The sequence below is a fragment of the Ixodes scapularis genome, unplaced genomic scaffold, assembly GCF_016920785.2.
Source record: "Ixodes scapularis isolate PalLabHiFi unplaced genomic scaffold, ASM1692078v2 PGA_scaffold13__105_contigs__length_92229423, whole genome shotgun sequence".
In the NCBI taxonomy this organism is placed as follows: Eukaryota; Metazoa; Arthropoda; class Arachnida; order Ixodida; family Ixodidae; genus Ixodes; species Ixodes scapularis.
This window is the reverse complement of record NW_024609839.1, coordinates 78,527,662-78,649,852: the sequence shown is the minus strand read 5'-3', so window position 1 is coordinate 78,649,852 and position 122,191 is coordinate 78,527,662. Positions and strand designations below refer to the sequence as shown.

General features: G+C 46.9%; 4 protein-coding genes and 1 non-coding gene across 5 annotated transcripts; 3 read left to right on the top strand and 2 right to left on the bottom strand.

Annotated features, from left to right (window-relative positions):
* The first annotated feature begins 854 nt into the window (after window positions 1-854).
* On the top strand, window positions 855-13,467 carry LOC8034218 (ubiquitin-conjugating enzyme E2 A). The gene is made up of 5 exons (XM_002408294.5): window positions 855-1,074; window positions 7,105-7,185; window positions 7,892-8,007; window positions 9,592-9,680; window positions 12,425-13,467. The coding sequence occupies exons 1-5, from the start codon at window positions 1,031-1,033 to the stop codon at window positions 12,590-12,592; spliced, it is 498 nt and encodes a 165-aa protein (XP_002408338.1). The 5' UTR covers window positions 855-1,030; the 3' UTR covers window positions 12,593-13,467.
* Window positions 13,468-17,814: 4,347 nt separating this feature from the next.
* On the bottom strand, window positions 17,815-47,278 carry LOC8034219 (ufm1-specific protease 2). The gene is made up of 13 exons (XM_029984362.4): window positions 46,951-47,278; window positions 42,376-42,597; window positions 37,937-38,147; window positions 37,045-37,235; window positions 34,538-34,634; window positions 31,826-31,977; window positions 29,581-29,683; window positions 27,835-27,984; window positions 26,486-26,658; window positions 24,722-24,820; window positions 20,507-20,609; window positions 19,469-19,593; window positions 17,815-17,939 (listed from the first exon to the last, which is right to left on the bottom strand). The coding sequence occupies exons 1-13, from the start codon at window positions 46,993-46,995 to the stop codon at window positions 17,853-17,855; spliced, it is 1,758 nt and encodes a 585-aa protein (XP_029840222.2). The 5' UTR covers window positions 46,996-47,278; the 3' UTR covers window positions 17,815-17,852.
* Window positions 47,279-48,128: 850 nt separating this feature from the next.
* LOC8034220 (serine/threonine-protein kinase DCLK1) lies at window positions 48,129-91,188 on the top strand. Its single transcript, XM_029984361.4, has 17 exons — window positions 48,129-48,244; window positions 65,486-65,783; window positions 67,314-67,562; window positions 68,761-68,916; window positions 70,027-70,123; window positions 72,816-72,905; window positions 74,322-74,386; window positions 74,466-74,557; window positions 75,481-75,538; window positions 76,721-76,840; window positions 79,274-79,551; window positions 81,771-81,848; window positions 83,480-83,576; window positions 84,952-85,035; window positions 87,178-87,279; window positions 88,142-88,178; window positions 89,513-91,188. The coding sequence occupies exons 2-16, from the start codon at window positions 65,499-65,501 to the stop codon at window positions 88,145-88,147; spliced, it is 1,857 nt and encodes a 618-aa protein (XP_029840221.2). The 5' UTR covers window positions 48,129-48,244; window positions 65,486-65,498; the 3' UTR covers window positions 88,148-88,178; window positions 89,513-91,188.
* A 2,682-nt stretch (window positions 91,189-93,870) lies between these two features.
* LOC120836119 lies at window positions 93,871-106,281 on the bottom strand. The gene is made up of 13 exons (XM_042289689.1): window positions 106,186-106,281; window positions 103,171-103,371; window positions 102,910-103,113; window positions 102,761-102,796; window positions 102,609-102,686; window positions 102,479-102,553; window positions 102,293-102,364; window positions 102,108-102,179; window positions 101,944-101,994; window positions 101,618-101,689; window positions 97,644-97,859; window positions 96,814-97,035; window positions 93,871-95,647 (listed from the first exon to the last, which is right to left on the bottom strand). The coding sequence occupies exons 1-13, from the start codon at window positions 106,196-106,198 to the stop codon at window positions 95,490-95,492; spliced, it is 1,470 nt and encodes a 489-aa protein (XP_042145623.1). The 5' UTR covers window positions 106,199-106,281; the 3' UTR covers window positions 93,871-95,489.
* Window positions 106,282-108,858: 2,577 nt separating this feature from the next.
* Window positions 108,859-109,012, top strand: LOC115323916. Its single transcript, XR_003919233.1, has one exon. It is a non-coding gene; the product is annotated as a U12 minor spliceosomal RNA (small nuclear RNA).
* Window positions 109,013-122,191: the final 13,179 nt, after the last annotated feature.

Here is a 122,191-nt window from a genome sequence, read left to right as displayed (position 1 = left end):
TTGGTAGAATTTCTATCGATGGCACTAACCTGGAGAAGAAAAAAGAACACTTGCGACTAATAAATAAAATATATTGCCCTTGATGGTTTAGCTGGCAGGTCTTTCAGTCCTAAAACATTTCCCTTTTTTTTTTTCTTTTTTTTTTTTTTTTTATTCTATGCTTACCACGGCAGACCTGAACCATAAAGTCTTCTGTGTTCCTGAGTCTCGGGTTCTTATTACCATGAATCACCACCAGCTCGCTTGATTTTTAAGTATTGATGAAGAGCAATATTGTTTTTAGAATTTCTATCAGATACACATTAATTTCTCTGTTAGTAGGACTAATCAAGATTAATTAAAAAATAAAGCCTAAAATTTCGGTGATTTGTATCTTTTTAAAGGGACACTCAATTTTAAGTATTTAACTAAGACGGATGATCCCAAACAAATTTTCCCCGAACCTACCCTCTATTTCAGGACTTTAGCGCCGAAGTAGAGGTTAGTTTCGGAATCACTTGTGTCTTCAGAGAACTTCTAGAGGTGGTCTAGCGTTTACAAACTTGTATTGATAAAAGGGTCAAAGAATCTCCTTGCATGAAACGCAAGTCGTTGGAAGATTTATTTCCATCCATACAAGCTCCCGTTGCTATGCGCCACGCCCACCATGCGAACGGTGAGCAAATAAACCGATAAACCGTTCGAGATGTTTTTCTTTACATTCAAAGTTTTAGCACTCGTATTTCCAGCGCAATTTGGTAAAACGTGAGCGGAAGAAGGCCTCGGTCGAGTGCTACAGCGAATCCGACAAATCGTGACTTTCGACGCAAGCAGCAAGAAAAGATATGTCGAAACAGCTGGTCCCGTGGAATCCATCCAGGTGGCGCAGCCATACAATCGACGTTGACGTCACTGTGGCGTCATTTCTCTGGGTTCCCGGATGAAGACGTCACGCAGCTGTTCTGTGGAATAACAAGGTTTTTTCCTCGGGACATATCTAGATGCTAAACAATTTTCCCCTTTAAAAAGTAACTTAATTAGGAATTTTAATATGTCTACACCAGCTAGGCGAAGACTCATGCGGGACTTTAAAAGGTAAGTCGCCCTAATTTCGACGCCAAGTCTTGCTCCTCGGTCAAGCGCCCTCCTCTTTCGCCACTCACTTTTCTAACACTTCGAGTCCGACTTTGAGGCGTAAAACGGCGGACTCGACGCACCCTCAACGATGCCCAGAAACTCACCGTCTAACCTCACAGGTGCCCCCAAAAGCGTAGCGATTCGGGTCAGCCTCAATCGGTGCTAGGACGCCTCGTAAGACTACCGTGTCCCCCCCGTCTTTGCTTGTTTTGACTTTTCCGTCCCTTGTCGCTGGGCTCAGACCCTAGCGAGGTGTTTGCGACGGTGTTTCGAAAGCGTTTATCGGAGACGTGAACGGGCCGGGCCGAAAGGGCCAGGGCGACGGTGAATCAGCTGTTCGTATTGCGTCAGCAGTCCCCCCCCCCCCTTTGGCCTGGCGTGTAGGCCTAGGAGAGCCCCCCCACCACCAGTGCTTGCTTGACCTTGGAAGCGTCGAACCGATTCGAGAAATAACAACGCATCGGCCGTGCGCGTTCGCACGGCTGGACGGCAATCTTAACGTGGGGGGGCCTGCCGACGACGACGGATTCCCCGAAACTGCGTAGTCGGGTGATTTGGCAAGCGTTCAGCGAAATACGCGTCCGGCCAACGGCACTGTTGCGCGAAACTCCTAAATTAGAAGCTGGGCCCTTGGCCGCCGTGGCTGCGCGAGCGTCTGGTCGTGACGCCCTCAAAACTTCTTCCCCGTACCCCTAGTTCCTCGATCGATCCCGCTCAAAGCGCCTCCGAGAAGTCCCGACGTCGGCTTCGGTCGCGCAAAAGCTAGTCGTCCACTCTGACTCATCGGCGTGTGACTGCGGTTCTGAGGCGGCCTCGCGAACGCCGTGGCCTGCTCTGGCCGTCGGTAGAAGTCGGCTTTTACGGAAAGCTTGAAGACTACGCGGTGTCCAAAAAGTTGCGTGAGCTGGTCAACTGTCACCACTGCATAATCAAAAAGGGTTCTCTTTTTCTTGGGGACTAATTGGTGGTGGCACCGTACCTCCAACGGCAGGATCCTGTGTAGATAATCCTGCCTTGGGACGTGCTCTTTGCCCCCCTGGACTGAGACAGTGTCTTCTACAGAAGTCGCAGAGTCGTTTGTCACGAGTACTTGGTTCTCTTCAAAACTTAAAATCCTGTGCTATAATATATTTTTTTTCCTTATTGTGTGTTTTATTGTCTTGAACAGGCTATAAAGGGACACCGGCAGGGTATTTCTGCTCACCTAGGTTTTTATTCATACATGACATATGAGAGCACAACTACCTGGAAGACAATTTGCGGCTCGAAATTTGTTTCCTTTCCGCCCGAAAACCGTTGCCTGGCCGGTTTGAGTTACGCTCACTCTCTTCTCCGTGGTCACGTGCCATTTTCTATGGTTTAGACACAACCACCAAAGATAATCAAAGTTGTGGGTCATCAAGACATACACTCAATACTAGAAATGGAAAAAAAATATGATACCCATTTTGTGTGGCTTCTAAAAAGCTGCAAATTTGTTGATAGAAAAAATGAGACGTTTTCAACTCCCTGTTGAGGAGGAGGGGAGGGTACGAAGGGGACTGTTTGCCCTCCGCCTCATCTATACCCTCTCCTCCCTCCTCATCTCCCGTGCTCCTCGCCCTCTTCCTCCCCCTCCTCCCTCCCGTGCGGTGCATTATGGGAAACATCCCATAATGCAACGCGCGCGTCATTGCAGTGCATTATGGGACGTTTCCCATAATGCACCGTGCAGTTACGCTAACGCTTCTCAAACTGGAAACGAGCGCCTAACAGCTGCGCTCTAAAAAAGTTGCCCAGCCACGTGACTTCCGGTATCTTTCTCCCCTTCTATATCTCTTCTTTTGAGCAGTTGCGTTTTTTTTTTTTACTTTATTGAAAATATATGTGACACTAACAAAATATTGATTGGGTAGTCTTCTGACACCATAGCTGATCGCATGGCAAAAAAGTAGAACACTTTTTTGGGGGGGGTGTCAGTGTCCCTTTAAGGATTTGTAGGGCATCGAACCTCATGGCGATAGTTCTGGAACCCTGTTCCTTCCACGGGTTCCCTCTCGACTTGTCTGTCGAGAGGGGACCCGTGGTTGTGAACCTGGTCGCTCTCCGATCTGACCTCGTGTTGAGCTCGCTCAAAGGCTGCAGTGTGTGCATCGCATGTGGTAGATCAGCTTGTGTAGTTGTCATAGTCTTCCTGGGAATCGCTACTACAGGTCCTGGCACTTGTGCAAGATGTGTTGACACGTGGACCACAGATTTGGCGAGGCCCCTTGCTGAACGGCACTTTAGCATTGAGTTCGCAACAAAATGCCTGGGTGAATCGTATTCCAAGGCACGAAATACCGAGGGAGTAGAAAACTCTGAATGCGGTTTAGTCCCGAACAGCCAAAACCCCATCGCCAACAGTTGATACTGCGGAAGAAAGACAGGCTGGGATCATCACCTGCGTTCCACGGTGAATGGTTTGACCTCTCATCGCTGCATTTCTGCCTAGCGTTGGCTTTACGTCGGTGCTTGGCGCTGATGCGCAATTAATGTTCATTATTGTATGCAGCCCTCTTTCGAATTGCTTAGACGGGCTATAGATTTGTGGTGAGACAAGTATTAAAGTCTGTTTGCTGAAGAGCAGTAAGACAACAACCACACACATCAGTTGTCACTATCGAGATTGGTGTGTGTCGGGAACTGAAAATCGGAGCCTTCCAACTGCAAATATAAAATATAATAATTTGTAGTTGCGTGGTTGAGAGCAGCAGAAGGCGAGGTGACTCTGAAGTGTCAAAAATAGATGGGGGAAAAACCTGATTTATTGAGCGAGTGCTTCGAGAAAGGGAAGCAAGAGAAGTGCTCCGTAAGGCTTCTAGGCAAAAACAAGCATAGGCTTCGAATTGATTTGTGCAATCGGCACATTTTTCGTGACATGGACAAGTCACTGGCTTAGCACCCCATGGTATGTGTGAACGGGCCCTAAAAGAGTCTTTGGGAGCCCATGTTGGGTTCTTGCATCTCTCCTTTTTCTGGTAGCAGTAAATTATATCTCTGTTCAACTCGGGAGGGTCAGAGTGCCAGGACTGCACGGCCAAAGAGGTGACAGCTCACCAGGAGTCGTATGGCAGCCAGTTTCTGGCAACGCACGAGTTCAAGAGGGGTAGTCCCGACGAGATACTAAGATGTGTCTTTCTCCTTGGGACCGTATTCGATGTGAAGATATCTGGTATGTTAATGACAAAATCCAGCTCAATCCTGAGTTAGATTACCAAACGGTGCAGTGCATATTAATTAGGACAAGCGTGCTCGTATGCCTGCCATTGCATGAGTGGTGCATAGTTATATTTTATACGTGCGGGTGAACACCAAACAAAATCAGAGACTACAAAATGAGGCAGTTCGGTTCGCTTTCGATCTGTATGGAATGCCTTTTTCTGAACTCACCCAGGGACTTGTGTTAGAGTCTATCCAAGGCAAATCACTTGTGCTGGCTTGAATTTTAAATGTGTAGCCTCGATGATGACGTCAAGCTAATGACATCATTGGATCCTTGTAGAGTTCACTGTCATCACGTGAATACCATGATGATAGTGTTCACATGATCTCATCAGCGTGATGCATGTCACGTGACATTGTAAAGTTTGAACTTTGTTACGAGAAATTTGTGCCAAGGACACCGAACTAAGAGCTTCCATCAGGAAGCTTTTTGTCAGGTGTTCTGATCTTAGTCGGGTGACACTGTCGTGCCATGTAACGTCACACGACATCACAGAGAATCTATAAATGCTACACATTTAGAGTGGATGAATGGATGGATGCTAATGACTGTACCCTTTATAATGGGCAATAGCTTGCACCACCTAAAGTCGCTGAATACTGGCCAAGTAGCGCCATTGCATTTCCTGCCTGCTAGTCGGACACAAATAAATACCAACATACAGACGACAAAATCTTTCAAGGTGATTGGCTGATCGGCCTCGGTTGCCATAGCGGTCGCCATTTTGGGCCTTTCAAACCTTCAAAGCTTCGAAAGGGTTGTTCCAACCAGTCACACCAATATTGCTAGGGAGCATCACCGTACTGAAATCATTCCTTGGCCATTGTATGCATCTTTGGCACTGTGCACGCAATACATTGATCACTCATGCTTACCTTACAATTATGTGGATCTTCTTGCATATTTCAAGACAGTGAAGTTATTTATCGATTCCTCCAAGCACTGACGTTTCATGTGATGGCAGCACGAAGATGTTCGCCATCACAATCTGCCCACGCTCCTTTTTCGAATTTCTAATCCTGATTGAAGGTCTGATTTGATGCACAGTACCCCATTGCCAAAAGGCAGTCCTGGCACCATCACTCGTTTCCATATACTCTTGATTACCTCATATCTATTATAGTTCCATAGTGCCTTGAGTTTCATAACAGATGAATTTCTTTTCCCTTTTCTAATTATATGGTCCTCGTGTTCCTCTAGACTTTTCCTTCCCTCATTGAATCAGACTCCCAGATATTATTTATTTTCCTACATGGTCTATTACAATGTCTCGTATCCTTAGGGGTTCCCTCCTTTCGTCGTTCAACACCATTACTCCAGACTTGTCACTACTAAAACTCATGCCCCTGGTGTCCCCTTCTTCTCCACATATTCCAGGTAGTTCCTGTATTGTATCCTAATTATTTGCCATGAGTACTATGTCGTCCTCATACATTGGTTCTGGTATTACCTGTATTATGTTTCTCCCTCCTTCCATATAACTCGCATCAGAACCTAAATTGCTCTGCTCTAATTTCTTTTCCATTTCACTTGGGTATATTATAGAGAGCAGGGGTGACGGTGGGCAGCCCTGTCTGAGCCCTCTCTTTATTGCTGCTAATTGTGTAGTTCATGTTTCCCATGTTATAAGTACCTTCTTTTCTGTGTACACCTGTTGAAGAAACTTAATCAAATTTGCATCTAAGTTATATCTAGGATTCTGTGTCTTCGGAGTTTATTTTTCGTCAAACTCTGAGGGCATTTTTCCGTGTTTATTTTTTGCCAATTGGAGTTTATCGGAGTTTGATTCCCAATTTTCCTAAATTCGAAGTTCAATTTTGTAGTGTTTCTTATATAAAAAAAATATCCAAATGTAAATGCGAGTTAGATTTAAAACAAAAAAGCGCACGACTGTATTCATTAATATTTTTTCAGCTGGATTGGGCGTTGGTGCCATCGTGTTGGCGCGATACCAATTTGTCCCACGACAAAAATTGCACGCAAGTGTTCCTTTGATAAACATTGTTACCTTAAAATCAATAAGCTCCTGGAGGTAGTCGCTGGGAAGCTTATATTCATCCTATCCTATTGCATCAATCAACCCACCCAGCAGCCGCTTGAGGTGGAGTGATAAAGGATGTACAAGAGAAGCTTCAACTGCCACCCGCCTTCCCTCCCCCACTTCCCCATTTTATGCAATCTATGGTTCATAGCTTTCACTGTTACAAAAACAGAACCCTACCAAACTGTAGACCAAAACAGCTGCTTTTGTTGTGACCCTAAAGTACAAAGACCTGTTGTCCTGAATAAACCTTTACGAGATCAGCAGTAAGATCCCTTCTGTCAATGGTCCGAGATTTGAAAGATAACTGAGGTGGCATTTTCGTAGGAACATTGACACTGTGCGCTGATCAAACTTAATTGTAAAATAATTTTTTGTTTTGGGGGGGGGGGGGGGGGGGGGCGGGGGGGAGGGGTACATCAATATCCTGAGCTTGTCGGAGAAATCCAAATTAACCAAAATTTTACCAGCGGGTGTTCTTTTTTTTTTTTCTGAAAACACTGAACTCTAGTTATGTCCCTTCAGCTGGTTGCAGGGTTTTTCCCGGTTCACGTTGTCGTTTGGTCCCTTAATGTTCAAATACCCTTACAGTAAGGGGCTTTAACTCTTCATTGACATCTTGAACCTACGAGAGGTTGGTTGTCCAGCCCGCGGCAGTTGTTGGCGCAAAGTTTGGCTCTAGACGTCCCTACGTGCCCCGCAGGTTACAAGAGGACCCGCCAGCGGGAGTGAGTGGTGCGCCGACGGACAACAACATCATGATCTGGAACGCCGTCATATTCGGGTGAGCGTGGTGGCCCTCTCGTGTGCTGGGTGCATTGTTGACCCTCCGTCCAATTTGTGCATTGCCGACAGCCCTTTCCCTTGGCACCTCGCATTAACCCTTTGAGTGCCGGGTTTCTTTGTTGCCGCACACCGAACGCAAATTTCGGTCTCGCTAACACCGCTGCGCCCGTGAAGAATATATATATTTTTTTTTTTTTTTACAATAGAGGCACTTTTTATGGGCAAAAAGTTAATTGATTCTCACATGCCTCCAACCTGTGACACATTTATCGTATTGGACTTCTTGAGGAGCTTACCAAGACAGAGGTCTCCTAAACAGGAGAGCATACATGCCATCAGAAAGTGGCACCTCAAGAAGACATTGCTTTCATTGTTTTTTATATTTGCTGCCACACGTAAAAAAAAAACGGCAGAGCTATTTAATTGAGAACTCTGGTCAGTGTCGGTAATATTCGGAGCATTGGTCTCACAAGTTGGCGTCCTACGTCTTGGTGAGGATTTTAATCACTTCCACGAACGTCCGAGAGAGACGCCTTTCTGTTCCGTAGGTGGCTATAGTTCTCGGTAATCAAAGGCGGGTTAAGAATGCACCGGAAGCTCCGCCCCAGCACGCGCTCGTTGCCCCTTTGTCGCGCTTTGGATGGCATCGGCACTGCCGTTGGGTTGGGCCCGTGGTGAGCAGCTTGCGGTGTCTGTGTGCGCAGCCCCCACGACACGCCCTTTGAGGACGGCACCTTCAAGCTGACGCTGGAGTTCACCGAGGAGTACCCGAACAAGCCGCCCACGGTCCGCTTCGTCTCCAAAATGTTCCATCCCAACGGTGAGTCGCCCGTGAAGGGAGGATCTACGGGCTCGGCAAGATTCCGACGGCAAAGCGTGTAACATATTTATTAATAAATAGGTTGCACGCTTCGCAACGGCGAAGCGTGCAACATATTTATTTGCGAGAAAACCCGCTTTTTCGTCGGGCGTTACCAGGAGGTAAAGATGGGTGCAGAGCGGGTGGTCTTGGGAGAGAGAACAAGAAAGGGAGTGACAGAAGAGCCGAGAAAGAAGGCAGACGATAGGTTATTTCTTTTCATACGACGCACTACGCCTGTGTTTTTCGCTAAGTACGAAATAAAGCTAGACAAACAATAAGTACAGACATTGCAAGTGATGTTTTCCTGCTTCATTGTGTATGTTAGAGCGTCAGCAGTGGGACCGCCCATGTCCGCGCCTGTGGCCCCCTGGTCTGAAGCGGCCCTTTCCCTCTAGGTTGTTATAGTAACTCTATGGATGTTACAAAGACGAAATAAAAGGGAAGCTGAAGCTCTTTTGACACTTCGCAAATTGGGTTATCTCACTTTAATTTAACAGGATTGAGTGCGAAGTGGCGTCCTTCGGAATAAACGTGCAGCAATTGCCGCGGGGTGTGCGTCGAACCTCTCTGCAGTATGTGGTGTATCAAAGCCGTCGTCCTCGGTAGCCTGGAACCAGTCGAGGGGCATTATTTTTAAGGCTTCTGCATCTGAAATCTCGCAGCTTTTTCTAATCAGAAAATTGATTCCCTTTTGAGGGCAACTTGGATCAAAAACGAAACCGAAATAAACAACTGGCATCGCTTTGGCGGCACGAAATATGATCCCAGCCGAAATATTGCGTCAAAACGAAGCCACATACTCCATAAAACCGATTTTAAAGATGCGACTACCGTAGAATACCGCGCATCCACTGATTCCACATTAACCGCCCATTCCCAAATCTCTAAGATCTGAGAAAATACGCACAGTACATTTATATCTAAAATTGATGACCGGGAAAGTGCCCATCCGCCATTTTTTTACAATTATCTCCAAAGTTTGAGTGGGCGCTTGCCCGGTGTTTTTTGGTAGCTGCTCTTTAGTGGGCGGCAGGCAGGTTAGCTTTTAGTCCAGGAACACTGGTGCAGCACCCTGGTGACGTCACGTCGTGGTGGAGCTGCGGTTGATCGGTTGTCCCGCATACCGTGTCGCCAGTGTGACGTCTCGTAGCGGCCGTACGGTTGATGATCAGTGTTGCCATCCCTCTAGCAGACAGTTTCGGCTTTGCCGTAGACGCCCGAAACCAAAAGTTGAGCCGTGATATTTAAAAAACTATACACAATATTAAAAAAAAAAAGAAAATTATACCTCTTAATATACGAACACTGCCTTAGGTAAAAACAGTCGTAATCCAAAATTAAAAAAATATTGATTGGAGTTGCCTTTTCAGGCGTGTGCGTGAAGGTCAAGGGGACAACAAAAGGGTGCAAACTTGGCGTCCCCTTTTGTTTGTTTGAGTCGGCGAGTCCCACTTGATGTGGGGGAGGAAGGGTCTTTTGGTTGCATTGGGTACTCCTCCCGCTTTGGTGAAAAGTGTTAGAAGAGAACCCCTGGTGTTCCAGTGTATGCGGACGGCAGCATCTGCTTGGACATTCTTCAGAACCGGTGGAGCCCCACATACGATGTGTCTGCCATCCTCACATCCATTCAGGTGGGTGGCTCCTATGTCTCAGTGTAAGCCTAGCAGAAGCTACGAGATGGAGCCGGGCATGCGCTCCTACGGTGTGACCATTGTTTGGCTTTGCTCACGCATGAAGCGAAGCAATTTAATGTCTTCTTACTCTCTGCTATCTGAGCTTGAGAAAGCTCTCCCTCTGCTGCACCTTGAGGTGTGCTCTCAAGAAGCACCTGCTTGTAGGCATTTCGCTGGGCAATGCAATCCAGCGGTGGGGGGAAACCGACAAGCGTGGGGGGGGGGAAGTGATTTTCGGCACTATTTGCCTTAGCCTCTCACACTTGCTAAATTGTCTCGATTATAAGTTCATGTTAGATTATTGAAGACACTGTTGATCTATCGGCGTTATAGCTATAGTTATCTTGAAGCGTGGGTTTGACAAATGGGTTGTTTTCATATTACATCAAACCTTGCATTGAAGTTGTACATTGCTTCTGTAGCTAGCTGCGCTAATTGCATGCTGTGTCATTTGAAGGGAAATTATTTTTTTTTTAACCTGTCTTCACAGCTAATCTCGCATGTATGTTTGTGGCTCCTAAGCTAAGGTGGCACAACTCCTTTTGGGTATATGCCACTGTTTACTTGCTATGAAGTTACAATTGCGCATGGTCTTTTTCCCTATTAAAAATGTGACCGAACGTCATGACATGCCCCTTTATCCAAGGAAAAACTACATTGTTATGACGTTTGTAGGATTGGTTTTATGGGAAAGGCCGTGCACATTTGCAATTTTGGTTTTTCCAGGATGCTTAGCGTGCATATATGGAGTTTGTGTTACAAAAGGATTACCTCAAGAACCAGTTTAGATCCCCTTCTCTTTCCGTATGTGATATGTGATGTGACCGTTGGATTCCACACACTGCCAAAATTTGAATTTGGCGTGCAGGAACACGTTGTGCCGTCTACTGTCGAGACTGGTTATAACGAAGTCAACGAAAATCGGAAATCACTTCGCTATATCCTCTATTTCGTTAAAATTGACTTCGGTTAACGAAGTGCAAAAGGGAATGAGAAATCGTGATTGTTTTGTTGTAGCGCTATTTTGTTATAACCGGTCTCGGCAGTAGTTCTTAAAATAAATGCTTGTCCATCTCTCAAAAATCACTTTTCCCTGTGGTATGGAAAGAGTCAAAGTGTTGGTGTGCAAATTTTCGACCAACAAATAACTTGTCAATTAACTTGCAGGGTAAGTTTTTTTAATTGAATTTGCCATAAGAACGACACACTCGGCGACCTTACCACACACCCCCGTTTAGACTTCTCCAAGATCTGACTGTCGGCACAGAGCCTTTCGTAGCAGTTGACTGGAAATCCACGAGATGGTGATGCATCACTGTGAGGTGTAGAGTGCAGGTGTCAATCGCAGCAGACAAAGTGACGAAGCAGCCAGACACCACCCAAAAGGCATTCATTTTTCCCCTCCGCAGGCTCTCATCAAGCCAGTCTTTGGCATGGTGGTGCCCCCCCTGGCAACCAATAGTAAATCAAGCCACAAATGGGAGCAAACAAGTAGCTTCCTCTGCCGCGTTCAGCGTTCAGACACCCACCATGTTGGGTCAGGCTTTGGCTGCCATCTCCGGTCAGTGCGTTACCCTAGGACAGCTTTTCCGCCCATGAATTAGATCCACACACTGCAAAGCAGCGGAACCCAAAGTGGGTCGCCACGCCACATTGACCCCATTTGCGTTGGTAGCATCAAGGAACTCTAGTGCAATGCCCCCGTCGTTCCAACGTCTTCTCTTTGAAGGGGGTTCTAAAGCGGAAATAGCCTCGACATCTTCTACTTGATCGTCCTTCGTCACTCGACATTTTTTTGGCAGCTGCGATCATCTTCCTGGCATCATTTTTTTATGGAACGCCTTTGTGAGTCGTCGAGCAGACGCAGGCTTTTTAGTTTGGGTTGTGGAAACGCAGCAAGCTCTGCAGTTCCAGTTTTTCTTGAAGGAGCCGGGAGCTTGTATTTTTGGGCGCCTGCAGGAGCTCAGAATCGTTACTTCCTCTCTCTAGGTGCTTCATAAGTCGCTTTTGCCACACAACCACCAAATAGAGGGTTGGACGACGTGATGATTCCAGGGCATCACTCGCTGCCTCGAAGGGTCCAAGAAAGTTTACGAGACACTGCAAAGTACCTTTTCCTACGTCGTCGACGCGGCTTGTTTTGCGCTATCCAATGCCATCTTGTAGGTGACGTTGGGTGGGGTGACGCTCGACGTGGGTGGGTTTTCGAGCACCGAGCTATGAAACCTTACACCTGGAGTGAGATCAATTAAATTTGGGTAGGCAGCCTGCGAGCGCAAGCTTTGACGTCGGTGCTTTCGAGAGAAAGAAAGAGAGTGGCAGAAGAGCGCAGAGAGATAGCAGACGATAGGCTAGGTGTGTACGTTTCTCCGCGACGACACGAAGTCGTTTGAGCCTTTGTCGGCCTTATTGTTTTTATATATAGTGCGCAACACCGATGTTGTTTTTATTGAGTAAGTACAAAATAAAGCTAGAAAAACAACCTTCCAAGTACAAAATAAAGCTAGAAAAACAACCTTCCAAGTGATGGGTTCCTGCTTCTTCGTGTACATTAAAGCGTCGCCAGTGATCCGGGCCCGTCGGGACTACCCGTGGGACCACCGACCTCCGCTTCTATGCTCCGCCATTCCAAAGTGCCTGCAATGCAAGTGACCTTTTCCTCTAGATCGTTGCTATAACTCTACGGTATTGCCGCGGCGCAGTCCCTGCTGGACGAGCCGAACCCGAACAGCCCGGCCAACAGCCTGGCGGCGCAGCTGTACCAGGAGAACCGGCGGGAGTACGAGAAGCGGGTGGCGGCCATCGTCGAGCAGAGCTGGCTCAACTTCAACGACGACGACGACAAGGACGCCAAGAAGGACGCCTCCTAGCCTCCTGGCCCCGCCCCCCACCCCCACTCCCCCCCCTCCCCCCACCCAAGAGAGAGAAGGACTGGACGACCAGAGTGTCCTGGCTTGCACGGATTAAAAGACCGGGGACCGTTCCCCCTCCCCCTTTCTGCCCCGCCCTCCCCCGGCTTTTCGTTGGCGTCGGTTAGGGACGTCGCTAGCAAGAGAGGCGCGTGCACCTACCAAAGCGAGAGGCCCAAGAGCAAGGCGCCGGCATAGTGTTCGCGCCACGATTCCTTTCCACGTTCCACCTCGGTCCCTCCGGCGAGGCTCGCCGGCACGGCAAGGTGGCGATGCGCGACCTGGCCGTACCGACGGGGCTGCCGGTCGGAGCGCTTCCGCGACCTCGGGGGATGCCCGGAAGGGTCACGCGTTCGTACCCACGTCGTCCGCGGCGTCATCGGACGTGTCGGGGACCGGGCCTTCAAGCGCCAAAGTGGTCGTCGCCGTCTCGCGCCGCACCGGTTATCGCGAGCCCCATTTGGAGTGCCCGGTATGGTCCCATTTCCTAACCCCCCTGCCCCCGTAAATGTTTGCCACAAAGTCGTTCCCTCCTCACGTTTGGGAAGGGCGTTTGTCCGCACACGGCACGAATCGGGATCTAAAAGCTAGGCCGCGGCGGAGTCGACCGTGTGCGACGGGAAAACGAGAGCGAGGAAACCGGTCGCTTTGTTCATAGCTTTCCTCCCCCGCTTGGTTCCCGAGTCTCGAGTTTGGTTGGGCAGTTGAGACATCCGCTATTTTCGGTCGAGAGCCCTCGGCTCGTGTGTATACTACCGTCATTGTTTATATCCAGAATTTGTCGACTTCTACGCTGGCACAATAAAAAATGCAGCCCGAGAATGAGCGAAAATGTAGCTGCGTGGTGGTGCGTGTTCTTGATGAGTGGCGTCGTCTCCCGAAGCTCCCGGTGGCGTGCCCCTCGGCAGTGCGGAGTCGTCCTGGTTTGTGGCGTTTTTTTTTTGCTTAGAGCCTAACTGCAGCCAGGAGATGGAAGAGATGCAAGGATGTTCGCAGATGCGGAACCTGCGGCAAGGCTTTGCTCGGTCCGTGGAGCTGGGTAGAGCACGCGCGTGGTCGCTTGGAGACGCTCAGTTGTGGTCCCGGTAGGGTAGGCAGGCTCGAGGTAAGATAGGGTGCGCTACAACGCCCACATCGAAAGAGCCGTCTGATGAAATTGCGAGCAGAAAGTGGCCTGCCCTCCGAGAGTTTGTAAAGTAGCAGAGCTTGCTGTACCACATATACCGTTCACTGTCCATTCTTTTTTTTTATTTACATTTGGAAGTGCATGCTTAAGTATTGCTTAACACCGGAGTTGTAACGTGGCACGAGTGTCGTGAGTGTTTAGAGGGCTTGGAGACTGCAACGGTTTGCAGGACGGTCAAGTGCGATGTTCCCTTCCCCGTGTACATTTTCCAACATTGTAAACTTGGCCCCTCCCCCACAGCAGCATTTGCACGCATGTTGCGGGAATTTTTATTTATGCTGTCTATTAAACCGCTTCCACAAACCCACTTGCCTGCATTCTGCGAGTGTGATTTATGCGACCAAAATTTGAGATTTGGCTTTCGACTGGAACTAGGCTGGCTGCTCGGATATCGTGCGGCTCCGGGGTGCAAAACCATGACATTGCACTCTCTGCCTGCGATGTATGTCTCGCCTATTTGGAGGTTATGTGTGCACCAATGCTTCACAACGCTTTTTCTATTGCTGGTAAATGCTTATAGGGAGTATTCACTGGCCACCATAGGTGTCTGCGGGACTTCCCAGCAGCTGCTGACAGCGAGCTTCCCCAGTCCTTCCACGACACATTCCACACCTTCAAGATTCGTTCTGAGCATGCGCTCCAAGCATCGCCCTCAAATACAATGTCCAGTTAATACCCCTTATAGCATAGTCCACAATGGAAGAAGACTGAGGTGACTGAACGAGGCAGCACAAGATTGTTTTGGGTTTGTGCACCTCCCGGCAGGGGCACCGTCTGTTCAGTAGCTTTTGCATAGGTGCAGTCGCACACCACATGGCCTTGTAAATGTCTGTGCGAAGGATGGGTTTAACTCTGAATATGTTATATGGCCGGAACCTAACCATGACCGGTTAGGTGCCAGTAACTCAAGTTGACAGGCCAACTCCCCGAATGATGACTCGGTGCTCGTTCATCAATTGGACACCGGTGCCAGCCGAACCTCTTGCTCAAGGACCTCCGGGTGTGGGGGGTAAAACGTCAAGTGTTCAGACATAGAGCTGCGCGTTGCTTCATGAAACGAGCACCCTCCAGCCTTCCCCATAGAAGAAGCAACAGAAAAGAAAGGGGAAAAAAAAAAAAAGCAGTCCTTTGTCGCAATCGGTTGAGCTGTTCCGAGTGTTTTGGTCCCTTGCCGCAAGCTGGTGCCAGGGCTCTGTTCGCATCGTCCAGTATCCCACGTGTGTACACAGTTCCTCCACCATCACATTCTGGGTTACTACAGCCTTCGCCTCGCAAGTGTTTGCAACTTCCACGACCTATAACTGCCGCTCTAGTTCCTATCAAAATAAAGTCCCTCAATAAAATTCACCCTTTCAAGTACTTGTTGTGGAAATGTGCAAGACACGTGCCACAAATGGGTGCCTTCCATCCACTTTCGTACTGCGCCACCATTCGCTTCCAATGGCTGCTCAAGACATAGGCTCTCTGCACTGGCACGTTTGACGCTACTTACAAGACAAATGCATGGAGGGGCTTTGTATCGAAATGGCCGTCATCTGGATGATCGTCGTAGAACGGCTGAATGAAATTCGGTCTGTGAGGGGCAAGCAATTCTAAACTGTTGAAATGCGAGTGATACGACAGCCTTGCGTCGCACTTCCACGTCGGGGAAGCTGGAAGCAAGTGCCTTTATTTTGAAGCTGATCATCCGGGAGCTCTGGCACCGCGGTACCACCATTGCCGTCCAAACGGCGACTGCCAAGGTTGCTCGGCGGACTATCGAAAAGGGTCTATTTCAAAGATGTAAGCGACGTTTTCATTCGGTCTCTCCTCCGCAAACTTGAGGATGAAGTTGCGGGGATCGCATTGCTGGCGTCGTTAAGGCTGTGATCCCCGGGATTTCGTCGTCAAGCTTCGCCATCCCCGCGGCGATGACATTTAAATGCGGCTCGTACAGTGGACACGAGCACTGCGTGAACATTTGATTTGGGCTCGTAACAATCGATGCCTCGCCATACGTTCGGGTAGTGGCTCTGGCCCAATCACTGCGATACAATGGCCGAATGTGCGAAACTAGGTGCGTGCCCTGTGCTTGGCCAACCCCAGTGTGTGGGTACAATAAACACTGGCAGCATATAATTAGCAGCTCCAGATCAGTTTCTGGCTGAGAGTTGGGTTGAACGCCGCTTGTTTTTCACTGATATTTGTTGAAACTGCCATCGCGTGCAGAAGAAAAACTAACGCATATTTCATGGGTTATGAATCGGGCTCTGTTTTCAGAGTATATTTTTTTTGTGAAATTCTGAAAGTGTTTTTTGTTTGTTTATTTTTAATGAAAAAAAATTGTGTTTTCGTTCTGTTATAAAGTTTCCAAAATTTGGAGCTTAATTTTGCTCTATTCCCAAAGTTCCCAATTAAGAAAAAACATCCAGACACAAACACCTGAAAAAACCTAAGGCAATGTGAAATGTTTACATTACATAAACCCCGAGACAGTAGGTAAAAATGACACAAACACTAAAAGGTCTCAAAACCTCTGTGTTTGTATTGATTTTGCCTGCAGTCTCGGGGTTTATGCCATGTTCAATTTAAACTAAGTCGTTTGCGCCCTTACATATTTACATTGTTGACACTAATGGTCACTCTATAAAACATCTAAATAAAAGTACTTTTGCTAGACATTCTCTAAATTCGGTTAAGTGTTCAATGTAGCCGATACAAAATTTTTTTCTTCCCATCTGGGAGCACCAAATTCCACAGAAAAGTTCATTGTCTGCATGGGAAGAGGGGTACTACAAGACTTGAGTTGAGCTCCCATGAAACCTACAGAATCATAGCTTGTATTGCACTGTTGTATAAACGGAAACCCTCCTCCAAGTCCAGGACTTAAAACCATTTTGTGACCCAGGGATACAATGACGCATGGTCTTGAATGAACCAGGTGAGATAACCTCTTTTGTCAAAGGTCTCAAAGTTTAAGGGACACTTAGTCCTCTCCTTGGGACCACTGACTCTGCGGTAGCAATCAGTTCATCGAACGACGTTTCATTGACTCGCAATGTTTCACTGACAGCTCAGATAAGCTTTTTTCTGTGATAAGCTACACGAGACTGTCGCCGCGAAGAGGCGAATACGAGTCGGTCAGTTGGATCCACATTTTTTGTAATGAGCCGCTGCATACTGTCGCCGTGAAGCGGCGTGAACGCAGGCGGGGGGAAGGGGGGGTTAACACAGTGCAGTGATGCACGTGCGAGAGAATGTCCCTACAGTGTGCAATTCACGTAACAAGTGTCGATGAAACTATCCTGTCGACGAAACGAGCGTCCATGAAAAGTTGTCCACGAAAAGAGTTTTCACGAAATTATAGCCCTTGACTCGTTGCACCCAATTCTGTGCAAGTTTTCCCAAATTGGAAAATCCCTGAATGCAAAAGAACATCGTCAGTGCCCTTCTCTCATCTCTCATGTAACGATTCCAGGTTGAAACTCTTTCAAAGAACCAACGCATAACCTGGGGACGTCTTGGTCACGTTAGAACTGGAATCCCTATCATTTCGTCGAAACTTGTTCCGTGGAATTACGTTTCGTGGACAACTTTTCATGGACATGCGTTACGTCGGCACAATCGTTTCGGCACTTGTTACCCTAACTGTATGCCTGCGTTCACGCTGCTTTGCGGCGACATTTGCGGCGGCTCATTACAAAATTGTTAACTCACTTGACCGGCCCGTCTCGTGCAGCTTATGCAGCTTATCTCAAGGCAGTCCCTTGCAGCTTATCACAGAATAAAGCTAATCTGAGCTGTCGATGGAACAATCTGTTAATGAAACATCGTTCGATGAACTGATTGCCACCGTTGGAACTGTCCTATCCTTTTTTGGAGGGTGCAACGGACCTCGAGACTAGGGAAAGCACTTCCCCGCTGAACCGGCGAAGTCCATAAACCCCACGAGAATGAAACGGTACCTACGAGGGTAGTCCGGAACGGCAGAGAACCGCTCGCAGGAGCAGACAAACGATTTGGGAAAATATATCTTTAATAAACGGCGTCTGGGGGTCAGATGAGCGTGGGCCTCTGTGGCAGGCACAAGTTGTAGAAAGAGTTCTGGTCCCAGAAGGAGGCTGCCTTCCAGCCGCACCAGCCCTGCAACACGGGGGAATGAGCTTTTTTTTAAAAAGAAATGTTTAGTTTCTGGTCAAATGGCAAATATTAGGTCAACAAAATAGACCTCGACAGCACTTCGCCTGTGAAGTTGCATCTGCCCCTGATACTGCAGTCGTCTGAACTTGCAGGAAATGTTTTCTCCACCCTTAGGAAACGTTAAAACAATCTGCAATGGAGCAAAAACGATGCTCCTTGACACACTATCTAGAGATTAAGAAGTTGCACTTTCGAATCGCAACAGACTGGTACTCCCAAAAATCCCTACACTCAACACAGCACACGTTGCGCTAGGCCATGGAGAGGAGTGGCATGCTTTCGGTTGCCCCGTTAACCGAGTAGCACATCTCGGCACTGCTCAAAAATAATGTCGGCGTCGACTTTACTTTTGGCTCTTGTTGAGATGCAGACCTTCAGCGTCCATAAGGACCTGCCCAAGCTTATCGAAGAGTAGAAGTACGGCCAGCCGCATCCCGTACCTTTCTGGCGGCCTGGCCACCATTCCAGAGTGCAGCACGACCTTACCGGCTCGCAAATCATTTAAGAAGCCTAGAGACATTGAGTAGAGGGAACGGGACGACCGGCCCTGTACACTTCTTTTTAGTGCCATCGTACATAGTCCCACGTTTACCTACGCACAAAATCAGGCCCCCGAAAAATGTTCCCTGGCATCCTATTCGTATTGGTAGGCACCACCTACAGTATTATAAATGTAAGGAAAGTGACACATTCGAAGATGCACGCAACGTGTTTGGTTGCAACGGTATGTCGCGAAGCGGGGTTGGCAAATTGAAACCAAAACGGTGACCAACGGGTTCCAGAGATGCTTTGCACGGCACTACGCCGCTAGGACTGCTTCGATTTTGCAAGAGGCGTGTCAGCAGGAGTTCGGTGGAGCTCCCGCACCGCTTTTCGAGGCAGCCGCGTCGCTCTCGTAATGCCCGCTTTCATGCCACTGCTCTGACGTCGCGCTTCGCCATCTTGCACCAGCTTCTAGTAGAAGCAGCTGACTCGTAGAAAAACCTCGGTTCGCACGACGGGCTTGCACGCTCGATATGTCCTTCGCCTACCTTTGAAATGCTTCAAATGGATACTTGTTGCGACCTGGACACACGCTTGGCGTTTTACGATAGAATTACTGACACCTCGAAAAATTCAGTCTTACGAACAACAACAAAGCGGGGAGAGGCGAGAGAACACACTAGCACCATCTACTGGGTAGTCCTGGATCTACGAATAACTAGACCTTAGGCCCTGCAGTGTTTGCGACGTCAAATCTACGCACCATCTACGTAAAGTGGTCGCACACAACATTGTCAGAATTATTTCGAGGCCGCGGCAGAAGAACGACGCGTAGAAACAGTAAAAGTATATGCGCGGGTCGTAAGCGTTCCGGAACCTGCCTGACATACGGTGCCGGTGCGCTCTCTTACGAGAGAATTAAATGTGCCGGAAAGAACACTCCAATGCAAACGTGTGAAGCGGCCACGCCGGCGATGTTGTCGCCTTGCCTTGTTCTGGATGACTGCCAGGTCCTCCCCTCCGGTGTAGTGGGGGTCCAGGACAAGGTAGTGTGTCTCGCCGGACTTGTCGTTGAACGCCACGCCAAGGATGGTGTGTGCCAGCATGCCGCCACCTGCGGGGAGACACTGGGGGCACTCCGCCGACACACCAGTCGTCTTCCCGCACAAAGCCGGCCGTGTACCACCATGGTCCGCCATTCTCTTTACCGGCTAATGTCTCGGAAAACTTGTTTAAAGTACAGTTACCATATTTACGCGACTGTAGACATTTTAATTATTTTCCTTAGTGAAGAAAGCCTGAACCGTGGGGGTCGACCTACAATTCGGAGAGTAATTCGTCTGCTTCTTGTGCAGGCGTTGCGGTGATGTCACAACTCAGAGTTCTGATTGGCTTTGATTGGAAGGATAGTGGATAGACCTTAATGCTAGATGCCTCAAGGTCTACCCACTATTTTTTTGCGATCGACCAATAATAGCTCGGCATTCTGACATCATTGCAACCCCAATGCAAGAAGCAGACGAACTTGTGCTCCGCATAGTGTTGACTTCCAATCGCCAAATGTGGCGTCTACCGGGTGCGCAGTTGTTTCGATCGTCCGGAAGCAATGTCATTTATTAATAATATTATGTTCGGCTTTTGAGCACTTTTTTTTTAACTTTTGCGGGCGATTTCTGAGACATCCAAACACCACTCCATCTCAAACAAAAGTGGTAGTGTATTTTATTTCGTGACTCAAAAAACGTTGTAACTGAAGTCGCAAAATACTAGACCTAGAGTTTACGAAGAACTACTGTGCCAGATTTATATCCACCATTTCCCCAAAAAGTACATGCACAGGATGCGCCACAATGCGGTCGATTTCTTTGCAGGTTTGATTCCCAGTGCTAAGCTCAAAAACTGAAATGACCCGTACAACGAATCTTTTCATCTGTCCTGCAGAGTTTAACGTAAAGGTATCACACAGTAAAACAAAAGGCGGCAAACTTAAGAAAATGCCGCGTTGTCTGCTATAGAAGCTCGCTCACCGATCATGATTGGTGTTCCGTGATTTTCAAAGTGGGCCAGCAACTCCCGGCTCTTGGTGGGCAGTTCCGATCCCGAGCTCACAAACATGGTCCGAGACTCCACCTGGGAGGACAAAACTTTCTTCATGATACAACGGTCTTTCAATAACCCCCTATCTCAAGTTTATTGTTTTTGCGGTATTCAACTTCGCCGAAATGTCGGTAAAAAGGTTCAATACCACCAGTGCAATTTTAAAATAAAAGCGTCCGTGCCACAAATTCAATTGAGCCCGTTTGAGTTGTCAGAGGGTCTCAGTATATTTACTGGGACAGCGTCTCTACAGAGTCATTCCAAATTTTACCCTATTATTTCTACTTGAGGAACGTGCTTTCGAGAACATCTCATCATTGCGGTCAGAGCAATACACTTAATCGTTAAAAAGTGTGCAAAAATGTTTCGTTGAGCAATTCGCTGAGCAGACGTTTCTAACTAATGCCTACTCTCATTTATGGCAATTTGTGCAAGACATCTTCAAGTTTTCTTTAGAAAATCGGGGTTGGTTTACTCACTCCTACTCGAGCTCGCCCTATGTGGAGCGCAATTTTTTGTCTGCTTCTTTTGCAGGGGGTGTGGTGACATCAGAACACTGAGCTCTGATTGGCTCTGGTTGAAGGATAGTGGGTAGACCTCAAAGGGGCACCGACACCCCAAAGGTCGTATTTTTTTTTAATGTCTAAAACGATGCAAGTTGCAGTCAGACATGCAGAAAAAAACATATTTTCTTTTTGGCGCCCTTTTCTTCTGCTCCTCACCTCCTCGCTTCTTTTGATTTGCGACAACAAATATCATGAAATTTGGAAGCTTTGTAGGCGACATTTCTATAACACTTAATAACGGCAATCGTAAAACATGTTTTTTTAATGCAATTGCGAACGCACTACGGCCCCTCTTTTTGAAATACCAAAAATTGGAGTTTGGTGTGATGTCGCTTCCTGGACTTGTATCCTCCCTCGAAAAACATGGCGGCACTCGACGCATGTAGCAGAGGATGATCGGTGAGAAGGGGAATCGGACGAAGTGGTCTTTTTTAGGTGCCCGACGACCTCTTAGACTTCGAAAAGGAAATCATCAAACGGTCAAAACAACTGGGTTTGGTGTCTGCGTATCGTAGTTTCGGTTGCGACTCCGCCGGGGCAGCCTTTCACGCAGAACCAGCGAAACGTAAAGCGTCGTCTGCTCGCAGCGATAGGCAGCACAGCACGCATGGAGGAAACCGTTTTTTTGTGCCCTTCTCTCCCGCCTCCTCACCTCCTCGCTTCGGGTCACGGCGGCAACGGCGGTTCAGAGCAGAGGCACGAAATAAACTCGACTCACTGCACTGGCGCGGATCGCCCGAGAACTTCAAATTCGGCATTTCGAAATTGTATTTTACTTCACAAATGCTGAATCCCCAAGTTTCAAATTTTGAGGGTAATGTCCAGGCATCGTTTTCAATCGTCTACCCACTATCCTTCATTCAGAACGAATCACAGCTCGTTGTTCTGACATCACCACAACCCCTGCAAAAGGAAGCAGACAAACTTGTGCTCCGCATAGAAATGAGCGTTTCAAAATGACGGGAAACACATTGTCACCGAACACGTCTTTCACTTGGTCCTCAGAATTTCGCTTCCAATTCTTTCTTTTTTTAAGGCCCCATCTTCTGACAGAAGTCCTTCATCGTTAACCTTTTTGGGGTCATGCGACCTCTCACCTCATTGTCTCATAGGATCGCATTATTTTACGCTAAAAATTGTACAATCACTTGGTGGTCGTAAAATAAACCAGTGTTCAACGCAAGAGATAATTTATTGCAGATATAAATGAAAACGTTTTCAGTCAAATCTTAAAACTGCTGGCACAACTTTCGCCAAAAGCAGTGTTCTACAAAGATGATGTTGGGGTTCCTTTTTCAGTGCCCTAGTCAACAGCACTCCTAGATATGCCACGAATTCAACCAGCATGATGTCCTGCCAGATTCGCAGAGGCACTGCTTTTCTCGTGCATATAGCAATTGGTTTTGTTTACGATCTCCATCATCAGATGGCAGTGAAGACTGGCTAAAGTGCTGCATCCTGGATTGAAGAAAGAGAAGTTTCAAAATCGCGGTCCTCAAGCTCCAAGCAATAGCTATGTCCACACAGCTCTCATTTTCGGAGCTATCGGATTAAGTATATGTGGATTTGCCGCAGAAACTTTTGGAGCACCGTTCAGGGTTGCTGGTGTCTTCCCAGCTAAAATCACTGTCACCCGAATCGCAAACATCTGTTCCGCAAAAGGAAGAAAGAAAGAAACTGCAATGATAAATGACGCTTGAAAGTGAAAAAATAGTCATCTTTTACACCATCTTGCATAGGGTTAAAAAATAAAGGAATCGTGCCAACCCTTCCGATGAGAGATGGCACAAGTTAAAATTTTTGCCGCACCCGCAAGAATTGACTGCAAAGCAGGTATGAGACTTCTGAGGAGCCCCAACACCTGAACACAATTGGGTTAAATTTCTTCTGTCGGGTGACATCCAACGCATAACTCCAAAGGGTTCAAATAAAGTAGTATATTATACCAATGAGGGCCCGAGATGCTTCCAAAACAAATATAATCCAGATGAAAATACTGTGCAAAGAAACCAGTATACCACTTCGAATTGCTGTACCAATAAGACGTAAAGGTTTCAAAATCAAACCAAATGGCACTGCTACAGTATATATCATGGTATTGTGGCTGAAAGTATGAATTGAACCATTACTCGCTCAGAACTCTAGAAACTTACGGTACAGCTTCCTCTCAACTGATGCTAAGGCTAATTTAACTTTTCAGCTAGAAAGTTTTTTCTACTAATTCTGCACCGTCCAAGGTTAATACCCACTTGGAACAAACTACTTACCTGTTATGAGAAGTGCGTTTGCGAAATCGTTAAAATGCAATTACTACAATAAGTATGCAGACTTCACAAAACATTGAAAACAAATTAATTAAAAGTTTCGCCTTCCGCGTGAGAGGCATGTGCACAGCAAACGTGAGGCTCCATTTCAATACAGGGCTGTTAATCTCGAATGACTGTACAGGCTTCGGGAAGGGGTCCATGGTTTTCGGTTGACACATCCCAGCAGATGAACCGGTACTCCAAAAGCTTCCGTGGTCCCCACCTCTCCTCCCTCACCAACGTGTGCGAGCCTTTGCACATTGCTACGTATGGCCCCGGGCAAGGGTCCACCGATGCCGCCCAATAGAAAGGGGACCCGCTGCCAGTGGATTGATGGAGGGACTCGTCAAATACGGACAGGAGCTGGTCTTTGCCGAGGAGGTCCCGTTCAGGATGGCCTTCCACCTTTAAGACCGGATTAGTGGCCCGTTCTTCAGTCCAGACGTCCCCAATCTCAGACATTGCTGGACATTGCCAGCGACCGGACGACGCCGTGACGTCGACGTCCACCTCGGTCAACCGCTCCTTGGGTCGACGGCAGTTTGTCTGCATCGTCATCGGCTTGACTGCCAATGCCAGGAAAAGTGAACCAAGATGCAGCGGGCTGCATTGTCGCGGGCTCTCTCGAACTACTGCACATTGTGCAAATAAACAGTTCATTCGAGAGAGACAAGGCTCCCTCATAGTTTCCGTTGGATCTCAGCCCGGTACCTGGACAGAGCCGCCCCTCTACCGGAACAAACACTGCTCGATCCCAACATGCGCAAGCCTTTGTGCATAACCTGAATTTTGCCTTTGAGTTCTGTCAGCTGAGCCGCCGAATCAAGCTGAGACTTACCAAGACTATGATCGATGCCAACATAGAACCGCTAGCTTACACCCAAACCGACTGGTAAAGTCGTCAGAAAGCTTGACTAGAATGAGTGCAGATGACTTCTCTGGACGGGTAGTTCACCAAAGTGACCCACACGGTGGTGGTGTTGGCACGAGCGCATAAATTCCAGTCGAAACACAACCTTTCGCTGCAATTCCGCAAAGCAGGCTTAGGTTCACTGGTTTCGGTAGGGCTGGATGGATAAGTGGACGTCAAATAGACGGCCGTATCCTTTATGTTGCACCGCCTAGCCTTGAAACAAAAAAGCAAAATCCCTCCCTTTGCCCTTCTAAGCCAATTTATCCTTCCCCTCTACATTTTCGGAACCATCACAAGCACTGTGGGACATATACGCCAGGATGTACACAGGCCTTGGAAAAAGCTCCGGGTTTGCCCGACCTGGAGTAGCTTGTTGAGGCAGTAGCCCACTTCCTGGGAGCCAATCCACTGCCGAGAGCCCACAAACGACGCTGGCTTGTCACCCACGTCAACCAGTGCCTGAAACAGTAGAAAAAATTCGCCTGGCTTAGACATTCCGTCAAACATGATGCAGGTGCGACAGCTTACGGTGGGGTTTTGAATGAGCTGTGCTTGCTATCTAAATGATACGCAACGTGACATGCAGTGAAGGAATTGTGAACACATAAAGGACTTAATTCCATTGATGCACCTCTTAGGCGGCATTGCATCGTATTCACTGAAATGCTGCGCCACACATGCAATCCGACAGTGAAATGCCTCTATGCCTAAGAGATTATTCTATTAACAGTCTAACATCGTGGAAGCAAGGCGTCACCATAACAAGCAAGGCCAGGTAGCGAGTTTTGCTCAAGCGTGTAGCTTTTCTTGTGAAACCCAACCCTAAAACACAATCTATGTAAAAAAATAAAAAAAGGCTTCAAAACGAAGTCCAGGATCGTAAAGGGTTTCACACCCCAAAGGAAAACACTATACAGCTCGTCTCCCCCCACAAAGGAGCACAGCGAAGGCTACAGGCTGCTAGCCCCAGTAATGAACAAATTACAAACATGCATGTCAGTGTGCGTGCCGCAGAACCCCGATACGCACACTGATGCGATACACCACGTTGTTTGTAGCCCGTGATTGGATGTTACGAACCGTAGCTTCGGCCATGGTCCGTTGTAGAGGGAGATGATTTTATTGTCGTCACGATTTATTGAAACTCAAGGCATTACGGGCATTTCACAAGAGGTTCAAGAGAAGCAGGGCATGCTGATATAAAACAATTCATGTGCTGTCTTAATCCTAGGGATTAATGTCGTAATCCTAGGGATTAAGTCGCGATGCACAGGATGTGCAGCGTGTTTGGAGCTTAATAATTTATTCAGTTTTGAAAGGTGACGCATAATAATATGCCAATTCTTCGCTTTACGGCTTCGGTGTAAAATTTCTTGCTAGAATGTGCTCATACAAAATATTAGTGTCGATTACCGAAAGAATAGGTGGGAGACTATACCCAAAGAGGGTTTGATCTGGCTTGCAGCTGGCATTCGTCCTGCCTGCACACCTTACGAACGACCGCTCGCTACAATGGCCCTGGTGGTAAAACCACGAGCCGATAGCACCGATCGGTCACTCAATGCGTAACAATTAGTACCGACAATGGGCTCGTTCGATTTACCCGACCTCCTGCACCAGCTGCAATCGGTACGCACCGCTGCATTCGATTTACAAGTGCAGCCTATCCGAAAACAGAACCGGAAGAACCTTGCCCTGCACTTTTCTGCACCGCGCTACACCTTTTTGCATAGAAGCAGGCAGATGTAGGCTGGTGCAGGCACATCGAACGAGCCCATTGTTTGCAAGGTATGTAAGCTCATGCAGTGCTTAGACAAATCAATGGTGAGACCAGGAGGAGTTCCTCGGCTGCCATTGAAGGCACACGGGAGTTCCTTGAGGTCAAAAGGTTTGAGAACCCCAGGGGCCTCCAACTCGTCAAACAGGAAGTTGGAGCCAAAAGTTGAGAGTGCACCCATTGGACTTCAGTGACAAAAGTGCAGCGTCATCGTTGTGAGAGTCCAGTTGGCGCACTCCGTAAACTTGGGGCCCCAAGGTTTGACGAGTCTAGGGCTCCTGCTCCAAGCGTCGGCTGCCGGTCGTCTACGGCTCGGCAGCGCAAGCCACTTTTGGGCGGTGCCTCACCTGCTGGATCTCGCGGTGCGTGGGCACGGGGCAGTCCGTGTACCCTTGCAGCCGGAACCAGGACACGATGGTCTGCAGGGACCGGTAGGCGCAGCCCCAGCCGTTGTCGTCCATCCGGTCCTGCAGGTAGTGCCGGTACGCATACTGGCCACGCACAAGGCGCACCTCCGTGCCTGCAAGGAGGAAACGCACCGTTGAGGGCTCTCCAAACAAGCCACAACAAATGACCCTCCCCCTTCAAAAAAAAAATAGAAAGTATGCACGCTTTTTGAAGAACGTTAAATTTCCGGCACGCGCTTACATTCTCAGTTGGGACATCAACCATGTAAGCAGCGTGGTTTTCCTCTTCACCACCTGCCGTCGTCGCTCTAGTTTTCAGGAGATTGGGACCGACGACAACGGTGGAGCTCTCGATGACAGCCAGTGGAGCGTGCGAGTAGCTCTCCGGGCCCACGTGACGAGCACACTCCGAGCCACAATCCAAGGATGGAAGCGAAGGGTAGCTCTCCCCACGCAAAAAATAATGCCTCAAAGCAAACCGGAGGAAAACCTCCACTTCCAGTACAGCAAATCCAGTGTATAGCATGTGCTGTGTCCCGTTTGGAGGGCGCTTTGGATGATGGGCCCACCACCTTTGCAGCCCGCCACCTTCGCAGCACCGCAATTTCGAGAATCGAAATTGCAATGCTGCCCCCCTTCTTTCCCCCCCCCCCCCCCCCCCCCCCAATCCTCTACCACTTCCTATACAAATTTGAATGACACCACTATGTTGCGTGACAGTGCGATGCCGCACTGCAACTACCCTGCAAAATTTAGTGGAGGAACAAATGCCACGTGACACTACGACGTTGCGCGACACGCGGTCAGACCGACGCGAGCGAGAAAGCCAAATGGAGGGATCCCGTACGAAGCTTTAAAACACTACGCTTTTTGTGCAGCCGGCAAAATCGGATGCCTTCGGCAGTATCGACGCGTCCGGAGACTCCGGAGCGGGTGAGGCCAATATCGCCTAGAAGACAAGGCCCATACACAACGTCATCGTCAGTGAATCCCTGACCCCCCCCCAAGCGGCAAACACGCCCAAACTCGACACCAAGACGGGCACGGTTCAAGGTTTTATTTCTCAATTATGATTGTGCACGTCTCGGTGTCGCGGTCGTTGTGAGACACTGCACGACGCGCTGGCGGCGAGGCTGACGCGAGCTAGGCGGCGCTGCGTGGATACGCTAGTGACGACGATGGGGGGCGAGGGGTGGGGTGGCGAAGGGGGGTGGGGGGGGGCGGGCCTTGTTTTCTAGATGGTATTGGTGAAAGCAAAGTGCGCGCGCGGCGAGCGGGGGATGCCTTACCTCCGGGCGGAGGTGTGAGTCCGACGTGGGTGTTGCGGAGGTACGGCTCGGCGGCCAGGTCTTCGGGAAAGGCGTAGACGTTGGCCCGCCGGAACAGGGGCCGGTCCGCGGGCAGCAGCAGCAGCCGGTGCAGCTCCCGCCGGCACCTCACTGCGACGGGAGCGACGGCGTGAGGAACCGCCGCCTGCGTGACCCTGGGAAGCTTCCCCGGCTGTTTGATGTTCTCTTCACTGCGACCACAAACGGCTTTTGGCCTTAGCAGTGTGTGTAGTATAAAAAGTTAAAAAATAAAAATAAAGCGAAACATTGTAAAAATGAGAAAATGAGCGGAAGTAGGACAGACCAAAGGCATGTCGTTATAGTGCTAATGGGCCTCTTCTAGATGTTACGAGGGAACAATGTAGGTTTAATACCCAACTTGCACGGCCAATACAGCAGGTCCCTTTGCAGTCAGTGAATCGAACCGCACCCTTAGGTAGCGAGCACAAGCCACGTGCGGAAGATGTGAATTGATTCGCCACAGAAAGTAAAGGTCCCTTAGCTAAAGGTACCTTTATGATTGCGTGAATGCGGTGTTAGTTGCTCTTATCACGGTTATAAAGAAGCTGTAAAGGCATCCTCGGGGACGCGACGATGACGTTCTACTGGTAAAGAAGGGAGGAAAACCCGGTATGCTTTTGGTGATTGTAAAATGAAATGTCATTAAGAAGTAAAGGTGCATCAAATTCCAGCCATTACCTACTTTATGCAAACAAATCACGTCTCACATTAGCCTCCTTTTGTGCGGAGGTACGAGACCAAGCGGGTGAAAGGAGTACTGCAACGAAATTCTAGCATCTATTTTGTTCTCTAAGTGTCAACCACGTTCTGGCCACGCCACAAGGACATAAATTTTTTTTGTTTGAAAAAACATTGAAGCTTTATTTAGAACGAATAAACAAATGACCAGATTGCACTTAGTGGATGTTTCTTAATGTCGTAACGTCAAACGTTCCATAAAAGCAGCGCCGCCATGCGAAAGTACTGCACCAATCTCCAAGCGTGCAAAGGCTGGCAAACTTGGCCGCACCGAATTTTTCTTCTCTCTTGCACCTATTTAACTGTTGCGGGGAGCGGGGAGAGGGGAGTTAGAGGCGAAGGAGATTAGTGTCCTTTATGGCACTTAAATAAAGGACACTAATTGAATTAATGTCATATTCATCCTTTCACTTTGTCATTCATTAATTTCATTTCATTAATGTCATATTCATCCCCCCCCCCCCCAAAATCTTCCATTTTGCTGTGACCTCCTCTCCCCCTCCCCCTCACACAGTATTTTGTCATAGGTGCCCCCCCCCCCCCCCCCCCCCCCCCCCCCGAAACAAAATTCTGACTACGCGCCTGTTTCACATGTTGGTAACCAAGTACGGCCGAGTCGAGGAGGAAAGCAGATGCGAGTTTTCGTCTTTTTTTGTGCAAAACTGGAGGCAATAGAATGAAAACAGATTCCCACTCCGGGGTCTATAAACATTGAAGATTAATGTGGGTCATTTGGAAAAGGCTGGAAAATCATTTCATGGTCCCTTTAACCCGCAACAACCTTCCCCTATAACACATTCTATGTCAAGATAAGCTTACGGTGTTTGTGCCAGGCAGCCAAAATTATGGTAAACGCAAGAACCTCTTGGATTAGCTCGTACGGGATACGACGAGGGTCTTCCCTTTAACCGAACGGCCCGAGGCAACGAGAGACAAAAGGGCAGTCACCCAGGTCATCATCCGAGACTCCTCCGGGGTAGACGACGGTCGTCCAGTGGCCGCACTCCGCCGGGAGGAAGTGGAATGCCTCGGGGGCACACGCATGCTCCGCCTGCAGGCAGACGACGCAGAGGCACCTCGTGCAGAGACTTTTTTAATTGCAACCGCCCTCTCGGTCCTGATAGTAGCGCCGTTACCCAGGGTCGCTGACGGCGGGCCGAGGCCGGCAGAGAGGCCCTTGGGTTGTCCCACCTCTGGCAGCCTACCTTCAGCAGTGCTTGGGCGTCTCGTGAGCCTAGCATCCCGAGCAGACGCCCTACAGCTCTCGTTTTGTCGCCAACTATAGCTGCTATGCGTCTGAACTGCCGTTCGCACGTACAGTACGGCGCCGAGTGCTACAGATGTAGTGCTGACTTTGTGCTGTATCGGTAGTGTATCAGCGCTCCTCTGTACATACCCTGGCCGTTTCCTGTTTGCACGCACGATGCAGCACTAGGGTAGCACCGGGTCAGCGCCATCACTAGTGTCGATACGGTGCCACCTTTGCGCCACGCAGCATTTGTAAATCAGCCTTAAAACTGCCGTCAATAGTTTTACCGTTCCGAGCCAGTGCGACCTACCATAATATCCCAAGAGATAGCCCACCTAAAATTTATAGCAAATCGGGTGAAAATAAGGAGCGGGCTAACTTTCGGTGTACGATCAATAAAAGTTGGAAAAATACTTTTTTTAGGTTATATCTTCCTGACAAACTCAATGCAGCGAGAGACAATGAAGCAAAGACGACTTAGTTCCCAGTCAGCAATGTTCACTTCAGCAATGTTCTCCAACTGCTGAGCATCACTGAAAACTAGTGAAGCAGTCCATTTCTGGGAGAGTTGGGGCACATGGGTAGCACTGTGGTGCACTAAAGTTATCACTCATTCAACGGGCGCAAAGCTGTGGGTGTGAACACGTGCCCACGCAGTTTTTCTCTTTTTTATCATTTGTGTTTTCGCACCGCCAATTTGTCGTCTGCCGTGCTAGTAGTAACTTTAGTGCACTGCTATGTATGCTTCCCACATGCTCCAAATCTTCCTAAAATTTACCAACTTAGTGGTTTTCAATGACCCTTGGCAAGCTTCTAATTGAAACCATATTTCGTTTAATTAATTTTTCTCACGGGGCCCAAGGGCACTACAGAGAGAGTGGGCACTATAACATAAACATAAAAGTATATAAAAAAAGATATCAAAAGGCAAAAATACAAAATTAGTACGAAACACCATTTAACAAATTAATAATTGCAATTCTAAAATCAATGGTGTTGGTAAGGCGGGAAGACGATAATCAATGGAAGTTTGGGGTAAGAAGGAGGCATATGTGCTGCAATGGGGGATTCTAACCTTTAGTTGATGATTAGTACATGATGATACGTAAGATGGTTCTGGAAATGGTGCTTGGCGAAGTGTTGAATTAGAGCGATCAATTTTGTGACACAAACATAGGCGAGTAATATTTTTTTTTCTCACTCCTTAAGAAGCTAATCAACAAATTTTTGTCAATTATTTTATTATTGTAACGATCTGCTCCCTATCTTGCCGCGCGCAGCTGGCCAAGTAGGCAGCGCGGCCGTAGCCTAATGGTTATCGTGCTTGCCTCCCGCGCGAAGAGCCAGGGTTCGATTCCTGGAAACGACGAGTCTTTTATTTATTCTTTCAAGTTCGAGAACTTTCTCGTCTGATTGAGTTCAGAATGTTCTACGAACCAAAAGTTCTACGCCGAATGTTCCAGAAATCCACGAAGGTACATAAGGGACTCCACACGGCGAGCGGAATCCTTTATGTACCCCCGTGGGTTTCTGAAACATTCGGCGTAGAACTTTCGCTTGCAAATGCTGTACATGCTCCCGCTAGATAATTAACAAAAAACCTGCGATTTCACCTATTTTTTATACTATTCCTTTGGAAACAAAACCTGACCACTGGGAAACATCTTTTGGGAAAAAAGCTCGACCGTCAAAGGGTTAAACACTATTTTAGCGGATGTGAGCCACTCATTGATGCAAACAGTCTTTAGCGTAAGCATTATAGTTTGCAAGGTCGACAAGCTTCTGCGCCGCCGTACTGCGTCAGTGCCGGGAGGGATTTCCCTGCTGCCATTCGAGGGAGATAAAAATGTTTTAGGTCACCAGTTGATTCACAACGAGGCTTACAGACAGGTTCCCGTTGCTCCCGAGACCCACGCGGCCCCGGGGACGGAACGTAGGGCTCACCCTTGAGAAGCGGGCGATGCAGCAGGCCATCTGGTCCAGCTGGTTGGCCAGCTGCCGAGCCAGCAGGTCCACCACCCCGGCCGGGGGCTCGTCTAGCCCCACCGCACACACCACGTCCAGGGGCAACACCACCGACGCGCTGCGGAACACCTCTGTGGGGGAGAGAGGCTTGCTCGGGGCCGTCCTCCTCTCACGTGCCCGCAAGTCGTGCAGAAAAACCGGGAGTCCCACTTTGGTCACCGCAAGAGCGAGGTCTCGTAGGTGGTTCGCCTGCTACGGGGCGTCGCTCGCAGACAGAAATAAAACGGGCAAACACCGTATGTTGTCTGCTAACGAACCAAAAAACGGCTGGTTGTCTGCTACGAACCAAGCACCGCGGCGAAGTGAGATCAAACGCGGCCTGACATTATGATCGTCTGCCATTTCACAATGAAAGCCATTAACAGCTCGCGCTTTGTTTGCAAACCTTGGGTTGTTCTGCTGCCGTGTGCAAGCTGACATTGACCGGTGGATGGAGTACCAAGGAAAAGCACGTCAAAAGCCGTGAGACCTCTCTCGCTATTTATATGTTGGCGAGACGTTCTCACCAAAATTCTGTGTTGGCAACATTGTGAAACATCTGTATATGGGTCATACCATCGAAGCAAACGTCAGTTTCGTTCGACTACTCGTTCGTGTCGCATCTGCTTCTTCCTGGTCGCCCCAGGGGCCAGGATACAATATTGGCGACGAGGAAAAGTTTCACCCTACTATCTTATCGGCGAACACCATGAACTTTGTATTCACTCTGCCACCGGAAAAGGCAAGGAACGACGTGTAACAGACCTTGATGAGCGACTTGAGGGGCGACGCCACAAAGGTGCTGCGCGAGAGGTTAGCCGAGAGGTTATCTGGCACCGAAAAAAACGATTTGTCCGAGCCGTCCCCGACTTCCCCATTGTGTGCGCCCCCTTTCAACACCCTCGGCGCAGCTGCCACGTGCCGCCATATTGAGAATAGCGAGAAAAAGCTAAGAGACATCCCATGTTTCCTCATTAACGCTTCCAGTCTCCGATTTCTATTTCTCGAAGTCAGCAGCATAGTGCCTCTACAATCGTCGTAATAATTACGACGATTGTAGAGAATTACGACGAATAATAATTTTTACAGACACGCAACTCTTCAAGTTTTCGGGAATGCGTTCGCCAATCTCGTGACCGAAAAAAAAAAAAAAGTGTGGAGGAGCTCAATTTGGGGGAGAAAGACACAAACTTGGCACAACAAAAGTTCTTTCTCGCAATGATTTTTTTTGCTTTGTGTTTTGCCACCGTTTTCTGAAGTGCTTCAGACGGTAAAGAGAATATTGATCTTGGGGTTGTCAGTGGCCCCTAACTATAAATGCTACTGACATTTCTGGGCAAACTCTCCCAGAGAAAACAACCCTTGAAGAGGACAACTTTGACTTGTGGCAATCCGTCAAAGGGCAACTCCACCGATTTTCCAAACCATTAAAAGCAATGGTATTATTTCCCTAAAGCCAGCGGCTTTCCCTGGCTGGGATGCTAGTTTGTACTCTAAAATGTGCCGTAATTAGAAAACAAAAGACTGTGCCACCCGTTTTCGGTTTCCGTGCCGTGCTAAGAAAATTAGGGTGCACAATGAAACCATTCTCATAATTTTAACAACACTATAAACAATGTTATCAGACATTGCAATTATTTTGCCGATAAGTAGAAATGAGTTATTGATGTAGTGTCAACTAGAAAGTTTAATAGCTTAGAGTTTTCAGAAACCACTGTCTCCTTGCAGTTTCTAATGTTTAAGATTCCCCTTTCCCTCCCTCCCTCCCTCCTCCCTCCTCCTCCTCCTCCTTTTCTTCCTCCTCCTCCTCCTCCTCCTTTTCTTCCTCCTCCTCCTCCTTCAAAAAAAAAATATTCCAATCCAAGTTCTAAATTAAAAAACAGCAGGGCAAAGCTTTCTGCTGTGACGAAATATGAATGCTGAGGAGACAGAAAAGACTTTTCCAATGTACACGCTCGTGAACAGCGTGGATCTTCGAATCGACGTAATTAAATGGATGTGCATTTTCTGAGCGTAGTAAATAGAAAATGTGTTGTTTGTGACTTACAGATAAAAAAAAAAATGCCTTAAAAATATATATATTTTTTTTAATTATTGCTTTTCAAATTTGACAGGCAAATGTTTAATAGCGCTACTGGTAGAAAGCAGCACGCAAAAACTTTAATCTTGTACCAAACCACTTAGCAAGCGGCGTGAAAAGTTTATCATTGTGGAACAATATAATAATAATAATAATAATAGTTTATTTTCCATGAAAGCATGGTGGAGCAAAGGGTAAAAGCCTCAAAGGAGGCGTGACCACCCCTCGACCCCATACATTGGCATTGCACCAAAAAAAATGTGCACGAGATTACAGATAGGAGTCTGGCTATCAAAAATCTGTAGTCATTCAATGAGGCCATGTTTGGACAAAACGACAAACACAAAGAACTGGCCGAATTTCAAGCAAGGCCCATTTTAATGGTCCTATGTGCCAATTAAAAGACTCATCCTTAATGTTTCGTACATTAGGTACTCAGAAGAAAACCACCCTCATTAAAAACTTTGGCTAGGTGGCGCAAGTTGCTGCCCAATTCGGAGGGTTCCGCCGTACGCATCCATCCTGCTTCGACCTTGCTCCGGGGTATCTTTGTAAAAGGGCCGTACACTCACTCCTCTGGTAGTGGATGACCGGGGTGCAGCTCAAGCCGCAGCTCTCCACAGCGGCGTCTCCCGTAGACTGGACCAGGACTGCCAAGTTGAGGACGTCCTGCAGCGGTCGACAACGCGGGCCTTCACTCTGTGCCATAGAGTTAATACCATAATCTAGGGGAAAAGGTCCCACGCGTTCCAGACGCTTCGGAATGGCAGGACATAGACGTGGACACCGATGGTCCCAGCAGGTGTTTCCAAAGGGTCCGTAAAGTGTGGCAATGCCCTAATATGCACGAAGCAAGAAAACATTGCCCGTAAGGTGTGTGCCTAGTTCTTTTCTATAGTCTGTAACCCCCACTTCAGCGTTCACTCTGCTGAAGTGGAAAGAGGTGGGAGGAGCTTCGACTTTACTCTCAGCCCGTCACCGACCATAGCTTACTTTGCAGGAAAATACCGACATCGCGCATAGCATAAAAACAAAGAAAGTTTACGAGCACTCGAACAACTCCAATTCATCGCGGTAAAACGAACCTGCCTAACCTATCGCCTGCTTTCTTTCTGAGCTTTTTCCATAGCTCTTTTTCCTGTTCTTTCTCTAGGAACCATGGAAGTCGGCGCTCTGGGATTTGCCGCGTCATGCTCCCGTCTTTACCCCCCTGCTCGACGCAGACCCGCGAAGAACCCCAGACGCCGACACAAACAAAGCCTACCCTTTACCACCCGTTCCTGTACCCGTGCCTCGATGGGAACTGCACCCAGCTGTCCTTTTCTGCCGCTCAGCGACTAGGTCGTATCGTGGTGACCGCTGTCATAGTCGGGCGCCATTAAGGCCTGTTCACACAGACATCACAATGCCACCTCGGCGCTATTATATATAGACAGAACTGGAGATGGCACCGACCTTGCAGATGCAGTGCCCACTTTGAGCTATATTAGTGATCATACCTTGGAATTCCTCACTCATCAGTGTAATCACTCACACTCACTCACAGTCATCACCAGATATGAGGTGACAGTGAGTGAGGCCGAGAGTCCCGGAAAATTGTGAGTGTGAGCGTGAGTTCAGAAAACTTGTGAATGTGTGTGTGAGTGTGAGTTCTGAGAACTCATAAATGTGTGAGTGCGAGTTTTGAGAAGTCATGAGTGTGTGTTAGTGTGTCTTCTGAGAACTCACGAGTGCAAGTGTGTGATGACTGTGAGCGCTGGAATTTGCTTGAACAAGTGAATTAGCTTGCCGCTTTACAGCAGACAAGGAGGTAAGGACTAACGCCGTTTTGCTGTATGAAGTGTGAAGAAGGCGCGGCGGCGCCAAAGCTGGGGAACCGATCCTCTTATGCGGCAATAGACACTTTTCAGAACTCCGTCAAGCAACACTGGCAGTCGCCATTGCTTGGACATGAAGCATGTGATTATATCTGAGGGGGAGAATTCGCACTGCCTTCACTACTTGCGCCATCTAGGAACAGCAACAACAAACAGCGTACCCCTACAACTCGCTCTCCCCTTTTATGCAGCTTTGAACGTTTCATTTCCACTGTTGTTCATCTTCCTCTCTCTCTCTTTCCCACTCTCCAGTGTCCAGGAGCGCATTTCAATGGCCAAGGCTACAGCCTCGCAATTCTGGCCATACTTCGTTTCACCGTAAGTGAGAGCGCAGCCAACAATTGGCCCCATTGGCCAATGGGGCCAAATGAGCAGCGCCGAAAGCAAAATGTCACGCCGTTCGTCCTCTTTCCGGGCAGGTCCTAGCAACAGGCTAAACCAAACGGGCTCGGTGCATGTGCTTAGTCTGTGCACCTGCGTCTGTATGTCTTCCACTGGGAGTAGCCATAAAGACTAGCACATTTGGCATGCCTTACAAAATTTGAATACTAAATCTACGTACGGCATCTGAAACCGGGGGTGCAAATGTCGTTTCGCAACACGCTTCATGTCTATTCTTTTCTTTTTTAGAGCTCCACCCAGAGGTGGAGAAATGTAAAAAATAAAGCAAAAACGGTGACCATACTTTTCTTATGTCCTTGGCCAGGCTGTTCGCAGTCTCCACACGGATAGCTCGCTTCCGAGGGGCTTACTGGACGCAAAAACACCAAGAATGTCATAGCGGAGGTTGGTGACGAGCGGGATTGGGTACTAATTTTAACTAAATATATGACGACGGCCATCTTGGAGCAAGCATGCAAAACCAGTCTGCAGACGACGAACACCCGATATGGGACATAGGAAATTCATGGCCGCAGTTTATGCTCTATTTTTGATATCTCACCACCTCCGAGTTGAATGCTGAAATAAATAGACACAAAACTTCTTGCAAAATAAAGTTTGTGTGCTTAATTTCAGGTATGTATGTCTACAATTTAAATTTTTGCGAGGCCTGTGACTGTAAACATGCTGGTCCTTAAGGCCATTCTCCATAGCCTTTCGATGCACTTTTTTTTCCCATGTGGTGCAACAAGGTAGAGACACGTACGGAGCCGATCCGTACCATAGTTTCTGCCCTCCAAGTCCAACTCCCAATGCCCCACCTGCGCCTCCTTAGAGCGCCTGCGTCTGCCTCCCCCATCCCCAGACTGGTCCACCAGGTCCTGGAGCGTGCTCTCCGGGGAGCTGTGACGGAGCAGGCTGCCACAGCCCTCCAGCTTGAGGGCCAGGACCTCGGGCCGCAGTCGCTCCTTCAGCCGCTTGCACGCCACCTCCACATTCTCCCGCAGGTACTCTGCAAGGGGGTCGGCACGCCCACCGTTAACAAGCGGGGGTCCCACTTCGGTCAAGGTGACAGCGAGATCATTCTCGGCTCTCGTTCTCACCTTGCAAAAGCAAGACGAGCGTTGGGAACACTGGGAACAGACCAAAATGAAGAGCATTAAAAGAATTGCTAGGCAATGCGGAGAGCAAGTTTGTCTGCTTCTTTTGCAGGGGTAGTGGTCACGTTAGAACACCGAGCCCTGATTACCTCCAATTAGAGGATAGTGGGTAGACCTCAAGGCAGCTTGCTTTGAGGTCTACCCACTACCCTTTAATCGGAGCTCGGTGTTCTGAAATCACCACAACCCCTGTAAAAGTAGCAGACAAACTTGCGCTCCACATTCTGTCACATACGTGAAACGTTCTAGCATCACAAATGTTTGTATCATCGTTTAGCAGCTAGTCTTTCATTAGATAATTTAACGCGTGGAATGCACAAGCTTCAAATGGTAAACCTAGTGACCTTCCAAAACCTTCTAACCCACTCCTACTCTCCCGTCTTGCCTCCTCACCTACCTCCCCTCCTAGCTCCACCCGGGGTCACATGAACTCCCCATCAACCAATCAGCATCGAGCACGTCACTCCCTCTCTCCCACCTGTCAAGCGTGTCTCCGGCACCGCGATAAACGCGCCGGCCGGAGACATGCTCCGGACGTTGTACTAACACTCACTGGGGTCGCTGTTCATCTCAAAGGGCAGGAGGAGGCTGGCCCGCGCACGCAGGGTCACGGTCCCCTGTCCGAGGTCCCTGAGCACCGAGACGGAGCGTGGCTCGCAGGGGGGCTCCATCTCCAGGGATACAGTGCGGGTGAAGACTGCCGTCGGGTTGGCTGCGCTCGTGTACACCAGCACCGCGCTCTCCGCAGAGCCCAGCTTGCCCGCCTGCACGGAGCACGGTGGGCCTCGTCGGACTCGGTCGCAAAACTTGAGGGCGGTCGACGGAGAAATCGATTAACGATGCCCGGGCCGCGGACTACGCTTTGCGCCCGTAATGGCTGCCGTGTGATATGCGTATAGCGTGCTGCGCGACGAGACTGCTTTCCTATGAGGAAGACACGAGCAGCCGTTTACAGCAAACCTGACCGGGTGCGTGCTTTGTGCTCGAAAATGCGAAAGATAAGATTGTTGTCCGCATTTTCGCATCGCTACACTTGCGCCTGCTGAACGAGCGGCAACTTTAGCACAGCATTACACTTCCCACATGCTTAGAGTCCTCCTGGAATTGACTTGACTTAGGGGTTTTCCATGACGCTCGGCAAGTTTCTAATTGGAACCATATGTTTATTGTCCCTAATTAGAAAAAATGAATAAGTCTATTTTAGGTGACTATTCTGCTAATTACTGTAAAATACCGCAGAAGCGCCCACTTCATTCAAGCACCCACTATTAACACTTCCCAAGCTTGGGAACAAGCACCCCTGTCTAGATTAACCTAGTTTTGAGTAAAAGTAGGGTGTGCTCTCCCCCAGTATACACCTTTCCAAAAAACGCTCCTAGGCCGCCGCCATGTTGCTGATGCTGATGCGGCTGGTGCGTCTCTCGCGCCCTCTATCAGCTAGAAATTTTCTGCCACTCTCTGGGACTGTGAAGACCCGCTCAGCGCGGTTCCCTACCTACATTTTTGCGGTTTTGCATTCGACGTTTTCTCGCCCCTTTTGAAAGTTTCCACTTAATTTTTTTTTTATGCGTGCTGCGTACCCTTTTTGTGTTATCTTCTATTGTGAGAAATAAGGCTGGTAAGTGCCTGCCATTCAAGCTTTTCTGCTCGACATTCACGGGAAGCGAAGGAGGTGAAAGACGTCGAACGACCCTCGACGCAATTTTGCGAACATTGTTCTCCCCCCTCCCAGAGATAATCCGCGTAGAATCCTCAGTCATCTCCAAAAATAGTTGTCCGGGTTGGGGTGAGAAACGGGTCAGTCGCGTTTGTTTCTTTGCCTTGGTGCGGTTGTGAAAAAAGGGCTCTCCCCAAAACGTGCCCCAAAACGAAGTCGTCTCGGATTCCGTCCGATCGCCAAGATGTGACTCTCGTCGACTGTGCCTGTGTTATTTGAGATCTTTCTCAAATAAATTCTTTTTGGATAACGCTGCATCGTGTGGTTTGTACGATATATTGTTCGAATGTTAACGCTTCCTCAATTGTATGTCCGTGTCCTGTCCATCGGTAAACACGTTATTTGTGAGCGTGAAAAATGCATGCTTTTCGGTCCTCTTCTGTTGCAATTTATTTTTGTCAGCAAAGCGCTTTGTCGTTTCACATGCGGCAAATCCCGCGGCGCCGTCAAAACATATCCTGAGAAAAAAATAAATAAATAACTACCAGTCGTATTCGTTCTGTCGCGCGCGTATCCAACAAAAATAGTTTTTTTTTTTTTTTTTTTTTTTTTAATGTGGCACAATTTTTTTCTAATGTCCTCGGGAAAATACATGTACCATGAAACACAAAATATAGCGGGAAAAGACGAGAGTTTAGCCGCCAGCAGCGTTTGAAACGAATCCCGGACAAAAGCTCGCCGGAAAAAAGCTCACCGGAAAAAAGCTCACCGGACAAAAGCTCACCCATTTTTTCACAGACCCGGACAAAAGCTCACCAGGAGAAAATTTCATGTTGGTCTTAACACGTGTGCGGATAACTTAGGTGCATGCCTACGACACTAAAATACAACGATAAATTAAATTAAAGAAAACCCATGAATTCGTAATGAAGAGACATTGTGCCTAATCTTTATGTGCGCGTTTAGCGTCACATAAGCGCAATCAAAAAGCGAGGTCAAGAAAGGGTAACTTCGTTTCTTCGGTCACTCTTCGGGTTCAAAAACTTCGGTTCACGAAGTTTCTCGGGCGTGGCACACGGGTGCTCCGACATACCTTGAGTCAAGCAAGCTTGATCTTATCAGCTCCATTCAGTTTCAGTGACCTGAATGTTGGTCACAAATCGTTGCTTCTCTGCCTGTAATGGCTTATCTGTCGACACCTCTGCATGGGATGGGATGCCAGTTCTCATAAAAATGGTGGAATGTCCATCGCGTCCATACTTTATCCCAGCCCATGTGTTCACCCGGGGTAGCAAAAAATGAGGTGAGCTTTTGTCCGGGTCAGTGAAAAAACGGGTGAGCTCTTGTCCGGTGAGCTTTTGTCCGGTGAGCTTCTGTTCGGTGAGCTTTTGTCCGGTTACCTTTGAAACTGCGCCTACGCAGGCTGCACCTATTGAAATCACAGTCCACTCGGTTAGGGTTAGGAGGGACGCCGGTGAGAGACTAGCCTCAAACTCAGTGACTGGGATCGAAAACGGTTTGTTGCTCCTGGGGTCGAGTCTTTTTTGGGAAAGGTGTATTGGTAGTATGTTTTTTGCAATCCCCAATGTGGCTAATAATTTCTTCCCAAAAAGAGTTTTTTTTTTTTTTTTTCCCTCAGAATTTAGGAATTTATGAATCTTTGCAGAAATTGCCTCTTTTGCAAAGAAGTCCAGACAAGAAACAAAGCTAGTCAGTGCGGGTAGGAAGAACTTGCAAAACTTGCAAACGACATTTTGCCACCAGGCTAGGCTTTTTCGTGCCCTAGAGAAGCCATAGCAGAAAGTCGACAGGCAGAGCAAGGCCTCCAGGGACCTGCTCCTCAAGGTCGCTGCAGAGAGCTTCCTATGGTTCCCACTTCTACCCCCTTGCACACACGCTGCTCCCACTTAAATGCTACGAGGGTCTCCTGGGGTCCAATTTCAGTCCCCGGCAAGGGCCTTCGCAGCTGCCAATCAGATGTGGCGCCGGAGCTTTTTGCTAGGTGAGTGTCACTGTCTAACAATGAAGTTTCATCACCCCCAAACTGCCACCATTGGGCAGTATGTGGGTATGAGAGGAGTTTGCGGGCACTGACCCGCTTGTCCTGAGCGCTTCTTTATCCCCTGGTGGATTTGGGCGCATGTACATCAGCAAAATGAATCAAGGTTCACAAAGGAAATATACTGGAGGTTCGCAATTTAAGCTCGCATTTCTTCACATCACCAGGGGACTGAACTTGTAGCAGGTGATAGACCTTTCGCTAAATTATCCAAGCATCAAAGAGAATGTTGAGAACGTAGGTACACACACTGCACATGCTTGCCTTGGCTCTTGAAAGATTCGAAGTAAATAACCAAAATAAGATGTCCACGGAACGGCCGTGGGAAATGCCATTTGCTTTAGATTTTTGCTTTCAAACAGTTAGAGCTGAAGACGACAGAATACGCAGCGCGTGTACCTACGTTCCCGGCATTCTTTTTGATGCTTGGGTAAGTCAGCAAAACATGTATTCACTTTTCATGTGTTATTCATTATGCTCTGTTCACTGGGAGCTAAGTGCCAGGTGGACCAATCACCGGCTTCCCTCTCCTCACCTGACCCGGCTCTCTTCGCATTGGGTAGGCCGGGGGCGTGATGACGCGGCGAAAGAGAGGTGTATGACTGGTCCAACGAAGACATAGTTTCCACCGCAGTCTCAGCTTAGAGGTGAACGGAGTTTAGTGGATGACACGTAGGAGTCATCCACGGCTCGTTCCACGGCAAGGCACTGTGGCTTGTTCAACAAGAGCCAAATTAAATATCATTCGCGCTCTAATAATTATTTACTATAATATTTCTCATTTTATGTGCCCAAAAACCAAAAGAATAAAAACAACACAACACAGATACAGCATCAAATGTACAAATTAACATGGCAGCCACAATCGGGCACCAGATTCCATCGTGGACAGTCCCTCAACAGATGCATGGCTGAGCCACAAGTAAGCGTAACGCGTATAAATCCTCCTCTTTTCGCACAAACAACCAACAACTAGGATTCGAACAACATAAGTGGATGGCCTAGTTGTTTACACATTACAAAAACATTTAGCATGACAGGCAAAGGACAAGTAGAAGACTGGATGCTTGTCCTGTCCAGTATTCTACTTGTCCTTTGTCCTTCGTGCTGTTTTTGTGGCTGGAATTCACTGTCCACCGACTGCACACACGCTCCATATATTGGTCGTTTCGGACCTTCTGTTAGAAAGCTGATCTGTCCGTCTCCTGCCTAGACGGAGAACTATCCACAGTCTTTCTTAAAAAGAACGGTAACATTGAATGGACGCCAACGGCACCTCCTGGTACTTGAGCAGGAGGGGCTGGCAGAGCTGGTAGACCTGCGCCTCGGGCTGGGAGCAGGAGACGCAGAAGACGCCCACCAGGTCGTAGCCGAAGGAGAGGAGGACCCCCTCGTTGTCCAGGGCGCACCCCACGCACTGGATGGCGCTGCTGGTCACCCGGCCAAACAGGTAGCCCAGCATCGGCTCCTTGGCCGTCTTCTGCTGCTGCAGGAGCCTCTGCGGGGGCAATGCACGCTTTTGGAGATGTGCCAAGGACGACTCCAGCTATTAATGCAGAATCCTTCGATGTTTCGAAGTCAAGAGCAGGAGTGTCCAAACTTTTTGGCCGAAGGGCCGGATCGAGGACCAGTCGCAGTCTCGAAGGCCGTAAAATAAGCAGTTCAGTCTAACAAGGAAAAGCTACATAAATCAACCCACAGGATGTCCCCGAGCGCTGTTTGGGCATAAAATAATCCCAATAAATAAACAAACGACCGGGGTGGATTGAAACTTTTTACAAGGGTGTCTTTAGGTGGTGCATTTACCCTGCTCGAAAGTTATTGCTATACATTTCAGAAAAAAAAACAATTAGGCCTAAAATATTCAGTTTTTTCTCAGGCACAGGGAGAAACGGTAAAAACTTTCTGGTTGATGCTGCTATACTCACGAAAATCATACTACAAACGCTCGGATCTGCTGGGTCTGCCTGCGGGTGTTCATCTCAAGGACGTTTTCACACCTTTGCTTTATGTTGTGCCATCTGTACGCGGCAGCGTCGACTGGATGGTTTTTACCGTTTCTAGGTACAGAAATTAAAGCTGGGTTAAAAATTAAAGAAAAGAATCTAAGGCATATTAATATGCAAGCTTTAGTTTTAGCTTCAATATTTGGCTAATTACATGACATTATACAAAAATTGGGACAGAAAACTCCCCACGTAAAAATCCAAGCAAGTAGAAACTCTGGCATAGCATTCACATAAGGCAGAATGCTAACAAGAAAGGTAAAATTGATGATGCCAATATGAAGTAGTTGACACTGGACATTAAGCAAAATATCTGTTGTGTGAGTACGCGGAATTATAAGTTAAAGGCATAAACCAGTGGGCTACGAATGGTGGTGCTGCTAATAACGATGTGTAATAAATATGATACAGAACTATCAGTGGGAAATTAATCTGAACAGATATGATGCATTAGTTTCTTTACTCAGGATTATTTTTGCACCGGTAGTGGCGGGCCTGCCGGAAGCGGGCTGGCTGCTACTGGAAAGATTGCGAACAGCCACAGGCAAGTCAAAAGGTCTCCGAGGAGTGTACCTGGCTTGCGGGCCAAGGTTTAAAGGGACACTAAACAACTTTCTGCGATAGTTTATTTATGGTCATAACTCAAACTTCACCAAGCCAAATAACATTACATTCATGCATGACTGATTTCTCTTGAAATGGCTGTCAAAAGACCGACACTAGATGACGCCAATAGATGAGGAAATGCAGAGCACTGCCCTTCCTCAAGCAACGGCGTCCTCTGGTGTCTGAGATACTTCCGAGGTAATCAGTCTCTTGATACTAATTTTAATAAAGAAATTGGCCATGCGTATGAACGTAATGTGTGGTCTTTTAGAATGTTTACAGTCGATGGATTGAGTTATGACCATAAATAGACTATAGCAGAAAGTGGTTTAGTGCCCCTTTAAGCTCCCCGGTCTGGAGCGGCGCGAACAGCTGCAACAAAAACATGGTAACAAGGGCTTACGACGATCGTGTGGTTGGGGCCGCTACAGGTTGCGTGGTCACATGATGTGATGTGACCACATAACTTTACGCCCTAATGTCAAGTGACCATGTAACTTCACATCACAGTGTCACGTGACAACGCAACTTGACATCAGTGTCACATAATCATAGAAGCTGAAGTCCCAATGTCGCCCGACTCCCTACCTCAGTGGCGTCACGTGATGATGAGGCTTCCATGTGACCATTTAGCGAGAAAATATCACGTGCTATAACAGCCCCTCAAGTCAGCATTCTGCATAATTCGGACGTCACACGCTGAACCAAGGTGAATATTTTGACGCAGAACGTGTTATAGGGCCGATTTCCACGAGATGAGCATGTTATGAAAGAGCGTCATAAAAAAACTGCCGCATGTTTTTTGTGATTTTTTATCATAAAAACTGTCGCATGGCAGCATTTTTACTAAGCGTAACGACCTTACGTCCCACCAAATTTAAAAATACGCAAGTTTGTCGACTTTGGCAGACACTTAAAATTCACTGTGCATTCTGTGTCTCCAAACTTCACCCGTAGGACTGACATACATTTTTATAGCAAAAGTATTAATTGTTTCATGGAGCGAGCCGACATCATCAGCCGCGCCAAACAGCAGATAAATTTGTGAAGCCGCGATTTGAGGCATCCCAGCTTTGAAGCCGCGCAAAAAGCCATGCACAACGGTAATTAAATGAGGCCAAGGGAGGCCGCCACGCATCAGTTTCAATGAGCGGCCTCCCGTGGCACTGCATGCACGCGCGGCGGCAAAAGGAATTGGCTGGCGCACTCGGGTGGTCGTACCACCTCCCAAGGCGCGGAAACTTCATGAAGACACGCGCAAGAACGACACATTCATGCTTTCGCATTCACAACTCATAAGAAGTGCCTAGGTGTACCTCGAGCCTTTTTTTTCTTCTTTCTTTTAAAAAGGGCAGGTTTTGATTTCCGGAAAGGCTCAATATATTGCTCGACTTCTAAAAAACATTTTGGAAGCATAATTTTTCGTGCAAAACATACGAAAATGATCAAAAATCACCACAACTGAAATTAGTAGAAAGAATTTGAAAGGAAATGCATGCGTGGCCCACCGCTATGATTGGTTCCTTCACGCATATTTCTTTATTGCCAATTACCCGCACCACCTTTGAGGCATTGTTGTAGGAAGGGAGACCTAAGAAACCTGTCAGGTGAAAATGCAGGTGGAAACATATTCTGATCGATCTATTGTATTCCATTCCAGCACTGCTCGAACACAATACGATCCACAATGAGAGTTAATAAGTCACCACTTTAAGTTGGTGGCTAACGCATTTGTATGCAAGAAGCAGTCCACGGGCGTTAGAACTTGGGTCGGGACTGTGAACGATGCCTCTGCTACATGTTTTGGCTTTCCGGTCGTAGCTGAAAGCCTGCCCCTTGTAGCCACCAGGAGAGGAAGTCCACGCAATTTCAACCGTGGCTCGGAACTTCTCGGCTTCTTAAATGGCGGGAGTCTCAAACACGTGCCTCGGGTGGAACGTGCCCCGCTCCAGGGAATTCCTGGGATCACGCGCTCGTGAACGGCTTCGATTGTCACTTCGCACAAGTTCCGACAAACTGTTGGACACGGCCCTTGTGACGGCGACGCAAAGGAACGTAAAAGGGGCAGGAACGTGAGTAGACGGACGGACGCACGACGGTGTTGTTGTTCCAGTCCTTTCTCGCTTCTGGGCGATGACGAAGAAGAAAGCGCCTGGAAGGACTTATGACAGCTCTCTGTATTACGGACCGTCCCTGGAGGACACCTAGAGATGCGTGCTACAATGGTAATAAAAAAACTACCAGTCTGCACCCCTATAGGATGGTGGTGCTCGTGTTAGCGACTGCCTCTAACTGTGCATTGCCGCAGAAAAATGCATCACCTGCCTGAGGGGTTAACGATTCATGCATGCTTTGTACCATGCTGAACCGAAGTCTAAATGCAGTTTACATAGACTTTCTTTTGGACGCATCCTCCGATGAAGGCAGACAGCACCCATCTTTTGTTGGAATCCCCTTTAGGGCCATGGAAACATCAACCATTGCCTAGACGATGGTAGCTCTGCATCATTGACCCAGGGAATTAAGCTCCTCCGAGCTTTCTAATGCGCTTGTCTGTGCGATGTGGATTCCCTCGGCAATACGAGAGAACGTCATCTGCTTCTTGCACAGAAGTTGCAGTACCATCAGAACGACGCCGAGTTCTTACTGGCTTTCACTATAGTCGGTCACAGGTCAAGAACGAAGTGGAAGCTCCTCTGACCCCTTTCCACTTAAGCGGAGTGAACGGTGAAAAGGAGCCTTCTCTCCAGCGTTCATTCTACTAAAGTGGAAAGAGGTGGGAGGAGCTTCCGCTTCGTTCTTGACCTGTCATTGACTATAGAGATCTACCCTAGAGGTCTACCCACTATTTTTTTTTTAACCAGCCAATAAGAGTTTGGCGTTCTGACGTCATCGGAACCTGTGTGCAAGAAGCAGACGAACTTGAGCTCACATCCAAAGGTGGACCTTAGGTTTGTACGAACACGGTCCAAAATGACTTGACGGCGCGTTCTATCTGCAGTGAGGCTCGCCTTTTATGACTCACCAGCAGGGTTGCGGGGAATTTAAATAACACTTCGTGCCATGCACTTATTGCATTGTTCTCTTGTTTTTTGTTTCTTTTTAGAAACATGACATATGGACGGCGCAGCAGCTACCTACACGAAGCACGGCGCGATACAAACAGGTTTGACACGAATGTACCGGCAGAATTCGCCACTATTATCGGACCCAAGGTTAATTCTTCGAGGGGCGATTACCTGACAGAGAGCCTGCGAGAGCACCACGTCGTAGGAGACGGACATCGTGACTGGAACCTCTGGCGATGTCGCTCGTGAGCACAGAGCACGATCAAATCATGCAAATGGAAAAAGGTCGTCACGACTCGGGACACGACTCAACGCAGTCCGGAAGCAACGCAGCACCCGCGATTTTCGGCACTCTCAGCAGTTTGGCATGCTAGGGGACTGCGGAAATCCCACAACCAGCTGAACCCTGTGCTTCCAGCTGCCAAGTGGACCTCGGTCGCCTCGGTGATTTCCGTCGTGATTCCCCAGTCCGTCAACCTCGTCACTCACAGAGTTAACTTTGACGTGAACCTGCTAGGTGGCAGCACGTTAAACATAAGAATTAAAGGGCCCAGATTGTACAGAGCGTCCAACCCAACCGTGGGGAGCAAGATTGATCGCAAGCGCGCATGCGCACCATTGTCGCGTGGCGAGAAGGAAAGCAGACGAAAAGGCGATCATTTTCGTCATTCTCATTCTTGTCCAGCTCGCTTGCACCTCTGCACTTAATTGCATTATGATCAAGGCGTAGACGTTTGCAGACGATCAACGCCACCAACGCTTTTGCTGTTCCCCTTTTTCACCGATTAATATCAAAACCTCGTTGGGTTTGTCTCAGGCCTCTTCTTGTGATTAGAATGCCTTCATGTCTGCGCATGTCTGCGGGACATAAAGGCAGCCCACTTTCGATATTCGCCTCACCGAGTGGCATTCCGCGCATGGGCACACGCATCGCAAACGCTCTCATGATTTGAGTTGCTCCCTCTCGCAAGTCTAGGCTCTCCAAATAAACAACAACAATTACAGCATGGATGGATAGATGGATGGATGGATGAATACGGCTGAGCCCTTTGGATCGGGCGGTAGCTTACGCCACCTAGCCATTTTGTTTTACCATTTAAGCTTAGAATATTTAAATGTGAAATCTATATTCACTCCGCAGTGCAAAGAAAGTGAGGCTATGAAACCCCCTTGCCATCAGTGATTAAGAAAATACCTAGTTTTCTCTCGATTTCTGCCACCATTCACTTAATCTTTGCTTGGTAATCTCTACAGTCTTGAAATCCACTCTCCCTTCGCTGTCTCTAAAACCCAATGAGCACGTTGACGCCGACAGCGCCACGATAGTGTGGGAGCAAGTGCACGTACTAATTGTAATTCTTCCCTCACGAATTCCGTGGTCGGCGTGATGACTAATCCTCGCGGTATGGCTCAATTTTAAATTGGAAATGACGAAGCCCGCCTGCAGGTCCGCCAACAAAGAAAGGTCAGAGCACTCTTTGGGCCGTCCGCCTCGCTTTTTCGCGTGTGCGAATTCGTCGCTTTTCTTTCGTGTCGGGAAGTTGTCCATCGAAGCGTGCGCAAGCATCCACGGGTGCCGCTGACTCGAGATCATGCATTCCCTGCCCCGCCAACAACGCATCTCCCGCCTTGATTCTCGGCGAAAAGTGTGCTGTGAGGGCTCCAGACTCGGTGACGGGGACCGAGCAACGGTTTAGACCGATGCGTGTGACAATTAGGTGTGTTCGCAACGTGCTTGGGCCGTAGTCACCTGCACCCAGTCCTGCCCTTTAAAAAACGAAACGGGTGCGAAACAATAGCGAACATAATTTCCGCGTGGGCAGCACCGGTCGCGACGCTTCTGGAGCTTCCACAATGAAAGTGCCAGTCTTTGTTTTTTGTTGTTCTTTTCGCTTGGGTGACCTTCAGTCCAGTACGCGAGCGACGCAGCACATCTACCCGCAGCGTCGGCGTCTCGACTTCCTTTTTAGCGGCACTGCCGCTCTCGATTTCGCGTGATTCTTTTCTTCAACTCATTGTGACCAAAGTTGCTTGTGTCAACATTAGCGGCGAGAGAACAAAGAAAATAAAAATGCTTTTGCCACGGTACCGGCGCAGAGCGGTCGACTCGGCGAAGCGATCGAACCCAACTCGGCGTCGATTCGACATCGTCGCGTTCTGTCAGGCCGAGCCGACTTTTGAAAGTGGCGAGCGAGTTGTCGGGAGCTCGTGTACCGACCGAAAGCGCGGATCCATGCCGTTTTCAGCCGTGTGCTCAAAGTGCAAGAAAAAGAACTTGAGCAGCGAACGCGCTGAGCCCTCGCTAGCTTGCTGTTCCCGATAACCGCTCGGGGATACATATGCTGACCGAATCCGAGCTTCTTATCGAGTCATCGTCCTTGTAAAACGCGCGCCTTTTCGGTTGAGCTTTAACACCCCAAAGCCCTTCACTCTTTCTTAACTAGCAAAGCTGGAGGCAACCATGGGTGAAATCGCGCAGAAATAGAGAGGAACAGAGGAGAGAGAAGAGACAATGTTCCTTTCTATTTGTGCGCAATTTTAGCCATGTTCAATCATTACTAACTCGCCCAGTTAACCTCCTTACAATTGGAGGAAACCACCCGAGCAGGGAAAAAAAAAATTGGGGGTGTGTGTAGTCTGCCTCAACGGGCGACTTGTTTCTCAGCTGTAGATAAGAAATTTAGCCAGTGCAGTCGAACCGTTAGCCTGGGGTCCTTAACATGCATCACGCAGTAGTGGTACACGACCACACGCTTGTACGATGCTCATCCAGATCGAAACGCCCGGCAGGGAAGGGCTTAAGTAACCCGCTGTTCTTAACTATCCGGTGAGCTTATCTCCGGCGGAGAAAAGCTCGCTGCAGAACTGTCCCATGCGGAGAAAAGCTCACCTACGGATAAGAATGGAGCGTTAACTCAAGTGTAATACGTTCACTCGGCTGAAGTATGCTGGAATGCTTCATGCGCATGCGGTCATTCCTCAATTCACTAGCAGAATTTAACACGGGAGGCACTGCCCGATGAAAATAGAATAAATTTCGAATGCTAAATAAAAAATGATGGGGGGATTTTGTTTATGAAATTACCTTTTATGTAGTATACAAGCACTGCATTATCAAATCTGCACATTTCACCATTTGTTTAAGGCTGCGGTCCCACGGCGGCCATGACATATGACGCTTTCCGCACGTTTTCGAAATGCGATCGTGGCGTGTTCAAGCTTGCTAAAATTATGTGTTATATATCTTCTTGTAGTGTACAACATTATCTTTTATCTGATGTAGGATTTGTTTTCCTAGTGCAAAAAGCTAATTCAGAGGGCACCCGCGAACATTGACCTTTTCGGCAAAACATGGTTTCGTAGTACAGTGGTACAGGGTGCACTATTGGAGCAATTTCTTTCAAATTTTCGAATGTTATAGAAGAAGAGTGCGTTCATTGTCAACGGAGGCCCTTTTTTCGTTTTTTATTTTATTTTGACAGATATTTACTTTAGAAAAATTGACTTCGCGGAAGCACTTCAGTCGCGAAGTTTTGGGCGCCTACTTGGTCATTTTATTTGAAACTTTTTACATCAGTTTGTAATTATGGTCGAAAGAGTTACGCTAAATTCCATTGTATAAGGGCTTAAACTTTTTTCGGAATGCTCACGTGAAAAGTGACAAAAACAGTTAATTTTGGCAAACTTCATTTGGTAGTACGGTGGTACAGCGCTTAGGGATTGACACGCATGAATAAAATTGTAGGCCCGCAAAGAAAAACATATTCTGCTTTGCAAAGCGAGGCCCTTTTTCTAAATTTCACTTATGATTTTCCATAAAAAAAGTTTGAATATAGGTGAAATCACGTATTTGTTGATAGTCAAAAACGAGTATTTTGACCCCTTTTGGCAGACATTTAGGCAGATATTTTTAGTACAAAATAGAGTTTACTGTCCCAGGTCCTCACTATTAGCCCACATTGTCACTAATCGAGCCTATTTATTAAAAAAATCATAAAACACACAGAAAATACAAATTGGATGTCTGGTTGCGCCCTCTGTGTGGCGGTGGCTGAAATGTGACTACGCGAGGTTCAGGAAACTGCCGAGGATGGCGCTGATTCCAGCTGTGGTTGCCAGCTTCGGAAACTGGTTGTACACTTGGCTTCTTCCGTTTCTTGCAAAATAACGTGCTGGAAAACTTGGTCGAAACTCGTGAGGTCCTTTACAACACGGTACTTTCTGCTAATATAGCTTTTAGGAAGAATTTCAGTCGTTTTCATATTGTTAAACGATTTTTTTTATGCGAGGCTCCACCGGTTCAGTTTGCTGAATAAATCGTTCACGCAATCGATATCGAAGTTTCAAATTACCGAAATGCCAGAATCGCCAGTTCCGCGTAGATATGCAGCGTGACGCACGTGCTTCTGGTGCATGTACACGTACGTGTTTGCTGCGTGGTTCTTCGGTTGCTGCGAGTTTTCGCGTATTTATTGTGCGCTGCTTACCTCCGTCTGCGCACGCCTCTCATCCTTGTAACTACCCCTGCTATGTTTGCCTAGCGTGAAGTTTGTGTCTGTCTTTTCGTTCGCTGACTAAGCTCGTGTCGGTGTCCTTCCTACTGGCTGCTGTTCGTGTTTGCGTACCGTGTGTGTCACTTTGATTACTAGGTCCCCTGCTTATGGGGCGGAGCAAGCGGTGGGCGTCGCGCCAGGGGTGGGTCGTGATTGGGGAAACAGCTTAGCGCTTAGCAGCCGACGCCGACTTCGGCGCGTTTCTTCTGCGCACGCGCGTACTGTCATTGATATCGCTACTTCGCGCCGTGACGATGCGCTGATCTACAGGCCGGTCGGCGCTCGCGTGATATTGTTGAAAATTCTCGAGCGTGTATTTACGTTTCGAAAGCCATAATAGAATTAAAGTGGGCATTTGGCCGGCAGCCGGCATACCGTGGCTCTGAAAACAGATTGCTAGGAGTGCCCTCTCATTCGCTGGTTACCACGCTGGGTGCGCGCAGTCCGTGCTTCTGGCCGCCCCGGCCGCCCAAATGCGTTTTTCTGATGATTGTTTTGTTTTCAGTAAACAGACAATAGATTCCTGCTGATATTCTCCTTTATAATCTTCACTCTTGACAACTCTTTAGTGTTCGAAGGAACTCCGTCAAATTTGACGATAATGCATGTGTAAGTACAACTGGAACCTCATAGTTGCAAGAATACTTTTCCTGGATTGTCTGCATTAGAGTGCCTCCATGTGCGCTTCGCGCACATGAAGGCTCCCTAGTCTGCACCTTTCTGATAATATGATCGGTCTCCATAAATTGCACTTCCCCGCTTCGGGAGCACGGCCAGCGGTGGTTCTCTGTCGGTCATCGAACCTCACACACGTGAAGCGTTGTCAAAGCTGTGATATACCGGGCGTTTTATTATTATGTTTTTTTGTTGTTGTTGTTTTTGTTTTGTTTTTTTGCTGAAAGAAATTATACTTTTGGTATTCCCGGGGATAACATTATCGGCTGCGGCGGACGTAAAGGAACGAGCGTAAATTGACAGTTAGTGGCCTAATAAACTAAAATTTGCCATTTGCGAACGCTGGAGAGGGGGCGACCTCCTCTCCCCCGTTCGCTCCGCTGAAGTGGAACAGGGTGGGAGGAGCTCCCACTTCGTTCTTGACCTGTCACCGACTACAGTTGCGAATTCCACTTGTAATTTTGGAGCGACGACGAGATAGAGCTGAGTCATGTATTGCGTTCTCTGAGATGAAGAACGCAATGCGCGCGGAGTTGCTCCACGTATGCACCAGTCACCAGTAAAAACGACCTGTCCTCCGAGGAGGTCGAGCGAGACGCCGGCGGACATGGGGGTCGGTCACCTCACCGTCACCACCGTCTACCGTGCCTTCAAAAACACGGGGCGCAATGTGTTTCTGCAGTATAACAAAAAATTGAACAAACAAGGTGCAAACTTTCATTTTTTTCCTAAGTCTGGTTTGCAGGGCTGAACAGAATACAAAAACGATACGCCGTGCTGGGATGACGTCGACTACAATGGTACACGATCATAACAAGAGCACAAATTTTGCCACGTTATTTTGCTACAGTGATAAGAGCATATATATATTTGTCCGCGATGCAGCAACAGAGACATTATTTCCAAATTAGAGTTCGAAGTTAGCCTTCGATGCTAGCACTGACCAACTCACTTCACTCACAGGGTGAAAACGTGAAACTTCGTATCATTCGGACAGAGATCGAAAAATAACACGCACCGCTTCAACTTGGACACCCCAAAATAATTAACTTTAGTGGATCGCACGCAAAAGCTTCGCGTACGCAATAAAATTGCCCGTCAGGAGTACGGTTCCGCAACCAAAATCAGCATATGAGTCATCAAATTATGAAGAAAAAGCAGGTGCGAGCGTGCCAAAAATATTCGACATTTATTGTTGTCAATATTTGTTTTTCTATCCACGTGCTTATGTCGCCGTGGAAAGCCGTGAAACTCCCTATAAAATTATTTTGGGCAGTGTTTCCGACGGTGCTCGCTCGATCGTAAAATGCCGCTTTGTTCCTACTTTGGCGAATCAAACAAGGAAGCCACGTTCACCTACAAATTAATGCCCTGTCCACAAGAAGGGAAATCGAAATTTTCGCTTCGTTTTCTTTTTTTTTTTTATATTCTTCTCTTCTGTCTCTGTGACGTCACGGCGCGGTGGTGGCGCGTCGGTCGCACTTCCGGTCTGGGGCTGTGGGCAGAAGTCCCCATGCCAGACGTGTATTCCTGCGTTGTTTTGAAAGGAACCAGACAAAAACCTGCCTTCTCGTCAAAACGCCGCGACTGGGGCCGTACCAAAAGTGTCGAGAAAGGTTTGAAGGTCAGTTTTCACGTGCTCAGTTCGTCCGAGAATCTGGATATGTGCCCTGAAAAGGGAAAAGCAGACGCCGTCGGACAACGATTGCTTGGGCGGGAAGCACTTTGGGTTGAATTCACGGATACTTGTGGTCATCAGATTTATTTGTTTTGTTCCAACATGAACGCCAGAAAACTGTCAAGTTGTGCGGACCACCTGTGGAGTACGTTCAGTGCGTCTTCAAGTTCAAATGGCCGCCTGATTGTTCGAATTGTCGTCTGCTCTTTCAAACGTTTCTGCTTGTCGTCTGCTCCCTTCGACGACGCCGGTCCGTAGACCAAATGGTGGCCCGGTACTTGCGATAAGAAGTGAGTGCAGGCCTCAAAAGACTTAAATTTGAAGGTTGGTAAGCAGGCTCGATGTAAACAGTAGATACAAGGAGATGTTGGTCATTGTTAGCAGTGACCAACACCGATGCCTAATTCAGTTGGTCCGATTCTGCTTGCGATTTTCAGTATCGTCGTCGACCATCTCAGCTACGGTTCACGCTTTTGCAGCCCGAGCGGCGTCGCGACTGAAAATTCCGAACGAAATCTCATCATGCGAATCAGGCTTTAGCGTATACAATCTGCGGCGTCCACGCGGAATAAATCGCCACATGCCACATTATTCACGCGAAGTTTTGCGGTGTAACGAGCCTCGGTAATTTCGCTGACGCCGCTCAAGATAGTCAGACATCGCCAGGAAGACGTAGAACCAACAATTCGAACACGGAAAAGGGCAGGGGGACTCACACCGAAGCCGACAACATCGCATTTCAATGGTTTGTTTATGGGCGACGGCGAGCTTCTTGCCCACACCCCTATCGCGCATGCGCGGCGCCGGTGGCGTCCGCTAGGGGCGCTCCGGGCGCTGCGGTTTGTTTGTAAACATGAGTTGGTGTATAGGGTATGAATTATTATCCTTCCCTGTACTCTCGCTGCGACGAACAGTCCGATAAACGAGTCACCCTATGACAAAGATGGGGGTCCCGAAAATCTCCTAAAATCGTGTTTGTTCTCAGAGACACATCCGTGTGTAAGAAAAACCGCGGCCCTCTCCACGAAGCTTATACGGACATTCTTGATAAATAGCGTTGACTTGAGGTTGAACTTTGCATTTGCTTTGCAAACACAAGCGTGACGTCACGTGCGCATCCCACGCGACCCGACTGAAGTCTGAACTGGTGCACTATGTGTGGACAATGGGGCATTATTTGGACTTCCCGGCCGCGACGACCTTGGCGAGGGAGGACAGATGGGGGTCCCGAAAACTCCTGGAATCGTTGTTTGTTCGCAGGGACACACACATCCGTGTGTAACAAAAAACGCGGCCCTCTCCACGAAGCTTACACAGGCATTGATGTGTAACTACTGAAGATGCCTCCCGCAAGGGAGGCGAAACGTCTAATGAAATTGTTTTTTCCTGTTCTGTGAAGTCGGTGCTTTTATTTTAATTATGTTACCAGTCGGCCTGTGTGACCAGTGCTCATTTGAAGAATCGCCTTTGTCTTTCCTGAACCCTAACAAAAACACCCTCATAACATTTTTTTTTACTGTTCGGCTACGTTGGCATAGCCTATAATCGACATAATTTTTGCGAAAGCCTACTTTTATTTTATAATTGTCTCTAACCATTTCTAATTGAAGAAGTGACAAGTATAATAATTATATTATGATTTCATATCAAAATTCGACGAACCGGGAGATGCGAAATTCCGTGAAACAGCTTTTCACAAAAATATCCGGTGCCCGAAACTTGCTTATATTAAAATGTCTAACATGTGTATGTGTTCTAACACAGAAGATGAGTGCAATGTGGAAACTGAATGGCCTCACAGACAATTGTCAACGAGTTGGAATTTTTGATGAATTACCCTTTGTCGAGTCATCCTACTACCAATTGGCCTCTTCAATCAATTGCCCGTCAACAAATATTGTTGTTGGTTTATTTGCCATCTGCCATAAGGGGAGAGTGTGGGGCTCGTCAAGCCGACATCTGCCAGCATTTTCATCACGCCTCCAGCGCCTGTACCGACTGACGCCGACGAGTTGGCCTAGAAATAAATACCCACGGACTATTCTATAGCCGCTAAATATCTCTACGCGAGCATGATTTGTTTTCAAAGGGGCACCCGCCTGTCGGTGCTTCTTTGAATTATACATACGTCACGGTCAAAACGTTCCGCAGCTAATGAGTGAAGGCCGACCAACCTATTTTGTCCAATTGTCCGTGTATGGGAGATGAGAATGCCACTGCGTCAAAGACAAGACGTGTGCGAGCGTTGCTAAAAATAGAGACCACTATCGATGTTTTAGTATACATGGTTTCATTCTTAGTCAGAGCGCAAACAGAGGTTAGATGTCACGAAAACACATACACAAAGACAAAAAGCACTTTATCACGGCGCATTGTGTGAGTTGTTATATTAGTGGGTGGAATCACCCAAACAAAAATAGTGAACGCCGTGGCGTTTAGGTGTTGAGCTGTTGGTGATGCTTGATCGGCGCAATGTGTCGGTCGAGCTCCAACTGCAGGGTGATATGAGGTGGGGCAGCTCTGTGGTTTTACTTGTTGTTTATTCTTTTGTCTTTCTTTTTTGCGCGAAATATTGCGGATCACAACAGCTAGGCATCTTCGTCCGATGAAGCTCTGTTTTATTGATGGGCGTTTCATCGAATAGTGGACATTTCATTGAACACCGCTTCATTGAACGCCAACTCATCAAGTAGCTTGATCGAATTACGTTTCTGCTATCAAATTATTGCAGATATAATAACTACGCTCGTCGTATTTTGTAAATAACGGTAGCCTTTGGCGAAAATTGTGTTGCATAGTTAGTTTCGGCCGTCAGCAAATAGTGAAAAATATCTATCTACCTATCTCTCTCTCCCTCTCTCTCTCTCTCTCTCTCTCTCTCTCTCTCTCTCTATATATATATATATATATATATATATATATATATATATATACAAAGGCAAAAATGCGTACTGTCGGAGTTACTAATTCGAAGTTTACTACGACGTTTCGAGCGGGGACCACTCTTCATCACCTAATGAAGAACGGTCCCCGCTCGAAACGTCGGAATAAACTTCGAATTAGTAACTCCGACAGTACGCATTTTTGACTTTATATATATATATATATATATACATTTTACTAATACAATGTCTGGACATTTACACTTACCAAGTAACCATTTCCAGCTGTGATTTGAGACTGTGGTGCGCTTATCCCGCTCTTATTTATTTATTTATTTTTTCTCCCGTTTCTGGCCTTTTTAGTATAGGCTTCCACCAGCTCGCTTGCGCGTGAACTCTAATTTCAAGTGAAACAAGTTTGTAAATTAGGGTGACACTATATAGGTTTGAAATCCTATACCAATTTTATTGCCATTTGGTGGGCCACGTACGAATCTTGAAATATATCTTTTCATCCAAATAATCGATTAGTAAATCGAATAGCGATTCGGACGAATTTACTACGACGGGAAGAACGAATTTGCAAATCTCATGGCAATTAGGAAATTTCAGCCATCCTTGGTTTCCGATTGGTCGCACTCAGTAGCGGCTCCCTCCGCACAGAGTAGCCTCGAGTCAGAGTCTCTACTGACCGGCCAAAAAAGTGCGGCGCTTCAACTGCTCCCGCCCAGACGACTTGATGTATTTGTATACGCCCATGACATCGGCCGCGATCGGCGGTTGAGGTTCCTTTAGCCGACGCAAGCGTCAGCGGACGTCTCATATTTCCATACTCTCATTTAGCTACAGAAACAAAAACAACAAAAAAAAAATCATCCAGTTCATGTTCACTATGTTCACCACTGACAAGATAGTCGGTAGTCGACGAGTTTCCGTGCAAAGCCGATCAAAACGAGGCACCAGATCAACGTTTACCTCGCTTCCTTTTACGGCTGCCATCAGGAAAGATCTGGCTTGTCGCGTTCCCTCAACGTCACTCCGAATATTGTTTGTGCCCCGCGCACCATCCTCTTGTAGCAATCTTTTTATCGTCCCCATGTGATTTCTTTTTTATGTTCTTACCGGTGTTTGATCTTAATTCGGTCATTGAAATAGTTTTTGCTGCCGACCCTACCATTATTTTTACCCTCTCGCAGCAAAGGAATATTATGCCGGCATTACACACGAAATAAGAATGTAGACACTCCGTCCCATATCTCAAATTACATCGCAATGTGTTTACACAACTGTAGTGCAGAGGTACGATGAGCAGGGTCTGAGAAAATATTAGTTTCAGTATTTTCAAAAGAGCGACGAAACAAAATAAAGAAAGGACCGCCAATCGGCAGCGCGTGCAAGCATAGGCAGTGGTGACAGGAAGCGCGAGGTGTGTCTTTAGTACGGCCGGCATCTAGGGCCCGCTCAGATGTACTATACTGTTACGCTCATGAACTCACGCACTGTCCGAAGATGTACTCTTTTTTACTCGTAGGATTGCAACGCTGCGGAATGTAGGCGAGTGATTTCAGAAAGCGCGTCCTACCATTTCTACGCGCGAGTGCTCCTGCAACCCAAGCATTGTATACAGTTACGTCCTCGCGCCCGTGCCTTGGCCAGCCCCGTACACAACTTATGCAGTATCGAAAAAGCATAGTTCAAAATTGACGGTCCCACTTTTCCATACCGCTTCAAAACCCCATCTCGCTCAAATCACTTGGCAGCCGGACAATTTTGGCAGGGGGCCTCAAGTTGGGGATTATCCGGTACATTGTCCTCCCAACAATGAACGTGGGCGCGACGCGCCAGAGGGTGAACACGTGAGAGGAGGGGCGTAAGAGTGGAGAAGGAAACTCAAGGTCGCAAGCGACGGGAAAAAGGGTTTCGAAATTGGCGCCCAGGTCTTGCAGCATTTGCTCACACGGACAGCCAACGCCGCCCTGGTGGTTCAACTAATGTTTTGTTCAAGATGGCCGCCGTGGTACCGCAGCCTCAATTCTTACCTCACTCGAAGGGAATATACGAAAGGGTCTATTTCCTCTATCCCGGGTACGTTGGAATTAAATGTGGTAACACTCATGTGAAATGGGTTGACATAAAAGCAGAAAGAGGCTACAGCCAGGGTAGAGAACAAAGATCAAGATGATTTATATTGCATTGCTACTACCAATGCAAAAAGAAGTGCATTTAAAGAAATGGCGCTGCAACGCGCTCCAAGTGTGCAAAACTGTGGTGCCAGAACAATGAGAGGAACTGAATTGTAGCGCGGGTTATTAATTAAACACCGTCATGAGGAGTGAATAAATTTGCTGTTTAATGGCGCAGCAGCTTTAAAAAGGCTATAGTAGGCCACCACTATGAGGTGTAGAGGAAGAAGAAATAAATTATTTCTTTTCTTGATTTAGATAGTAATAAAAAATTAATCAGTCCATAGCATAACATCTTGTACTTAGTTGTTTTTGTTTTCCATGGTTTGGTGTGTAGAAAGGCTGTTCATAGTTTTTAGTACCCTATCCTGGGCATTGTGGGGTGTGCTAGCAGAGGGCAGATAATACATATATAAACAAATACAGAAAGAACATTGATATTATGTGATGCGGAAGACATCATAAGAATAGCTAAAATGACATTTGAAATTAATTACAAAAGAGCACTTCGTAATATGGAAATGGGACAGGTATCCCAAAAACACACACCAGTGTCAATCAGGCTAGCCTGCACCAATTATTCCGTAGCACGTTTCGCGAGGGAGCAAAAGAAGGTCGGAGGAAGTGCACGGACAATCCACCATTTTTGAAATTCATGGTTTTAGTGTTTCTGATACGAAAGTATGTTCGCAATCCACAAGCTCACGAGCAACCGTGGCAGGCTTTCGATTGAAAGGCTCGTGCCGATGCACGTAGTGTGTGCACAACGCACGTTCGCTACCAGTACCTCCCAAACCAGTGATTTCTCAAAAAGGTGTATTACAGCTAGTTAGTTGTTTTAGTCTTCTGCTCTTTGCCAAAAAGATTGTGCAGTTTCAGGTGATAACCTCTGGGGCAGGGGGACGTGGAGATGTTTTTACGAAGGATGACGCAGCGCTCGTGTTCAATCTCTGTCCCGCCCGTTTTAGTCGACGCAGAATATTCCCCACCTGGACCTTGCTATCTAGAAGGCTTGGGTCAACTTTTTCCGATCGATTCCCAACTCTAGGCATGGAATTGGGGTGCTCCATCTCGGGGAAAGCGGCAGTTTGTGGGGCAGGGAAGAAACCCGCTAGCCCTAGGGCAGTATTTGTTTGTTTGCTTATTTCGGATAAATGGACAACTTGCTCTTCTCCTCGGGAGGGGCGACTCTCCTGACCGACTTCCTCTAGCGTGACCTTGCCCCTGGCAAGTCCCAAATTGATGGGACGACCTGGCCACGACTTGGGATCAACACCCGGGCAATTAGCCGGCTTTGCCGCGAGCCGACACCCTAAGTGGAGCACGTCCTTGGGGCAAAAGGAGGCGTGGCTCGAGTCAAGTTCACGCGGGAGGTGCGCTAGTCTGGAGGTTGCGAAAATAATCTGAATGAGAGGAAAATGCCACGTACCTCAGCCAAAAATTATGGATCTTAATGTTTAGAAGTATTACTGTTACAAGGCTCCGCCTTAATGTTTTGTGTATGAGGGAGGCATTAACTTCTGATATTAAAAAAAATATGTGTGTCCTAATCGTATGGATAAAGGGAGGTGAGAAAGATTGTGCAGCAGATTTTGAGGTTCACTGGGTTAGCGTGACACAATCGATAGTGCGATGTAAGATAGTCTTTGGCGTATGGACATATTTTATTGGTGATGTTTTCTGGCAAATCGTTGATGTATAATAAAAAAGAGAAAAGGTGCAAGGACTAAGCTTTGGGGTGAAATCGCTTAATTTTCAGATGTCGCCCTTTCGTACGGCGCTTGCATGTTTTCTTTGAGAGCACCACCCTAGATACTGCCAGTTGTTAATTCGCTGCAACTATACAGGGTGCTTAATTTTAATTCAAACAGATGCATTTTTTAAAAAAAGAGCGGGGGAATAAAGACAAGTGCTGTTTTCATCATGTATTTATGAGGCTCGCTGCACATTAGATGAGGGGATAATCGTCATGGTAAGTTGAATAATTAAGTAAATATGTTAACCTTTTAATTATGGATTTTAAGGGTCATGTTGCAATCGCAGTATTGATGTTAATTACAATTAGAGGCCAGACCAGTTAAAAGAATTTGAGAAAGATGTTAACTGATATCTTCTGACATTTCTTTTTTAGCTAGATTGAAAAATTGTGTGCAAAAGAAGTGCTGCACGCCCTGCCCACATTAATACTTAGAAGAGTGACATTGCCGTTTTAGTCACATCGTCATTTGTGTCATCTGACCAAGGACAACATGTTGAGATAGTGATGACATGAGTGAAACGACAGCATCACTCTTCTAAGCGTCATTGTAGGCAGTGCCTACGGTGCGCCTCCTTCATGCAATTTTTAAATCTGGTAAGAAAATGTGAAAATTTAGTATTTAGTACTCACAAGCCATGGTTTTTCACTAATAATAATTGCAGTCAATACTGCAATTGCAACATGACCCCTTAAACCAATAATTAAAAGCTTAATTAGTGTGTTTTAATTAATTACCTTATCATGACGATTATTTTCTCATCTAATGACTGCCAAGCCTTATACAAATTAAATACCCTATATAGTAATTCCCCAGTACTTACAGAAATAGGTGCAGAACAGAAACTGTGGCCCCAAGTAGAAGGGAGATGATGCATGTATCGCGGGAAAAAAGGGCACTGTAAAGTTTTTTGTATATGCATATTTCTGGGAAAAATAAGAGTGAACTTTCTTTTCCGGATCAAAAGCAAGAGGGTATCCCAAATTGAGAAGAGAAGTAATAGAACTGGAAGACACCAATGTTCACATACAAGTTTCGAGCCAAGCTGCAGAAGAGCATTAATTTACTCATTCATTTGTTTCTTCGGGCCAAGGCCGGCAGGGCAGTAGAGAATAAAAGCATTTCAGCCCAACAAATAATAATAACATTCTGCTTAAAGTACCCAAAATCAGCCACAATGGTTTCGGGGGTATTTTGTACTACTTATTGTCATTCTGCTGTTGGACATAGAAAAAAAAAATAATAGCTGGAAAATACTTGAAAACTTGCAAGACATACAGAAAGTACAAAAGCAAAACTTATAAACGCATATTTCTATCACTGTTACAATAAAGAGTAATTGACTACCAAGAATAAGTTAAGAAATGTTGAGAAGAGTAGACGCTACCTTTGTTGGCAGAGAGGGAATTCATCAAAACCTCCAATGCCATGTTTTTCTTTTTGTTATGAGCGGGCCAGAACATTCTTGACCATGATTTTTGTGTACTGTACTCGATGCATCATATTTTTCTTGCATGATATTTGCATAGGTAATTTTAGTGCCTTATTCTTTCATGTATAATTTTTTTTTTGTGGACGGTGTTCGATACGGTTGATAAAAGAGTCGATTTTTGTGCATTTTGTATTCCCACAAAGACGCCCTCATGGCAACGTAGGTAATGCATGAATTAAATAATGTACCAATCTCTCTTCAGAGTAAAGGTTTTGCACCTTGACATTGCATTTGAGTGTCACCGACTGCTACACCCGCTTGTGACTACTTACGACAAGATCGCACTGCATAGATCTGATCTCGCACAGACTGCAAAACCTTCGGTCTAGTTCAGGACCGTAAGTGTTCAAGCACCATTTGCACAGAGGCACCACCTCGTTTCGCAGCGGAATGCCAAGAGTCGTAATTGAGTCGGTCACGCTTTAATGCCAAAGCCTGAACCAGCCATTAAAGGGGTGGTGTGACGATATTCAGTTGCAATGTTTGTCACTTTAAATGTTTTTTTTTTTTTTTTTTTTCACTTTACACAAGCTTACTGGCACTAGCAGGACCCAAGTATACTCGCACGCAACGCCATTGACCAAGAAACCTCTTCGTTGCGGTGTAATTTCATGAATAAAGAAAGTGAGCGTTTTCTTTCAATCTTTTCGTAAAACTTGATGGCATAGTTTAGAGTTCGCATAGCATAGTTTAGTTTAGTGGCATAGTTTAGAGGTCGCTCATAGATTGAACCCGAGCATTGCGTGAGCACTCGATTTTGGCTCTCGATAATCAATAGCTCGACGAGCATTCGGAGAGTGGCTTGTGCCCAACCGCTTCAATGACGGCAATAGCTGAACTCTAACAACGTCCAGAACTTGGCTCTTGTCTTGTGGTTTACCCCAACCCCAGCGCGTTGTTACGATAAACATTGGAGGCGTAGAATCGGCTCCAGATTACATGGTTGCTTGTACTGGCTGCGAGTTGAGGGGGAAAATGCTGCTTGTTTTTCTTACACATTTTTTTGCGACTACCATTGCACGAGGAGAAAAACTGAAGTGTGTTTTGTGGGTTATGAATGTCGGGGATTTATTCTAAGTGGTATTTATGTTAAGAACAAAAATCATTGTACCGCCCCATTAAGGGGCTCTAAAATGTATTTTGAGATTGTCTTTTTGTGGCACAAACTCAAGCTATGTGCCCTAAGCATCCCGGAAACCTGAAGTTTACAATGACCTGTGGCCTTTTTTTTTTTTTTTCTTTTATAAAAAACATGACTAAGGGTGTCGCAATCTTTGGTTGCATCTTTATGAGCGAGAAAGGACACACATCATTGTCAATTTTGTTTTTTTTGGGGAAGGGGGGGGGGGGGGCGCTTGGGGCAAAGAGACGCGTCGCAACGTTTGGTCACGTTTGAATAAAAGAGAAAGCAAACGCTCGATTGTGATTTTGTGTTTTCTAGAATGCTGGGGGCAGAGGAGCGTGTCGCAATGTTTGGTTCCGTTTTTAACGGAGAAAAAGTCCACGCATGTTTGTCATTTCCGGTTGTCTAGGATGCTTTGGGGAGGGTAGGTTCAGTCTGCGTCGTAAAAGGACGATCTCAAGATCCACTTTTGGGGCCCCTCCAAAAGCCCGCTCACAAACTTGCGAGGGAGCACGCTAGCGCCATGCATGAGATGACCCTGGGACTGTGTTTCACTAGAGTGAAGGTTCTGCGGTATTTGCACGATTAAAGGTATGTACCATCTATAAGAAATGGCTGTCCATAACATTCAAAAGTATTTCAAAAGAAAAAAGAAAAAAAAAAAAAAAAAGAAGGATGAACGAAAAATATAGGACATATACAGACGCTGAAAGTGTTGACGGCTTACCCACAGATGGTACAAGTGTGCGCTCTCGTAAGAGGTTTTAAGACTCATGGTCGTGAGCAGTCACAACTGTGAACCGGCCTTGCAGAATCGTCTTCTGCCAGGCAGAAAACCGGTTCCCAGTTTCCTTCTCTCCATTCTCTCGCGCTCTTCTCCCCTCCCCTCCCCAAAAGGAGCACGATGAGCAACCGGAGAGGAGGAAACTCCCTCGGTTCCTTCTTTCCATTCGGGAAAGAGGGAGACCACCCTCCTCTCTGCGTGGACTAGCTCGGAAACCCGCTCCCGAGGGGAGGGGGGGAGACAAGAGGGGGAGGGGGAATGAAAGAGAGAAACTGGGAACCGGTTTCTCTCTTTCATTTCGGGAGTCAGTTTGCAGATGACACAGTAATTGTATACGCCCACAAAAATTATGAAGTTGCCGTTCGAGAAGTACAAGAAGACATTCACAATATTTTTCAGTGGTACTGTAGAAATCAAATTATCGTAAATACTTCTAAAACTCAAATAATGTGCTTTAGAGATCCCAGAAAAAAACTATTACCTGAATTACCTATTAAAATGCACAATAAAAATTGTAATAACTGTTCATGCCTACCAATTGAGTATGTAAAAAATGTAAAATACCTTGGAATGTATATAGACCAACATCTTAAATGGGACTCACACATAGAGCAAGTTTGCAAAAAATTAAGGACACTGATGGCCTATATGTTTCACATGCAAGATATGGTCCCCCATTCTGTACTGAAAATGATTTATAACTCGTTAGGAAAATCTGTAATTCAATATGGAATAACTGTTTATGGGCACTGTGCCAAATACCTACAAAGAAAAGTTGAAACTCTCCAAAAACAGATATTCAGAAGAATCGATTGCCAAAGCAAAAAGAGAAGCGATTTAATAGATGACATACATAAAAAAAATAGGCGTATTTTATTTTAGTGATCAATTGAAGTATGACATAATCACAAAATTCTTTTTAATCAACAACCACAAAATAGAAATTGTTAAAGAAAGAACATTACGACCAAATAGGAAATATTTAGAGCCATTAATAAAGACAAAGTATGGAGAGTCTACAAGAAAATATTATGTGCCTAAACTTTTTAACGAACTACCTGAGGAGTTGATTGAGTGCAAAAATCCACATGCAATGAAAAAAATGGCAAGAATTTGGATCAATGAACAGAAAAATTAAACAAAGTGTGAATTAATAAAAAGTGCCAATATACGACCGTAACCACTGTACGAATTATATGGATTATTGAAACAGTGCTTTGAGATATATTACTAAATAGCAGTATGTGACTAATAGAGGCCGGTTCCACCGGTTATAACGCACGTGTATATAGGAGCTGCTTCTTTTCTTATGATTTGTTTGGTTTGTTTAAACTCGTAGAAAGAGTTAAAACTGGACAAAATCTGGTTGTTAGCCACCTGCCGCGTCCCACACACAAGCCTTCTTGGCTTACGTGGGCACAGAGCGAAATGTATTCAAAAAAGGAAAATAAATTGTATTGTATTATTATTGTATTGTTTTCCGCTTTGCAGAAGGCAATTTTGTGAGTCGGCCCTTAAGATTCGGAATGCGGCCGCGGCACGGTGGAAACGTGCTAACCTTTTGGCCCGCCCCGTGCAGGTAGCGAGGGGCCATGGCGACGGCGGCGGAGCACTGCCCGCTGTACGGGGACGAGTCGCAGTGCCGCCTGTGGCTGCCGCCCACTCCCCGGCGGCAGGCGGAGGGGCCCCTGGCCCCGCAGGGCATGCGCACGAGCCTGCGCAAGCTGGCCGAGGGCCGCCGTGCACGGAGGCTCACCTTCTTCCGCAACGGTGACCGCTTCGACCGGGGCCTGGCCTACGCCCTCTCGGCCGAGAAGGTGCGCTCCTTCGACGCCCTCCTCGAGGACCTCACCCGCATCATGGTGGAGCTGCCCATGGTGAGTTCGAGGCGGTGACTGGGTACGGCGCGTACTGGAGTGTTCGACAACGCGACCGGGCGGGCTGCCTAGGCGACGGCAGTGGCGAGAGTGGCGTATCGTCGTGAAGGGAAGGGAGTGCAACCGGCGTGACGTCCTCGAGCCAAGATGCGACGCAGCACACTGGTGGCGGCGCACGCTTGGCGTGACGAAGAAGGAATTTGAAATTCGCAGTTGGCGCAACATTACCGCGCCAGAAAGCGACGCAGTGCGCGGGTGGTGGCACGATCCATCATTTTGCTGTTTGCAATTTTATCGTCCCACCCGAGATAGTTGGCGCAACAGTTCATTCCTAGCTGCTGCGTGCTTATAACTTCAGTTGTCCTACGTCCTCTTCCTTGCCAATGTTCTTGCTTCACTCAATCTTTGTATGCGGAGCGATGTATTGTTAAAATTAGAAACCTTGTATAATGTTTGTAATTGTACCACTGAGGTCACTTTTTTAGTATTGCCAGTAGAGACATTAGTTGGAAAAATGTACGGCTCATGATCCGAACGGAGTCGCTCCGCCTCTGGATCCCCAGTGGGAACATCACCCCAGTGGGATCGGCGGATGCTTTCCCGTCATTAACTTTCCCGGTAATCCCCTTCCCGTGGTCCCGTATCTCGAAGCACATGTTTTCGCAGTCACAGCGCTAACAACATGTGTTCAGTGCACGAGCAAAGTTCATCATGATGTGAAAGATGCGTGTTGATAAGCGATGTGCATCAGCGTAGCCCACTTGCCTCTTCATTGGAATATTCGTGAACAGTGTACAAGTTAAGTATCTCTCGATTTCCGGCCTATCCTGTGGAGGTCCGAAAAGGCAGTCGTATTTATGCGGGACATACGAGCAATCTTCGTTATCGCTGCTACTCAAGCCTTGCTGGAAGAGCTGATGGAGCGGCTTTACGACGAACTGTCATCAAGCAGCAGCAGCAGTAAAGCGGGGAACACTTCGCGAGCGGCCATCATGAATTCTTGCGAGATGTTTAACCACCCGGCTAGAATTGCAGTCAAGTGGGCGCGCCAAGAGCTTGCCAGGCTGACCTCCGGTCGAATCTGCCAAAATTGGCGGAGCGACTTTTCTCGGATCCAGATCTATGTCTGGAGTGGGAGCTGATCGAAAACGACGAGTGGAACACGTGCGTTTCGGTCCCGGTCGCCCAGTGAAATAGGCGTGCTCAAGAAAAGTCTATCCCGGCGCGCTCCAAAATGACCAGTGGAATTCGCTATTAGAGTCACACCAGCTAGCTTTGCATCTACCCCCTAATTTGTGAAACATTGAACTCGAGCCCGGGTTCAATTCTCGTTGGAGTGTGTTTAGTATTTTTTTTTTTCTCAGTCTTACCCCTTCTGTACAGATTGTCCTCTGAAGTATGTGCTGCACGTTTCGTAACGGTTTCTGTGTCGATCGGTCACATTTTCCTCAAGGATCCCAGCCCTCAGATTCTGCATTTCAGTTGTGTCACTTTTAATGACTCTCGTCGCACCGTCTCCCTCCGTCCCAGGGGGTGCGCTTTGTGTTCTCCCGGGACGGCCGGGACAAGGTGACGGGGCTGGAGCAGCTGCAGGAGGGTGGCGTGTACGTCTGCTCGTCGACGGACCACTTTGTGCGGCTGGAGTACGGCCGCCAGGGACCCCCCCGGCCCCAGTGGACCCTGGGCAGGGCCACCAGGGGCATCCCGGGCTCGGCCAGGGCGCCCGCGCCGGGCAACGCTCAGGGTGGCAGGGGCTTCGTGCGCCCCAAGCTTGTCACGGTACGTCGGTTCGGGCATGGTGGGGTGAAGACGGGAGCAGAACACGGCTAAATTGGAGCTCTCACGTCGGTGGTAGTGCAAATACCTGACGTCCAGTACATGCTGGAGGTCGGGTGTTCGAGGGGACGTGCCCTACTGTTCTCATTCTTTCAGTTTCTACAGTTGGCGGCGTCTGCCTTGTAGTTCAGTAGCATCGTTTGCTAACATATGCAATAATGCTTGTCTCTGCCTCAAAGCAAAAAAAAAAAAAAAGGTAAAAAAACTATAATTGTTTAAAATACTCAATTATTAAATTTTGCTTTTTTTTTTCTTTTTTTTTTGAATTTTAAACTGTAAAACATTTAGGTTTGTATCTTCAGACCATACACCTCTACATTTTTTAAACTGTCTGTTTTTTTTTTTTAGTTATTAACAACATTAACCGTGAAGATGCAATTTTAGACCAAACATTTTTTGGTTTTGGCTTTAAAAACAATTATTTGAAAAAAAACTTGAAAAATCATTTTTTCTAACTTTACTTGTTTGTTGTGTATGCTCTGACTATATATAACCATTGAGTACATATTTTTGTACCAACCACTTTTATGATTTTTATTTTTTTGAAAACTGAGTATTTTGCTATATCTTTAATATTGTGCATTTATTTTAGAAAACTAAGAAAATGGTTCATCATAATATTTTTTTATATATTTTGTTTTCCGTACTATTAACACACATAAGTCTTCATATGGTTGAAAATAAAAGAAGTGTGCAGGCGAGCTGGTTCAGTACTTACATGGTAACCCAGGAGCGGATTAAAAACAGGATGAAGCTTTAGAACTATTGGAGTTTTCTGTTGTCCATCCTGTTTTTCTCCCACTGCTCGGTTACCATGTCTATGTTCATCTGGTACCATGTTTTTTTTAAATTAAAAGGTGAACCACAGCTTTTTAGGAAACACATCTTCACCCTTAAAAACACTTGGAAATGCATAACAAAACATAATGGATAACATACTATGCGACCTTCCTTGCAAATTGGAAATGCGTAACGAAACATAACGGATAACATAGCAGCGACCTTCCTCGCAAATCCGTGGTCGTGACATTGAACACCTCTTTTTTCACCCTCTGTGTGTGTGCACGTGTGTGTATGCCGCTCTTTGCAAAAGCATACGAACCGTTGACAGCCACTCTTTGCAACGCCTGCACCCCCCCAGGTGATTCGGAACGGGGTGCGTCCGCGCAAGGCGGTGCGGGTGCTACTAAACCACCGGACGGCTCGCTCCTTCGAGCAGGTGCTCGACGACATCACCCAGCTGGTCAAGCTGGACTCGGGCGCCGTGCGCAAGGTCTTCACCCTCAATGCGAAGCCCGTGAGCGCACTCGTCCGTCTTTTCATCGTGGCGGGGGTTCCCTATCTCGTTGGTCTCGGACATCCCCCATGTGCCCTGGACCAATGTTACTACTAGTAGATCAGTGTCAGTCGTCGAGCTTCCCAGAATGCCAGGCACCTTTCGTGGTGCTCGCTACACCGTCAGTACAGCCGATATGGACAGAAATTATAAAATGCGCGGAACGTTGGATGCACATTGACTATGGGAAAAAAAGTGATTCAATTGAAGTTTTTACAGTGAACAAAAAGTTTTTCGAAAAGTGCCTTTCGAAAACGGCCCTTCTCTATTGCTCGTAAGAACACTGCCGCTCATACCTGCCTGCCTGTGGGCAAGCGAGAAGGACCGTTTTTTAACGACGAGAATAAAGTTGAGAACAAAACACGACAGACAAGCGCTCGCTCGCAACTGGCAGTTTATCCAAACTTCAGAGGCCTCTGTTGAAGCCGAGCGGTCAACCCCGTGGTGGACCTCGATGGGGAAGTGGACGTGGAATAGGAGGACCGGCAGATACATTTGGAGCTGGCGCCCCTTTTATTCACATTGACATGCGTTGAGATCGTATCAGAGAGCCATACGTATCAAAATTCCACTCCTTTTAAGGTGCCTAAGTTCCCTAGGTCCCTAGCTAGGGACCCCCAGGTAGGGACAGGTGGTCGGTCGGTCAATCCTAGTCGAAATGATTTTCGAAATGAACGAAAATATGTATGAGGACTGCCCAAAGATAACAAATATAGATAAAACAAAGGTGGAAATTCGAAACCGTGCTACTCTGTCTGCAACATTCAGAAGCTTCGAACTCTGCAAACCTGGAATTTAAAAAAATTTCAAAATATTCAGATGTTTCTACCTTGAACCTCAAAGAAATTCTAGGCTGTCGAGCCCAAACTTTCAGGAACATAAACTGGTTACCGCTGTTTCACACGTCTCTGAGCTGTCATAGTTTCGAGCCGTTTTCAATCCCAGCAATTGGTGTTGCTGCGTAAGGATCTAGGGAGCAATTTGCCAACGACCCCAAACTTGGCGATACTATTCTTTCATGTGAAGGGGACCTTTGGACTTAGGCTAACGGGCTGGCTCCCCTCTCCCCAGGTGACTTGCCTGGCGGATCTGTTTGGCTCGGAGGACATCTTCATTGCCTACGGCCTGGAGAAGCACTCGCACGACGACTTCGACCTCGACTCTGAAGGTGCGTGTGCCGCTCCTCCCGCATCCACCGCGTCAAAAGAAAGCGGACAATCTGGCGAATACTTGAGAGACAAGGGGAGAAAAACACCTAAAGAGGGGGACAACATACACTGTGTTGGGTCTCTTTCTAAGTGTCTTCCTTTTTCTTCCCAGTCTCAAGCGATTCTTTCTGGGACTCGGTCGCAACGTTCACAGTTGCGGCCAAAGTTGGTGGCACTCTCGCGATACGTTCATTTGCCATTGATGTGGGTAGCCATTTTCGCTTGGTGTTACTGAGTGTTCGTCTTAGTGTTACCGAGATTAAAATTTCCGTTCGGCTTGCGGGTGAAAAAACCCAAAGGGTTGAGGTTGTTGGGAAATGTTTTTGTGACATTCTCTGCAAACAATGCCGTGGTCAGAGCTAATGGGGCCACACCTTTGCGGGGGAAGAGATCGCGGCGCGAGTGCTTTGCGTGTTTTGGTCCAAAGGTGGACAGTTCGGAAATGCAAGGTATAATTCGGACCTGGGTGCGCACAGTTTGTGACAAGCAAACTAGTCATTGAGGGGTTTAAGCATCCACATACGGCATTCAAAATTGGTACTTTGTCTTCTAGTACCGTAGAACCTCATTGGTACATTTTTCGGGGGACAGCAGTCAGCTAATGCAGGGGTTCTCAAACTGGGTTCCGGGGAACACAAGGGTTCCACGAGCTCGTCTCATGGGTTCCGCGAACACCCTAATTGAAACCCCCTCCCCTCCCCCCCCCCCCCCCCCCCCCATGCCGCAGGCTGCGCGGCAGGACTATGCAAAGCACCTTCATCTCACTTTGTACTGACATTGCGATTGATATGGTGGGGATATATGGGAAGCAACGCAAGCAAAATTGCGTACAATTGTGTATCTGTTGCTCCTCGGTCGGCAAATACGGAGGGGGGGTCCGCGGCAGTTTTTGAGGCTTCCTGGGGTTCCGTGAGGCCAAAAGGTTTGAGAACCCCTGAGCTAATGTATTAATGGGCGAAACGTTCAAAACCGGCATTGCTTTTGGGAAGATAAAAAGCACAAAAAGCAGCTCTCACGCACCAAGGTTTTTTTTCATTGATCTTTATGGCTGTGGGGAACTGCCTTGCAAATATATGTCTACGTTTGTTTTTGCATTATTCTATAATAGTGGCAGAAAAATCGGGATCAGTCTATAATTGTAACCAACGAAACGAAAATGTATCAACAAGGCTCTGCTGTAATTTTTTTTTTTTTAAGCAACAAGTTGTTGTGAGAGCTCTTTGTGCTATTTTGATGAGTATTTGTGACATTTCGCCCCACATCGTGGCTACAAGCATTGCGTGGTCGCTGGAGCGTCTAGTTTTTTAAAGGAGCATAGTGAAATCTTGATCCAATAATTTGCCGACATCCATCGAAAGTAAAAAATGTTGAGGTAAAAATAAAGCCAAAAATAAAAAAAAAAAATAAAAATAAAATGCACCAGTTTTGTTTTTGTTTTTTTTGCAACTGCATTGCTTTTTTTTGGTCAGGGGAGAGCTGTACTGCAGAATTAATATTTTTATGATGTAAGTCTCATTTGTACTGTAGGTATTTTAGGCATGTGTGTGCATGAATGAACTTCCTGCTCGCAGTTGTAAAATGCTCTCCTATATGTTTGTGAACAAAATTTGCTACATGCATGCTACATATACCCCAAAGAGCTATATGCTCTTTGGGGTAATTATCACTCAGGGAGGTGTACTCTCAAAGTGAGATGCGCATGTGACAGACACCTCACCCCGTGCTCAAAAAATCTCGTTGTTTGGACAAGTGAATTTTAACAACCGCCACTTTTCCGATTCCTGGGCGGGCATTTGTCGTGCTTGTGCCTCATTTCGCCAGTACACCTTTTCGAAAGTATCAGTTACTTAGAAAAGCGTACGTTTGACAGTCTTCCGGAAAAACACCGTGGGATTGGTGGTATTTTCTGTTGGGATCGATAGTTTCTGTTTTTGGCAACATGGGCCAAGCACGACAAGGCAAAGTAGGACGACCACACTCCGTTTCACGATAACTTGGCGAACTATGGAGGCTACCGCCCCCGCGAACCAATAAGAACGTTGGAGCGAGGCCTGTGACCCCACGCCACAGGAGCATTTGTGTCGCTGTGCCAAATGCGAGGCCCGGAAGAACCAGCTGTCGTCCGCTGGCCGAGAGTTGTCTGCTGCGAAACCAACCAGGACGAACGTCCGCGAGCTCTTAGGTCACAGTTCACGAAACAACAATACACTCAAGTTACCTGCGAATCTGCGGCAAGTGCTAATGAAAGGGTGAAGTCTTGAGTGGAAGCGATAGATTCCGTGCCTTTCGATCGTTCAAATGTCGTTCAAAAGCCACGTTCTCGGAAAAGTCTTGGTCCGTATTAGGTATCGTTAAAAAGTAACATGTCTTCGTCTTTCTTCCGTGTCTTGTGGCTGTCGGGAGTATCCGACCGCAACATTATTGGAAGAAAAAGAAGCCTAAAAAATTTGTTTTGTCGTGGACTGCGCTGTTACTGTGGCAGTAGCGAGGCCTCCGTGGCCTCGGCCATGGAGTGTCGTCACGTGACTTGCTCCAATGCCCTTATTGGGTCGCGGGGGCCGCAGCCTCTGTGGTTCACCAAGCTATAGTGAAACAGAGTACAGCAAGGTGTGTGACGGAGGCGCGTGGAACTCAACGACATCGAACCTGCAGAGTGGAAGAGCCTAAACGGCACGGTCCGGACCTCCGGTCGCCAAGAGCAGCGCTGGATCGCAAACGGCCGGACGTCGCCCGCGTCGGAAGGTGAGACTTCTTGGCGCGTCCCTTCTGAGGGAACATCTACGGCCGCGTTCCGGCATTTGCACGACGTCGCTCTAAAGTTAAGGTCGTCGTTCAGAAACCCACCGACGTTGAGCGCAGTCCTATCCGCGTCGTCACGTGGTGTGACCTGCAGAAGTAACTCGGATTCGCTTGAGTAATGTTTGGAATGCCGCATACATTCTCACGCAACGCGGCGTATCTGTCAAATGTCTGCGTTCACATCCGAGCCTGCATCGAACAGAGAGGCACCGGATAAGCTGCGCTTGAGAGTAACGGCACTTTGGTCGTCCTTTTCTCTTAAAAACGATTGTCGCCGGCCGTCCGTAGCTCTTTTCGAATCACCGGAAGCGCTTCCTTGTCCTCGAGAAGCGTTGGAACAATCCCCGGCAGAGTGAAACGAGTGTTCAGGCACCGTGTCTGAATCTCGGCGAGTGGCATATTTTAATTGCGTCTATAGCCGACTGCGTTTGCCCTATGATTGGCAACAAAATGGCGACGCCCACGGGACATTGGGGGAATATACCATCGATGCTGTAAGCGTAATTTTGGTCTCCAGCCGCCGACAGCCTAAGGAACGAAGGGTGTGGCGAGTCCCGGGCACTCGTCTATATTCCACGCCTCGCAGATGAAATGTCATCGTAGTTGCCCAAATCAAATGATCCAACATCATCCACAGTCCACTGCCGCTGTCATCGAAAAGATAATAGGCAAAAGCAGTCAGATACTGCGATTGAGTCAGCAGGACGCCTTGTCAGACGGGATCCGTTAAGAAATGTAACACATACTTCGGAGTACAATCCGTTCGAAAGAATGCATAATCGAGAAGAAATGGTAATGGATTGGAAGAAAGAACACAATTTTAAACGCGACCCTAGAGGAGTCGCGCTCACGACCCCACGGTTACGAGCCCGGGGGACTCCACGGCTGTGCCAAAGAGAGACTCGCAGGAAAAAAAAGACCCACCTACTCGCCGTTCGAACGCCAGACGCCGGCATTTGCGTTCAAACAGGGAGTAAAGACAAAGGCAGCTAGCATTGCGTTCATCCAATGATAGTTTTAACTGAAGCTCTGTGCTCCAATGTCCCCGTGCACTTTCGTCTGCTCTTCTCCCTCAATTTCTAACTGTATAAACGAGAAAAAAGTTTTTAAGACTAAATTAATAATTAGAAATTAATTTAACTTTGCGTATGCCGCCTTTATCTATAGGGCGAAGGTAGTTTTTCTGACAGCTCACTAGCTTGAGAAAAAGTGCAAAACGAAATCCACGGCGCGCATTCCGGCGTGCCAAATTAGAATTTTGGCGGTGCGGGAAAGCCGTCAGTTTGATTGATGGTATACGGGCGTGGAAGGAAAGAGTCGAACCGCCGTTCGCCGTAATGTGGAACTTCTGCCCCGCAGGGTCGTCTGCCGCGAGCTTCCAGAGCTCGGGGTCCCTGTCGCCGACGCCATTGCGGCCCGCCCAGGTGAGTTCCGCTCGGGTTCCCTCGGAGGGGAGGGCGCGGCCCGGGGGTGTCGTGACCCATGGGTGCCGGCCAGTTGCAGGTGCGCCTGCCCGAGGCAGTGGCCCGGCTGTACTCGCTGTGCGAGCTGCTGGGGGATGGAAACTTCGCCCAGGTGTTCCAGTGCGTCCACAGGTCTCTGCCCCCTTCTCTCGACTGCCTCGTTGTGCCCTTCTCTCGACCACCTCAGTGTGCCTCGCACAATACAGGCACTCGGACATTGTTTACGAAGAGCGCTTCGATTGTCCGGCTTTGCTAGACACATACGAGCCGAAAGTATGCAACAAAAAGAAGCTGATCTCACTTGAGACTGGATTCAAACTCAGGACTCCAAGTAAATCTCGAAGTACATTTATCTACTCTTTGCTGAGCTACCAAAACCTTGCAGTTCTCTCGTTGGTTTCTTTCAAAAACTGCCTAAACTTTTTAAGCTCATTTATTTATATTATTCTTTTTTATTTGCTGCATTCCAACAAACTTCCAATCCTCTTTTAAGAATCTTGTCTCGTTTAGTCCTACCATAGGCTGCTCTTTGTTGCGACGCCTTCCATCTGCTGCAGTGGTGAGAGTCTATCTCAAGGCACTTCCTCGACACCCCACGCCAGCGGTGAACGCGTTGCGGTAGGAAATGGGGCGCTTGAGCGGTGCACGATTCTATGCTGGTTCTCACCTGCCTTCAATTCAGGGTTTAATGCGTCCGCAAAATTGACGGAAGCGGCGCGTCCCGCCTACGCCCCGTTTCGCATCGAGTTCGGCCGCAGCCAACGCTACAGCCTGACAGAGCCGGACCAAAAGTGCGTCGTCTCATCGCTCGTCGTCTTATAGGTTCGTCGTCACCTACTAAACCCATTGCACAAAGTAAATGTGCCACGATCCCGCACTTCTTTTGTGCACGATCGGCTTAGCTCATGAAGGCAAACTTACAAAGACGTCGAGCGCCGTGAGGACACAGTTTTGATGCTGCCCGATTGGCCTGCGGTCGGCCTCAAAGTGAAATGCATCCTAGGCATTGCAAGAAACCTCTGTGTACGAGGGTTTACAACAAGATTACGTTGCAGGGACACCGGCGTGGAATACGCCCTCAAGGTAATCGACAAGGACAAGTGCAAGGGAAAAGTGAGTGCCCATTTTCTTCGGCACACTGGCCTCTCGTGTTGCCGGGCAAAAAGGGAACAGGCGGTCTACCGGTTCGATGCCGGTAGCTAGAGCAAATGCAGTAAACCCTCATTATGATAAAGGCAACGGGAGGCAAAAAGATCCTATGAAAGCGAAAGAGCTGTAGAAACCTTGGAAGTTTGTGAAGTCACCACCGAAGCCCTAAAGCAAATATCCCATCGAACAGACCTTTTTAGTGGGCAACTTCACAACATTTTTACTGAAATAAAAAAAAAAGGAGTAGAGTCGACCAAGCTTTTTTTTTTCTGCGAATCGCTAGTGCCTCCTCCGGTTGCGCGAGCCTTCTCGTAAGACCATGATCACTGCCTTCGCACTCTACATCGACACAAAGCAAATAATGTTTCATGTCGGCAGTCACGAGTTTCTCGGAAGTTCTTTGTCCGTCGCCTTTTCGTCTTCGTCGTGGCCACACACTAATCTGTGGCCGCAGCAGCGACAAAATTGTTTGTGTCGGCAAGTGCAAACGAATCAAAGTCCTCCTTGGGTGCTTTGCCGACGGCTTCAAGCACACTCTTGCAAAGATTGTTCCGGCTCTGGGAACCAACTGCTAGCTTGTCAATCGCACACTCAAGAAAATCTGTTGTGTGTAAAACTGAATTTTCAAATAATCCTTTTTTTAAAACTCTTCGATCAGGACTGTGTTAAACTTTGAATGAAGTGATATTGTTGCAGCTAGGGACTACTGTAGTGTTATGGTATTTGTGCTGCATACGCAACATTTTAATCTAATTTTGACGCAATAAACTTAAACTGTGGCTCGAGCACCCTCATTGCTACATTTATATCCCCCCCCCCCCCCCCCCCCCCCAAAAAATACTAGTTCTCGAATTTAGGCAACGTGCCTACGAATCTTACAACCGTTCCTCATTTTGGCTTACTGGTGCCCAGAATAAACATTCTATGCCTATGGAGCAGGTGAGTCAGCTTTTGTTCAGGCACTACTGTTTTTGTGAGCTTAGCACCGGTGAGGCTCAGGTTTCTCTACTCTGTTTTCTGGTGTCGCTATCTTGCCATTGTTGCCGACCAACGCGTGACCCGTGTTTGTTGGCTGGCGTTTTGGACGACATTTGTGGGCCCGTCTCGAGTTGTGGCCCATGACACTGCTCCTTTCACCCTGCCCAGGAGCAGATGATAGCCAATGAGGTGGCCATCCTTCGACGAGTCCAGCACCGCAACATTGTCCGGCTCGTGGAGGAGTTTGACTTTGACTCGGAGCTTTACCTGGTCATGGAATTGGTCAAGGTGAGAGCCCGCCTCCTAGACTTCCAGGACTGGGATTGGTCGACGGAGCCACTTTTAGGCGCCAATCAAGGAGATGTATTTTTTATTTCGCTTACGAGCTCGATCTATTGGAGTCTGACAAAACGTTGCTACTAAAGTCTGCTGTTCCGGTTAATGCCTCGTTCACACTTGTAAAGAACTCTCTTGCCCACAACCGAATTCGCTTGGTGTAAAAAGAGAGTGTTGTTCACGTTTGTTGCTGCATGCCACATCCACACAACTCCAGTCTTTTTTATTTAAAGAAAAAAAATGTTTTTATTACAAACTTTAACAAAACAGCAATTCGGCACAGTTTTATTACAAGCTTTTGAACTGTAACAATAAGGCAATTTGGATGCTCAAAATAATTTTATTCTTACATTATTTCAGTGGTATATGCTACCATTTGGTTTACCTTTGGTTTTGTGCCCAGAATAACCGCTGACAGCAGTTCATAATGTCCTTCATTGGTAAACATGTTGTTGCCATGCCTGGTGCTTTTACGCGCAACTAAACAGCTAGTTCTGCATTTCAGGGAATCGAACCTATTATGCTGTTAACACGAACAGAAGGTTGCACACAAGCTTTAGGGCAGAGGAACCATTCCAAAAGCTTTTTTCTGCCACTTCAAAATGGGCTTCAGGCTGCTTCAGCCTGCTCCAAAAGGTGCTCCAAAATGGGACTTGGACTAGTCACACCCCCGCCAACACCATCAAAGTTGACACTAGTCTGGAACCACTTTCGTTTACGTCGACGAAAGCAGGATTGATCCCAGCTATAGTCGGTGGCAGGTTAAGAATTCATTAGATGCTCCGCCTACAGCATGCACTTGTTGCCTTCCACTGGGCTTAGGCCACGCCTGCGGCACAGCGCTATCGGAAGCAGAAAGCTCGCTACGAGGCAGGGTGTCTCCCGAGCTCTTGGGCTGTCACCGACTTTAGAAATGTCACAATGAGCGTTTATCCAACCTTGGAAGCAGCATCGCCAAAGTTCTCCAATACGCCACTGGTTGCTTAACTGGAGCCAGAGTTTGCTACGAGGTCGGAAACTGCCACCGGGTACACCACTCTATCGGAGGGGGCATTTTCAATTGGCCAAGCTTGGTCTGCCGGGCAAGTTGGTAGTGGACATTCATATTAAAAATAGCGCAAAAGAGACGGGACAAAAAGGCGAAGAAGCACACAGGACAAACAGGCACACGGGACAAGCGTTTGTCCTGTGTGCTTCTTCGTCTTTTTGTCCCGTCTCTTTTGCGCTATTTTTAATATGGATTGGCCACTCCGCTCCGAGTGAGCCGCTCCAAATTTGCGATTATGATTGGTCTTCGGGGAAACAATTTCTCGTGCACCGACATTTCGTTACGCCTGTGATCGATCACTGTACGCAAGCGTCGGTCATTTTTTATTGATCTCTAACAACATAACCTAGAAATAAGCATTTTTCGTTTGTTTTCAAAGAAAACTATGCTTTTATGAGCAAAACAGACCCAGGCTGCGGCAGAGGTTGTGTACGATTGTAATGATTCGAGGGGCATTTACGGAAACAATACTACTTTATTGCTCTAATTTTATTTTGCATATTGCGAGGAGATCTCGTCAGTCACTGTGGGCTCACTTCAACGTTCAGTTTACTTCGTCGCCACCGTTCGATTTCGCGTCTGCGTCTCGCGCGTTCTGGACGTGCTCCCACTATCCACCACCGCTTGTGCTGTGTGAAATGCAGGCAATTACACGTGAGGCTTTGCAGTGCCTCCACTCGACACAGGCACTCGTGGCGCCAAATTTTCGAGCGGTGCTGAAATTTAATTTGGGCCAAGAAGAAATGGAGAAGGGTATTGTTTCGTAAAACATAAAAAAGGAAGTTCGATCGGCCAGCGAAGCGTAAGGGGCTGAAAATGCTAACATTAACGAGAAATGCCGCCAGTGCGATGACACGTCGGCGCATTCCAGGGGTGTCTCATTCAAAGTGGATTTGAAATTCCAATGCAGAGCGCAAGTTCGTCTGCTTCTTTTGCAGGGGTTGTGGTGACGTCAGAATGCTGAGCTCGGATTACTCTGATTAAAGTATGGTGGGTAGACCTCAAAGCAAGCTGCCTTGAGGTCTACCCACTATCCTTCAGTTAGAGCTCGGCGTTCTGACGACACCACAACCCCTTGCAAAAGAAGCGGACGAACTTGCGCTCCGCATTGGAATTCACACCAGACCCCCGGGGCGTTTGCAAGATTGGCAACTCTCGACCCCACCCCCCCGTCCCCCGTTGACACCGACGCCGTACATGCTCGCATACCAACTTCTTCAATACCGTTACGGAGACGTTCCCTGACCAGTAACGTATCAAAGGACTCTCGTTGCACACGTCGTCAATTCCAGCGCGTAAACGCGATTCATCGCATTCAATGACGTCGTCGTCCCTAGGGCGGGGACCTGTTCGACGCCATAGCGGCAGCCAGCAAGTTCCCGGAGGCGGAGGCGGGGCGGCTGGTCTGGCACCTGGCGGGGGCCCTGGCCTACCTGCACGCCCTGTCCATCGTGCACCGGGACATCAAGCCGGAAAACCTGCTGGTGGGCGGGGGCGGCCTGCTCAAGCTGGCCGACTTCGGCCTGGCCGTGCAGCTGCCTCCGGGGGGAGAGCGCCTTTTCACCGTCTGTGGCACCCCCACTTACGTGGCCCCCGAGATCCTCGCTGAGACAGGGTGAGCTCCCCGTCTGGGCCCGTCCGCGCTTGCGTCGCCGAACGAGCGTTGCGGTCGCCAACGGAGCATGAACAACGGGCGCATCTATGAAACGCCTGGCCTTTGGCAAAGAACATGTTGCTTTCCACTTTGGATATGCGCAGAGCGCTGGATGTGTGCTAGACGGCCGGGCGCTGTCCAAGGTGGGAAGCCGGAGGCAAGAGAGGACTGGAGCTCCACCGTGCTGTTTTCACCTTGCCAGTGACTGCGGAGAGCAAGTCGTCTGCTTCTTGCGCTGGAGTTGCGATTACATCAGATCGACCCCGAGCTCTTGTTGGCTGATAAAAAAAAATAGTGGCTAGACCTCAGTGCTAGATGCCTTGAGGTCTACCTACTATTTTTTTGATCAGCCAATAAGAGCTCGGCGTTCTGACAACATTCCAACCCCTGCGCAAGAAGCAGACAAACTTGCACTTCTCATAGGAACGACGCAGGTGCGACGCCAACCTGAACTTAACTGCTCATTGGCCTGGATGCTTGGGTGCTTTCCGCCCTAGTAAATTTCGTCACCCCAGCACTGCTGATCCATGTAAAAGTAAAAAAAAAAAAGAAAGAAAAAAAGGTGGGGAAATAAAAATTAAAAATTTAGAAAGAAAAAGCATTTTCAAAAGTCTTGTCATTTTTTTTAAAGATGATGTAGAACCCTTTTTGTGGCATTTCAATTATTTTAAAATGATGCAACCTCTAGGTCTCGAGCGTAGACAGCGTCTACGGCCGTCCCGTTTCTTTTGGTGGGTATGTGGGGCATTATGAAAAGGTAGACGCATCCAACCACTTTCTCCGCGGCGGCTTCTCCGAATTCTCGTCTATCCGTCGGCTTCGTCAGATGATCCGATTCGTTGGCTTTTGACGTCCCCGGCGCGTTTTTAGCACTTCATTTTGCCTCCCGATAAAACTCCCATAGCTTGATGAAAAGACTTCGGACTGAGGACCGTGACTCAACCTGGCACAGACGCGGCTCCGTGTCAGCACTACGTCGCTAATAGGGCACAAAGTCAGCGCCCCATCGGCGGGGTCGGTGCCACTTTTTGACTCTGGAGCCTCTGCGATTGGTACGACGAATCTGGAGGAATGGATCTGCCCGTCTTCCCATGCGTTTGAGGTTCCTGGAGACGGCACGGCATAGTTGCAACACGGTGCCTGAAACGCGTCTCAGACCGGCACCTTTTGCGCCTCCTCAAGAGCGACTTTTCGGTTTCCGCTCAATGACGGCATAGAAGTGTCACACTCATACTTTTTTGCTGGGACTTCTAGCTCTGACCTTTGGGATCACGACGTCCGACACTCCGGCCCCTGTGACGTCGTGTGTATCCACTTTGGGACCACTATAGACAGTAAAGAGTCCTTAGTGGATGCATGGGAGCGGCAAAATCCTTTAGAGGTGTTAAAAATCGCAAATCGTTTGCATGCAGGCGGCGCTCTCATATGCAAAAGATGCCCAAAGATGGGCATTTTTCGTTGGTCTTTAATGTTTTTCCGTCATTTCTCGCGTGTTTCAAGCGGACTTTTGGTGCACAGTATAATTTTGGATGCTAAGCACAAAAATCAGCCAATCTTCTACATAGAGTAGATCTTATTATTTTCGAGAGAATTTCGACATTAATGCGAATGTTTCTTTCGTCTTTTTTATGGTACTTCCACCAGAAATGATGGCACAAAGTATGTCTGCGTGTTCTACGAACAACTGAGAGTGCAACAAAACCATTTTTGTAGCTTCAGCGACATCCTGAAACAAGTTGCTATATTTGAACATTCTTTCAGCGATAATTAGAAATGAGTCATTACAGGTATTTCGAATTAGAAAACCTTATGATTAGCATTATTCAGAGATTTTATTCCCGTTCATGTCTTTCCAAAGTATGGCCATCCCGAAAAAAAACATCTGCATTCAGGTTCTACATCCGAAAATGCTGGGGGGCAGAACATAGTATTGGGATGAAAAAAAAAAAATTCTGACATTACAGGAAACATTTTTTCCAATCATGCAACTAAATGGTAGATACAAGATTTGGAATTGATGCAACAAAATAATGTGCGCTTTCCGAGTGCTACGTTAGAAAGTATGCCGCACATGTTTTATATCTTTCTAGAGCATGTTTGTTCGTTCTGACTATTTGAGACCGGTGTATTTTTATGCAAACAGTTCTGGCAACAGCGTGCACCTCACCTGCTGTGTGCAGGTATGGCCTGGAGGTGGACGTTTGGGCCATGGGGGTCATCATGTACATCCTGCTGTGCGGCTTCCCGCCATTTGTCAGGTGAGGGCCTCCTGCTTGGCATGATAGCCACGCACGGTGCGAGTCTTTGTGCAGAAGTGTTTGTCTGGCAATGGGTATTTTTGCTCTAAATTGGCAAACAAGAATTTTCATTTATATCCGATCTGGTATTTAAACTGGGGTTGCGAAGAGGAAGTAGAAGTAGAAGAAGGATACAAATTAGTTGTAAGTCGGTGCTTGTGTTTGTCCCTTTGTGTGTCTGGTTTTGCCCTCGTCTAGCGCGCTATAACCTCAAGATGAATCACCAACTCGCCCAAGCTTCCGTCTTAACGAATATATTGTTTAGTATTAAATGACATCATGTGATGGGATGTCACTGTTAGATTGTATCATGACGGCGTGTGTCGTTTTCCGACTAAATTTAGCGCGTAAATGCTTCCCAGAGGCTGGGGCAACTACAACCAAACAGTGTGGTGAAACATTAGTATAACGAGCGAGATAATAACAGCAAACCCTATCAGCATTTATAAAGCGCTCGGTGCTGCTAAATTACAGATGATGGTCAGACTCATCCGAACAAATGTTTTCCGAGTCTTTTTGCGTGGCAAATGCCAGTTTGCTCGAGCGAAAGGGTGAAAGTTCTCGTTCATCGGATAAAGCACTTTCTTCTTCCTCCCGCGCAGTAAATAGCCACATTCTTCCTAGTGTGTCTTGCCATTTGCCACATTTAAGCAAGAGGCGAGAAGCATCTCGGGGAATGATTTTATTATCTGCGTCACAAAGCAAGCTTAGTGGTTATATTTAGGGCACCTTAATGACATTCCTTTTAGGGTGATGATGTTCTTCGTAGTACCCGATGCCAACAGCTTCCGCTCACCTGCAAAATAGAAACAAATAGTTTGAAACAAAATGCTGCAGTAGCACAGCCAACGTCAAGAGTTTGTGCCGGGAAGCACCGTTTCACATGCTTTAGAAGAATGGTTCTAAACTATCGATGTTTCGCGGACCCCTTGTGAATCGTCGGAACTGATGGAGGACCCCGTTAATGGTGAGAGGAGGGGAAAGTTATAGGTTAAATATAATGATTTAATAAATGGATATAACTAAGTGCTGGTGTGAAGTAGTAGGCCTCTGTTATTGACATGCACACGAGAAACTTTGTCCGGAAACTGAAAGATTTCTTCTTGACCTGAGAAAAGACTACTTTTATTGCCAGCTTGACTGATTAGGTAGGGCTTCGCGGACCCCTAGAATGCCTTCGCGGACTCCAAAGGATCTGCAGACCCCCATTTGAGAACCACTGCTCTAGAACATAAAAAAAAAAAAAAAAAAAAAAAAGATTTTTGGATAAAAATTATTTGATATCATCGCACTAAGCAAAGAGCACATGAAGGCACCCTAGTTGCAGCGCTGCATTCTGCAGACGGCAGTAATTGGTAAGACTTTCACCTTGTCCAAAGCAAGCCAAGTTTTTAGCTCGAGTAAGGAGAGGCACAGTGTTGCTACTCTGCTAGGCCTGCATCCTCTCAGTTCTGTTTTTTCAGCGGGGGAATCGGTCTTGCGAGGTAGCTGGAGCGAGCGCCTGTCGCGGCGCTCGCTCCAGGGGGACATTGAACGGCCCGTTGTGTGTGGGTCGCCATCGAGACTTGCGTGCCTCTCTCGTCTGCTTGCAGCCAGTCGAGCAACCAGGACGAGCTGTTTGACCAGATCCTCAGCGGGAGGTTCGAGTTCATGTCTCCCTACTGGGACGGCATCTCTGCGTCTGCAAAGGTGGGTGGCTTCCTTCGGCCGGTCGGCTTCTTTTGGCCGGTCGGCTTCTTTTGGCCGGTCGGCCTCTTTTGGCCGGTCGGCCTCTTTTGGCCGGTCGGCCTCTTTTGGCCGGTCGGCTTCTTTCTTTACTGCGTAGTGCGCCCATTGCACGGGCAAAAATGTTGCACAAAAAGGCCTTTCATGCAGGACTTCGAAAGCAAGATAATGCACGAAAGAGACATCTTAGTGCCTTGATGCTTTAGTCGTAAGATGAAACAGACTTTAATTGCAAGACGAGTCATTCGAAAAGTGCTCGAGGTACACCTAAGCACTTCTTATGAGTTGTGAATGCGAAAGCATGCACGCCACTCTTCGCTCCCTTTAATCTGCGGCGTACAACGCACTGACCTTGGGCATGGAATAGGGGAGCCGCTGCCTCGCGGACATGCAGCGCCATCGGGTGAGCGATCAATCAAACTGTCGTGTGCCTTGCAACGCGAGGAAGGAACAGATAGCAACGTAGTTCCCAGCAGAACAAACCCCTTGGTTTATTCCATGCGTCATATATATTGGCACGCACCGTACAACCGATAAGAGGCAAGCAAACGCGGTGATCGGTGATAGCACAACAGTGCGATAACACAGTCAGGATGACACCTCACAAACTGACGCGCAGCGGCCAATGGAAGCCTCGTCGATGCGCGCCAGACAATGGGATTAAAGTGTAAAAGGTTCCGTTGGCTAGCTTTGCATGTGGCTTCATTAAGGTGCCATTTTGCATGGTTTCAAAGCTGATGACGTTTACTCGCTCCATAAGACAGTCAATGCTTTCGCATTAATAATAACGCCCTGGTATCCGTATTCAGGGACGCCGTCGAGCGTGCATCCGCCAAAGCAGTGGTGACTTGCCAAGTGGGGAGGTTTGTAAGCGTGATTGACACGTGTGCGCTTGGAGGGATTTGTATTCGGCTTCCGCAGCTTGCACCAGCTGACAAGCTTAGGTAGGCACATGTTTGGTCTTCAGTTGTTCATTGGCGGAATTAATACCGCTATGTGTGGAGCTGCAGGCATTCGGACGAAACAAAAGGAAACCCGGGGAACATTCGCTTGCAAGAGATTTGTCAATCCCGATTTGTTGTGAAAACTGCAGTAGTTATAACAGACCTTGATTTTGACCAAGATTTCGGTCTGTTGTAAAAGGAGTACATTGTATGCAGATAGGAAGTTGAGTCAATGGTATGTCAGCGACTGCGATAATCTGTAGAGTTTATTCGCAGAATCATAATATAGCCAGGGAAAGCATACTTTTTTTCTTTTTTTGACAGGCAAGCCGTTGCTATGTGCAGTCATTGTCTGTTGCCCGTCACGGGGGTGCAGCATAAACGTCTTTTTGCAGGAGCTGATTCGGGGGATGCTGCAAGTGGAGGTCTGCGAGCGCTTCACGGCAGCACAAGTTCTTGGGCATCCCTGGCTGGAACACGTGAGTGGTTGGATGGAGTATGCAAGACCATGTGGGAGGAGAGAGATTTGGCATTTCGAAAGTCTCCACTGTGAATGATGGCAGTGCTACCATACCGTATTTACTCGCATAACGAACACACTTTTTTTCCCCAAATATGTACAGATATTTGGGGAGGGTGTTTATTACGCGGGACAAAATTTTTGAATTTACACACTTTGCGCAAATGTGGTGCCGATACGACACGGCAAAGTACTGTGGCAGGTCCCCACTGACGGATGCACACCCACGGCTGGTCGTGGGCGTGCCACTGTAACCGTCTCTATAAATTGCTAACTTTTTTTAGCGCACTTTCGACGTGCCTTTTGCCGAATGAAACGTGCCCTATGACACTCATCAGCACGAAGAGCGAGTGCAAGGAGTGTGCGAAATGATGCTCTGCCTGAAGAAACTTCCCACGCCGTAGACGGCCAGTCTTTCGTTGGCTTCGCAGACATCCATCCTTTTTCTTGCTTGCAGAGGACGATTTCTTTTGGCTGGTTCTCTTTGGGCTGTATCTTCCTCTTAGAAATGACGTACGGTGTTAGTTTGTACCTGTCGGCGCTGGACGTCTGTGCTATAATGCTCTCGGCCCCTTTCGCGTTGACAGTCGTGTTTCTGGGCACATCATACTTCGGTGGCGTTTGCTCCGCATTTGCTGTTTGTGAAGGGGCGAACCGCTTTTCCCTCTGTCGCCCAACGACGAAACCGTGAAAATCTAAAACCTTGCCTTTGTAACTCAGGCACAAACTTGCGCATCTATGTGAGGGGAGTTCATTCTTTCGGGTGAAGGAACGGACAACGCAGTGTCCGCCAGTGCCGATGGCGACTTTTCAACGGATTCTGATAACCAGACATACTTAGTAGAATAAAATTTAAAGCTGTTTCTTACCAGTCCGGGAGTAACGTCGAAACACCCACCTCTCGCTTCTGCATTTCTTCGGGAAATTTTCCCCGCGCAATTGTCGCATACCGAACGTACAAATTACGAAAGAAAAAAAAAGTGTCTTATAATATGCAAGTCAAGATGCTAGCACTGCCATCATTCACAGTGGCGACTTTTGAAATGCAGATTCTCTCTCCTCCCACATACTTCTGCCGGAAAGAAGGCGCCTTGTGGCTCAACTCGATTTCGAATAGAACACTAGATTTGTTTGAATAGAACACTAGGTTTGAAAAAAAACTTGCGTTATATTCGTGCAAATGCAGTACATAAAAATTAAGAAAACAAGCACGTGCATTGACCGTTTGGAGCATTAAAAAAAAAACTTATCTGGAGGGGAGTGGTGCACACTCAATGGCGTGAACAAGACGACAGTATGGGCAAGCACGTGCGGGCATTTCGCGTAACGTAGCCGCGTAGAGCCATCTGGACACAAGGTTGCACACTAACAAATTATTTAGACCCAAGTCCGAGACCACGTGGTACAGCAGAGGCAGCGCAAAGGTGATTTCTCCGTCGCTGCTGCCGCAATATTTTCGTTCTCTGTGCACATCACTTGAGAGCAACAATTTACGTGAAATCAATTGGTTACCACTCATTTTTGCTTTGTGGGGCTCCGCAATTTCTTTGTCAAACAGAAATATTTGTTAAACAGGAATTTGTTGTGGTACTCTGAGAAACACATTGAGCACGGGACTTTATTTTAGTTTGTTAAACGGGTGTTTTTGTTGAGGTGTTTATTATAAAGGCGTTTGACTGAACCACTCAACAGTGCGCTTGCATGCAACCAGTGCCGCTCTCAGATGCGCTCGAAGGAAAAGCCTGCCTACTGAAAAATCTGGAACTGTCAGAATTTTAAAGCATCTGGAAAAGTTTAGGAAATGTCAAGTCGGGGAAAATGGCTAGTGTGGGCAGCGCAGCGACCCACGACGAAGCATGGAGGGTGCGGCGTACGGTGGCATGGACGGCCCTCACACCGAGTGACGGCTGCCCGCACCCCGGGTGTGGGGGGCCAACATCGCCAGGAGCAGCAGCACTCCCCATTTTTGTGCAACGGGGTTGCGGCGGTTGTCACTTGTGGTGTCGCGCGTCCCGGTGCCTCCGCCCGGCGCCGTTGCTCTGACAGCCAAAGATGCACCTGGGATGTGCTTTCCCCCACGTTGACTCGGAGTGTTGCGCAGAGGCAGGAGGAGGGCAGCGTGCGGACCTCCTGGCGCATGGACCTGCACCTGGAGGATCGGCCCCGGTCTGCCATCGAGGCCAAGGGGGCTGCCTCTGCCACGGTCAGTTCCACCTGCATGGCACATCTGTCTCTACAGTCTGAGCAAAACAAAAGCCATCTGAAAATCAAGTACCGTAAGATCACGTAAGGGCGCCCACCCAAAATGCACAGTCCAGTTTGCACGAATGCAGACGTCTCTCTTCCTTCGCTGGACATACTCGAAGAATTTTAAAGACCCGATAGAGGCGCGTCAAACATCAGAGCATTAAAGAGTATCGACAAGGGGCAATGGTATGGAGAAGGTCATCGGCGACTGTGAATCGCACAACTCACGCCTCAGGGTATAAAGACAGACCTAGGGGTGCACCGCATGAAAAGCGTTTTCGAGCTACCACGGACGAGAAGCAATGCTAGTTCATCGCAGCTGTGACGGCAGATCCTACCCAATTGGAGCTTCGCAAAACCCTGGAGATCGGGACGTCCATCCGGGCAGTCGCGCCGCAGTTAAGAACTGCCGTCTCGGTAGCAGACGACGAGGAAGGGCAGACTGGTGCAAGGAGCGCCAGAGAAGAGTTGTCTCGACCTCGACGTGCGTCGCAGCTTCTAGAGAAATTCTGGCAAGCGGCTCCGATAGTACCGCTTGCCACATGGAGCGGCGTTTCAACTCGTATTGGCCACGATAGTACTTTGTTTCATCCCAACAGGGAAGGTAACGCACTGACGGCAGGGGCTACAGTCACGCACTTGTACCTTTGCGGTTAGTCCGTGTTAGAGTCAGGCAAAATGTAAGGGCATAGGCTTTCTTCGTAAGAAGCTCCGCTCCAACCATGTATGCGGAAGAAATGCAACGCCGCTCGGTAACTTTGTTAAGCGGCGTTCCTTGACGGCGAATGCTGATTTGGTTGATGTGTTCTTTCTTTCAGTCCTGACATTTTGGAGGGCAGCCTCGAAGCACTTCGGGTAAGCTGCCGTTTCGCCGTTAATATCCTCTTTGTGTCGCATTTTCTTAAGGGACGAGGTACAGCCTCACCTACAGCATATCTGCGTGTTTGTAAGAACTGTTTGCATACCACTAATTTTCGTGACCTACGCAGACTTTATCGTACGCTTTGCACGCGATAAAAGTGTGCTACGCTCAGAAAACATTGGTGTCCGTTTTTTGTCCGACGTTGTTTGCATTGGGGGGGTCACCAAAACGCAATACCTTTATGAGGTATTTGAATGCCGAGCCCAGCCATTGCAAGCGACATTACGCCGCATTGTTTCAAGAACCGAAACACGGTTTACGGACACCATGGTGCGACTAATTTGGGCGGACGACGTCAAAATTCTGCTAGTGTTCCCTGGTCGCCAGTTGCAAAGGATCGACATGAGTAAATTCATTATTGCCATAAATATAGTCAGTGAGAGGTTAAGGGTGAAGCAATCTCCTCTCTGGTGTTCGCTCTGCTGAAGTGGAAAGAGGTGGGAGGAGCTTCCCCTGAACTCTTAACATGTCACCGACTATGGAGCTCTAAAAATTGGGAAACCTGGTGTATGTAGTACTAAGTAACCTATGAGTATTTCATTTCAGGAGTAATGGACCTTTGGGTCCTTTGCATTTTAGCAAGTTGAATTTATTTTAAACAAAATTCGACTTGCTAGATTTCATTTGAATGATCCCATAATATGCACCGGAGAAATCTCACTATGCTCGGGATTGTGGGAATTCGTACGAAGGAAAGAATGTTTGTACGATGCAGAGTTGCTGTTACTGAGATCCAATAAGTCATCTCAGCCACAGCTCAAGTTAACGAGCTGTATAAGTGCCTTTTAAAGTAATTATCAAACATCTAGTCTTCAACCAGAAACGAATAGCAAAAAGAGCGTGTATGTTCAAAGTATCAAAGAGACTCACGTGACTAGCACATTTTCGAGTCTGCAAGGGCAAATTATAGTTAAAATAAAAGTGTTTCTTTTTATGTAGCCCATACCCACTTTATAGCCCACAGATGAAAATGTCTCACACTCGGCACACATTGAGACGTTCCTACATTTGTTAGTGTGCAAAAAAGCTTGTGTCGTTCAGAAATCATTGTCGCAAAATCTGTCTTGTCATGTCGTAATGAACGGTCTTTAAAAAAAAAAAGAATCCTTTTATTGCCCACATTGCACAAAATTTTAACTTTTCAACGCGTATAGTTTGTGGACCATAGTCCGGAAAATGGGGCGTTTGGACTGCGAGCCAGAACTAGATGAATTGTTCCGCAGCCTTTCGGGACAAACCGCTTAATGCTGTGTGCTCTTGTTTACAGCGTGGACGTCCCCGAGGTGCATCCCTTCGACATACTGAAGGAACGAAGAAGGCGGCGAAACCCCGGATAGAGTTAACACACACTATTTACTGCGCACAATTAACGGCGAGATAACCGTCACACACAACGAAGAATCTTCCACAAAGTCGAGGTCGCGGGAGGAACAACCGGGACGCCGCTGCCGCACGGCCGTCCCGCCAACCCGCAAGGTCATCACGCACAAACAACCTTGTACAAACTAGGGTCGGTCTAATGCAGTGCAACGATCTGTGTCGTAACTAGTCAGAAGTGTCGCGATAAACCACGCAACCTCTTTTTTTTATTATTATTATTTTATCGAGGTTCTTTAATCAGTTCCTTCTCTCGTTTCACGTCCGTTTCTAACTCATTCGAGACTCACACTTATTTCGCGGAGCACTCTTTTAACGTTTTATGCACATTGTTTTGTTCTGGAGGGACGTCGATGACCCTGTTCGCTCGACCGCTCCTTCTTCGCAGAACCGACGCCGAAATATATCGGCGTCATTGGTGACGTAGTGCTAAGGTCTACTGGCAGCCATCCAGATCCGAAAACGACTTCCAGAGTCTTGCGCCGTTTCATGTTGATTTTATTGCAGATTTTATTTTTGGGCATTCGGGGAGTCGGCGAAGCTTGCACAGCGAAAATTGTCGGCTAAAGAGGAGTGGTCCGGTAACTCTATGCTTGACTAGGCCCAGTTCAGATCTTGGGCGTCTTGTGGTGCTCTCTAACCGACCGGTTTTTATTTTTTAAGTGCTCCCTGGGATACAGTCTCGGGCATTAACCGTAGGGGTCGGTTGTAAGACGTGGCGGTCGTTGTGATAGCAAAGTGCTCGAACGGGAAGAAACGCACGCTCAACTTTTTTTAGGGTATCCCGAAAGCACCGCGTTAGACTGAATGTGGATCCCGGCCCGACACGACGTCACGGCGGACCGACATTACCGCTCGAACGCCGAGGAAAGAGTGATGCGCAAGGAGTGTGTGGAGATGCTGCAAAAACAGTTTAGACCGAGTTTCCACGCCTTGTTCTTTCAGTCGCGGTAGGTCAACACCATTTCACCGAAAATCATGCCTTTGTGTCAAGTCCCGGTATATGGTTTCTGCGTTTCAAGCTTTGCCATCACTTTTTAGTTATATGTGCACGAACGAAAGATGTGCTCTTTATTTACCACTGCATAGCTGTGCTAGATACGTTTTTTCCCGTTTCACATTTTTCGGCTTTTAAATGTGCTATGTTTTTAGTTGTAGATTTTTAAACAGTTTTACTAGGTGCCTTTACAGATGCCAACGAACTGCACCATTTATTAAAGTTAAAATCGTAATTTCTTATTATTTCTGTTCGCACTTTTAACGCTGGAAAAGGATGTTTTGGAAACCGTACGAAGCGTCGAGTGGCCACCGCGTAGACGTGAAAACTTGGAAAAGTGTCGTTACCCCATGTGCATGTTTTCTACCGAACGTCGACTGTAGAACATTTGTCCACGCTCGTGGCTTCCGTCTCGGCTGCGCCGAGCTCAACGCCTCGACCACGTCCTGCGAAGAAAAACGCATCCATAGTTCTTGAAATTGTTGCGAAAGAGTCGAGCGATTTGTACAGTTCTAATAATAATTAAGATGATTTTATACTTACAATAAATATGAGTTAGGTGAACTATAGTTGCTTGTTTTGTTTGTGCGAAGTACTAGTGGGAACACGGGTGGGAATTTTGGTGCGGAAGAACGTACAAAAGTGCTGGACCGTATCTACGCAAACCAGACGTAATGGAACACAAAGCAGACGAATAAAAGTAGGTTCACAGAATGCAGATCCAACCTCATACTGCTATTTTACAACAATCGTTCAGATTGTTGGGGGTCACGTGACCTTGGGATGACCTTGGGGTCACGTGACCTTGGGGGTCAAGTGACCTTGAGATGACCTTGGTTACGCCGACGGCGACGCCGCTCAAGCCGGGAACGGGCCCCTAAGAGCTGCGCTCTAAAAAAAAGATCTTGATATTTGTGATCCTGGAGGTCACTCACACAGAACTGCTGCAGTTTCCTTTTTTATGCGAAACATTATGAGGATTGCAAGTTCGTCTAGTTCTTGCACAAAGGTGTCGATGATATCAGAGTTGGACCACCGAACTCTTATTGGCTGATAGAAAAAAAAAATAGTGGGTAGAGGTCAAGGCATCTAGCATTGATGTCTACCCACTATCCTTCCATCCTTCCAATCAAAGCCAATCAAAACTCGGCGTTGTTCTGATGTCACCGCAACCCCTGTGCAGGAAGCAGACATAGGTACCGACCAAGAAGCAGAAAGGACAAAACTTACTCTCCACTCTTCTCGATTTTCTCCTCGCTGTTTTTTCCGCTGTTGGAAAAAAAAAAAAAAGAAATAACCCCTTCTTTTTACGACGCCGTTTAGGATTAGAAAAGGTCTAGCGGCCAGTTAGTAATCACACAAATAAATGGAGAAGCCCCATCTTCATTCTTCCTCGCTTCCCCCTTCTTGACGCTACCCTTCACTTTGAGCCTCGGACATGAAGTACTGACAGTGCCGTGGATGCTACGTGCTCGTCGGACCAGTCATACGCCTATTTTTCCCCACGTCCTTACGCCCCAGCTCATATACCTACGCGCAGGGGCGGGGTGATGCGATGAAAGGAAACGGTTGAATGGTCTGCCCAGCACGTAGCTCCTATCGCACCGTCAGCTTTAGGCGGAACAGAGTGTAAACTAAAGAAAGCCAAGCCTCTATCCTCGCGTGCTGGCATCTGCTCGCCCCGTCGGGTTTCTCACGTGGTTTGTTCATTTCAACAACTGTCTAGAAAAGATTTTACCGACAAGGGAACATCGACAACTTTTTTTCTGGAAGATAGTTTTTTTTTTTTTTTTTTTGCCTTTAATTTTGAGAGCGAAATATGATTCTTTACTGTTTCAGCAACCGCATCAAATACTTAAACTAACTTTTGCGAATAACTGATTTTAACAAGTTTCACGATCAAAAATAATTAGAAAAATTGAAATTGATCACGCAAATACATCACTCTATCACAACCAGTGCATAGCGAATCACAATCGTAGATACCCCACTAAATATTCCCGAAGTTCATACTTGGCGAAATCCAGGAAATTAGGTGACCGCAGAAATGAAGTCGTCTAGAGTACAACAAACGTTAAAAGTCTATGAGCCTTTATCATATGTTCTTCTCGAAAAAAAGAATGCGGGGCGGCGGCCTAAAAGAATACACATAAAGGTGGAGGCGACCGTGGAAGAGCACCAGCTTAGCGTTTCCGGCTGAGGTTGGCACGACGATGCTTGACCCTCTTCTAAACGAAGCAAACGCTGAAAAGGAAGATGATTCACTAATGCCATGACCATGAAAACTGCCATGCCTCTCCGAGACACCTCGGTATCCTCGCACAACCCCTTAGGAAAAACGGCTTACAATAGCATGCGCTCCCCAGACAACACACAGACATCCGCTGGACATCCAAAGGATGTCCCGACTGGGACATTAGGGACATCCTGCGGATGTCCGAATAATGTCCAGAAGACATCCGAAGTGAAACACCAAAGGACGTCCTCAGGATGTCCAGGAAAGGATGTTTCCTGGACTTTATTAGGACATATATAGGACATTGTATATTTTCATACTGGTGTACTAATTTACACTACAGTGGGATAAGACCACACAAGTCTTGAAACAAATAAACCTTTATTATTTCAATGTAAAAAGCAAAGACAGAGAAATAACATATGAGGTGGCATCAATAAGTATCTGAACAGCCACCACTGAACAAAAAGAAAATGCAGCACCACAGTGCGACACACCTGACCCTTCCTAGCAGGCTTGCCAGTCACTGTGTGGTGACAAAATGAATTCCGAGCTATGCTTGTTTGTTTAAAAGGTATTTCACAACTTTCTGACCGCATAAGGCAAATAAAAAGCTCAAACAGCACGTTTACATCAAATTTCCTGTGAGAATTGGGAAGAACATGTCAAAATACCACACACTCCTCACCAAGCATTTGGTGACCATGATTTAGTAAAAACATGTATAAGTGAGTGGCATGGACATTTTAGGCAAGGCCAAGAATTCCTTGGAGACGATGAAGAGAATGCCCTCCGAGAAACATAACATTTCAGAGTGCCGAAAAAAAATCTATGTGTTATTTCACGAAGACCGTCGGAAGCGCATTTCGGATATTAGAGAGTTTTAGTAGATCGTGTTTTCAGGCCACGCTAATCGTATCGGGAGCTCGCGCTGCCACTTCGATGCATGCTCTGAAGCGCGCGCTCGTAGCGGTAGCGGGCCTTTGAAAACGATCTACTAAAACTCCCTATTGCTGAACCATAAATAATGTTGAGTTGTTCAGCAATGTCCGAAATCGTTCTCAGAAAGTGTTACTGAATTAACGAGGATTTTTTCTGCATTTTTAAATGTTAGGTTTGTTGGAGGGCATCCTCTTGATTCATTGTTTTCAAGCCATTCTCAGCCTCACTTAAAATGTCCATGCCACTCACAGATTTGTGTAACCTAGATCAGTCACCGAATGCTTGCTGACGGAGTTTCTGAGTTTCTAATGTGTTCTTCTCAATTTTCACAGAAAATGATGTATGGACGTGGTTCGAGTTTTTCATTTGTGTTTCACGGTGAGAAAGTTGCAAAATCCCTTCTGAACAAACAAGCTAGAGATCACTCTCGCCCTGCACAGTAAATTTCGGCACAGACTGCAAGCTTGTCAGGAAGTGTCAGCTGGTGTCACACTGCTGTACTTGTTTTGTTTTTGTTCAGTGATGCCAGTTCAGAAACGTTTTGATGCCCCCTCATATTATCACAGTATTTCACTAGAATGCTTACTTCTGCATATCACTCAAACATTTCCTTTGAAGTGCAGAAACATAGAATATGTTATCACAGTATTGCACTAGAGTTGTTAATTATAAAAAAAATAACACATTATCTAAAACTGAAATACAGTTATGGCAAGGCATAGAAGCAGTACATGCCAAGTACTAAAAATGCAAGTTGCAGGACAGTAATGCCAGTAAAAATGACTAACCCCCTTTCAGCTTAGGTGCCAACAGTGTATAATGATTGTATGCAAGTCGTGCAAAAGAATTACTTTGGCAAAATCTAGAAAACATATTGCCATGTGACCAAGGTCAGCAAGACCAGACATCTACATTAAATAATGCACAAAGTCTACAATAGCAGTCGAGCACTGAATAGCTAAGTTTATACTAAAAGCAAGTGACATCAGTGACTCTGAACTTGCTTAATACAGGAAAAAATGCATGAACTGCATAGAAAAGAGTAGTGTAAACAAGTGTGACAAATACATCTTGTATAAAGTATCACGAAACTGAAATGCCAGAATGGCTGTTAGAATATTGAATCGATAGTGAATTGCCAAAAAAAAAATTGGTGCACATCTTACATACAGGGCACTTCAAAGGAACTGTATAAATTGTTGTCTTAATGTACTGTGCTACAATTTACGACACTGGTATCCGTAGGTGGTGAAATTTTCCATCACTATTTCAATGAATGGCTTTACCTGAGAAGAAAGTTAAAAAATAGGAATGTCTTCTCCTTATCTGCAGCATTCGCCTAACGTCACAAGTCTGGCTGGTGAAACAGCCGACATACGGCCCCCTCGGTCAAAGCAGACGGTCTTTCCAAACCAAAAATGCTATGCGAGTATTTTATTTGTGAACTGCTGCTGCAGTTTATCAGCTGTTGCAACAATCAGATGTGTGCCATAAGCAAACAAACACCATATGTAGAGAAAAGCATTCAGACTTTTAAACTTTTACTCAATTAAGTTGTTTCTTTGAAAATGTAGCTCTCCAGATACAGTACCACACTCCCTGCGGGCACCGCTGTTGCAAATTGTAGTGCAAAACGTTAAGAAACAGACTTGCATAGTTCCTTTCAAAGGGCTGCCCTGTTGAAGTGATTTCTTAGTCTAGTGTAAATGGTGTGCCGTCCTTCCTTCCCATGGACTTTTTTTCTGCCGCTGCCCGCTCAGCAGAATGACGGAGCCACGACATGCCTGCTTTTTCTATGTCCTTCTTAGTTGCCTTGGCTTCTTCCAAGTTTTGACGGTAGGTGAGGGTGCCTGCATATAAAAAAGTTGTTGTCAAGTTCAGCAAGATATTTTAGACTGGCAGAAAAAATGTGAGCTGCATTATGCAGTCAAGCTAACTGCCATATCAACAACTTCAGGCGAAGTATGCATAAGCAGGAACCAATTTCATTATTCTTGCAAACAAACCAAATGAGAAACACAACCCTTGAAACAAATTTGTTTTGATGTGCCTGCGTCACTCTACAGCAGTAGCAATCAGTTCATTGAATGCTATTTCATTGACAGATCCTTCGACAGCCTCTTCTTCGCGACATAGCCTTGCATGTACTTCTTTGGTGGCCTGGATGTTGTTGGCATGTAATAAAGCGGAGCCTCTTTGCCGACATTCTGTTTCCGCCATCCCCATTACTATCCTAGCCTGCTAAGCCTTTGGAGATTCCAAACAGGCTTACCAAAGGCGGGAGCCGGAGGGGATGTTAAACTCCCAAGCGGAGTGAAGCAAGGGATGACAGTGCGCAACGCGGTCTGTTAGAAAGCCTAGCTTGCCGGAATCAGCAAAATAAAGCCAAAAGTCCAATGCAATCCACCTAGCGAAATAGTAAGTGACTAGCTCAAGATGCTAGTAACTGGTACTACTCTCATGAACAGAAACTAGTTGCAAGCACTACTTCTAAATAAAAACTGGTGCTCAAAGTAGCCAGAACAGCTAGATGATGCAGCGGCATGTGCTTTGTGTAAGCAGTGCCAATGAAATGTGTGTCAATAAAAAGTTGTCAGTGAAACGTGCATCTATGAAATGATACAAAACCCTTCTACAGGTAGCCATCACATTCCCGGGCATTGATTATGTGGAAAAGCCGATCCACGGTACCCGAAGGCTACGTCTCGTGGATCTAGGACCGTTACTGTGTACCATTTTAAAGAAATAAGAACATGTCTTTTTTTCTTCGGTGGTTGGTGGCGGGACAAGTGCAGGTGCCTGTTATAAACTGCTCTGCTGTATAAGAACATCAATGTAACACTGGGAAAAAAAAGTGACTTACACACTGGAAAATATGCTCTAATTATTTCATTGGTTACACTCTTATATCAAGTTATATACCAAATTTTCCAAAAAGGTTTTGCACTATTCTTTTATATTAGACTTCAGTACATACTAAGAATTGCACTTGTGCAGGTTCAGATATCTAACTTACTACACAGGAGCTTGCAGATGTTGAGATCAGAAAACTTGTGTTTTCCCTTGGCGCCACACCAGCTGTACTCGGCTGCGACACTTGAAGATAGTATACTTCTCAAAATTCGGGTGGTCCGTTCTTTAGGTGTATCACCTCCTTGAACTAACATGTGTTGTCTCTGGTAAAAAAGAATCAAAACAGCAATCAGATCAGAAATATGGGCTAACATTAAACTACTAACTCATTTAGAATTTTAAGCATATCACAATCTTAGTGTGGTTTCATAAGCATAGTGGTTCTCAAGCGTTTTATCACCACTGGCACATAAAGCATTCACATTGTAAAACACTGAAAAATTTTCAAAATGTGCCGTAGTTCTAATAGCTATGTTGAGATATCGATTTTGATGGCATAGCAGGAACATCTTCCCTACGGATGCACATAAATCTTAGAAACAAAACCACATGCTTAGAAGTATGGGCACTATGAGATCATTTCCGCCCAATTTTGACTCGCTTACTCGGTACTGTAAGAGTGACCGACATATACACATGATGCAAATTAAAGTTAGGTATATCTAAACTTAAAAAATAAGATTTTATTGACAACACTGAAGTACCTGTTCAGGAATTCAGTCATGAAATGTGATTACTAACACGAAATTGTGTTCATGCATCTAATGAGGTTCTAATATAAGCTATGCCTGTAACTGAACTCTGGCACCTGGTAAGCAAACCTTTATCACCTGAATATTTACAAGGTGGAGTTCCAAAAATACAGTTGCTCATAACAAAAAAAAAAGTTCAATCATGCATAGATGCAAAATACAGAGCTTAGTTTAGAATAACCATCATTTATCATACAAAGTCTTGCTCTCTTGTCGACCTCCAGCTCTTTGTCGAAGTGCACGAAGTCCTGTTCTGTAGAAAAAGGCAAGTCCGGCAGGCCCTCTGGATCAAGTGGGGCATCTTCGGTGTTTCTGAGCAGCAAGCTAAAGTACTCGGAGTGGGTCTGCTGTGTCACCTTGATGGAATTCAGTGCCAACAGGATCCCTTCCATAAACACTGAAATGGACAGAACAGAGCTCCATCGTGCAGCCACAGTAGCATCCTCATTGCAGAACTGTTGACATAACATGAAATAGTAACTCTCCGTGATATACACCAACTCATGTTTACAAACAAACCGGAGCGCCCCTAGCGGACGCCACCGGCGCCGCGCATGCGCGAGGGCGGTGTGGGCAAAAAGCTCGCCGTCGCCCCGTCGCCCATAGACAAACCATTGAAACGCGATGTTATCGGCGTTGGTGTGAGTCCCCCTGCTCTTTTTCGCGTTCGAATTGTTGATTTTACGTCTTCCTGGCGATGTCCGATTACTTGAGCGGCGTCAGCGAAATTACCGAGGCTCGTTACACCGCGAAACTTCGCGCGAATAATGTGACATGTGGCGATTCATTCCGCGTGGACGCCGCAGTATGAACGCTAAAACCATGAGATTTCGCTCGCAATTTTCAGTCGCGACGCCGCTCGGGCTGCAAAAGCGTGAACCGTAGCTGAAATGGTCGACGTCGATACTGAAAATCGCAAGCAGAATCGGACCAAGTCAATTAGGCATAGCAAGTCAGTGATAGTCACTGGTAACAATGATCAACATCTTTTATTTACTGTTTACATCGAGCCTGCTTACCAACCTTCAAACGTAAGTCTTTTGAGGCCTGCATTTACTTCTTATCGCAAGTACCGGGCCAACATATACGGGCCGGCGTCGTCTAAGAGAGCAGACGACAAGCAGAAACGTTTGAGAGAGCAGACGACAGCTCGAACGATCAGGCGGCCGTTTAAACTTGAGGACGCACTGAACGTAGTCCGCAGGTGGTCCGCACAACTTGATGGTTCTCTGGCGTTCATGTTGCAACAAAACAAATAAATCTGATGACCACAAGTATCCGTGAATTCAACCCAAAGTGCTTCCCGCCCAAGCAATCGTTGTCCGAAGGCGTCTGCTTTTTTCTTTTTACGGCACATATCCAGATTCTCGGACGAATCGAGCACCTGAAAACTGACCTTCAAACCTTTCTCGACACTTTTGGTACGGCCCCAGTCACGGCGTTTTGACGAGAAGACAGGTTTTTGTCTGGTTCCTTTCAAAACAACGCAGGAATACACGTCTGTCATGGGGACTTCTGCCCACAGCCCCAGACCGGAAGTGCGACCGACGCGCCACCACCGCGCCGTGACGTCACAGAGATGAGTTGGTGTATAGACCTTTGTCCGGAAGTGCTCTTTTTAGCCTCGACCGCAAGGAGCAAAAGCGAACAATAATCTCGAACCCAGACGCACACGGGGAGGGGGGGCTGCGTCGGCCTGCGCCGCCGGTTCCCGTTGAGGGCTTCTTCGCTGGTGTGCCGACTGCCGTTTCGCCGGCATCGGTCCTGTTTACCGCGGTATGTGAGTATAGTGCCCGTAATGTGAGAGCCGTGTGTCCATACGCCACTTTGCCGTTGTTGGTTTTCATCTAGCCGAGCCAGAAAACATCTCGCGACGAGTTGACCGCGCCGCGAGTGACGAAGAAGCAAACATGGCGACGGTTTGTGCGATTGCTTTGGTGGCTCCGGTGTTGAGTTTCTTCAACGTCCTCGTGAGAAGGTTCCCCTGCCCTTCGAAGTTATTGCAAGCACCACGAAAGATGTGGAATCATCGTCTCAACTACAAATAAGCAGGCCTTCACGAGCAACAACGGTGCCGAGCGGGCGCTCGGCACATTTGTGTCAGGCTCACGCAGCCAGCGGCACAGTTGTGTTGGTTGTGTCGTCAGATGTTCAACAACGCCGAGGTATTTTCATTTATCATTTGGAATGGCTTCAAGAGTGGGAAATTAATCTATTTCGCGGATTGTTAACGCCGAGGCGAGTGCCCTTCGTTGCAGTGCCGTCGTCGCGCAAAGTGCAGAGAAAACCGGGTGGCGATGGCGGCGGTGCTCTTTGATCTTGCGCCGTCGGGTTCATGAAGTCCGGAGTAAACGTACGTACGTGCGTCTGCTGGATCGGTGTTTTGGACTTCCTCAAAACTCTTTCTCACGCGCATTTTCCTTGTGAAGCTTAGTAGCTCATTACACCTCATCGTCGATTGCGCTCATTTGACTACGACGGACGAGCCTGCGTGATGTGAATTTCACTACCTAAGATCCTTGGTGTGCTGTAACGAGGGCTAATAAAATATCACCGCGAACTTCTGAACAAACGAGTCGAAGTTTCGTCTGCTATCATAACTGATCGCCTGTCACAATATCAATCAGTAGCGTTCCTAGACTCCGCCCCCACAGGCACCGTGCTTCGTTGCCCGATAGTAAGTGTCTCCTGGTACCTCGTAGAATTCCAGCTCCCACTTCAAGTAAGTAGCATCCTTTAGAACTGGCAATTAATAGTTTCGAACCCAGACGCTCGCAGTGTGTGTGCGTGCTAACATACTCGGAGCCCTCGTTTACGCCGCTTCGCAGCGGCAGACAAGGCGCCACATTACAAAAGAAAGCTAATCCGAGCTGTCTATGTAACTAGACCCATTCGCTAGTCATTCGATGAAACGTCGTCTCGTTTTCATTCGCTAAAACTGCGTTCGATCAAGTGAACGCCTCGCACTTATTTCGGCTTGGCAGAGCCGCGCTGCCGCAGAAAGGCAAGCAGATCGCGAAAATCGGTCTCAAACGTGCCACGAATGTAATGTCGTATACAAGAAGCCAACAATCAAGCATTTGAAAGCTACAAGAAAGCGGTATCGAAATATTTACTACGCAATGAACCCGGACTGAAACGCGGATGTCAAGGGTCAGCAGACACCGAGAACATCTAAGACAAGAAAGGTTTTCCCTTATTTTCCTTGATCGAGATGGGTTCTCGAATGTTCACGACATCTTGCCTGTTGAAGAACGGGCCGCAGAGGCTTCTGGTGAAGACATCTTTCACGATGTGTCGGTGCATTCGGACAGCCTGCCGCATCCAGCTACCCAAAACAACGCCGCCAACGCAGCCCCCCCTCCCTGCCTGCCAGTTCTTTCCGCGTCGTGGCGCGAGCGTAGATAAACATGGCGGCGCCCCGGAATTGGCGCGGACACTGGTCTATAGCAAAGTTAAAGGAGTATGAAAGCAGTTTCTGAGAGTTCTTTAGTGACAATAACTCAATCTAAGTGCACCAAGCGTTCTGAAAACCCGAAATTACACAATCAGGCGTGGCCCATTTTCCTACTAAAAACGCGATTAAAGATTGTTACACGCCCCCTTCTCCAAGATGAATATTATTGTGAGGCAGCCAACAAGGGGCGCTTGTCAGCCAATTGCTAGCGATGGCTTTTCGTGCAGCCAACGAGTGGCGTGATTTCTGAACGTGTGGATCGGACTTCTTTTCAAAACAAACTATAATAGTACAAACAGTCAAAATCTCCACACATTCAAGTGTTTTCATTGCTCTAGTGTGTATAGTATGCATGTATTTCTGTTGCCTCGAGATACATAGGCAGTTTCATAATTTGGCACTGGATATATTTATTAACTGGCACCTATAAAATAACATCAAGAGCAATCTTATTCAGAAACCACCTTAGTGCCTCTTTAAATAAAAACACTAAGATAAATACTGCTCCTGACATATATTGTATGTTTTAGGAAAGCCATGCCCCTCACGACAACTCAAACTCATTAGAAAAAAACGTTTCTAGACACAATACCTTTTCCGAATCGCCTTTGTCATGCACATAGCATAAGAAGTAGAAGCCCAGAAACCACTATCGCAAAATTTGTTTCTGATTGAAGATCTAAATAGATATTACATACCAGGCACCTGTGCATCTGTGTTTACCCGTCCAGTGCCAGGGTGAGACATGTTCATAGGGGTTACAGGTGCATCTGAAATTTTATAAAATGCTGTTCTTGTTACATCGAGTCGGTTCACAGGAGACCACTGGTCAAATCGGTTTAATCAATTCGGAGCCCGGCGTTCGTCAGCCCGCGCACCCCGAGCCTTGAGCGCTCAGTGCCCACGCTCCTCGAGTGGCCACGAGCTGATAAGCGCCAGTCTGTCAGTCAGTACATAACAGTTCTCAGCTTTGATGTTATTTCGAAGGATATGAAAACTTTAGCATTCACAAAATAAAACTCACCGTGGTGTTGCTGCCACAGTGTTGCCGCCGCTAGAGGGACATCATTGGCAACTGAAATTGACAAGCAATTTTGTACAAAATGCTGAATGCTATAAAAATATTTAAAAAAGGTGAGAAAGAAATGAGTCAAATCTATCGAATGCCACTTAAGCTGCAAGATATACCTGCAGGCCGGATGCTTGAGTGAGGTGTCCTGCTCCTGTATAGAGTGTGCACTGGGGGGACGCTGTGGACACCTGAAACCAAAAAGAGTTTTTTTACAAAATGCCGAATGTTAAAGAAAATCCGAGAACATGCGAGAAAAAAATGTGTCAAATCCATCAAATGCAACTTCCGCTGTAAGATCTACCTGTGGGCTGGATACTTGAATGGGGCAAAATGTTCGCATATGGTGTGTGCACTGGTGGACCCAAGTCATCACCTGAAATTGAAAACAGATTCTCTACAAAATGCTGAATGTTAACAGGAAATTCAAGAACATGTGAGAAAGAAAGGAGTCGAATCCATAAAACATAACTTTAGCTGCAAGATCTACCTGTAGGCTGGATGCTCGGGCGGGACATCATCCTGTTCGTGTGGGATGCGTGTACAAGCGGGACATTGTCGAGACCTGGAATCAAAATTAAATTATCTACAGAACACTCACCTTGTGCACAAGCAGTTACCTATGTACTGTGGCTGCATGCGTGAAGACTGGGCACGTGCTTGGGATGTGGCTTGGGACGTGACAGTTTCGTACAGGGCTGCAGAGGAAATAGTCACACTTACTCAATCCATGTACCTGAACATGCACTGAAGAGACATAAGGTATACACACCAGAGTGATGCAGAGGTGACTTAGAGAAGTTGGCACCTGGAAAAGGAGGAATAGTTGGTAGTAAGCCGTTTGAAGTTACACTAGATGTTTTCAAAGAATTATTTTTTTCAACCGTCCTAGAGCATCGCCAACAATGCACGATGCCATACCTGTTTTCTTCCGTGGCTGGGGTGGCGTGGGTGGTTTTGGTGGTTCATATTCATCGTCGGAACCTGTAGTGTCGGTGCTGTCATCATAGTCAAAAGGAAAGGTCGGACGGCGTTTTCGCTTGCCACGACCCAGCTCTTCTTCACTAGTGAAGTCTGACGTATACTCCAGAGCCTGAAGTTTCTCCAGCGCCTTCTCATATGTGTCTGAAAGAAATTTACGCATTGAGGACTGGAAAGAATTTAGAGCAAAAAAGCACTTACCAGCCCAGTCCTTGATCAGGCATTTGACCTGCATCCAACTGTCTTGTGGTTTGACGCCTTCGATTGTCATTCGACGACGCTTGTTAGGATTTTTTTCCTTAGGCCAAAATGTTGTTTCAGTGTTTTCAACGAGCCATGTTTTGTGAATAATGGCCAAGCTGTGATCTTCTTCAGGAAATGCTACAATAGCAAACTTGTCACCTGAGCGAAGCAGGAAAGGCAAGCATTTGCATGTCCACCGAGTTATTTTTCCCTCTTTAATGCAGCATACTAAAACCGAACTAGCTTGTCCAGTTCATCTACAAACAATATCATAAACTAGATTATTAATAAACAAGCAGCCATAAAAAAATTTCACTGTAGGTGCACCATTGGAATAACGGCAAATTTGTTTGCCAATGGGAGTCTCACACATTTCACTGCAATTTCTGAAAGTGGCCAGAAGTGAATGTCAGACAGTTCAGATGCAAGGAAGATGTTCAGCAATGATGAACTGCAGGGATAGCTGTAAAGGTCTTCTAGACTCTGGTACCTCCTTCCAACCAACACTGGTTGATAGTTCACTGCAGTGCGTGCAATGTTTTCAACCTTGATGATACTCTTGTCTTTTAACATGCAAGTGCAGTCTTTTTTGTTTGTTTTGATGGTGATGCCAGCAGGAAACGTCACGGTCTTGTACTGAGGTCCAATGCATCCGAGCGGCAATGGTCGACCTTCATGCCTTGCTGTCAGCTTGAAACTTTCTCCTCCAAGGAATACAGAGGAGACGGGTGGAGTCGATGCTGCCGACTCTCCAGTGTTGACAGCAGGAGATGCAACCAAAAATCTTTCTTCTACGATTCGATTGTAGACTTGCTGCAAGGGCCTTTCTGGTTTGCGTACATAGCTTTTGAGTTTACGCATGTAATTTTCGAATGGGAAAGCACTATAGTTGTGAAGAGGTCCATGAACTCTTACGTCGCTTGCCACATGAATCAAGCCATGAACATTGTGAGAGACTGCATGTCTACCATATAGTGTTATGTAGGTCTCAACAAAATGCCTTAAGAGCCTTTCTGCATACCCTAATTGCTCTCTACAGAGTAATGGGCTGGAAAGTATGGTGACTGCACAGTGAAGTGTCATGAAGTTGTCCATCAGAGGCTTGGGGATCCTTGACCTCAGCACCGCTGGCCCCGTGTAAAGTACAAGCAAGCGAAATTCTGACGCTTTCCACCTATCAATGTCGGACAAGCTGCGTGGCTTCCGAGACATGTCTGATGGTACATAGTGCCTCATTTCAATGTTAGCTCCCGACACAGAATCTCTTGATGCACTTCCAATGTGGTAGGTTTTATCACCTTTCAGCCAAAGGAGTACAAGCTTGCGCACAACACCCAGACAGATGAGGTGCATATAGTCAAGTGGCACCTGGTCAACAATATCTATGGGAAGTTCTTTTAAGATAGTTTCCATGATGTGGTGGTCCTCTTGCTCTGCACGCCTAAAGCTAGCATTTGTTCGTAATGGAGCATCAAGATCAGGGAAGCACATTCGTCCCCGCACAAATTCTCCTTCAGTCGTGCACTTTGAGCAACTGAAGTAGCCGCTGTGCCCTTTGGTGCCAAGAATGTATGACTTGGCAGGTGCGTCGCAGATTATTGCTCCAACTTGCACTCGGAAGACCCTGTTGCCAATAGCAACACCTTCAGAGAGAACACCTTTCAGGTCAGACACAAACGGACTAAGGAAGACATTTGACTGAAGAGCCTTACACTGGCCATGATAGACACCAACTGGAAATGGGTCACTGCCTGCACAGTTAGCAGCTTGGCAGAGAATGGGCCAGAACTGATCCCGCGTGCTTTTCGTCAATGGTAGTCCATCTACATTCACATGAAGGATTATTGGATCCGGTATATTGTGCACAGGTTGCAGCGCTGCCCTGAGCCCCTCACTCAAGCCTAAATGGCAGTAATGGCCGGAATCCATGGGCCTCACATTATCAGTGACTCTTGGTGTAGACAAAAGTGCCCTGGCACATGCTAGGAGGTCCGAGAAACAAGAATGCGAGTGCAGTATCTTCAGGAGCTTTGTAACGGTATCATGAGGAGCAGCCCCCTCTACGCTCCACCGCCGCAGCTTTTCCTTGAAACGTGAAACGTCGGATTCCTCTGATTCAGACAATTCATCCAACTCGACATTCCTTCGATTGTCTCTTTCTAACCCAAGCGAAAATCAGTCCACTTCCAGCTGGATTATGGAACTGGAAACGAGGCGGTTCAGCTGGATTCCAGCTGGAATCCAGCTGGAATCCAGCTGGACCGCCTCATTTCCAGTTCCATAATCCAGCTGGAAGTGGACTGATTTTCGCCTGGGAAATGGTGTTCACGACTGTAAGGCAAGCCTTCCGAATCTACAGGGACGCCTCGTCTCGAGTGAATGGCGCTTGCACCGAAGACCGGTTCCGGAGTATCAGGCACAGTCTCAGAAAAACAGCACATTGTCAGGGCATCTTGCTGATACGAGAGACGTGATGGTTCTGCAATTAGTTCCGGCGATCCCGCGTGTTTTTGCGGCGTTCCTGCAACTAGTTCCGGCGACCCAGCGGGCCTTTCTACAGAAGCCTCATCCAAAGCTTCAGCTGAGCACATTGCGTTTTCTCTACTAACTGACAGTATAAGTTTGAGATCGCTTTCCGCCGCACGACGAACGCGCCGATAAGCTGTTGTTCTGGGTAGAGCAGCCATAGTGTCCATATCTACGATCTTCGAGTGGTTCGCCTTGTCTTGCAACAGCCAAGCTCTGCGAACGATGGAAATGTTGTAACACTTTCATTACTCGGCCTAAAGTCATGTCACTTAATACGGAGTATTAGCAAAGCGTTACTGTTGGCTATTGCGAGCGCGGTAGCCCTCTGGCCGCGCGCTGCTTCAAAGGGGGAGCGCGAGCCTCAATACCGCTGTGGCGGATCAGGGGACCGGTTTGGTAAAAATCCCGACTGTCGCTCCAAACAAAACGTTAAATCATACTTACTTCCTCCAGCCATGGTGGCTAGTGAGTTCTCAGGTTAGCGCAGTAGCACGGTAGCACGGCAGCACTCCGGACTCCGGGCTGTAGTCGGCTGTAGGGCTGCAGCTTTCCCGCGCGCACGCTATTAATGATGATGATGATTGCACAGCGGTGGCGATTGAAAGCTCTGCCTGAATTGCTTAATTTCTCTAATGTAATTATCTATGTTTTATTAAAAAAAATAATTTGTAAAAATATATAAATATATGGTATAAAAAATTATTAATGTGAAATTAAAAATAGAAACTAACCGAGTTTTAGGACCGTTTCGGTTTCGCCATAGTTCCGCTTTCGAATGTATTTAAAGCGGTTCATTTTTTAACATAATTTTTGTTCTTGTGTGCCTGAGAATTTAAAAGAGCTGCCTTTAGGCTTTTTACTATCGCTCTTGCTCTTGCTGTGTCTGCGAAGCAACGCGAGTGATTCTGTTGGCGACAAGACTCAAGAAATACGATAGGTCGCTTTTTCTGTTTTTTGGCTCCCTCCGTTCGCCGTGGTTGCACGCCGGCACATTTATTGCGGAGAAAGGGAGGTGCAATTTGTAGGGGCGCGTACGCCGACTGTACGGCAAGCGCGGATGATCAAAACCCAAAATAACTTGAAACTGATTTTTCTAACGGCTGAACCAAAAGCGACGATTGCAATACGAGCCACGATCTTGTGCGGTGACAGTGCGTGAAACCGCTGCTGTAATCGTCAAAAAAAAAAAAAAAAAAAAATGCGTGTCCTGATCACAGTCGCGCTGGGACGTGTTCCGGATTATGCCGGCCCGGACATCCGTGGGACGTCCGCAGGACGTCAGCAATGGGACGTGGGACGTTCGCACGTTTTTAGGACGTCCGAGGGACGTTTGGTGTTGTCTGGGTCTTGAACATACACTGTGCCGCCAAAACTTAGCTCGGCGCATAATAATAAAAATAATATTAATAATAATAATTATACGAATACACACCAGCAGCATCACAACGCCGCAGGCCCTAAGAAAAAAATAATGATTTTTGAGCTGACAGTGCTGTGGGAGTTACGCACTCGCCGGACCAATCAGCCGCTTCCCTTTCATCACTTGACCCCGCTCCCTGCGCGTGTGTATGGACTGAAGCGTAATCACGTGGCTAAAAAAAAAAAACCCCGACGGTCGCGCACCAGTCACCTAGCTGTGTTTGGAGATTTGTGTTTGTCCTTTGTCCCTCTTGTTCCCCTTCTCCAGGGATTATTTTCATCATTACTGTCCAGCTCGCTTGCACCTTTGCATTTAATTGCATTATAATCATAGACAGGACTAGTCCGATGACCACTTACCTTCCACCGTACTGTCAGCTTAGGAATAAAAAAAACAACGTGAATTCTTTACTGAATAGCCCGCAAGCGATCCACGAATCCGAGTCAAACGCTAGCAACGGCACCTTTCGGTGCTCATTTCCTGCCAGTCTGACTTATCCCTGACGTTCAAGTTTGAGGGGTTATAAACCTCTTAGCATGCGAGAAGGACGCAAAGAAAAAAAAAATTAGAAGAAATTTGTTTGGGGATTGAAGGAAAGGAGAGAAATCTTCTGTCATGAGGAATTTATTTTTGCGCGTAGGGCTTTAACCTGTCACCAAAGAAGTTACATGGACGAAGAACTCCTTACTTTGCTTAGATCTCATTTCGATGGCAGGCTGCTCGTTCAAAAACCCATCAAATGCTATCGCACGTCTCGCAGAACTCAATCCTACCCCACCCTCAACTGTATCAATCTGACGTCTGCAGTTGTGCATCACTAGCGCGTAATCAACATTTAGGATGGTCGAGACGCAAAAGTCGGCACGTGACTTTCCTTAGCATAATGGTGGAAATGTTGGAGGGAAAGGAATCTAGCTGCATAGATCCGCGTATATCAGTCCGTCTCCAAATGGTGTCCCCGAAAAAGATTTCTAGCTCGCCACTGGAGGGATAACCCAGCTCGTATTAGGAGATTATTGTTACTGCGTTATTTAAATAAAAACTCTGGGCAAATCTGCAAATCGTTTCGTAAAATAAAATGAAAAAAAAAAAAAAAAAAGATATAGCAAGGGAAAAACGGGTGTTTATACACTTGTCTAGGAGTGTAAAAACAAGCGTTGCTAATATATATATTTGTTTATTTTAGTTGATTTTTTATGACACTTCCTTGTTCTTGTCTTAGGTGGTTGCGACAAACACCCCCAAAGTATCGATTCAAGCTGTCGAGCGCGATTATAGGAAAAGGCAGTTGCCAAGAGATTTCTGAGAATTCAAATACTCCCGGGCGAGAGCGTCTGTTCCTTCCATTGCCCAGAAGATGGCGCCACCAATAAAACGAATAAAACCTCTACGAAAATAAACTACCTGCGCTGGTAGCGCCATCTAAACTCGAGCTCTTCAAGTAAACGGGTAAAAGGTGATACGCGAGGTCGTCTCTAGAGCGTACAGTTTATCTTTTTATCTGTTCTCTATAAAATGTGAATTCTAAGTTTGAAGAAAGAGATAATATCCTTAGCTTCATCCATATCGGATAAAGACTTTATAATTGCGTTCGAAATTGTTGGAAGAGTGAATACTCGTCGGACCCAACCAGTGTCACCGTGCTCATAAGGGGGCACAACTTGAAGTGGGTGTGAAGTTTCGACGATTGCGGCTTCGTGCCTTAAACTAATGAGTAAGGAAAATAACGAGCCGGATTGACGCCCGGCTCTCCACACTCGCAATGTGGTAGGAATTTTTGAAGGGGTACAGGTCGTCCCAGGGGCGTCCCGCCTACTTTCGCGGGGTGCCCGGGTGTCTGCGATCTGCCCGTACCCCAGCATTCTCAATCTAAAGGTAATACGAATAGAAGGCAGGTATGGGAGTGGAGGGTGTTGACGCGAAAGTTGACCTTGATGCGTTATTGATGTATCTGCGCTGCAGTTGAGAACTTGACGTTATAGAACAAGCTCTGTCAATCTGAAACCGTTTTATTATCTCGTTTTTTTTTTTTTTTTTTTTTGCCTAAAATTTATTTAAAAATTTGCCACGCTTTTTTTTTTTTCCTGCAGTGCAGAACAAATATTATTGGTGCGAGAAAGTGTGCAGAGGTTAATTCTGCGTCGAAAGGACGCATATTGGAAGCAACTTCAAAAATCCCAAGCCCGTTGCTTTCTGGGCTACGAACGGACATTGGGGTACCAAAGTATGCAACTATAAACTACTACCCCCCACCTTACACGGTCCCTTTTTCTTGTGTGTGTCTATGGCACCCGGGCACCCGATACCATCGTACCAGATTGGGGAATTGTAGTAGACCGTTTCCGCAGCCCGCTAAGCACCCGGATAGCGCTCCGTAATCCGCCGCAAGACCCTGAACTATGCAGACAAGGCTGGCGGCGCGCATAGGCGTTTTCTTCGGGGATACCGTAGCGGGGGAGAAAAACGGTCTACTACAAGGTGACGGAACAGCTAAAGTGCTTTCGTAAGCAATCTTGGACAGTGCGTTTTAGTGCCTGAATTTAACGACATGTGGCGTGCCTACCTTACTCTCAAGATTAAATCGCGGATTCCCGCGTCGATCGGAATGTTATCCTTCTGTCCCACGCCTCACCTCGCCATTCCACGCCCTCTTCACTTCGATCTTTCCTGCCGTCGGCGCGTTTGCCGTTTGCATGGCGCGGCATTTGGGAGACACACTCGGCGCTAAAAAAACAACAAACAAAACGAAAGCTCCCAGTCATTGCGGTTAACAGGCGCCAACATAGTGCGAAAAAAAAAAAAAAAAAAAAAAACGACGAAAGTAGATAAAACAAACACTTTAAAACATTGCATTAGTCAACGCAGCCTTGAATGAAATCGTCAGAAAACCAGTCATCCTCACCATTAGGCCTATTGTAATATCCGTCCATCATCAGTTTAAGCCAAGCTGATTTCTCTGCATCCTATCTGCATGCTCTAGAGCAAAAAAGAAAATGAAAGTCACGGCAACATCAGGTGGATAAATAGATCAGGATACGGCAGACTCGCAAAAGCTAAGGCTTTTTTTTTTTTCATAGACACTGTTACAGTGGAAGAAACACATTTTTTTGTTTCTTCCACCGTGGACACAACGGATGCATATACTAATTCCAACGTCATATTTTTTTATCCTTCTTGTGTTCTATCGTTTCTAAGTCCTTCATTTCCCCCATTTCACCTCATACGCCGTTGTATGGCATTAAATAAGTTTAGGGTGCTCCACAAGCATTTCTGTGTCAACATCAAGCACAATATGACTCATTACTCAACCGAAAGGAAGTTACCTCACGTGTGTTGCATCCGTAAAGTGAAGCATAATACAAAACAACGCAAATAAACATAAAAAAAAAAGCGAAAATTCAAATTGTAAAACGCGGAACACCGGACGCTGAGGGAATAGGCCTTTCCAGAAAATCTCAGGAGACCTCGCGGCAAGGGGAATTACGGGCTGTAGTAATTTCGGGCCAACTCGAACGCTTCGTGTATTCTGGAGGCGTCCCGATTAATTATCTCTCATTAAAAGCTCAGAATAAAACTTAAAAAAAAAGCTAGCACAAAATAAGATTATTACCTACTCCGTCTTGCTTTCCTTCAGCCTTCTCTGCGTCCAAGTCATATCCCTGGGGTTAGATTTTGATTCCTAGTGACAGTCTGGCAGTATTTTGGTGATAACTTCTCATATGCCTATTCTCGCAGCCTCTAATCAGCTTCTCTTGAGTGCTCCTACATCCACCGGTGGATGGAAGCTTGTGTATGGGAGCAAACCCTTACAAAAAAATTTATATCTGGCCAGATCTGAAGATTTCAGATTTGGCCATATAAAAAATTGGCCACATATAACCTGATATGGTATATCTGCCAGATATAGCCTCATAATACCCCTGGCCAGCTATGGAAATCCCAGATCTGGCTAAGTAAGGAAATTCCAGATCTGGCCAAGCATATCTAAGGACACAAGCCTGAAATCAACATTTTATATCTTTTTATTGTATACAATTCTCCCAAGTGCCCCGATCCTTCCCTAGTAATCGCTAGGTTTTGAGCAATTCCATGGTTATACAGTTTCGAGTGTAACTTGTAGTCACCCTGAACAAGCGTCCCATAGGGCTCAAGGACCTGTCGTATCACTTTTAAACTTTCTTGTAAATGGCAGCGTTTATGATACTGTGCATTCTGTTCAACCTTCAGCCAGGCTGGGCCGCCGAAATCTCTTACATTATTATCATTCTCGTGATTGTTGTTTTAGCAGGAATTACTTAAAAGCCGAGAAATCACAACCAAAATCGAGATTTAGCTCGGATTCAGCGGAGCTTTTTATAGCATTTTTAGCGTTTCTAAGTTAAAATCAGCGTCTTTGAAGCTGTACGAGAATGATAATAATGTAAGAGATATGTCTGCAGCTAATCCAGGTTAAAGGTTGGATAGAATGCACAGTATTCTATCGCACATTGGCGGGACATTTTAAAAGTGGTGTGGCAGGTATTTGGGTTCTGTACAGCACGTATTCAAGGTGACTCCGAATTACACTCAAATCTGTGTAATCATAGAATTGGTCGAACATTTCGATCGCTAGGCAGCTGAAGAAACACCATCCCCATGATTCCTTGAGTACGGGCCGAGGCGCTTGGGGGATTCAGCAAATTGTCTACTCGGGCGTAATGTTAACGCTTCGAAATAATTAAGCTACATTGAAATCCTCGTGAAAATTAGCACAAATAATCTCAAACTTAAGCTTGCCAAAGCTGAAGTCTGGGATTATTTGTGCTAATATTTACCTCGCGAACAATGAGTCAATCACAGTTTGCTAACAAAGAAATTTTTTAAACTTTTTTAGCTTTTTAATATATTGAAAACCGGCCGCCAGATAAAGCTGTATATACGCCAGATAAAGCTGTATATACGCCAGATAAGACTGTATATACGCCAGATAAGGCTGTATATACTCCAGTTAAGGCTGTATATAGACAGTATATAATCACATAATGTTTGATATGGCCAGGTATGCCCCAGATATAAATTTCCATACGGGAAGCACAACCAGGTGCCAAAGTTTCAGCCCGATCCGATACCTTATTCAAAAGTTACAAGATATTTTCTGAAAAGTTCAATGGGAAAATGGCGGCCGACGGAGTTTTCGAATACATGGGGCTCTACGGCACCAGAAACCGAAAACGGGCAAAAATGGGCTCCATTTTTCTATTGAAATTTTCAGAAAATGACTTATAACTTTTAAATTTTAGTTATCGGAAAGTTATCGGATCGGGTTGAAACTTTAGCATCTGGTTGTGACCTCTAGCGCTACCTTCGGGCGGAGAATGAGCGTTCGGCGATGCCTAGTTTATTTATGAAAAAACAAAAAAAAAATGTGTATTTTTTTGTGACACCCTGTTGTTTGCTATTTGTATTGATTGTCGTTACTAGTAAAATAAGTATTGGGGGTCTTTAGGTCCCGACTTTAGGTCCCGACCTTAGGTCCCTGGGCTCCAAAGTTGGGATTGTAAATGCGATAGCATGATCGTCGAAGGGAGAGAGTGCTGGAAAGATGGTTAGGAAGCAACATACATACTTGTAAACCCTGAGACGAAAAAAAAAAAAGCGAAAAGAACAGCACAAAATTAAGATGGTAGTGCCCATTTTTTTAATCCTTTTTTGTTTTAGGGTTTACAAGTAGAGCGAAAGTATTTTTTTCGGCAGGCCCCTGGGGAAATTCTGCTCTTTAACACAAAACAAATGCGCCTGCGCGTGAAAATGATAAGTGGATGAATTGAGACGACAGAACAAGACTCTGAAAGCCACCCATGTGGAGTCGAAACCTTGAGCACGACGCTCAACCATTGAGCCAACTTTTTTTTTTTCTTCTTCCTTATTGGACACAGTGAGCAGCAAACAAGTGTCGTGCCAATATACACACAAGCCGCCCAAACAACTCGTGGGTGATATTTTTGAGCGATTCAAACAAGTGTGCCCAGTCAGGCGCACTATCGGGGCACTATCCGGGTTCTCCACAAGCTAAACAGACAAGGACCACGAGTAAGCCGTAGGTGACCACCGCTTTCCTTTCCTCAACTGGAAGGAAACGGACATCTTCCGACTTTCAACACACGTATATTTATTTTCCGCAGGCAGCGGACCTCCAAATTTGCGGCCAGGAAGGGGAAAGGGGGGAGAGGGGGACAGGAAGTCGAAACAAGCTTTGTGACCAAAAAAGACGCTTTCTCCCTTTCCAATAAGGAGAGAGATATGGCGACGATACGTTCTGAGCTGCCTGTTTTTATTTATGTTTATGAAATTCGGCGGCTTTTTTTTGGTGTTTATTTTTTATCACAAATTTCGGTGTCTGTCAAAGTTTGTTTTTGATAAAACCCAAAAATTTCGAAATTCGGAGTTTTACTTTTTTCTAAAGTAAGTGGAAGAATAAACAGAGAACGGACAAAACGCAGACACATACTGTATTCCCGGTTGCCGAAAGTTTTAGACAAAGAGGAAGAATATCCGTACAAAAAAACACCAAAAAGGCTTAACGCCATTATAATCAGCCGTAGACTCCAACTCAAGAACACTTCAACAAGCCTTACGTCTTGTAATGAACACGAGCATACTTAACAAGCTTTGCGTCGCTGATCACGGCATGCTCTTTTCAGTTAATGACCCTTAGCATGGAAAATGCTCTTTCGACGTTAGCGCTAGAAACGGGCAACGCTAGAAGTCCCGGTGCGCAGCGCGGGAGAACTGGCCATTGCACAGCATGAAGTCTCCAGAACGACATGGCATCAACGATGTTAACAATTACACAGTTCTGATAGTTCAGAAAATCATCAGCGAGCTTGCGCATGTCGTTGGTCTCAAGAAGCTCAAGCCTGAAAATGTGCTCATATTTCTCGAACAGACTTCAATCTTCACATTTGGATTTAAAATGTGCACGTTGTATACCAAAACGATTCGCTCCTGTACTTGAATTCATCGGCAAGGTTCCTCTCAACCGTTCCGGACCGCTTTTTAGTAACAGCAGCGTAGTAGTGGTGAAGGTCTGCAACAGTTCTGGAGCGATCACATTCATCGAGGACGTGTAGCAGACTTGCGACATCAGGTGTGAAGCTTGTCTTGGAAGGGGTCACGCATGAGCAGCGCACATAAACGAACTTCTAGTATCGGGTAAACCTGGTACTAATATGGCAATTTGGGCCAGTTGGTACATGATCGTAGATAAGCGCCGAAAAACACAAGGACAAGAAGAGACGTAAACACTGGCGCACTCGCAACTGACATTTGTTGGAAAAACTAATCCCTTATATAGCCGTCAAAAGACCCTTCGTCACAACCAGGCACGGTGTAGACCCGTTTCTGGAAAATGAAATTCTTTTGTCAATAAGGTTATCGAAGTGTCCCTTGTGCACATCTTGCCTTTTGATTTGATTTCAAAAGCCTCGTGAAGCTCCCTGGATATCTTATCTGGGATGATATCCAGGGATGTCCAACTGGGGCTGCTCGTGTGGTCGCGTCATGTTCACATGCGCGATCGTTGAAGCATTGGCCAGTTTGACCGATCTATACAGATCCGCATGACATTGGAATTTCATACACCACTCCCGTTGTGTATTCTGTGAATTTCTTGCGGTGTTTAGTTTTGCATTTGTCTGCAGCATCAGCGGAAAAAATTGATTTTGCGGAACAGTCTCGACAGCTTATTAAGTGCTCAAAAAACCACTGGCATGCCGTACCGGTCAGCCACCTTTTTAAGGTTGTGGGTTAGTGAGTGCTTGTACGGAATCACAACTGGTCTGATTGTACTTTTTTCACGAGGTTGCCTTTGTATACCTTTTATCTTCTTGATTAGGCTTTCCGCCACCTCCACCAGAACACTCGGAGGAAAACCAGCCCTCTGCAGACGCGCTGCTTGTTCCTTGGAGCTTTCTTGCGCAGTGTGCTCACATGATTTTTGAATGGACGCCCCAAGGCACATTGAATCAATCTCTCGCTTGACTACCTTACACTCTAAAAAAGGGGGGTGTAGACGTTGCACCCCTTGTCACATATACGACACCCCAAAACTTCAGTTGGACGTACAGCGCGCTGATGTCGAACTGACTGCCCCAACTTTTGCGAGAGGGTTGATGACGGTGCATATAACATATTAAGCAGCTAAAGTACGTATCAAAGTTTACAGGAAAATAACTCACATGATTTCCAGTTGACCCCAGAAAACCCCGATAACTTTTTTTGCACTCAGTCACACTTCCATTAACTATTTTAATGAGTTGTACAACTCGGCTATCAAGCCGCTCGTGAAATTTGGTAGCGTCGGTACAACGTCAGTGCGCTGTACATCCAAATGAAGTTTTGGGGTGTCGTATATGTGACAAGGGGTGTAACGTATACACCCCCTTTTTTTTAGAGTGTAGAATGGGCTGAGCTGTATGGGAGAATGCTCTTCTTGGAGCGTGGCTCGTACGTCCAGCATATGTGATCCCTTCTGAGGCTCAGTCTAAGATCTAAAAACTGCAACTCCCCATTGCTTGCCTCTTCACGCATGAACTTGAGGCCTTCACCACAAGACTTCAACATGTCTAGTATTAGTTGGATTTCACCGCTAGCCACTGTAGTCGTCTTGCTAAGAACTAGAAAGTCGTCCACATACCTAAAGGCTTTAAAACTTCCCTGTTCTCGTAGTTGGTCATAGACGTTTCTCCCGCACTTACTTAGAAAAATACAGTATGGGTGTCACTCGCGAGCCAATGCGAATTCCCTTCTTTTTCACTAACAGTTCCCCTTCAAAAGACTCGAAAGTATTCTTTAAGTAAAAGGCTAAAAGCTCCTGGAAGTGATCCACGCTAATGTCACACATGCTCCGGAACGGTGCACTCCCTGACGGAAATAAACAGAGGTTCGTGCTCAACAGTATAAAAAAGGTCTTCTATACGTCCACCAAGAATGCAGTTCGCATGCCGTGGTTCCATTCTCTTATAAATTCTATAACGTAGTCAGAGTTTTTCGCGACGAACGGGTCTTACAGCTCTATGGTGCTTAAATGCTTACAAAGAAAGCTGAAAAGAGTCAAAGTACAGGCTATAGCTGGTGGAAGTCAACCATTTCGTCGTTTACCCTGAGACTGGGGGGTTTTTAGAAACCCCCCAGTCTCAGGGTAAACGAAGAAAGCTGGCCACCTGGAATTGCCAAGAGTTCCTCTCGGTCACAATCGCCCTAAAGGGTACATCAGGTTTATGCGTTTTTGTGGTAAAGAAAATGTCCAGGTCGAGTTTCTGGCTGGACCTAACACGTTTTTGTAGCGCCGTTCGTTCCATAGCACCACACATCTCGAGAGCGCGGGATTTCACTTTCGTCAGCGGGCCGGGACTGGCTTTCTTGAATTTTTTTCCGAGTGGCCTCTCTTGCCTTGGTGTTGTAGAGGGCTTCCGGGGCGACCACGAAGCCCCCCTCCTTGTGCGAGGTAATTGCAACTTGAGGTTGTTGTTCCAGAAGTGGTCCACGATGTCGCTGGTTTTTCAAGTTCCTCGTTGTTTTTAACGAGCGTTGGAGGACTTCCACACCGTCGTCACCTACGCATCGGTCTCTGTCCTCAGGTTTCGCTTTGGTCCCCATCCATCTCGCCAGCGACGGCTTTTGTCTTCTCTGCACCCAGAAGAACTCAGTGTACTGGGCTCGTCTGTAGTCTCTCTCTGCAGTTTGTGGGGTTCCTGTGGTCTCCCTTCCCCGATGGCTGTGATAACGGCCGCGGGTCGGAACGCTCGGCCGCCTTCGCCGTGAGCTCCGACCTGTTTGTGAAGCGAAGGGTTCCCTGTCTTGGAGCGGCCTCCTCTCACTTTCTCCCGGGGGGACCTCTTTCCGTCCCCCCGCTCGGATGCGAATCACTGCTGACAGGCGAGGCGGCTTTCGCCTCTTTTTTTCCCGCTTTCGGGAAAGGGACTCGTCTGGTGACCGCGGAAGAGATAGGACGTGTGTCGGCGACATCTCCGACGCTTCCCTCATCTTGGCTCTCCGAAACCCCGCGTCTGGCAGGTAAGGACATTTTCTTACGTTGCCGCCGCGGGGGGCATTTTGGATGGGGACATTGTACTTCATTTAGAAGAATATGTTAATAAACGCTCTTGGACTCGGTCCTTACTCTGGTACGTGTGTCTTCCCTTCCGCTATATTCGAGAGATTGAGACAAGGTGGACGATCATTGGCACCGAAGGAGGTGGCTATCGAACCGACCCGCGGTAATGTAGCTCTAAACGTCTACATTGCCGCGGAGATGTGGGCACTGGGGACCGCGCTACTAGTGTACCAGTGTTGGTAGTTAGCAAATCCCACATAAAATGGCGCCCAACGTGGAGCCACCACTTCCTTTATCGTGGTCATGGTTCCTGGCCTCCGTCCCCTTGTCCGGCCTGAAAACTGAAAACGAACGTCGCTATGTCCAGATTGAAGAAGAGGCCTTAAGAATAGCTTACGGTTGCGAAAATTTTAACGACTATGTTTTAGGAAAACATATCATCATTAAACCAGCCATCAACCATTTTTGACCATTTCAAGAAAAGAAATAGGAGAAATGCCTCCGCGTCTGCAACGCTTATTTCTACGACTACTCAAATACCGCATTGCAGTTTTTTTTCCGGTACGAAGTTGGTGGTAACCGACATCCTATCGAGGATTCCATGACAGGCAGCATCGGAGGAGTATACGACAGATGTAGAAGTGCATGCAATCGGCGTCCTAGCTGTCGGCAGTCGTCGGCCAAAGCGCTCGCCTCCAGTCGGCGACGCTCAGTAATTTTCCTCTCCAGCGAGTCATCTCATGCATACAGTCGTCACGATCTGTGGAAGTTGAGCTGAAGCCGTTTACACCAGAACTTTCAATAGTTAATGGAGTACTACGAAAGGGAAACAAAGTGGTCATTCCAACAGCTACGCGAAGAGAGATGATTATACTACTACACCAAGGCTATCGTGCGCTCAGTAAAAGCTTGTTCCAAGCCAGAGCATTTATGTAACAGGCGGGAATGACTCCGGATATTACCACTTTTATTGACAGGTGTGGAACCTGCAAGAAATTCGCCTACCGGCAGCCAGACGAGCCGCTATCTCTCCGATCTATTCTGGAATACCCTTGGTCCAGAGTAGGCTCACATTTTTATCAAAAGTCTGGGAAACATTTCTTGGTAGTTTACGATGCCTATTAAAATTTCCCAGAAGTGGAGCTCATTATAAAAACTCACAGCGAAAGCGGTCATCGAAAAGTTATCTCGAACCTTTGCCCTCTATGGGATATACTTCAAAAGGTTTGCGCGGATGCGGGCCTTCAACTTTCTTCAAGGGAATTCAAGAAATTCGCTACACGCTATGATTTTCGGCATACTGTGTCAAGTCCAAGGTTTCCTAGAGCAAATGGGCTGGCGGAAAAGGGAGAACAAGTAGTAACGCGACTCCTGTGCAAGACAGAGTGCGCCAATGAAGGCCAGCAGAGTTGTGCTAATGAGGGGGGAACCCAGAACCCTGCTTCCCGACTTCACGGTGTCTCCCGCGTCTTCTGTGCGAAAGCACAAGCAGAATGTGGCCAAAGGAAGACTTAACTTCAGCAGGGAGACATCGTACGGATTCTCACCAACGGAAGATGGGAGAGAAAAGCACAAGTACAAGATTTCATAGCCCCAAGGTCATATATACGATACTGACTGAGGACGGCCGCGTGCTACGCCGTAACCGACATCATCTCCGAAAGACACCGGAAGGTTTCTTCTTATCCATCAACGAAAGAGACTCAGAGGGCGACGGCAGTGATTCCTCTCCATCGTCCAGAGACGCATCACGGCTCCACGTACCGTCAGAGTCCTACCAAACCCCGGCATCACAGGGCCCCCTAGTCACAGAGCCTCAGTCCAGCAGACGGAGAAAGGCTTCCAGCAGACATTTAAGTAATCTAAAACAAGTACTGTTTGTTCCACGTGCGATTCCTGCGTACTGTAAATAGTTCTAACGTAGAGTAATATACACAATGTAAAGAGCGGAAACTGCCTAGGGGCCCCAGCGGCCCAGGTAACACGCAGTGCACCTAGCGGGCGGGATTAAAAGTTCATATGGCAGTTTTCCGGCTCCGGTATGGGTAGTTTTGGTTTCGAATTCAGCGGTTTTGCTCACGGGCATGTAAACGTGGACTCTTGATATTTTAGTCGAGATTTTGGCTGGAATATTTACTGCATTTAGATGTATTTACTACCTATAAGTGCAGTTCTAAACTTAAAAATTGCATACCCTGTGAAGTAAAAATTAGCCAACATCACACAACAAAAAGTATATTTTGCTGCTGTAAAACATTTGAAAAAATTATTCAAGAGGAATCCTGGCTTATGGAATATCATAAGTAAAAGAGGAAGTGAGTCAAACACAATTTATTTTTAGCTCAGTTATCTTCAGATGAATCAGTTCTGGCGTAACATGTTTCCTAAGATACCGAGCGATTAATATTTACAACAGGAACTTATTATTAACATAATGAATTATTTGCAACATACTGAAGGAGACTAAGATATCCGGGAAAACATGTCATGATTATTGCCAGCCAAGAAAATGTGGCATGATAATTTACGAAGCTCAAACAATACACATCTTGATCCGAAAGTGTCACAAAGTCACAGGTTTCAGGATAAAAAATCTTCCCTCTCAACCTCCCAAAAGCCATCAGCTAGCGAGGTGCAGCAGTGCCATAAGAAACAGTTTCCACATCAGTTTTGATGCATGAATTCGGCATGCTTTAATTAACATTTTGTTTTTGGCTAAAAAAAAAAAAAAAAAAAAAAAAAAAAAAAAAAAAAAAACATCAAGCCATACGCTGGAGATTAAACCAGGTACAAGCAGATTTATATAGACCAAAACTGCACCGTTAAATAAAATACCCTCCTAGATATGTATACATCACTTCATATTACAAAAATACATCATTACCCTTTGAATTTGTCTAATTGTCTCGCAGAAACAGCAGACTGGAAACGTACTTTACCAAGGTTCCTGTTAACGAACCTGATATGCCAACAGAGGCGCACTTGGCGAACCATCTTGTAAGAAGCTTTTCTGGCAATCCTCGTAACAGAGACGGAAAGAACCGACACCCGACAGTGTTGCAGACAGAACAGCACACACATTTGAAACATGTGCTACTCTCTCTACAATGGCAAGAAAGTGAGATTCTAGCTGCTTGATTAAATCAGAAGCAGCCTCTGAGGGTACATTGAGATTCCCAAACAATTTACCGGGCACATAGTATCCTTTTAACATCAGGAAATACTGGTGAGGCGCTGTCACTTTCTCAGACTTGTCCTTTAGCAAATCAGAACAGACACAGTTGAAAGCCATTTAATGAAAATGAGAAATTTAGTTAGCGCTGTACGGCAGCTTATAGCCTTGGTCCTTCAATGGACGTCACGCAGAGATGATTACACAAACCCGCGTCGATAATACGATAATAGGTCCGTAGTACTCAAATTTTGAGTAGCGCCCCTAGGAAATAAAATAAAAAGCTTTTAGTTCGCGGTGTGGTTTCTGAAAGAAGACAAGAAGAAAAAGCTGAATGGCAAGTATCATTAGCTTTCGGACAGAATGCTAAAGGCGCGAGCTGGAAATTTTCTTTGTTAATTTCTTGTCTTTTTTATTTTTATGGAACACTACGGTTTTTCTTCAGCCATGCCTTACGTGGTCGCGCCTGGCGGACACTGTAGTTGCACTTTATTCAAGCATCCTAGACAGAAACACATAGCAGCAGGCCTATCCAAATCGAAACGGGCAGCGGCATAGATTGCACTTTGGATCTCATCCAGCATTTGGCGTGAAATTTCGCCAGAATTCGCTCCGCGTACCCCCTGCGACGCATATGCTCCTCTGAGGGGTGCAACCCTGCCAAACGAACAAAGACAGTTTCGACAGTTAGTTATACCGTTACCGCGAATCACGTGGAATCCGTTGAAGAGATTCTTCCCGTAGACCGCAGACCAACCTGTCTCGGGGCATATCGTCCAGCATCGACCCGAAGTTGCAGTGCTCCGACAGCCGATGAAGCTCGGCGATGTGGTCAGCAATGCTCACCCCCGGCCGCTAGCTGGATGCGTTTCCCGAACTGAAACCACTGCACGATAACGGACGGCCTAGGGATGAAGTTAGTTGTCAGCTTCGAGGCAATATCTTCGTAACTTGTCTCAAACTGAAGAGCCGACGAACAGAGAGAACGAATGATGGCGTACGTCACCGCCATATAATATATAATATAATTTGCTCTACTGACGTCTAACTCCTGGTTAGCTCAGTTGGTAGAGCGCTCCACAGGAAATGGAGAGGTCCCTGGTTCGATACCAGGACCATGCGGATTTTTTGGTCGCGCACCAGTCACTATAGCTGTGTTTGAAGATTTGTGTTTGTCCTTTGTCCGCCTTGTTCCCCTTCTCCAGGGATGATTTTCGTCATTCTTGTCAAGCTCACTTGCACCTATGCGTTTAATTGCATTATATTCAAAGTGACTTCCTCTGTGTTTCAATTGTGTATAATACTTTATGGTGATGGCTTAGCCGGTGCGTTCTTGAGCCAGGCTTGCCGTTCAGTGTTGACGGTGAGGGACTGATCGGCAGAGTTCTGGGGACGACAGCTTCACCGGTGTATTCCGGAAGCTTTTCTGAATCCGTCCGCTCTCCACCCTGAACCTCGCCCTTCTCCCTCCTCTTGTTTTAATGCGAAAGCATTAACTTTCTCATAGAGCGAAACGACGTCATTAGATCTGAAACCATGCAAAACGGCACCTTATGAAACCACGCGCAGAGCTAGCCAACCGCACCTTTTACATTTCGGTCCCATTGGCTGGCGCGTCGACGAGGCTCCCATTGGCCGCTGCGTGTCAGTTTGTGTGGTGTCATCCTAACTGTGTTATCGCACTGTTGTGTTATCACTTATCACCGCGTTCGCTCGTCTCTTATCGGTTGTACGGCGCGTGGCAATATATACGGAGCCTGGAATA

Bases quoted from the DNA above. Each gene is read 5' to 3' on its own strand.
- LOC8034218 (XM_002408294.5), top strand. From the start codon at position 1,031: ATGTCTACACCAGCTAGGCGAAGACTCATGCGGGACTTTAAAAG. The intron at 7,186-7,891 runs GTGAGCGTGGTG...CTGTGTGCGCAG, and splicing joins TGGAACGCCGTCATATTCGG to CCCCCACGACACGCCCTTTG. The intron at 8,008-9,591 runs GTGAGTCGCCCG...CTGGTGTTCCAG, and splicing joins CAAAATGTTCCATCCCAACG to TGTATGCGGACGGCAGCATC.
- LOC8034220 (XM_029984361.4), top strand. From the start codon at position 65,499: ATGGCGACGGCGGCGGAGCACTGCCCGCTGTACGGGGACGAGTCGCAG. The intron at 65,784-67,313 runs GTGAGTTCGAGG...CCTCCGTCCCAG, and splicing joins TCATGGTGGAGCTGCCCATG to GGGGTGCGCTTTGTGTTCTC. The intron at 72,906-74,321 runs GTGAGACTTCTT...TCTGCCCCGCAG, and splicing joins GACGTCGCCCGCGTCGGAAG to GGTCGTCTGCCGCGAGCTTC.
- LOC120836119 (XM_042289689.1), bottom strand. The intron at 103,114-103,170 runs GTAAGTGCTTTT...AATTTCTTTCAG, and splicing joins CCTGATCAAGGACTGGGCTG to ACACATATGAGAAGGCGCTG. The intron at 95,648-96,813 runs GTAAGTTAGATA...TTTTATATGCAG, and splicing joins CATCTGCAAGCTCCTGTGTA to GCACCCTCACCTACCGTCAA.
- LOC8034219 (XM_029984362.4), bottom strand. From the start codon at position 46,995: ATGTCCGTCTCCTACGACGTGGTGCTCTCGCAGGCTCTCTGTCAG. The intron at 34,635-37,044 runs GTGGGGCATTGG...CGACCGCTGCAG, and splicing joins GGCGCTCTAAGGAGGCGCAG to GACGTCCTCAACTTGGCAGT. The intron at 27,985-29,580 runs GTGACTGCCCTT...CTCCCGTCGCAG, and splicing joins AGTCTCGGATGATGACCTGG to TGAGGTGCCGGCGGGAGCTG.